This window comes from Nannobrachium achirus (assembly GCF_963921795.1).
Source record: "Nannobrachium achirus genome assembly, chromosome: 3".
Taxonomy (NCBI): Eukaryota; Metazoa; Chordata; class Actinopteri; order Myctophiformes; family Myctophidae; genus Nannobrachium; species Nannobrachium achirus.
The window spans coordinates 17,227,155-17,371,333 of NC_137812.1; the positions used below are offsets into that span (position 1 = coordinate 17,227,155).

The 144,179-nt window shown below is 43.0% G+C and overlaps 4 protein-coding genes and 1 long non-coding RNA gene across 6 annotated transcripts; 2 read left to right on the top strand and 3 right to left on the bottom strand.

Moving 5' to 3' along the window:
- Window positions 1-890: 890 nt before the first annotated feature.
- On the bottom strand, window positions 891-24,641 carry LOC308280990 (uncharacterized protein). 2 transcript variants are annotated; one of them, XM_080721032.1, is made up of 10 exons: window positions 24,553-24,641; window positions 21,888-23,288; window positions 19,153-19,214; window positions 18,475-18,694; window positions 16,760-17,589; window positions 16,331-16,457; window positions 4,185-5,076; window positions 2,841-2,954; window positions 2,591-2,712; window positions 891-955 (listed from the first exon to the last, which is right to left on the bottom strand). In XM_080721032.1, the coding sequence occupies exons 2-10, from the start codon at window positions 23,124-23,126 to the stop codon at window positions 923-925; spliced, it is 3,639 nt and encodes a 1,212-aa protein (XP_080577158.1). In that variant the 5' UTR covers window positions 23,127-23,288; window positions 24,553-24,641; the 3' UTR covers window positions 891-922. The 2 variants fall into 2 exon arrangements, with proteins under 2 accessions (XP_080577158.1, XP_080577157.1); XM_080721031.1 differs by lacking the exon at window positions 891-955 and having other exon boundaries at window positions 2,347-2,712.
- Window positions 24,642-28,569: 3,928 nt separating this feature from the next.
- On the bottom strand, window positions 28,570-46,963 carry LOC308282025 (uncharacterized protein). Its single transcript, XM_080722373.1, has 26 exons — window positions 46,548-46,963; window positions 45,111-45,226; window positions 42,224-44,029; window positions 41,812-42,006; window positions 41,577-41,675; window positions 41,177-41,214; window positions 41,036-41,079; window positions 40,172-40,290; window positions 39,713-39,907; window positions 39,478-39,576; window positions 39,078-39,115; window positions 38,937-38,980; window positions 38,079-38,197; window positions 37,749-37,877; window positions 37,325-37,363; window positions 36,389-36,544; window positions 36,117-36,290; window positions 34,123-34,758; window positions 33,421-33,630; window positions 32,450-32,561; window positions 31,954-32,202; window positions 31,408-31,662; window positions 30,167-30,391; window positions 29,642-29,890; window positions 28,983-29,111; window positions 28,570-28,692 (listed from the first exon to the last, which is right to left on the bottom strand). The coding sequence occupies exons 3-26, from the start codon at window positions 43,877-43,879 to the stop codon at window positions 28,661-28,663; spliced, it is 5,241 nt and encodes a 1,746-aa protein (XP_080578499.1). The 5' UTR covers window positions 43,880-44,029; window positions 45,111-45,226; window positions 46,548-46,963; the 3' UTR covers window positions 28,570-28,660.
- Window positions 46,964-47,677: 714 nt separating this feature from the next.
- LOC308282026 (uncharacterized protein) lies at window positions 47,678-51,798 on the bottom strand (the record flags this gene model as incomplete). Its single annotated transcript, XM_080722374.1, has 6 exons — window positions 47,678-47,691; window positions 47,805-47,924; window positions 48,469-48,593; window positions 49,119-49,148; window positions 49,285-49,331; window positions 50,671-51,798. 6 exons carry the CDS (start codon window positions 51,796-51,798, stop codon window positions 47,678-47,680), a joined length of 1,464 nt encoding a protein of 487 aa, XP_080578500.1.
- Window positions 51,799-55,037: 3,239 nt separating this feature from the next.
- On the top strand, window positions 55,038-76,949 carry LOC308282027 (uncharacterized protein). Its single transcript, XM_080722375.1, has 17 exons — window positions 55,038-55,123; window positions 57,240-58,797; window positions 61,869-61,930; window positions 62,232-62,261; window positions 62,645-62,763; window positions 63,443-63,625; window positions 64,716-65,827; window positions 67,034-67,219; window positions 69,303-69,340; window positions 69,477-69,520; window positions 70,220-70,353; window positions 71,588-72,166; window positions 72,403-72,879; window positions 73,063-73,200; window positions 73,701-74,426; window positions 74,859-75,290; window positions 76,284-76,949. The coding sequence occupies exons 2-17, from the start codon at window positions 57,520-57,522 to the stop codon at window positions 76,455-76,457; spliced, it is 5,712 nt and encodes a 1,903-aa protein (XP_080578501.1). The 5' UTR covers window positions 55,038-55,123; window positions 57,240-57,519; the 3' UTR covers window positions 76,458-76,949.
- A 20,011-nt stretch (window positions 76,950-96,960) lies between these two features.
- On the top strand, window positions 96,961-97,565 carry LOC308282532. Its single transcript, XR_013961897.1, has 3 exons — window positions 96,961-97,028; window positions 97,181-97,306; window positions 97,467-97,565. It is a non-coding gene; the product is annotated as an uncharacterized lncRNA (long non-coding RNA).
- Window positions 97,566-144,179: the final 46,614 nt, after the last annotated feature.

Consider the following 144,179-nt stretch of genomic DNA (forward strand, 5'->3'; position numbering starts at 1 on the left):
ACGCACGCACGCACACACGCACGCACGCACACACACACACACACACACACACACACACTTCAAAGGAGATATTGGCATGAGAAAACACAAGTTTACATAATGAAATAAAAGCATTTGGAAATGGGGAACATAACATTGGAAAGGGGGCACAGAATTGTGTTAACACTATACAGCTATGTCGCATTGTGTAATTTTCTACAGGGTAAAGTTTTTGGAACAAATAGTATTTAACTCATAACATTCAATGACAGACAGAACACAGTAGGCCTACTACAGCGGATCTCATCAGAAGGAGGTAGGGGTAGGGTTAGGCTGGGCTTAAAGTTACCAGTTTCTAGTGTCAGCTGCCTGTATGCGGTTCCACATTTTAGTGGTAGGCCTAATAGCAGAAACACAAATTTGACCCTTTGTTTGAGTCGACTCTGGGTTGAACATGGTCTGTGACGCTAGTGTTGTAATTGTGGACATCCTTGACGTTATTGAAGTATTTTGTCAGGTACATACATGGGTAGCGTATCTTGTGTACCAGGCCCATTGCAAGATGTTGTACTCTGTCATCTACCTTGAGCCACCCCACGCTAGACTGGTGAATAGAGGTGAGGTGAGTCCGAGGAATCGAGGATTAAGGTTAAGCTGCAGCAGTTGTGTCACGCGCTTGCCTGTCATGCGGTTACTCTTGCCTGTCACACTGTAATGCTTGCCTGTAACGGCGCACACATGCACGCTCACGCACACACACACACACACACACACACACACACACACAATCCTAAAAATTCCAATCAGATATAAATTATTACACCAGAACCCATAAGTCTTTGAGAAGACTAAATATAACATTTATTTACGTTTCTTTTTAAACAACTTTAACATAAGATGTTTCGACAAGAGAATGTGGAGCGTTGATGGGTTCATAAAATGTTCAGCTAGAGGTCTTCCTGCTCTGGAGATATTTCTGTAAAAGAACAAACAAAAACAAGAATCAAATAGACCAAATTACTTCACTGGCACCAATGTATATGTTCATAAAACGTGCCCACAATGTCCATCAGAGGGCAGCAGCCTGCAGTTCTTAGAGGTTTTACATCTTAAAGGACCAAACCACTGACTGGTCCGACATGTTTAGACCATTATTATCATCAACAACAACTCATGATATAAATGATATACGTTCCTGCCAACCATTTCAAAGCATCCGTAGTTTGTTTGCCAGGAAGACAAAATAGTATATTCAATACGGTATTAAAATCAACTTAAACATTTCTATTTCCTTTTATTTATTTATTTTGTAAAAAAAGAAAGCATTATCACTGAGTAAAGCCCTTTGCACACAGGCGCGTTTAACCGCACGGATAAAACGGACAATATAATTTTTTGAAAAGAAAACAATGATTCTCTATGACCTCATGCACACCGGCTCCGAATTAGCCGTGCGACGAGTGGCTGCCGCCGTGCGTTTTTTTCTCGATCGAAACCAGTTCGATTCGTGCGTCTTGTCGCATGCGGTAAAAAACTCATCAATCCTTTTATGACTCCTTTTTGGATCCGCAGCGCCGATTCCGCACAGCCTTGCACACCAAATCCTATGCGTTTTATTCATGCCGCAAACGCAAAAACGCAACTGTCCTGTGTGCAAAGGGCTTTATAATGTGCAGATTTTTTATACAAGTACTGGCATGTTGTTATTAGCAAAACTCAAACATCCTTGATTTCTAAGTGGTGGCAACTATTACCATCAATAATCCCATTGACTTTCAATGGGGAAAACAGAAGAAAAAAAATTACAAACAGCAAAAAATGTTCTATGTACAGGTTCATTAAAATAAAATAATCCTAGCGTACCGAGTACTTTACACGCTGCTCATCTGGAGCATTTAGGGGTTCAGTGCCTTGCTAAATGACACTTCTACACACAGCCAGTAGGAGCCGGGTATCGAACCTGGAACCTTTAGATTTATCTACCTACAGTTAAGAGGCCTGAAAATTAAGGCACGGCCCTAACTGGGCAGGCCCGAAGCCGTACCCGGCCCTACTAGTTAGCATACATTTTAGGCCCTACCCGGCACGAAAGCGTCGGGTCGGGTATGATCGGGTCTATCACAGAGTAATAGTAATAAAATAATAAAAAATATATATTTTCTTTTTTCATTGAGCCCAAGGCCCTACCCGGCCCGACCAATTAGCATACATTTTAGGCCCTACCCTACCCTAAATGTCGGTCGGGTTCGGGTATGGTCGGGTTATGTTAATTTGAGAACTCTACCTACAGTACCTTATCTACAGAGGCATAATTTCAGAACGAAATAGGGGGTGGAAAAAAAAGTTACCATAGCCCCATTCATAAAATAGCATAAATAGTGGATCTACTAACCCATTCGAATGATATCAACGCACTGAATGTGAATTTGTCACGTCTTTTCAGACCATTGAATGGTGCAGTAGCTGAGATACTGAGCTACCGGACGGGTTAATCATGACCTACCGACGCCGTATGAATGAACTATAGTTATTAACCATGGAGGAGGCGTGCCGTGTCTCAGGCGAACTTGAGCCACGTGAGACACCGCCAGTGTGCATGTTGCTCCTTTACCTGCAGGTTGGTGTTGTGTTCCAGGCTCTTGCAGTGACTCCGCTCTGACTCCTGTTCTACACTGAAGAAGCTGTTGCACACTTGACAGAAGAAGCCTGGTTTGGGAACCAGGAACTCCATACCTGCAGGGGCACAAAAACACGCACGCACGCACGCACGCACACACACACAGCAGAATATCAACCTATGAATGACCATGTAAATGAGCCTACTCGTACAACTCTAGCTGAAGGCATGGAGAGAACCTCACCATCATCAGCACTGTTAGGGTCAAAGGGAGGAGGAGGGTTGTCAGCTTGTGTCTTCTGTTTCTTCTGCATAGGTTCTTCCTCCCTTCTCTTGTCATCAGACATCAGGCGCTTCACTAAATAGAGATATATATATATATATATATATATATATAAATATATATATATATATATATATAAATATATATATATATATATATAGAGAGAGAGAGAGAGAGAGAGAGAGAACTTTATTATCCCATGGGGGAGAATCAGTCACCCACAGCAGTTAAGGTTACAAAGTTACAGGTAAAAGTATGAAAAAAAAGGAGAAAAAAAAGTACTATTGTGTACAGTGAAAAAACAAAGCAAAAAAACAAAGCAGAAACATAGATTAAGATTTGGCAGAAAAAAGCAAATTGTTCTGTTTTTCCTTATCCGGCCATTTGTCTTCTGCATTTCTGCACCAGCTTGTGAGCTCATAGCATGCTAACGGTTGATTGCGGGTGCGGTGAGATGGATGTTCTTGTGATCTTATTTGTTCATTGACATGTATGCAGACTATGCACGATGGACACGCTGTGAGTAAATTAAAAGTAAAATAAATACACTGCATGGCAGTGTTTTGCCACTGCCATGCAGTGGCAAAACACTGTATTCCGCCAAACTTACTATATTCTTCCTGCAAATTTCCGTACCGGCGGCTCGGCCCGGGAATGGTGTGTTATTACTTTTCTTGCCGATACGCGTTACCATGGCGATGTAAATCTGTCTGTCTGTCTGTCTGTCTGTCTGTCTGTCTGTCTGTCTGTCTGTCTGTAACAGCGTTTCTCCTCAGTGGCTGGAGCAATTGATCTGAAATCGCATCACCATTAGCATATGAACACACCTGACACAACTGTGAAGCCCGTTTGTCACTTTCACAAATCGTATGCTGTATATTAGCATTTTTATGGTGTATCTATTATCTATTCTGCATCTAGCATGAGGCACATCTATTCTGCATCTAGCTTGAGGCAAAATGTTTAACCAGCTCTGTGTGTGTGTGTGTGTGTGTGTGTGTGTGTGTGTGTGTGTGTGTGTGTGCAGGCAGGCGGGTGTGTGCGCAGGCGGGTGGGTGGGTGGGCAGGCGGGGGGGGGGGGGGGGGGGGGGGTAGCCATTAAACGAAACGGGGATTTCTTACATTGATGCTCCTACATATTATCATGCAAGCACCAGTTAAAGTTACTTTCCATCCCTCATATACTGTATGCACAGTGCACATCCCATAACCCACACACTGCACATCATTTTGGAGCTCATGTCTTTGAACGGGTAAGAGCTAGTTTATTCAAACATAGCAACAACAACAACACATTCATCCTACCAGAGACAGAGGCAGCTGTCTCCTCCTCCTCATCCTCCTCCATCTGCTCTACGTTCTCCGTCTCCTTCACCTCAGCCTGGCTGTGGCTCCCACTCAGTTCTTTACCAGCAGCTTCAGACCTGTGGAGCTCTTCAGACTCTGCTAAAGATTCTTCTTTTCTCCTCTCTTCCAGCTGTCGTAAACTAACAACATGCCTCTTGGCCATTAGGTGGCAATTTATAGAGGCACCTTTTGGTAAAAAGCTTTGACAGAGTTTACAGTGAAGAACGGCCTTGCCGTCGCTGGAAACATCCTCGATATGTTGATCTCGGCATATGTAGATCATTGCGTCATGTTCCGCAGCATTTATGTTGTACTTCTTTCCGAGGTTAGCCTCGATCTCCAGATAAAGTTCCTGGAGATGATGTTCCTCGAGGTGGGCAGAGAACCTCGGTGCTTTCCCGGCAGTTCCGTCCTTCCCGATGCTACTCTTCATCTTGTTCCACAGTGAAGTGACATGTTGCTTTCCATTCAAGTGTTCGGGAATACCCTGTTTAGTGACTCGCTTAGGGAAGAAGAATTTACAGAGCTCACAGTAAGAGACAGTTAATGGATTGTTATCGACCACCACGATAGACTCTGCCCTGCAGATGTCCTCCAGGTTGTCTCTGTACTTGGCGAGGTACAGGCTCCTCAACGACTGACTCTGAATCAGCCGCACATTATGCTTCTTCGACATGAAGTGTAGGTAAAACTTTGCTGTTTCCACTCTGATGTCACAGAGTTTACAGTGGTAGCCTACGACCATGCCATTACTAGAAAATTTCTCAGGATAGTCAGGATCTTTAAGACTGGAGTCCTCCTCTTCAGCAATGAGCACTGTGTGGCTTTCTTTGCCATTGTCAGGTGACTCCTAGGAACATAAAATGCATGTCAGGCTGAGAAACAGTTCAAATTAACACTCATTTTGTGCCGATCCCAAACTAGTTCGGCTTTTTTCTGCCTTTTTATCGGCCGGGGTGCCGATCCTGAACTAGTTCGGCTTTTTATATAAAATTAATTAAACACCCGAAGGCCTTACCGAAGCACCGGGCAAAATTTTCGAGCAGTCCGTCGGCCGCAATTTGTTTACATCGGCCCGCGAGAGCGTCGCGCTGCCGATCTTTGCCATTGAATCCAATGCATTCTCAGATCTTTGAAGTTCATTTTCTCTGTTCTATGCCTTTCTATGAGGGGCGCAAGGTTTAATCACGGCTAAATCACCGAAAATATGGCTTCTAACATGAGTGGTAGCCAATAGCTAACTTCAAGCTAATTTCATCCTGGTCCTGTTCATGACACAAAGGAAAGTGTTCACGCACGTCATGGCTGTGCACGGCTTGTGCATATACAGCGTATGTCTATGGTGGCTGATCTGGCCATTGGGGGCCATCTAGTGGAGATTTCGGGCACTGTATGAGTTAAACCAAATCCACAGGAGCAGCTGACCTGTATGACAGTATATACTAGAAAAGAGACTTGTTAAGTGTGTACAACCTTGTGTAGCGGTTGGCGATAGTATTATTATTTTTAGCTTTAGCATTTTTGTGTATGAGCTTTAGCAATTTTAGCTTTAACATTAGCATTTTTTTTAGCATTAGCTTTAGCATGTTTAACATTAGCATTAACATTTATAGCATTAACATTAGAGCATGAAGACCGAGATTCGAGGCGGTAGCATGCTGTGAACTGGAGTTATGGCAGTTTAAAGCCAAGCCAATAGGAAGACAGATGGGGCTGGGCTTCAATAGTTACAGCTCGTCCCTATTGGCCGTCTAAGTCCAGTAACCGAGTTTCAAGACAGTATTATGCTGCGAACTGGAGTTATGGCTGTTTTAAGCCTAGCCAATAGGAAGACAGAGGGGGTGGGGCTTCAACAGTTACAGCTCGTCCCCATTGGTCGTCTAATTCCAGACACCAAGTCTCGAGACGTTACCATGCTGTGAACAGGAGTTATGGTTGTTAAATGCCCGGCCAAAAGGAAGACAGAGTGGGCGGGGCTTCAACAATTACAGCTGGTCCCAATTGGCCGTCTAAGTCTATACACCGAGTTTCGAGACGGTACCATGCTGCAAACTTGAGTTATGGCTGTTTAAAGCCTGACCATTAGGAAGCCAGAGGGGGCGGGGCTTCAACAATTACAGTTAGTCCCCATTGGCCGTCTAAGTCTATACACCGAGTTTCGAGACGGTACCATGCTGCGAACTTGAGTTATGGCTGTTTAAAGCCTGACCATTAGGAAGCCAGAGGGGGCGGGGCTTCAACAATTACAGTTAGTCCCCATTGGCCATCTAAGTCTATACACCGAGTTTCAAGATGGTACCATGCTGCAAACTTGAGTTATCGCTTTTTAAAGCCCGGCCAATAGGAAGACAGGGGGCGGGGCTTCAAGAATTACAGCTCATGGCTATTGGCCATCTTAGTCCATACACCAAGTTTCGAGACAGTACCATGCAGTGAACTGGAGTTATAAATGTTTAAAGCCCAGCCAATAGGAAGACAGAGGGGGCTGGGCTTCAACAATTACAGCTCTTCCCTATTGGCTATCTAAGTCCAGTAACCAAGGTTCGAGACGGTACAATGCTGCAAAATGGAGTTATGGATGTTTAAAGCCCAGCCAATAGGTTAAGCCAGAGGAGGTGGGGGTTCAACAGTGATTGTTGACTGAGCTGAAAATGCAACTGTCCTGCATGACACACACACAACCCTCCGCAATAGCTCTCGCCTCTCGGAAAGGCGAAACAAGGTGCGCTCTGTCTATGACCAGTCTCAAAGTAATGGTGAAAAATAAGCAAAATATAGCATCAGACACAGTTCGGGCCAAGGACCCAGCAAGATCGGGTCCATTTTCCCCGGCTCCATTTTAGGGTCGGATCCAATTTAATTCGGCTAATTAATTACAGCTCATGGCTATTGGCCATCTTAGTCCATACACCAAGTTTCGAGACAGTACCATGCAGTGAACTGGAGTTATAAATGTTTAAAGCCCAGCCAATAGGAAGACAGAGGGGGCTGGGCTTCAACAATTACAGCTCTTCCCTATTGGCTATCTAAGTCCAGTAACCAAGGTTCGAGACGGTACAATGCTGCAAAATGGAGTTATGGATGTTTAAAGCCCAGCCAATAGGTTAAGCCAGAGGAGGTGGGGGTTCAACAGTTACAGCTCATGCCCCTTTGCCATCTAATTCCAGACACCAAGTTTCGAGACAGTACCATGCTGCGAACAGGAGTTGTGTATGTTTAGAGCCTGGCCAATAGGAAGAAAAAAGGGGTGGGGCTTCAACAATTACAGCTTGTCCCCATTGGCCATCTAAGTCTATACACCGAGTTTCGAAGTGGTACCATGCTGTGAACTTTAGTTATGGCTGTTTAAAACCTGACCAATAGGAAGCCAGAGGGGGCGGGGCTTCAAGAATTACAGCTCATCCCTATTCATGGGTTGCATTTGTAGTCCTACACCAGCCATTTTGAGGACCAACACAGGTGTTTTGATTAACTTAGAACATTGGTTCTATGCCAATCAGACAAATTGAACACCTGTGTTGGTCCTCAATATGGCCGGTTTAGGACTACAAATGCAACCCATGAATTGCGTTCTTAGTCCATACACCAAGTTTCGAGACAGTACTATGCTGCGAACTGGAGTTATAAATAGGAAGACTGAGGGGGCGGGGCTTCAACAGTTACAGCTCGTCCCTATTGGCCGTTTAAAGTCCAAAGTCGTGTGAGCGTTTTAAAGTTTAAATCACGTTCCTATGCAAAAGTATGCCAGAGTAATGTGGCGCCGTGTTTTTTTCCTGTTTTCCCCCATTGAAAGTATTTATTAACTAAATTGTGCACAAAAAGTAAGGAAACTTGACTTTGATCCATTATATCTCCTCTTTAATAATACCAATTGGCATAGTGTTTTACATAATTTTTTCTCGTTGATTAGTCACCTTTACAATGAAATACAGCTCGTAACCATTGGGCATTCGTGGAATGAGCAGCACAGCCAAACGTGTGGGTAGGGCCTTCCCAATATTTGCCAAAATTCGGTCCATTACATCTCCCCTTTAATTATGCCAAATGGCAGTGTTTGATATCATCTTTATCGTTGATTTATCACCTTTAGGACGAGGTACAATTTGTAAGCATCTGGCATTCATAGAATGAGCAACACAGTCAAACATGAGGGTACCGCACCTAAGAAAATGTCAACACGTGCATTGATAGAACGCAGTGCCCGGTATAACAAATGTTGTAAACCGCAAATGATTAGTATATTCTCCGCTTGGAAAACCCGACAGACACAAGGCAGCAGAGTGCAGAGGCGTCAATGGCAAGGTATGGCAGTTGCCATACCTTGGCTACGCGGGAAACTTCTTAAAATAAATTCATCATGCCTGTTGCTAAGGATTGGAAACATGATGTGTTTTGCATGCGTGCCTTTACGCGTGCAAGACACCAGACATGTTGCCATACCTTTGCTGAACTGAAACAGAGTTTCGTCACCGAGGCGAGCAGGAGGAGGAATGTGATATGAGCTGTAGACTGTGGAGTCGTGAACTCTGACCGGTGTTTATTGTGGATGTCACAGTGATTGTTGACTGAGCTGAAAATGCAACTGTCCTGCATGACACACACACAACCCTCCGCAATAGCTCTCGCCTCTCGGAAAGGCGAAACAAGGTGCGCTCTGTCTATGACCAGTCTCAAAGTAATGGTGAAAAATAAGCAAAATATAGCATCAGACACAGTTCGGGCCAAGGACCCAGCAAGATCGGGTCCATTTTCCCCGGCTCCATTTTAGGGTCGGATCCAATTTAATTCGGCTAATTAATTACAGCTCATGGCTATTGGCCATCTTAGTCCATACACCAAGTTTCGAGACAGTACCATGCAGTGAACTGGAGTTATAAATGTTTAAAGCCCAGCCAATAGGAAGACAGAGGGGGCTGGGCTTCAACAATTACAGCTCTTCCCTATTGGCTATCTAAGTCCAGTAACCAAGGTTCGAGACGGTACAATGCTGCAAAATGGAGTTATGGATGTTTAAAGCCCAGCCAATAGGTTAAGCCAGAGGAGGTGGGGGTTCAACAGTTACAGCTCATGCCCCTTTGCCATCTAATTCCAGACACCAAGTTTCGAGACAGTACCATGCTGCGAACAGGAGTTGTGTATGTTTAGAGCCTGGCCAATAGGAAGAAAAAAGGGGTGGGGCTTCAACAATTACAGCTTGTCCCCATTGGCCATCTAAGTCTATACACCGAGTTTCGAAGTGGTACCATGCTGTGAACTTTAGTTATGGCTGTTTAAAACCTGACCAATAGGAAGCCAGAGGGGGCGGGGCTTCAAGAATTACAGCTCATCCCTATTCATGGGTTGCATTTGTAGTCCTACACCAGCCATTTTGAGGACCAACACAGGTGTTTTGATTAACTTAGAACATTGGTTCTATGCCAATCAGACAAATTGAACACCTGTGTTGGTCCTCAATATGGCCGGTTTAGGACTACAAATGCAACCCATGAATTGCGTTCTTAGTCCATACACCAAGTTTCGAGACAGTACTATGCTGCGAACTGGAGTTATAAATAGGAAGACTGAGGGGGCGGGGCTTCAACAGTTACAGCTCGTCCCTATTGGCCGTTTAAAGTCCAAAGTCGTGTGAGCGTTTTAAAGTTTAAATCACGTTCCTATGCAAAAGTATGCCAGAGTAATGTGGCGCCGTGTTTTTTTCCTGTTTTCCCCCATTGAAAGTATTTATTAACTAAATTGTGCACAAAAAGTAAGGAAACTTGACTTTGATCCATTATATCTCCTCTTTAATAATACCAATTGGCATAGTGTTTTACATAATTCTTTCTCGTTGATTAGTCACCTTTACAATGAAATACAGCTCGTAACCATTGGGCATTCGTGGAATGAGCAGCACAGCCAAACGTGTGGGTAGGGCCTTCCCAATATTTGCCAAAATTCGGTCCATTACATCTCCCCTTTAATTATGCCAAATGGCAGTGTTTGATATCATCTTTATCGTTGATTTATCACCTTTAGGACGAGGTACAATTTGTAAGCATCTGGCATTCATAGAATGAGCAACACAGTCAAACATGAGGGTACCGCCCCTAAGAAAATGTCAACACGTGCATTGATAGAACGCAGTGCCCGGTATAACAAATGTTGTAAACCGCAAATGATTAGTATATTCTCCGCTTGGAAAACCCGACAGACACAAGGCAGCAGAGTGCAGAGGCGTCAATGGCAAGGTATGGCAGTTGCCATACCTTGGCTACGCGGGAAACTTCTTAAAATAAATTCATCATGCCTGTTGCTAAGGATTGGAAACATGATGTGTTTTGCATGCGTGCCTTTACGCGTGCAAGACACCAGACATGTTGCCATACCTTTGCTGAACTGAAACAGAGTTTCGTCACCGAGGCGAGCAGGAGGAGGAATGTGATATGAGCTGTAGACTGTGGAGTCGTGAACTCTGACCGGTGTTTATTGTGGATGTCACAGTGATTGTTGACTGAGCTGAAAATGCAACTGTCCTGCATGACACACACACAACCCTCCGCAATAGCTCTCGCCTCTCGGAAAGGCGAAACAAGGTGCGCTCTGTCTATGACCAGTCTCAAAGTAATGGTGAAAAATAAGCAAAATATAGCATCAGACACAGTTCGGGCCAAGGACCCAGCAAGATCGGGTCCATTTTCCCCGGCTCCATTTTAGGGTCGGATCCAATTTAATTCGGCTCCGGTTCCAATTTAATTCAACTCCGGTTCGGACCGGATCCAATCACTCTCTGTGCCATTTCGGTTCAGGGCTCGTAAATCAGTTTTTTTCTCTGGGCCATTCGTTTCGGTCCAAATCAGCTTCAGTTCGGTTTCAGCTCGGCTCCCATTTTTTGGACCCGTGGCTACCCTCTACTACAGTCAAACAGCACTGCTTCATCAGTTACTCAAATCAACTGAATTGAATACTTATGCTTATTGCTCGGCTTGTTTGAATGCTTGTTCTGATTGGTGAATCACTGAAATAAGCGGTTTCTGGATAACAAACTGCTCTGCTTGATAACAGACCGCTGCCTAATCGAAGGCTCAGAACACCTGCTGCGCTGAGGCTGCACTTTGTGAGTCTTGTGCCGTATCCAACATGTCAGCCATGTAAACAAACATACAGCGACATTTTCAACTAAACTTTGCTAGCTCTCAAGAATTTTTTTGAAAACATTTGAAGCGAGAAATATCAACCTGTTGGGCTTCTATCACTCGATAACGACCGCTGAGCGAGATGTTATCCCTTACTTATGAATGCCTCCTCATTGACCTCATATCACTTCTTTAGAGAAAAACACATTATTTGATAACTTTTCATCGTGCCCCTAAGATTATGTCTGCTCCTAGATCTTTCAATTTAGAGAAAGAGTCCAATATATCACAATATATATCGTATCGCAAATATATTGCAATATTATTATCATATCGCATTGTGAGATTCCTGCCAATACCCATCCCTACTTTAGCCTAGTAAACCAGACTCCTGCTACATTCTAGTCTGGTTTACGAGGCTATCCCTACTTGATAGTATAAGTGAAACAGCTTGTTATAAATATTACCACGTGAAATGAGAAGATGGTGGCAAGTAATGCCTAATTTATATGTAATATGACGGTGTGGCACAACGAAGAATGGGTGCAACAGTTAATCCAACACAATGATTATTCGTAAGCGTAATCGATCTCTAAGAAAATAATCGATAGTTGCAGCCCTATGCCATAATATTGCAGGCCCACATGCTCACAACGTGTTAGATCAGTGAACATGCAAAGATAATGTCCTCTCTTCTGATTTAGTAACATCATTACGGTTAATACACTTAATGGTTGTCACAGTAAAAGAACAATATTTCCTGACAATTGGAAATACTCCAGTAGAGTAAAAGTACCTCAGAACTGTGCTCAAGTTCAGTACTTGCTGGTGGTGGTTTGTGAGTGACAGAGTCATCATCAGGTGTAGCAGAGCGCTCCCTGGTGGTTGGGACGTCATCTTGACCCAGGGAGTGTTGTTCCCTCCTGCAGCAGTGAGGAGCAGTGTTCATTTTGAATGCAACATTTTCATTTAGTTTGTACTTTTAGTCATAGTCTTTTGACAAAGAATTTCAATTGATGAATAGTCGACTAAAACTAAAACATTTCAGATGACAAAAATCTAAGATTTTAGTCACCTAAATCTACAGTTGATGTTGGTGGACCTTGATAGTGTCATAATGGCCCTTGGCTGCAGCTTGCCAATCTACAAGCTCACAATGTGTTGTGAGCTTGTTGGTCTACACTAGTCCCTCCCTAACATTTTAGTCAACCGCCAACCGCTCCTGCGTCTAGCTTTTTGATGTCTGTATGTAAAAGGTTGAAAAAAAGACATTGCTTCTAATGGTGAAATTCCTGCTAAGATATGTATACCAGTAAGACTCCCTAATCGGGAGATAAGCGTCCGTTGGTCGCTTATCTCCACAAATAGGCCAAAAGTTTGTTTTACCAATTATCAAGACATACGGGCAGTTGACAGTTTGCCATGGTTACTCATTGAAGTTGAATCTCCATATATGGAGATAACCTACGCATCACACTAAGTCTGACCTCACCAGCCCATATTTGGGCATGAGCAACTTATGTATCCATATATGGAGATATGATGACATCACACAGTCCTCAGCCGATGATGTGGCGTGATGTCATACAATACACAAACGAGCCCTACAGTATAAAGGGGCAATTCTTGCCAGGAAAGAAGCATTTCTTCGACTCAGACCTTATCGCCAGGGTTGGCTTATAGCAGCTGTCGGTAGATAATGCCGGTCTTATATAAGGGTCATTTGTGTACGGTGTGATTTGCCATGGTTACTCATTGAAGTTGAATCTCCATATATGGAGATAACCTACGCATCACACTAAGTCTGACCTCACCAGCCCATATTTGGGCATGAGCAACTTATGTCTCCATATATGGAGATATGATGACATCACACAGTCCTCAGCCGATGATGTGGCGTGATGTCATACAATACACAAACGAGCCCAGATATGAGCAGGGCAAAGGTGTGACGTGTGACGTGTGGCGTGACGGACGTGACGGACGGCCGGTGGAGGTTTTGATACTAAACTGCGACCTTACGGTCGCAATAAACTCAGTACAAAAAGAAAGGAAACATATTAATAATATCTCCCCTTTAATAATACCAAATTGTATTGTGTTTTATATAATATTTATTGTTGATTCGTTACCTTTCGTTTTGGGCTTCCCTGACACTGAGCTTAACATTAACAAAGTGTAAAAATGGCGAATATGTGTTGTTTTTTTCTTTCCTTATTACTGTGGGAGAGTGCAATCATTCAATGCTCCAAGCAACAAAGGTGAACAACACCAAAAGAACAGTATTGCAGGCCTGCCATAGCCTGACACTTTTGACATTTCGTTTCACTCCATTATTCAACAAAAATTTAAAGGGGTGTGGCTAGCGATTCAGGGTCTGGAACTAGGCTAGGCCTGCCAGGCATTTTGACCATTTTTGGAGGGGCGTTACCCACATGTTTGGCTGTGTAGCTCATACCACGAATGCCTGATGCTTACAAGCTGTACCTCGCTGTAAAGGTGACAAATCAACGATAACAATGATATCAAACACAATACCATTTGGCATAATTAAAGGGGAAATATAATGGACCAAATGTAGGCACATTTTGGGTTGGCGCTACCCACACATTTGGCTGTGTAGCTCATGCCTCGAATGCCCAATGCTTACAAGCTGTACCTCGTTGTAAAGGTGACGAATCAACGATAAAAATGATATAAAACACATTAAAAAAATTGGTATTATTAAAGGGGAGATATAATTAATTATTAATGTTTCCTTTCTTTTTGTGCTGAGTTTAGTTTGTCATGCAATGAGTGGTCCAGTAGCGCCCTCTGTTGGTAGTCTATAAATATGAGGCGGAACATGACGCACTCTCTGCTGATGGTAAGTCATGTTCTGCTAAAGTACATTAAAGCTAATGTGAGACTTATTCTAAGATACACATCCATGTAATAGCGGTACATGAGTTAAAGTCAAACAGACCTTGGTGCGTTGGGTTTCCCCTCTGGGTCCAGCAGTAGTAAATGTAAATGCCGCTTCCCCGTCAGGTGGGCTTTTATAGCGGCAGCACCTTTTGGTAAAAAACATTGACATAGTTTACAGCGCAAACGGCTGGAAACCTCCTCCACCTGTTCATCTGGGCTGGTGTGGATGGTTGGGTGTTTTACACTCTCGACATTATCAATCCAGTCCTGAAGAAAAACAAAGTGGAGAGAGAGACAACTGGCAAGTTATCATCAACATATCAAGTGTGGTTGGCACACTAGTTCGGAATCGGCAATTAGCAATATCAATTGGGTTCAATGACGTAGTATGAGAGTAGCTGTGTTCACTTTATGGTCACTTTTAATCGAGTTAAAACAAGATTAGAAATTAACCAGATTAAAATTATCCATGTATACACCTAAATAACCCTGATCAAGGCCTACTGATTTAAATTCTAAACGGGTGCAGAGGGGTGGTCTACACCCTTTCACAACCTGATCAAACACCGGATCGGATTGATCTCACCACAAACACCTGATCCAAAACCTTCAATTGGGTTTATTTTAATCAGATTGGAAGAAAGGTGTCCATTTAAACACAGCTAGTGAGAAGAATGTCAATGACAAAGTGGACAACAACATATCTGACAACTGCAGATGAAAACACATAACAAATTGAAAGGGGAAGACCAACGTTGATGACATCACACCGTTGTACTTTACAATACAAACCCCAAAATCAATCCTCCAGTTCTAGGCAACACAGAAGAGGGGGAACTTTTTATTTTATTTCCACACAACTCCTCTAAGGTATATTAATGACATAGTTCAATATTGAAAATGGGTGGTCTTCCCCTTTTAATTTAAAGCGTGCAGGTATTAGTCTGGGGCCTTAGGGGGGTGCCATGTCAAATAGTTCCGACCTCCCATTATTCCGACCCGACCACCTAAACCTAACCTTAACCTCAGTAAAACTAACGCTAGTGAATGCTAACCTGGTGAAATGATAACCTGCCGACGCTGGTGAATAAATGAATGGACGTGTCTGAGCGGTACTCTTTTGAAATCGGCCCCATGCTATGTCACAGGGGGCTCATTTCCTATTGAGCCCTCAAGAAGGGGGCGGTACTTTTTGGGAGGCTATATTCTATTGAGACATATATGAGGATCTATATATACCGTATATATATACCGTATATATATATATATATATATATATATATATATATATATATATGAGGTGGAACCATGAGGTGAAGTGGTACTAGAATTGGAACGATACAGAGGAGATTGACTCTACATGGTTCCCATCGTGGTTTTCTAATATTCTCTTTATTGTTCCAATTTTACCCCAAAGACAGTGCCCGGTTGCCAACTACATTTTGGTATTGCATCTGAAACGGATTGGAATTAGAGACAGTACCATGCTGCGAACTGGAGTTATAAATGTTTAAAGCCCAGCCAATAGGAAGACAGAGGGGGCTGGGCTTCAACAGTTACAGCTCGTCCCTATTGGCCGTCTAAGTCCAGTAACTAAGTTCCTATGCAAAAGTATGCCAGAGTAATGCGGCACCATTTTTTCCTGTTTAAGTAAGGAGACTTGACTTCGATCCATTATATCTTCTCTAAAGTTAATAATACCAATTGGCATAGTGTTTTATATAATTTAATCGTTGATTAGTCACCTTTACAATGAAATACAGCACTTAACTATCGGGCATTCGTGGAATGAGCAGCACAGCCAAACGTTTGGGTAGCGCCTTCCCAATATTTGCCAAAATTTGGTCCATTACATCTCCCCTTTAATTATGCCAAATGGCATTGTGTTTGATATCATCTTTATCGTTGATCACAACGTGTTGGATCCGTGCTCATTGTGAACTTGCAAAAATACAAAAATGATGAAGATACTGTCCCCTCTTCTGATTTAGTAACATCATTACACGGATAATACACTTAATGGTTGTCACAGTTAAAGTACAATATTTCCTGACAATTGGAAATACTCCAGTAAAGTAAAAGTACCTCAGAACTGTGCTCAAGTTCAGTACTTGATGGTGGTGGTTTGTGACTGGCAGAGTCATCATCAGGTGTAGCAGAGCGCTCCCTGGTGGTTGGGATGTCATCTTGACCCAGGGAGTGTTGTTCCCTCCTGCAGCAGTGAGGAGCAGTGTTCATTTTGAATGCAACATTTTCATTTCGTTTGTACTTTTAGTCATAGTCTTTTGACAAAGAATTTAGATTATATTTAGTCGACTAAAACATTTCAGATGACAAAAATCTAAGATTTTAGTCACCTAAAGCTACAGTTGATGGAGGTGGACCTTGAAGGCTTTAGAAGATGCAAATAACGGAGTGGGTGTTCTAAAACTTTAGCGATTTAACAGTTAGGACAATTTTAAGATTTGTTTTATAAAACAAGTTACATGGTATAACTTTAAAGTCAAACAAGACCTTGGTGCGTTGGGTTTCCTCTCTGGGTCCAGCTGTAGTAAATGTTTAGCATGCCGCTTCCCTGCCAGGTGGGCATGCCGCTTCCCCGTCAGGTGGGCTTTTATAGCGGCAGCACCTTTTGGTAAAAAACATTTACATAGTTTACAGCGCAAACCGCTGGAAACCTCCTCCACATGTTCATCTTGGCTGGTGTGGATCGTTGCGCCGGGTTCTGCATTTCTCTTCTCCTTCTTACTGAGGCTGGAAACCTCCTCCACACGCTCATCTTGGCTGGTGTAGATGGTTGCATGGTGTTCTGCTTTTCTCTTGTCCTTCTTACTGAGGCTCTTTATTAACAACTTCAGCCTTCTTCTCCACTTCACCTGGTGATCCTTTGATTTGAAGTGGACGTTCACCTCTGTATCATTCATAGTTTCCACTCTGACTTGGCAGAGTTTACAGTGGTAGCCTATGACCTTGCCATTACTGTACAATATCTCTGGATAGTAAGGATCCTTCTTACCGAGGCTGGAAACCTCCTCCACACGTTCATCTTGGCTGGTGTAGATGGTTGCGTGGGGTTCTGCATTTCTCTTGTCCTTCTTACTGAGGCTCTTTATTAACGACTTCATCCTTCTTATCCACTTCACCTGGTGATCCTTTGATTTGAAGTGGACGTTCACCTCTGTATCATTCATAGTTTCCACTCTGACGTGGCAGAGTTTACAGTGGTAGCCTATGACCTTGCCATTACTGTACAATATCTCTGGATAGTCAGGATCTTTAGGAATGGAGTCCTCCTCTTTAGCAGTGGGCGCTGTGGGGATGTCTTTGTCTTTGTCAGGTGACTCCTAGGAACAGAAAACAAGAACACGTCAAGCTGGGCAACAGTTCAAATGAAACCAAATCCATCAGAGCAGCTGACCCCTATGACAGTAATAATAAGAAGAAATAATTAATAACTAGAAAAGAAAAGGAAATTTTAAGTCCGCCTGCAGCTCGCTTATAGCCTGGCAAGCCAACCTCATACTGTGCATTCACTCACTCATTCCTTCCCACAATATGAGTCTGGACTTTGGGCTATAGGCAGCTTGAAAAGTGGGCGGGAGTACTTGCCTTGACAGACAGACTCCTCTAACTCTGTCTGTCATCACAGTAAAGCCATTCTAGCCATACATATAACTCCTGTAGAGGGATTTTATTTGGAGGAAGTTTTCTCTCAACGTCTTCATCCTCTACAGGAGTTATAATTTATGGTCTGCAGCCAGTCGGAAGAACGGCAAACAAACACGTCTTTTCGGCAGATGAACTCCGCTATTGATTCCAACTCTGAAATAACTTCACTTATTGTTTGTTTTATCGTTTCAGCATTAACTGTTACAGTTAACGCTGTAACAGTTAATGGCAGCCATGTTGTTTTGAAAATGCTGCAGCAAGCGGTAGCATGTATTCTACATCACCATCTACACATGGACCAATCAGGGGAAGCTTTTCACTTGTTGTGCGGACAGCAGTTGAAACGCAGTCACTGATTGGGGCTCGCCAATCTCGTCCACTCCAGAGGAGTTAACTGTTACCATGGTTACCAGGTAAACAGATGCTTGCTGCGGCCGCTGGTAGCGAAACAACTACATATCCCACAAATCGATGCAACTCGGCCGCATCACGATTGATCCATGAATGGATTGTATTTGCCACCACTATTTAATAATGCCTGCAACAAACGAAACACTGACCGGTGGGGGCTGATTGTTGCTATCGTTTCCTCCTCCTCCTCCCTGGTTGTCGTTGTGTCCTCCCCCTCCCCCAGAGAAGAAGACGGGCTCCTCCCCCAGCGCCGCCATCAGGGACAGGTACTCCTTTTCCAGGCGGGCCTTGTCCTGGGCCGACTGGGGAGGCTCCTCAACTCCACCACCCCCTCCTCCACCTCCACCCGTCATGTGAGCTGAAAACGAACTGGAGACCACGACAACAATTTGTTACAGTCAAGAGTTTTCTAATTGTGCCCGAACCCGACCCTATACCGACATTTTCTATATAATATAAGTATTCCTAAAACTGTGTACCATGTAGGATAATGTTTCCGATGCAGGAATACATGATTCTACATAATGAAATGTTTCATTATGTTTTTTGTTTTTTTTTTCACACCGGGAGCCTTTATTTGGTGCATTATTTTAGACTGCACTTTGTGCTGACTTGTGGTTAATAAATGCAGTCTTTTTGGGGGGCGGGGATTATTGTGCAGGCCTGAGCAAAATGTCTAAAGAAACACATTTTTATTATTATTATTACTCTTTTTTACAGAACACATTTTAATTCTCATTCTTCGATTTTGGAGTATTAAAAGGTGAATGCTGGTCTTTAACATAATAAATGTCAAGGCTTCTGCAGGACAATGATTGCATCCTCACTTGTCGTGTAGGTCTCTGTAGGACTCAGTGTGTTTTACACTCTCGACATGATCAATCCAGTCCTGAAGAAAAACAAAGGGGAGAGAGAGAGAGAGAGAGAGAGAGAGAGAGAGAGAGAGAGAGAGAGAGAGAGAGAGAGAGAGAACTGGCAAGTTATCATCAACATATCAAGGAGCAGGTTATAATATATCACATAACTCTAATTAAGATAATGCACATATTTAAAGATAGGAAGCATACAGTATTTAAAGTAGTGTTTTGTGGCTACTCTATGTTACATGACTTAGGTTAACCCAATGACTTAGGTGATGTAAGCATGATAGCAAAAATAGATAACATTAGTCTTTCATTTCAAGGAGGACAGAGAGCTATGTATGAAAAACTACCTGTCACGTCTCAACAAGATTACAATACACCACTGGGGTGTAACGGATAGTGCTGACAAAACAGCCACAGAAGTTACACCAATACCAATACCAGAGTGTCCAACGAGCGTAGTAAGTCGTTGGATAGGCTTATTGTCGGTATCAGCCAGAGTGCAGAAGTCTATCCCATTTTCAGCGCTAGACCCCTGGGTTGCTGAGGTGGAGCGTCACACCTACCATTAGGCCTGGGGCCAATTCTGATATCTTCACAAATTGGTACCACCCAAGGTGACCGTACATTTTTTACATTTTTGACTTCCTACATGTCTCTAGTTTACATTTTGGTATGATAACCCTTTCTGCGACCCAGCTTAATTGATGTTATCACCCGCTAGAGTCGGTCTCCCATCGACTTTCTATACAGGAGGAAAATACCCAGAAAAATATTTTTTTTCTGGGTATTTAAGGAGGATCTGAGGGGTCTAACTAGGGGTTTGTCATGATGCTGAATCCATTGCAGGCATTTGTTTTGCACAAAAAACATTCCGTGGGCTAGAAATGGCCTCAGAAAACAATACACGAATGGGTGAGTATTCATGTTAGTCGGAGGCCTTAGGGTTTTTTTTCTCGTGCTAATCAGTCTAAAAGTGCAAAATTTTGCACAGATGTAGCTCAGGGCATGCACTAATGATTTAGCTAGGGCGCCCGAGTCGGCGACTTTCGGGGTCACCACAGCACCCACAAAACTCTGAAAAGTGATGACTCATCACTTTTCATCACTAAAGTCGATGGGAGCCCAACTTGATTTGGCCGCTGTGGCGACCCCGAATGTCGCAGACTCGGGCGCCCTAGCTAAATCATTAGAGCATGCCCTGAGCTACATCTGTGCAAAATGTTGCACTTTTAGACTGATTAGCACGAGAAAAAAAACCCTAAGACCTCCGACTAACATGAATACTCACCCATACGTGTATTGTTTTCTGAGGCCATTTCTAGCCCACGGAATGTTTTTTGTGCAAAACAAATGCCTGCAATGGATTCAGCATCATGGCAAACCCCTAGTTAGACCCCTCAGATCCTCCTTAAATACCCAGAAAAAAAATCTTTTCTGGGTATTTTCCTCCTGTATAGAAAGTCGATGGGAGACCGACTCTTGCGGGTGATAACATCAATTAAGCTGGGTCGCAGAAAGGGTTATCATACCAAAATGTAAACTAGAGACATGTAGGAAGTCAAAAATGTAAAAAATGTACGGTCACCTTGGGTGGTACCAATTTGTGAAGATATCAGAATTGGCCCCAGGCCTACATCAGCTCCCAGTACTTACCACATGACTTGCCTCAAAAGCTGTGCTACCACGGGTGCATTTTTATGTTAAAGTTGGCTTTTCTGGCCATTTAAACAGTCCACTTGATATCGTACATTTTGGCCTAGCTTTTCCCCTCACCGGGCACTTGTTTGGTAAATTAATAGTACAGTGCAGTATCAAACATTCAAAACCAATAGGAACTGGTACTAGCCAGTGGCAGCAATATCAGTTGAGTTCAATGATGTAGTATGAGAGTAGCTGTGTTTACAACACACACTTTACAATAAGGTACAAATTCAATATGGTTTGTGTTAACTAACTAGGAACTAACATAGTCCTAACTACTGATAGATTAGTTAGTTAGTTAATTAGTTATAGTAATAGCTATTCCAACATTAATTGACGATTTTCATGATGAATTCATGATCTATTAGTTCATCAGGAATAAAGCGTTAGTTAAGCATTAACTACATGTATGAATTTGTACCTTATTGTAAAGTGTTACCGACACTTTTAATCAAGTTAAAACAAGATTAGAAATAAATCAGATTAAAATTATCCATATATACACCTAAATAAACCTGATCAAGACCAACCAATTTAAATTCTAATCAGGTGCAGAGCAGAGGGGTGGTCTACACCTTTTCACAACCTGATCAACACTGGATCGGATTGATCTCAATACAAACACTTGATCCAAAACCTTCAATCGGGTTTATTTTAATCAGATTGGAAGAAAGGTGTCCATGATGTAAACACAGCTAGTGAGAAGAATGTCAATGACAAAGTGGACAACAACATATCTGACAACTGCAGAGGAAAAACATAACAAATTGAAGACTTAAATTCAAAGCGTGCAGGTATTAGTCTGGGGCCTTAGGGGGGTGCCATGTCATAGTTCCGACATTATTTCAACCTGACCACCTAACCTTAACCCTAACCTCAGTAAAACTAACACTGGTGAATGTTAACCTGGTGAAATGCTAACCTGCCGATGGCACTGCATCTTTAAGAAGACCCATAGACAATGAGACGACGACATGTAGGCACTAGGCACTCACCTTAGGAGACTCTGCTGAGTAATCACATATCATGGAGGGAGTGGGTAACCTCTTGGTGTCGTCACGTGGTTTAGAGACAGAGGACCATGGAGCAGGACGACTGGATGATGAGGAGTAGTCTCTCTGTGTTTCAGATGAAGGGCTACGTTTGGGACTGTCCCTTCTGTAGTCTGGGTCTGAACGACGAGATCTGGGAGGCAGGGGACATTCTGCTGTAGGTGACCGTTTGCTCTTGTGAAATGTGCTGCTTGACTTGCAGTAATCCAGGTCTCCATGCTTATTTGGCACAGGGGGCTGCGGACAGAACTGCCACCTTTCAGGCGTGACGTCCATTTCTTGTTTAGGAAGTGAGGACACTGGTGGTCTTTTTTCTTTTTTTCTTTCAGCAGCTGAGAGGCTTTCACACAATAGCGGCTCTCGTATGAAAGCCTCTCTGCTGCTGCTGACAATAGTGGGTAGACTTGAATGACCGTAGTCAATAGTGGTTCGACTTGAATGACCGTAGTCAATGCACATACTGGACACTTCCGGGGATCGCCGACGTCCCGAGCTTCCATGGGAACAGGAAGGAGGAGGCGTTTCACGGACGGTGCGTGTGGCGCTCTGAGAATATGAAGAGAAGGAAGCTGCAATTTTCTGGTAATTTGATTTCCTGCTCAACATGTCCTGAATGATGTATGGTAGTTTATCGGGTGTTATCTGATCTTCAGGGTACTGACTAAGAACCTCGAGATCCTGGCTGGAGAGCCCAAAGCTAGCTAAGATACTCCCTGCCCTTTCTCTGACACCCTGTCCATCCACACCTCCACTATGAGAGCCCCTTGTCTGAGGGGAAGGTGGTTCATGCTGCATACCCATTGCAGAGTGGCTGCTCTGGGGCTGTTGGGTCAGAGTGGAGTTAGAACTGGAGAACATTTGGTCAGGGTGTTGGTAGTTTGACCAATCCAGCACCACACGCTCTAACACCACACGCTTGTGGCCCGGTTGGCTCTCAGAGAGAGGCTGCAGGGATGAGATAAAGCCCCCAGATCCTGACCCATTCATACGGTCCAAATATATGTCTGTGTCCATGTTCATGGACTCCATGTCGGTGTCCCTGGAGTCCTTGATAGGAGGAGACTGGAAGTGACTGTGCTGCTGCTGCTGTTGTTGATGTGCTTGCTCTTGGTGATTAAAAGGACGAGGCCTGTTGGAGAAAGGTTGTGGCGGCTCCTCCTGCTGGCTGTGGTGGTGATACATTGTGCTGGAATGATACTGTGATGTCCTGCAGTTTGTTGTAATGTTCAACCCCACCCCTGGCACCCACCTGCTGAATACTAAGATTCAGAATAGTGAGGTGAGGAGGGTGAGCTGCACCTCAGCTTCATTCTGGACCAACTGCGCAGAGCTGCCACTGCAAATCTGGAAGATGGAAAACAGAGATATATTAAATGTCATAAAGCGTCTCCTTTTCAGTTTGAGATCAAGTCCTTCACTAAAAATTGTCACAGTCTTACTGTGTGTGTGTGTGTGTGTGTGTGTGTGTGTGTGTGTGTGTGTGCCTGTGAACACATTTCATAACAAATCAAATCAAATGATCTCATATGTAATTAGCGAGTGCATCTCTCCACTCCGTCATGTCTCCTTTCCGACATGTCTCCATTCCGACACTAACCCTATCTCTAACCCTAAACCTTAGGCCCATGGGAGTGTCGCCACTCCGACAATAAGAAGCCAATTTCGGAGTGGCGACATGTCGGAATGGAGAGAGCCTCCCGTAATGAGCCTATGCTATATTCGAGCAGCCAATCCTTCCTCCATCTTCCAGACCATTTTCACTGACCTATTCCCTTTCATTACTACCATCATCAACACATGTAACTAACATCAAGTCTGCTGCACCCATCACTCCATCTGTCTTCATGAGACAGTCTGTCACCCTCAAAAGACCAACCCTTGAACCAGTGGTCCTATCTCTGGTCCATAACGCGCTAAGGCGAGTGGCGAAAATGAGAAGCTTCTGGGAACCCAGATTAATAGCGTGCTAGCGCTATGGACCAGGGATAGGTGCCTATAGGTGGTCCCCAGCTAAATGATGTTGAACCGGCGGTCTAAGCAGGTAACCAATGAATCTGTTCGCCCTAATCTCTTCCATCTTCCGTCCATTCTACGTTTTTTTCTTTATTTTTTTCACCCTCACTTTAGTTAAATGGTCTTCACTGTTCTATTACAGAGGAATAATCAAAAACATATTTCAGAACATTCTGGTCAAGGTAAAGAAAAAAAGAAAAACAAAGGAAAAATTGGGTTATTTCTTTCTTTTTTACATTGGGTACCAAGATAAGCAAAAAAGATAAGAAACAAGATATGCAAATACAGTACCAACACAAGTAGCAATAAATACAAAAACACAGAATGCACCTTTTCAGTAAAATCCACTTCTTATTAGTGCAAAAGACCCGAATACATTATTAAATAGAATGTTCTTTTGATAAAATATATAACAGCTATGTAGCCTATCTATGTACATGATCTACAAACTGCACTAATAAAGGCAACTGTCTGCTTATTTATTCACCACAGACATGAGCTGTGATTCCTCAACATCTCTAGTAGGCTATTGAATAGTGACACGATGGACCAGAGCTAGCTATTGAACAACAAACATAGATATAAGTACGTTTACCTTTAATCTCGTATTGTTGTGGAACTCATTGGAGGTTAACTCTCTAATGTTTACAACATGTTTACACCTACTTTGGTTCTAGTATCGACTGCTCCACGCAGGTATCTGCTTTTAGACGTAAAGCGTAGCGCAGGCTGACTAATCAACAGCAGAGCAGTGTGTGTGTGTGTGTGTGTGTGTGTGTGTGTGTGTGTGAGAGAGAGAGAGGGGGAAAAAAACTAAAAAGGTTAGCAAGTACCTTAAACACTTTTGTATAGAAAAAGTTAAATTGTAGAAACAACTTAAACACAAGTAAATATCATGTGGGTAAACTTTACCCCTTGACTTGGATCAACTCAACTTACCCCTAACCTGGGGCAAAGTTGAGCCACATGATGACCACTTTGTTTTAATAAGTCATATGTTTTATGGCCCTTTGTCAGATGCTAACTCATCATTTCAAATGATAGAAGACATCCTGAAATATGTTGTTTTGATTTGATCTCATTTGTCTTGCTTCCAGGGCAAACACAAGTGGTTCATCTTACCCCGTTCTCCTGGAATGGAAATTAACTTTAAACATCTGACACACATGCACGTGCACTCACACAAACACACAGGTTTTCGTGAGTGGCAGAATTGCACTTTAACCATATTTTATACTTAATCTGCTATATCTTGAAAAATCATGAACATGTTTAACTCGAATCTTTTGCTTCTGATGATCCCTGGCACAAATTATTTTCACATGGGGATCAACAGCCTAATAAATACCATTTTGGGTGTACTGTAAATATTGACTTTCTAAACGAAATATAGTGTGATGGATTGTATTGTACATGTGCGAAACAAAATAAAAAATGAAAAGAAATGAATTTGGTGTCCTGAAAAGTTTGAGAAAACACTGCTCTATTTTTACTTCACAGCTTACTGTACATGTGGGACGGTCATTCAAATATTGCAAGATAGGGCTGTCACAATTATTACATAATCGTCTAATCGTGATTATTTGACATTATCGCAATTATTTTGTCATAATCGTGAATGTTGAAAAATTTCAGAAATAGTGGAAATAGCAGATCTACAAGCTCACATGCGACGCGTTGTGAGCTTGTAGATCGGCTATTTCCATTATCAATGTTATTTTTTAAGTAGTAAGTTGTCAAATATGTCAGTAATGTATTTGTATATTTAGGTTATGTGTCATATCTACCAAATGCAACTTCAAAGCCTAAAAGCCAAACAGAAATGTAATTATCAACTACAAATACACAATTAAATCGTTAATCGCCAATGATTTGAGTGACAATTAATCGTCATGTAAAATGTCATATCGTGACAGCCCTATAGGGCCAGATATTATTGCCATGTCGGGCCAGTGGCCTACCATGGTTTGTTAGCCTTCCCCTTTCATGTGCAGTGTCAGAGTAGTACTTGGAGGCCATCCATGATGTTTGGGGTTGATACTTTTATCCCCAAAGACTCTAGATACGTCTATTTGCAAGGGCAGTCCGGTTATCCATGACGTGATAAAAAATGGGAAACAAATGCAATCTTATTTTGGGCATAGCTCACTATCTTTTTTGCTTCTTATAACTGAAAATACAAAATATTGGATTTCACAATTATGTAAACTAGACCTTACCCGTTTGAAGATATGTGCTCCAATATATGTGCAGAGTGTGGGTTATGGAGAAAGTAACTGTAACTGGTGCGTGCGTGAGAATATGTGGGGGCATCATAATGTAAGGAGCAGCCCATGGAGGAGTGTATATTTTTTGATGGATACAAATAATTTAACAGCTAAATTAGGTGAATAGAAGTATGAGGATATGCGCTTGCTCTACATAATTTTGCCATACCCGTCGGAAGATAAGACACACATCAAATGCACCCGGTGCATGAGTGACCCGTGCATGCAGGCAAACCACATGAGAGAGAGAGAGAGAGAGAGAGAGAGAGAGAGACTAACTGTGAGATTGGTGGGTGTGGGGTTACAGATCCCATTGCCTGGAGGAACGGACCGTTGCCCTGACAACAGGCTGAAGTTGAGTTGAACAGAAGTGGTCTAAAAACGCGATTAAATAGCTTGAATTTGGTGAAAATGGAAATCGGGCTCCGTCAGCCTCTGTATAATGCTAATGGCCAATGCCATGTGAAAATTGGGATCAGTTGCTGAAGAGATAAAGGTGGAAATGCATTGTGACTGACCTACTGACTGACTGACCGATCTCTAAAATTATATAATGGATGTTTTTCAGCAGTTTGGACAAGACCAATTGATTCCTCGGCCCCATAAACATAGGGTTAGACACCAAAATTACTTGTCTAGGGTGAATAATGTAGGAGATATAGGCATTTTAATGAATGTATGGCCATCTTGGACACCATCTTGAAAATGGCCACTTTCTAGTGGTCAAACTTTTAGTATGTTATTAAGGACACCTAATGCTACAAAAAACAGTTGAAAACCCTTTTGTTGCAAATGTTTGGGGGTACAGTGCTTTTTTTTTCATAACTGCACTTGCATATATTGATATTCCCACCATACCAATTGGATAACAGTTTTTCACGATGAAAGGACTTGGGTATACAGGTACAGGTACACACAGCTGGAGATCTCTATATAGAAGAAACATTTGCCTCATTTGCGCAGTTGCAGGAAAAAAAATGTACTCCCTAGGAGTCATTGTTATGTTTCAGCAGGTTAGAGACTTTGTCTCGAATTTTAACCGTACCTTCGCAAGAGCATCACCTTCGCGCCTAGACAAGTTCCTCCTTCAAAATATAGGGCAAGACATGAATATGCTGTATCATACTTTTAAGAGTCAGTGTCACTATAGGCTATTAACCTCCCTACTACCTCAGCGATTAAATTAGCATGGGAAAATGAGTTGGGGACCCCGATATCGGAGACGCTCTGGGAAGATAGCTTAGAATAAGTTAATACTTAATTGCTCAATTAATCTAGACACTGCCTTATTAACTTAATTGCTCAATTAATCTAGACACTGCCTTATTCAATTCCGAACTATACATACATAGGCCTCACTATTCCAAATCCAAGTTGCAGAAGATATTTCCAGATATTTCCCCACACTGACAAATGCAACGGAAGCAAACCTACTACACAGCTTTGCCCGGGCTGTCCTCAAATACAGAGATATTGGATTAAGATCTTTGAGACGCTCTCTGATATTTTAGACATCCAACATGTTAATTTTGTAATGTTTCATAAATCTGTTGGCAATGAAACATATTTGACTAAAAAAAAAAAAAAGAGTACTTGGAGGCCAGTCTAGGATGTCATATTGATGGCAAACTCGTTTGGGGATCTCCAGAATTGTCTAATTTAAACCAACCAAGCTTGTGCTTTGGGATTCCCATAATGTAGGGGTATAAATAGATGAATAGAAGACACACACATTATGCTACAAGATTCCTGGGTTATCTAACTACTAGACCGGTGACCGGTCTACTCGGGAACAATGCATGTAGGGATTGCATTCCCATTTGGCTATGGCGCTAAGCAATATCAACAAGTTGTTTTATGCCATTATTGATAGGAGAGTAGGTTGACAGGAAGTGGGGGGTGACAGGCATCAATCATAGTGTCAGTTATAGACAACTGGATATGGGACTAGACTGATGGTAGATGAAAAGTGCTTCTCTGGGAAGTCAGATTAAGCTGAGCCCCCATCATCATCACAGTTTCTCTGGTTTTGTTTAAATTAATTTATGAGAAAGCACCTACATTTTCTGCAGCGGGGGATTCACTTTCCCTTCATGTCAGACATTTTCACATAGCATTGAGGCTTAAATGTTTGGCATTGCATTTGCAAAATCTGAAAAGTCACGCGCGCACACACACACACTCTCTCTCTCTCTCACACGCACACACAAACCTTACAATCAATTATACATATTACAACACCAGAACCAATAAGCATTTGAAAAAACTAAATAGAACATTTATTTACACATTTTCTTTAAAACAACTTAAGAATATCTTATTAACAACTTAATAAGATATTTTACCCATGATCAACAAGAGAATGTGGAGCGTTGATGGGTGACACATTGACTGTCATTCAAGTTCATATTAAATCAAATCAGAGGTTTAAATCAGCTAGAGGTTGTCTTCTTGCTCTGGAGATATTTCTGTAAAAGAACAAACACAAACAACAACAAAACAAGAATCAAACATCAAATAGACATAACTCCACTGGCTCAAAGGTTCACAAAGGTTCCCAAAATGTCCAGCAGAGGGCAGCAGCCTGCAGTTCTTAGCAGTTGTTCATCTTGATATGAAGGACCAAACCACTGGTCTGACATAGAGAATATTAAGACCTATGAATGACCATGTAAAGTCATATGGATGACCATGTAAGGTCATATGAATGACCATGTAAGTGAGCTCTTACTAGCTGATGGCATGGAGATTATATTACCATCATCAGCACTGTTAGGTTCAAAGGGAGGAGGAGGGTTGTCAGCAGCAGTGGCTGCTTGCAGTGTCTTCTGTTTCTTCTGCATAGGTTCTTCCTCCCTTCTATTGTCATCAGACATCAGGCGCTTCACTGAAACAAAGAGAATGTTGGGTGTGTTCATATTTGTAGAGAGAGTAAAATGAAATACTATCTATTAGTCCATGGGCCATACGAGACGTCACTCTCGGAAAGGTGGCAAAGGTTACCATGCATTTTTGAAAAGCTCTATATCTGTAGAATATATTTTGGTATGATAACCCTTTCTGAGACCCAGCTAAATTGGTGTTATCAGCCGCTAGAGTTGGTGTCCCATTAACTTTACATTACAGGGGAAAAAAAGATTCATTTTTTGCTTTTTTCCCCTGTAATATAAAGTTAATGGGACACCAACTCTAGCGGCTGATAACACCAATTTAGCTGGGTCTCAGAAAGGGTTATCATACCAAAATATAATCTACAGATATGGAGCTTTTCAATGCATGATAACCTTTGCCACCTTTCCAAGAGCGACATCTTGTATGGCCCATGGACTATATGTCTAAAGACTGGCCAGGGACAACATGCTGTTGTTTTAATGCGTTGTGTGTGTATTAGTCTAAACAACAACACATTCATCTTACCAGAGACAGAGGCAGCCGTCTTCTCTTTGTCCTCCTCATCCTCCATCTGCTCTACTTTCTCTGTCTCCTCCACCTCAGCCTGGCTGTGTCTGTCTGGACCTTGGTTCTCCTGCTCTCCTCCTGCTGTAGGCGTCACACTGAAGGAGCACACCTCCTCATCGGGGGTGGTGGCACCCTTAGGTGAGCCGGGGGTCGTAGCTGGAGCAGACTCAGGGAGGAACTCATCTGCCAGGGTGGAGTCCATATTGGCTGCAGTTAAACACATCAAAATGCTTTAGTCTTTTTGGTAGATTTATTTATTTATTTCGGTATTAAAAGGGGCTAAATCATGCATAATAAATGAACGATAAAAAAAGCGGAAATAGCCAATCTACAAGCTCACAACGAAACAAAGAGAATGTTGGGTGTGTTCATATTTGTAGAGAGTAAAATGAAATACTATCTATGTCTAAAGATTGGCCAGGGACAACATGCTGTTGTTTTAATGCGTGTGAATTAGTCTAAACAACAACACATTCATCCTACCAGAGACAGAGGCAGCCGTCTTCTCTTTGTCCTCCTCATCCTCCATCTGCTCTACTTTCTCTGTCTCCTCCACCTCAGCCTGGCTGTGTCTGTCTGGACCTTGGTTCTCCTGCTCTCCTCCTGCTGTAGGCGTCACACTGAAGGAGCACACCTCCTCATCGGGGGTGGTGGCACCCTTAGGTGAGCCGGGGGTCGTAGCTGGAGCAGACGCAGGGAGGGACTCATCTGCCAGGGTGGAGTACATATTGGCTGCAGTTAAAATTAGAGATGTTACCGATCAATCGGCAATGGATCGGATCGGGCCGATCAAAGCGCGATCGGCGATAATCGGTGGTTTAGATCAAAAGGTAAATTCACCGATCCGATCGGTGCATCCGATCAACCAGCCGTTCAGTATGCCCACTTGAGGCCATTTTGGGGTATTGATTTCCACAGTGCTGAAGGAATAATTAGTTACTGCTACGATAATAAATACATAGTAATGCTGGTAAATAACTATAAGGCAAACATATAAATGAATTCATGAGTGAATTAATTAATTAATGTTAAAACATTAACATTTAGAAAATATAAATAATATATAAATAATAACTTGATCGGATCGGTGATTGATCGGTATCGGGTGATCAAACTTTTGTGATCGGTGCTCGGTGATCGGTTCCAAAAAATCAAACCTTGGTTCGAAGTGGAGCGGTGAATCTGAGCAGCAGTGTGTGTGTGTGTGTGTGTGTGTGTGTGTGTGTGTGTGTTGCGTGCGTGTGTGAGTGAGTGGTGAGTGTGCCTGGCCTGCACAAAACAGCGCCCCTCCTTTAACTAGTGTGTTGTGTGTGGCCACTCAAGGTATTGCCAGGCTACGGACACGGCCACCCAGCCAGCCACCCACCCACCCACCCACATACCCACGGACATACCTGTCTATTGGGAGCGCTTTCACCGCTCCAAAAACCTGATCGGACCATCCCTAGTTAAAATACATCAAAATGCTTTAGTCTTCTTGGTAGATTTATTTATTTATTTCCGTATTAAAAGGGGCTAAATCATGCATAATAAATAAATGATAAAAAAAGCGAAAATAGCCAATCTACAAGCTCACAACGAAACAAAGAGAATGTTGGGTGTGTTCATATTTGTAGAGAGTAAAATGAAATACTATCTATGTCTAAAGACTGACCAGGGACAACATGCTGTTGTTTTAATGTGTTGTGGGTGTATTCGTCTAAACAACAACACATTCATCTTACCAGAGACAGAGGCAGCTGTCTTCTCTTTGTCCTCCTCATCCACCGAGTCCATCTGCTCTACTTTCTCTGTCTCCTCCACCTCAGCCTGGCTGTGTCTGTCTGGACCTTGGTTCTCCTGCTCTCCTCCTGCTGTAGGCGTCACACTGAAGGAGCACACCTCCTCATCGGGGGTGGTGGCACCCTTAGGTGAGCCGGGGGTCGTAGCTGGAGCAGACGCAGGGAGGAACTCATCTGCCAGGGTGGAGTCCATATTGGCTGCAGTTAAAATACATCAAAATGCTTTAGTCTTTTCGGTAGATTCTTTTTTATTTATTTCGGTATTAAAAGTGGCTAAATCATGCATAATAAATAAATGATAAAAAAAAGAAAAAGCGAAAATAGCCAATCTACAAGCTCACAACGAAACAAAGAGAATGTTGGGTGTGTTCATATTTGTAGAGAGTAAAATGAAATACTATCTATGTCTAAAGACTGGCCAGGGACAACATGCTGTTGTTTTAATGTGTTGTGTGTGTATTAGTCTAAACAACAACACATTCATCTTACCAGAGACAGAGGCAGCTGTCTTCTCTTTGTCCTCCTCATCCTCCATCTGCTCTACTTTCTCTGTCTCCTCCACCTCAGCCTGGCTGTGTCTGTCTGGACCTTGGTTCTCCTGCTCTCCTCCTGCTGTAGGCGTCACACTGAAGGAGCACACCTCCTCATCGGGGGTGGTGGCACCCTTAGGTGAGCCGGGGGTCGTAGCTGGAGCAGACTCAGGGAGGAACTCATCTTCCAGGGTGGAGTACATATTGGCTGCAGTTAAAATACATCAAAATGCTTTAGTCTTCTTGGTAGATTTATTTATTTATTTCGGTATTAAAAAGGGGCTAAATCATGCATAATAAATAAATGATAAAGAAAGCGAAAATAGTCAATCTACAAGCTCACAACGAATTGATCTGCAATATTCTCTAAATGGAAATTCTTTCTAGTACATTTTTACCAACTTGTGCCTACAGTATAATGACATGCCCAACATCAGGAGGACACCAGGTCTTACCACTCAGGCTGGGCAGCTTGGAGGTGGTACTATCAGGAGCAAGCAGCTTGGAGGTAGCAGCAGCATCAGGGGTTTCTGGTGTGGAGGCACTGGAGTCCCTCACCAGCTGAATCTGGACACACACACACACACACACACACACACACACACACACACACACACACACACACACACACACACACACACACACACACACACACACACACACACACACACACACACACACACACACACACACACACACACACACACACACACACACACACACACACACACACACACACACACGATCAGGAGAACATGACACAACACCCAAATCGGTGAGTGGATACATGAACCTTGGATTAAGGAGAGATGCATGTCATTCATACTTTGTTGCATGACAGCGTCGCTGACATAAAACTGAATTAAGGTCACGGAGGGGCGTTTTGTGTCTGTGTTTGTGTCATGCGTACATCCACACAGGACACACATATTACACCACACAATTTGTATTCAGAACAACCACTGTCTATATTATCGATCCGGCATTAGCCAGTTTCAAAGTAAAGCACTGAAAATGTAATAAGTGATGTACTCTCCCTGCCTACTGAAAATCCTCAAGATTCAGATATGAATTACTGTGTGGGAGATCAGGGTTGGAAACCCAGGTGTTACCATATTGCAGCAATAATAATAAAATAATATGGTTTGAAATGCATTGTTAGGCACATTGAGATCTCAACCATCCACAGCACACCTCTGAGGAGAGACAAATAATATCAAGGAAAAACAAAGATTTGGGCCTAACCACAGAGACGGATGACGCACACACTACATTTAAACTTTGTTGAGCACTGTTGAGCACTGTGTGATGAACCGGAGATAGCCGATCTATAAGTTCAAAAGTCACGATCAGATCTTGTAGATCTGCCATTTTCGGTGTACAACTTGAATATTCGGTCTTCCGTCTGTATAATTTTCGTGGTTACCTTGCTCTTCCGGACGAATAGGCCATGCTTTTCCTGGCAGGTGAAGTATTGCTTGCCCCGCAACGTGCCGTCATTCTTGCCCTTGGCCTCATCCAGAATGACACCCACCCATTTGCCGGGGGTAAAGCGGGTGGCACCCAAATAGGCTACAGTCCCACGGTGACCCTTCCCTATCATCACCTCCACGACAGAGCCCAATGACAAAGTAGACTGCAGTAAAAAAGAAAATGCTTGTGTTATGCACTCAATGACATCCAGGCATACTCTAGGTAATGCTGCTAACAAGCTAACAAGTTAAGAGTAAATTATTCCCCAAAAACAAGGAGGGACTTAAAGATGTATCACATCTACTTCAAGATGCCAGTCTGACACTTGTCTATCTAACAGGATAAAGGATACTTAAAGGCAAGTCTTACCATGCAACTTTGTTTTAATGATCTGTATGATGAGTATGTCAATACAACATAACTTTGTAACCTCTATGCCAGAACACCAGGATCAGTGCTAGTCACATGAACTCACTGCTGGATTAGGATCCTATCACATCAGATCCTCATCTACTATGTCTCATCTTTTCTAAGATCTGCCTCAGCTAACAATTCAAGTAACTAACCAACCAGTAACTAATCAGTAGAGATTAACTAGACAATCTCTACTGAGGAAGAGAAAAACAACTGGTCAGCGAAACAGACCAACACATACCGTGGAATCATGATCGGCAGGCTTATTGGAAGAAAGCTCGCCATCAGCATCAGCAGAGCTAGAGGACTTGGTCTCCTTTGGTTCATCAGAGTTCATCTTGTCCAGTTCCTCTGCTTCTGGGTTGCAGACCTGTGTGGGAGCACCGTTGGAAAGCTGCTCTCCAACCTTCATGTCGTGCTGGTCGTCTCTCTTTGGTTCTTCACTGGGTTCTTTACCAGCAGCTCCATCCTGGCTGCTTATCTTCCTCAACCGTGAAGCAATATGTTTCTTTCCCGTGAGGTGAAGGTATGACATTTTTAATGTATCAATCGTACATTTATTGGATTCCTTTATTGTGCACTGACAGAGAGAACAGTAGAAGGTAGTGAACGGTAGTTCAGATGATTCCTCATGAACCTTTGTTAAATATTCCTCCTTGACGACGAAGATCTGCTCTGTGGTCTTGTCATGATGGTATGGCTTCTCGTTTTCTTTGTGCCAGTCTTCTTGCACATGGTCGTCTACAGCTAGAGCGTCTCTACTGTTCAAATTTTTTTCACACAGTTTACAGAAGTATTTTATGGCCGTGCCATCGTAATAAATGTCCACAAGGTAGTCATACTTGTGGCCGCCTTTGTCGCCGTCGTCAGGTGACTCCTAGGAACAGAAAACAAGGACACGTCAAGCTGAGCAGCGTGAATTAAAACACCGTTCCCGTTCCAAGGGCGGAGCGCTTGTTTTCGTTGGAGATGACAGAGGCGCGCCGTCTCAGGCAACCATGATCCATGTGAGACACCTCTATATCTTATATTACATTTGTAAACTGCAGCCAGCGGTTTTTGTATGTCAGTCAGACACAACCAAATTGTCAGTCAGACACACCAAATGCAGCACTCCAATTGGCTAGGAATGATCACGTGGCACACGTGCCGACGTCCTCACGCACACGTCCTCACGTCACACCAGCGCCACACAAAAGTCAACACAGAGAGAGAGAGAGAGAGAGAGGCTTTACAGTCCGTGGGTCTAAACCGAAAGTGAAACTTTACAACGCGAGAGATACACTATACACTATACCAGTGGTTCTCAACCTTTTCAGACCGCGACCCAAAATAATCATATTTTAACTGGGGACCCCCCACCGTGACGAGCACAATTGTAGGAGTTGGAATTACATTTAGTTTGACTTGATCTATTCCATTTTGAAAATAGCAGATCTACATGCTCACAACGCCTCGCTTAGCGAGGCGTTGTGAGCATGTAGATCTGCGCATGTAGTTCTGCCTCTAATATTTGACAATTTGAACAATGTTTGACCAGAGGTATTAAAAAGTCTTTTAAGTTCTTAAATGCCAATGTGCAGATACCTTGTATACACTTATACTGTATGTGTGTCTGTTTACTGTTGGGTGAGAAAACAATGTTAAGTTATTAACATTTAGATACACATCTGGGGACCCCCCAAAATAATGTGGGGACCCCTCTGGGGGTCCCGACCCACAGGTTGAGAACCAATGCACTATACTATTAAGGAAAAAAATACCCCCAAAGAATCTGCTTTAAGGAGCATGTGAGGGGTCAAACTAGGGGTTTTTAATTATTCTGAATATATTATTGATTTCTGAATGCTTGCAATGGATATGGATGACAGGCGGTCAGCAGGTGGTTTCATGACGGTATGTATACAGACAACATTTTAGGCCAATAATAAAAAATATCATACCTATGCCATAAAAAACAAGTTGGCAGCCGGACTATAGCAGGCTGGTACCAGGCTAGACCATTGGCAAATGGCAATCAACCAACCTCTGCTGATTTAAGTTAAATGGCTCTTAAAATGGGGTCTAGGGGGTCCCCCGGGGGTCCTTGAGGAGGTTCCAGGGGCTCCCCAGGCTAAATGATTTATAGTTGGGAACCAAATGGACTATTGCAGGTCTGTAACTCTGAGAGTGTAAACTCTCACAGTGATGGGGGTCCATGGCCTAATAATGCCTACCAAACTGTACTGGGCTTACCTTGGATGAATCCAGCCAGGGAGGCAGCCAGCGAGGCCCCCACACATTGCACGGGAGTATGGGGTCTGGCCTTGAGTGGAAGAAAAGAGGATTCCTCTGCAGGACAACCGGGAACTTTTGGAAGTGAGACTTTGTGCGCCTGACAGCGGCATGCGTCAACATCTCACAGATGATCTGGAATGGAGTAGGGATTGTTTTCGTTAATGAATATAACAAGTGTGCAACAGCTGGCATCCCTGCTCGAACACGTGCAACCACAATGTGTTTCTAACCATGTTGTGATTGAGAACCAGGCTGTTGTGGACCTTTCCAATTCGCTCAACCAACATCTGGACCTCTGAGGGGGCGCTGGGCGTGTCAGGAACATTTCTGATCACCAACAGGCCATTGAAGCTATGGAGTAGCCTCTCGTAGCCAGGCTTATTCATCTGCAAAGAGAAAAGCCTGGTTACAAATTATGAGGCTGAGAGGCTCTAGCGTCCCTAGTGCAGGTATGTAATAATAATGGGTGAGCATCACTTAAACTGGCAGATTGTGTGTTGTGAGCTTGTATTAGTAGCCGGGGTGCCACCGTTAATCGAACTAATACATGCAATAGACTACTTGTTTGGCAAGGATAGTGGTGAATTAGTCACTATAAGCACTAAGCAGCCAATGGCTGTTTTAAGTTAATTAACTAAATTGTGCTGTTCTTGCTATTATTGTTAAGTTTTTCTTATCTGCCAAGTGATTGTTATTATTTTTCCAAAAAGAACAGATCTACAGTCCAAGCCATTGATTTGGTAGCTTGTAGATTTGCTAATTTTGGCAAGCAACACCATTGCATGGTGTATGAATTGAAAACAATCTGTTGTAATCTATGGACTTTCGGGTTAACTTTAGTTGTTATTAAATGTGCTATACGAGTAGATATTACAGTAAAGCTGGTTGCACATTGCACTGCGTGTTTTTGTTGCGTTTTGGAAATCCGAAATCCGGAGGCCAGGGAGAGAGAGGAAAGAGAGAGAGAGCAAGGGACTCAGTAGCAACAGTTGCGAAATTCGGTCTAATAAATAAATAAATATATACAAAACGGGCGGCAGTGTGCAAACGTGATTGACATAAGGTGAGGTTGATTTTTTTATTTGCGTGTTCAGAAATTCACTCCGATATTCGGCCCGAACAACGCAGCAGTGTGCAAAGCTCAGGAGGAAAGAGAAGATACTTACTGTGTCTTTAGGCGGAAACAGAAGATTGTACAGCGCCACCTGCGAGACATTTAGATTATTTTCAGGGTTGGCATTTATAGTAGGACAGCACAACATGTCAACATTGAATGGGAAGGAAATCAGGACTAAGATATGATAAGCCAAGGCCCAAAAAGACAGAAACTCTCAGGGCTTTATTTTGATTGTCTTAAATACTAGCTGTTGGTATCTATCTATCTATCTAAACTTAAAGGCCTACAACCCTAACCCTAACCCTAACCCTGGCCCTCGCCATCATCAAAGGTGCCCACCCCCGTACTAGAGTGTAGACAGGGACAGGGTTTCAGATCAAACTAGAGTGTAGACAGGGACAGGGTTTCAGATCAAACTACAGTAGAGTGTAGAGAGGGATATGGTTTCAGATCAGGGTTAGCAGCGGTGTTACCGGTGTGTTTAGCGTGATGTCCTCGTCCAACATGACCATCTCCACTTCAGAGCCGTTGATCTTCATGGGGGAGACGCCGTGCTCCTTCACCATCAGCTCAGCCATCTGCTCTGGCATCAACAACACAGCCTGGTGGACAGTATTAAGTATAGTACGTAAGTGAATGTTCAACAGCTGTCAAAAGTTCCCCTCTAACTTTGTTAGATGTGTTACCTTCACAAACACATTAGTGAAGAAATGTCTTGGTAAGTGTGTGTGTGTGTGTGTGTGTGTGTGCGTGCGTGCGTGCGTGCGTGCGTGCGTGCGTGCGTATGACACCTTCACACCCACCTTCCCCAACTGCCTAACCAGGATGATGTCAGTGGGGGCTCCAAAGGGCTGGCACACGTTGACGATATCACTCTGGCTCCAGCCGCTCTCAGGAAGCCCAGAGATCAAAACTGATTTTCCTGAGAAAACACACACGGCCGCCCTGCTAAATGTCTTGTAAAGCCAAACAAAAGCTCTCTCGAAGACAATGCAAATGTCCATCTATAACGAGCAACAGTGAGTGAGTGATATGCAGCACCATGGACATATACATAGTGTAGAGGAAGAGCCTCTTTCTTTGGCATTTCTCCTAAACCTAGCCTGAAAAAATAAAACCAGGCCCACCTGGGCTGGGCCAATCAAATGCACAGTGCAGCGGGGTGTGTGTGTGTGTTTGTGTGAACTCAAGGAGAAAAGAGAGCAGAAAATGTATATCGAAACCATGAATCCCTTAAAATATGTTTATTTTACGGGAAAAAGAAACCTGGGCTGGTAATACTTTTCAATGCAAATGTGTTCCTAAATGCAATTTGCACACATACGTATGCTTTTAGCCGCAAATGAGAGTGAAACAGTCGGGAGCGCTTCGCTGTTTCTACATGTCATCTTTTCGACACCCAACTCTAACCCTTACCCTAACCTCCGTGGGGTGAGTCTAACCCTTACCCTAACCTCTGTGGGGTGAGTCGCTAACCCTCCGATCGAAATGATGGTTGTTCGAAAGAGATTTCCCCAAATAGTCACAGTGTTGAATTCTGACTGTTCATTTCCATTAGGCTTCTGGGCTTGGGTCTCTCAGGTTGACCTGGCTTCAGTGTATGAATGGATACTGATGTATATGGTTTATTCTCTCCATGGGGTTTGACATCATCATCTTACCTGCATCCTGAGCACCCTTGGCTGACAGTCCCTGGGAAGATGTCCTGTGAAGACACAAAGTAGTTTCTCCTCAAATTAGTGTTTTGTGAGAGATGAGGGGGAGTGAGAGGGCTTGTAAAAGGGAGAATCCATCTAACTTACCCTTTACTGACTGCCGTTGAGTCATCTGCTTCTGGTTTCTTAAAAAAAAAAAGAAAAAAGAAACAAGGCAATAAATGAAATGCATTTATATATGCATCAATTAATTCCACACTGTCAGTAGAGTGTTCAGACTTCAATGGATAACAGTCTATCTGAACCACAATCTAGATATGTTGTTGATCCCCAGGGCTCTGTAATTATTCCCCCCCCTTTGTCCTCCTCTACAACAAGCGCTTAGCTGAAAATAGCTATCTTGACGCAGTGAGTTTGTAGTAGATCTGCGACTTTCACTGAATACCAGTTTCATATTTTTTTAATCTTCAACACGCATACAAAATAAATGTTTGTCTATGATGGAACTACCACTAAATATGAATATACAACTAAATGAAAACAATACCTTGGCTAAAGTGGCAGTGATGGGCTGGTCTCTGATGGAGAGGCTGCTACACTGGGCCAGAGCCAGAGCATCCTCTTCCCTCTCCATACACACCGATGCCTAGGAGAGAAGACAATCACACTCTGATATTCCGCTATTTCCATCAAAGAATAGGAGATTAAGATAATAATGATAATAGAATAGATAATTGAGGCAAAGTAACGTTTGAATTGATGCCTATCCCTAAGGAGAGTACCTTCTGTCCTGGGTCTGCATCGCTGCCAGACAACAGAACCACGTTGTTGTACTTCCCAAAGTCACTGACCCACGTTTTCACTTCTTGTTCTGTGGCCGCTGTGGGGATGCCAGTCAGGTACACCAGACAGGCAGGGCTAGGGGTTATCTGGGTGGACACTTTCTTTGGTTCTTTGGCCGGCGGACCTTTAACAGACTGGAAAGTAACAGATGTTTAGGTCTCTTTCCACTGTAAAAAGAGCCCAAGTCAGTGGTTCTTAACCTCTAGGGGCCGTGAGGATATTATTGAGGATAAGTGGCAAAACAATTCAAATAATAATATAATGTCTTGGTAAGTATGTGTGTGTGTGTGTGTGTGTGTGTGTGTGTGTGTGTGTGTGTGTGTGTGTGTGTGTGTGTGTGTGTGTGTGTGTGTGCGCGCGCGCGCGCGCGTGCGTGTGTGTGACACCTTCACACCCACCTTCCCCAACTGCCTAACCAGGATGATGTCAGTGGGGGCTCCAAAGGGCTGGCACACGTTGACGATATCACTCTGGCTCCAGCCGCTCTCAGGAAGCCCAGAGATCAAAACTGATTTTCCTGAGAAAACACACACGGCCGCCCTGCTAAATGTCTTGTAAAGCCAAACAAAAGCTCTCTCGAAGACAATGCAAATGTCCATCTATAACGAGCAACAGTGAGTGAGTGATATGCAGCACCATGGACATATACATAGTGTAGAGGAAGAGCCTCTTTCTTTGGCATTTCTCCTAAACCTAGCCTGAAAAAATAAAACCAGGCCCACCTGGGCTGGGCCAATCAAATGCACAGTGCAGCGGGGTGTGTGTGTGTGTGTGTGTTTGTGTGAACTCAAGGAGAAAAGAGAGCAGAAAATGTATATCGAAACCATGAATCCCTTAAAATATGTTTATTTTACGGGAAAAAGAAACGTGGGCTGGTAATACTTTTCAATGCAAATGTGTTCCTAAATGCAATTTGCACACATACGTATGCTTTTAGCCGCAAATGAGAGTGAAACAGTCGGGAGCGCTTCGCTGTTTCTACATGTCATCTTTTCGACACCCAACTCTAACCCTTACCCTAACCTCCGTGGGGTGAGTCTAACCCTTACCCTAACCTCTGTGGGGTGAGTCGCTAACCCTCCGATCGAAATGATGGTTGTTCGAAAGAGATTTCCCCAAATAGTCACAGTGTTGAATTCTGACTGTTCATTTCCATTAGGCTTCTGGGCTTGGGTCTCTCAGGTTGACCTGGCTTCAGTGTATGAATGGATACTGATGTATATGGTTTATTCTCTCCATGGGGTTTGACATCATCATCTTACCTGCATCCTGAGCACCCTTGGCTGACAGTCCCTGGGAAGATGTCCTGTGAAGACACAAAGTAGTTTCTCCTCAAATTAGTGTTTTGTGAGAGATGAGGGGGAGTGAGAGGGCTTGTAAAAGGGAGAATCCATCTAACTTACCCTTTACTGACTGCCGTTGAGTCATCTGCTTCTGGTTTCTTAAAAAAAAAAAGAAAAAAGAAACAAGGCAATAAATGAAATGCATTTATATATGCATCAATTAATTCCACACTGTCAGTAGAGTGTTCAGACTTCAATGGATAACAGTGTATCTGAACCACAATCTAGATATGTTGTTGATCCCCAGGGCTCTGTAATTATTCCCCCCCCTTTGTCCTCCTCTACAACAAGCGCTTAGCTGAAAATAGCTATCTTGACGCAGTGAGTTTGTAGTAGATCTGCGACTTTCATTGAATACCAGTTTCATATTTTTTTAATCTTCAACACGTATACAAAATAAATGTTTGTCTATGATGGAACTACCACTAAATATGAATATATAACTAAATGAAAACAATACCTTGGCTAAAGTGGCAGTAATGGGCTGGTCTCTGATGGAGAGGCTGCTACACTGAGCCAGAGCCAGAGCATCCTCTTCCTTCACCATACACACCGATGCCTAGGAGAGAAGACAATCACACTCTGATATTCCGCTATTTCCATCAAAGAATAGGAGATTAAGATAATAATGATAATAGAATAGATAATTGAGGCAAAGTAACGTTTGAATTGATGCCTATCCCTAAGGAGAGTACCTTCTGTCCTGGGTCTGCATCGCTGCCAGACAACAGAACCACGTTGTTGTACTTCCCAAAGTCACTGACCCACGTTTTCACTTCTTGTTCTGTGGCCGCTGTGGGGATGCCAGTCAGGTACACCAGACAGGCAGGGCTAGGGGTTATCTGGGTGGACACTTTCTTCGGTTCTTTGGCCGGCGGACCTTTAACAGACTGGAAAGTAACAGATGTTTAGGTCTCTTTCCACTGTAAAAAGAGCCCAAGTCAGTGGTTCTTAACCTCTAGGGGCCGTGAGGATATTATTGAGGATAAGTGGCAAAACAATTCAAATAATAATATAACTTTTTTTAGGAGAATAAACTTGACATAAAGATTTAGTGTAACATACTGGTCATGCCTTTTAGCAAGCCCACAATAATAATAATAATACCTCTGGTGACGTGTTGATGGCTTTGCCCTCTACAGGTTTTTCAGCCAGGGACACTTCTATTTTGTCAGTCTTCACATCCTCTTGTGGGTTGCAAACCTGTGTGGGAGCAGAGTTGGAAAGCTCCTCTCCAACCTTTATCTCCTGCTGGCCATCACTCTTTCGTTCTTCACTCAGTTCTTTCCCAGCAGCTTCATCCTGGCTGATCTTCTCCTCAGTCTGGTGCCTCAGCTCCTCCTCCTTCTGCTTCTTCTTGGCGTCAAAGTAATGCCGGAGTTTCATCCTTCTTTGGTGTACGTCTAATTTTAAGTGAAACTCAATTGCACTGAGGGCTATCTGTACGCTGCATTCGCAGAGATCACAACGGAGACGAACAACCTGTCCTTGAGCATCACGAACCTCCTCTAAATAAGCAGGTTTGTTGTACGAATCATAAGCAGCAGCAGCAGCAACAGCAGCAGCAGCAGGAGCAGCAGCAGCAGCAGCAGCAGCAACAACAGAGCTTGATGTCTTGGTCTCGTTGAAATATTGTTGAAATCTCTTGATCTTGTTCAATGCCTCAATATCTATAGGTTTTACCTCTGGTGACGTGTTGATGACTTTGATCTCTACAGGTTTTACCTCTGGTGACGTGTTGATGGCTTTGATCTCTACAGGTTTTACCTCTGGTGACGTGTTGATGGCTTTGCCCGGTTCAGGTTTTTGGGCGAGGGACACTTTTATTTTGTCAGTCTTCACGTCCTCTTGTGGGTTGCAGACTTGTGTGGGAGCAGCGTTCTCTCTCGGTCCTTTAGCAGCAGCTTCATCCTGGCTGCTGATGTTCTGGTCTGCATTGCCCTCCTTCAACTCCTTCAGCTTCTTGGCCTCAAAATAAAGCCTAAGTTTTAACCTTCTCGCGTGCGCGTCTGACTTGACGTGCTCTTTTTTAGTTTTCAGTGCCACGGTGCATTCACACACTTTACAGCGGAGAAAAGTGTTCTTGCCATCGGGAGTACAGGCCTCTTCAAACTCTACAAAAGGTGCTTTTGGGCGGAGTTGTTCTTTAAACAATTCTTCCGCCTTCATCCTCTCTTCCTGCTGTCTTAAAGTGGCGGCGTGCCCTTCCCCAGTCAAGTGCTCGAGTTTGGTGGCGCCGTCTGGGAGAAAACATCGACAGAGCTTACAGCGAAGAACCGCCTTGCTGTCTCCGACTCTGTAAACCTCCTCCACGTGTTCAACTTTGCCGCTGAGCATTGCGTCGCGTTCAAGCAGTTTAGCGACATGTTTTTCACTGGTCACGTGTTCATCAAATTTATCGTGGGAGTGATCACAGAGCTTACAGTAGTAGCGCTGCCTTTTTTTCTGCTCTTTGCTTGGTGCCTTCCCAGAAGCCTTTCTCCGGTTGTCCTTTTTCATTTTCCCCCACAGTGAATCGATATGTCGCTTACTCTGGAGGTGTTTGATTGGTCCATTTTCAGCATATAGTCCAGGGTCAAGTCCGGCGTTACACAGCCTACAGTGAAACACAGCGTCTGGTTTATCGCCAACCCGCACAACAGATTCATTCCTGCAGACGACCTCCATGTTGCCTCTCTTCTTGGCGAGCTCCAGCCTCCATAACAGTCTCTTCTGAATTAGCAGCACGTTGTGTTTCTGTCCATCAAGGTGTTGGTCTATCATTGCAGCTTTGCTACCTCCCACTCTGCAGTCACACAGTTTACAGTGGAAGCCTATGACCCCACTGTCGCTGTAATATATCTCAGGACAGTCAGGATCTTCCACTCTAGCAGTGGGCGCTGTGGGGCTTTCTTTGCCGTTGTCAGGTGACTCCTAGGAACAGAAAACAAGGACAGGTCAAGACAGAGGGGGCAGGGCTTCAACAATTATGGCTCATCCCTATTGGCAGTCCAGACACAGAGTTTTGAGACGGTACCATGCTGCGAACTGGAGTTATGGATGTTTAAAGCCTGGCCAATAGGAAGACAGAGGGGGCGGGGCATCAACAATTACAGCTCGTCCCTATTGGGCATCTAAGTCCAGACACCAACTTTCGAGACAGTGCCATGCTGCAAACTGGAGTTATGGTTGTTTAAAGTCCAGCCAATAGGAAGACAGAGGGTGCGGAGCTTCAACAATTACAGCTCGTCCCTACTGGACATCCAAGTCCAGAAACCGAGTTTTGAGACGGTACCATGCTGCAAACTGGAGTTATGGATGTTTAAAGGCCGGCCAATGGCAATACAGAGGGGGCGTGGCTTCAGCAATTACAGCTCGTCCCTATTGGGCATCTAAGTCCAGAAACCGAGTTTCAAGACGGTACCATGCAAGTCCAGAAACCGAGTTTCGAGACGGTACCATGCTGCAAACTGGAGTTATGTCTGTTTAAAGCCCGGCCAATGGGAAGACAGAGGGGGCGTGGCTTCAGCAATTACAGCTCGTCCCTATTGGCCATCTAAGTCCAGAAACCGAGTTTCGAGACGGTACCATGCTGCAAACTGGAGTTATGTCTGTTTAAAGCCCAGCCAATAGGAATAGAGGCGGCGGGGCCTCAGCAATTACAGCTCGTCCCTATTGGCCGTCTAAAAGGTCCAAAGTCGTGTGAGCGTTTTAAAGTTTAAATCACGTTCCCAGGCAAAAGAATGCCAGAGTAATGTGTAATGTTTTTTTCTTTTTTTCAATACCATTCCCAGCTGAGCCGCACGTTTTGATCAAAGACTAAAAAATATGGACAGTGGGAACCCATACATTGGTTTCTATGCTGCGAAAATGATGCTTTTTTGCCCTTGTATGGGTGTTTCCATCATATTACTACCCAAGGAGTCAATGCAAAATCCCTAGAACTTTGATGCCTATAGCAATGCATGCCAACTAGTAGCTCTGCAGGTAGGTATCCAGGGTATTCCAATATCACCTTAAATGAGCGTGTCACAGTTGGCACTGGTGGTGGTGGTGGTTTGCGTCTGGTAGAGTCGTCACCACGCGTGGCAGAGTCACGGGGACGTTTCAAGCTGTCACGAGAAGAACGTCCTGCAGACAGTGGTGGAAAAAGCACAACATTTTTCTACTTGATACTTTTACTTATACTACTACCAAAACAATGTAGACAAATATTCTTTTAGGTCACGGTTACACCAGAAATGTTATTCTACCTACCAGTAAGACTCCCTAATCGGGAGATAAGCGACCGTCAGGTCGCATGTATAAACAAAGCATACAGTTACCACTTCAGCCCTACTGTATATAGACTTTGAGTTTAGAAATACTTTGTACTGCTTTGCGTGATTTGTGTGCAAAGTCAATAGGGGCAGTGGCAAAATGTGTTTTGCAAGAATCGGCCACATGGTGGCCCTAGAAGAGGCCCATGTGCAGGTACATGTGAAGATTTTAAGTGGCATGTATGCCTATGTGTTGAGGGAATGTGCTTGGCTAATTGCAAAGAAAAAGGCAAGTGGTGTTCATGATTTGCGAAATTATTTTGAAAAGGGAGCAAACCAGCAAACTTTAGAAGGCAATCGTTGCCTATCAGGAGGGAATGTGGGAAATGGTACAGATGCATGTTGCTGAGTTGCGAGATAGTGTGTACCACTTTGTGTGATATTTAGGCACGATCTGCAGGAGCAGTGTCCATTAATGTTGTCAGCAAGAAGCAGCCTCATGGTGGAGCTAGAACAGGGGCATGTGAGAAATGAGGGGCGGAGGTTGTGATTTGCCAGCCAAGGAGTGTGTGCAAAGTTTGGCATGGATAGGGACAATTGTGCCGGAGATACTGTAAGAGTAGGGCCAGTGTGATGTGATGTGACATGGCGGCTTAAATCCTTAAGTAAATTAACTTAGTTACTTTCCACCACTTGAGGTAGTGGTTGAATTTGAGGCAGGAGAAACGAGGCGAGGGAGCAATTCATAAAGAAAGGAGTCAGTTTACTCACGATGACTCAGAAACAAAATTATTTTTTTTGGCTCTTAACAATGAACCTGTCCCTAGATTCTATAGTAAGTTATGTTCCTGTGGAATATGACAATTTTTCTCTAGAGTATATTAGACAATACACAAAAATCCATTGGAGAGCAGGAGTGTGTTGATATTGGGCCATAACAATTACCTGCCGACGCTGGTGAATGCTAACGGGTGAATGTTAACCACCATGCCTAAACCCAACCCTAACCTTAGTAAAACTAGGCCTAAACCTATCCCTAAAACCTAACCATAACCATAGTAAAACTAGGCCTAAACCTAAACCTTTGAAATAATGAAATGTAGAAATATTGAGATTTCCCCTTGGAGAGCGTGAGCCTATTTTGCCCATGCAATGACCTGGCCAATGCTGGATAGAGCGAGGACAATGCTGACCTGGTGACTGAATCCGTCTTTTCTCTGGTCCCGTCTTTTCTCTGGACCCTTTGTGATGAACAGGTGACTGGCTCCTTTTTCTCTCAGGTCCACGGCTAGTGGAGGAGGACCCTCTGTGATGACCTGTTGAGCTACTGTTTTCTTTCTCAGGTCCATGGCTAGTAGAGGAAGACCCTTTGTGATGACCAGGTGACTGGCTCCTTTTTTTCTCAGGTCCATGGCTAGTGGACCCCTCTTTGTGATGACCTGGTGACTGGCTCCTTTTTTTCTCAGGTCCAAGACTAGTGGAGGACCCTCTGTGATGACCTGTTGAGCTACTGTTTTCTTTCTCAGGTCCATGTTTAGTAGAGGAGGACCCTTTGTGATGACCTGTTGAGCTACTGTTTTCTTTCTCAGGTCCAAGACTAGTAGAGGAGGACCCTTTGTGATGACCTGTTGAGCTACTGTTTTCTTTCTCAGGTCCATGTTTAGTAGAGGAGGACCCTTTGTGATGACCTGTTGAGCTACTGTTTTCTTTCTCAGGTCCAAGACTAGTAGAGGAGGACCCTTTGTGATGACCTGTTGAGCTACTGTTTTCTTTCTCAGGTCCATGTTTAGTAGAGGAGGACCCTTTGTGATGACCAGGTGACTGGCTCCTTTTTCTCTCAGGTCCATGTTTAGTAGAGGAAGGCCCTTTGTGATGACTTGGTGACTGGCCTTTTTTTTCCTCACGTCCATGGCTAGTAGAGGAGGACCCTTTGTGATGACTTGGTGACTGGCCTTTTTTTTCCTCACGTCCATGGCTAGTAGAGGAGGACCCTTTGTGATGACTTGGTGACTGGCCTTTTTTTTCCTCACGTCCATGGCTAGTAGAGGAGGACCCTTTGTGATGACTTGGTGACTGGCCTTTTTTTTCCTCACATCCATGGCTAGTAGAGGAGGACCCTTTGTGATGACTTGGTGACTGGCCTTTTTTTTCCTCACGTCCATGGCTAGTAGAGGAGGACCCTTTGTGATGACCTGTTGAGCTACTGTTTTTTTTCTCAGGTACATGGCTAGTGGAGGAGGACCCTTTGTGATGACCTGGTGACTGGCTCCTTTTTTTCTCAGGTCCACGGCTAGTAGAGGACCCTCTGTGATGACCTGTTGAGCTACTGTTTTTTCTCTTAGGTCCATGGCTAGTGGAGGAAGACCCTTTGTGATGACCTGGTGACTGGCTCCTTTTTTTCTCAGGTCCATGGCTAGTGGAGGACCCTCTGTGGTGACCTGTTGAGTTACTGGTTCTTCTCTCAGGTCCATGTCTAGTAGAGGAGGAAGAGGACCCTCTATGATGACCTGGTGATCTCCTTCTCCTCTCAGGTCCACGTCTAGTGGAGGAGGACCCTCGGCCATGGTCTTCTGGTAGTGAATTAACATATAACAGTTACAAAATCTTAAGCAGGTAATACATCACACGTGCACATGCGCGAGAACACCATACTCTGTCCTGCTATAAGATGTGAAAACCACATCATGTTATTCTAGTGCTGCATTTATCGATTGTCTTGTTAGTTAGCAATTATTCTATTGATTACTTTTTAGTTTAATCAAGTTATCAAAAAGCGTATAGTCTGGCTACGCAAGGCTAGTGTGGAGTGTCCCTAAAACAGTTTTGTTGCAAGGAATTTGCGACTAGTTGCATTGGTGAGGTTTGGGATTAGCTTATTTCCTGCCAGAATGTTTTTCACCAACCTTTGAAAAATCATAGAATATTCATTAAGCTCGTTCTGGGCTGTCAATGAGTTAATGTAAGTCGCTTTGGATTAAAAGCGTCTGCTAAATGTCTAAACTGTATGTTTGTGTGTGTGTGTGTGTGTGTGTGTGTGTGTGTGTGTGTGTGTGTGTGTGTTGTGTGTGTGTTGTGTGTGTGTTGTGTGTGTGTTGTGTGCATGCGCTATGGCACCTTGTTTCAGTCGTTCTATGTCTCTCTCCAATCTCTCTCTCCTGGCTGAGAGGGAGTCAGAGTCAGAGGGAGAGCGCTCCCTCGTGGTTGGGATGTCATCTTGACCCAGGAAGTGTTGTTCCCTCCTGTAGAGGTGAGGAGCAGTGTTACTTTTGACATCACATGTTTTATGTAGTTTAATCAGTGTTCTGACCAAAGGTTCACTTAGTTTTAGTCACATTTTTGTCACCTGAAATGTTTTAGTTTTAGTCGACCAAATCTACAGTTGATTATTTTGACAAAAAAACGTATGTTGGTGGGCCTTGATGGCATCGTAATGGCTGATTTTACACTTGGTTGCATGCTGAAAATAGACAATCTACAAGCTAGGTTCTAGATCTGCTATTTTCATGGCACAACACCCAAGCGCAACCAAACATAGTTCTACTAGATTTTTTCTAAACTAGTCTCTCCCTAACATTTCCGGCTACTTTGCATTTGTTGACGAAATTGTACAAAAAAAAGTGGTAGTCGATTTCTCGTCATAGTTTTAGTAAGGGAATCAAATATCCAATTTCGTAAAAGGTATAGTGACACCGTAAACCAAACTGAACACAAATAATGTTTTGTTTTTGTTTGTTTATATAAAATCAAATGTCAGTCAAACTGACCTTGGTTCAATGGGTTCCCACTCCGGGTACCTATAAACACACACATTTTCATTCTCATAATCTGCATTTGTGGAATATTAAAACTGACAAAACAAAAACATTAAAATACTGGTCTTAAAAATAAATGTTTTCAAGGCTTCTACGGGACAATGAATTGCCTCCTTACTTGTTGTGTTGGTCTCTGTAGGACTCGACATCATCAATCCAGTCCTGCTGAAAAACGGAGGAGGGGAGAGAGAGATAGCAAGCATATTTTAAAGTATAGTGTTTTGTGGCAAAGTTATACTGCCATGACTTACAGTAGGTAGTCTTCCATTTCAGGAAGGACAGAGAGCTGTTAAACGTGTAAGAAAAATGATCTGTCACGTCTTCGGGATCTGCGTCCATATTTTAGTATAAGCCAGGTAGACAAACACCACCACAGACATCTTAAACTTGTCAGCAGATTGGCCAAGAGCAGTGGTTCTCAAACATTTTTGGCTCGGAGTAACACTGTAAATAATACCTTTTTCATGCACTTACAGTACAGTACAGTAATGTACATGTATGTCAATGTGCAAATCTTTCTCCCTAAGATACAGTATGTCACAAGGACAACTTGAGAGAATATGTGTTTCCATTAGGGCAGATTAAAAAATAACTTTTATACTTGGTGTTAACCACGTAAAGCCCAGTATCCCTATTCTGGGGGGAAATTCACAACACAAATAGCAGATCTACAAGCTCACTGTAGATCGGCTATTTTTGGGAAGAGATTTTGGTGTAGATCAAAAAAGGACCCACTAAAGTGCAAATCGGGCCTGTTGTATTAAGAAAAGCATGTCTAAAGGGTTCATTATATTAGGGTTATTATTGCGACTGTCAGGTCGCACGTTACTATGAAAAGCTCCACCGGCTGTCCCTCCGTTCCTTCGTCTGTCCGCCACGTCATGTCATGTCACACTTTTGCCCTACTCTTATCTCCGGCACCGTTGCCACTATCGATGCCAAACTTTGCACACACACACACTCCTTGGATGGCAACTCACAAGTCACAACCTCCACCCCTCATTTCTCACATGGCACTCTTCTAGTGCCACCATGAAGCAGATTTTTGCAAAACACATTTTTGGACACTGCTCCTACAGATTTTGCTGTCAAATCACGCAAAGCGGTACACAGCATCTCTAAAGTCATGACATCAACATTTCCCATATTAGGGAGACTTACTGGTATAAAATGTAATATATAAGATTATTTGGATACATAAGTCTTCATGTTGGTAGGCTTTTCTGGCCATTTAAATAATCTTCTGGATACAGTAAATGCTGGCCTAGCTTTTCCCCTCACTGGGCACTTGTTGGGTAAATACACATTCAAACCAATAGGAACTGGTACTAGCCAATTGTTGGCACACTAGTTTGGAACCAGACATATCAATTGGTTTCAATGAGGGATGGCATTGAGAAGAATGCCAATGACAAATTGTACAACAACATATCTATCTGTGTGTGTGTGTGTGTGTGTGTGTGTGCGTGCGTGCGTGCGTGTGTGCGTGCGTGCTGGCACTCACCTTAGGAGACTCTGCTGAGTAATCACATATCTTGGTGCCGTTAAGTGGTTTAGAGAGAGAGGACCATGGAGCAGGAAGCCTGGATGAGGACGAGTAGTCGCTCCATGTTTCAGATGTAGGGCTACGTTTAGGATCGTCCCATCTGTAGTCTAGGTCTGGATGACGAGATCTGGGAGGCAGGGGACATTCTGATGTAGGTGACCATTTGCTCTTGTGAAATTCGCCGCTTGACCTTTGGTAATCCAGGTCTACATGCATATTTGAAACAGCGGGAGGCGGACTAATCTGCCACCTTTCAGGTCGGACGTCTATTTCTTGTGGTGGACAGGGAGATAGCGGCTCTCGTATGAAAGTATCTGTGCTGCTGCTGACCATATTGGTTAGACTTGAATGACCGTAGTCAATGCAGAGACTGGACACTTCCGGGGATCGCCTTTGTCCCGAGCTTCCCCGGGAGAATGAAGCAGGAGGCAGTGTGTCATGGGTGGCGTGTGTGGCGTTCTGAGAATATGAAGAGGAGGAGGAAGCTGAAATTTTCTGGTCATTTGATTTCCTGCTCAGCATGTCCTGAAGGATGTGGGGAAGTTTATCGGGCGTTAGCTGATCCTCAGGGTACTGACTAAGAGCCTCAAGATCCTGGCTGGAGAGCCCAAATCTAGCCAAGATACTCCGTGCACTTTCTGAGACACCCTGTACATCCACACCTCCACTATGAGAGCCCCTAGTCTGAGGGGAAGGTGGTTCATGCATCCAAGCCTGCATATCCATTGCAGAGTGGCTGCTCTGGGGCTGTTGGGTCACAGTGGAGGGAGGACTGGAGAACGTTTGGTCAGGTTGTTGGTAGTTTGACCAATCCAGCCCTTGCTGGTGGCCCGGTTGGCTCTCAGAGAAAGGTTGCAGGGTGGCACTATAGCCACGAGATTCTGACCCATTCATACGGTCCAAGTCTATGCCTACGTCCATGTTTAATGGTGCCATGTCCATGTCCCTGGAGTCCTTGATAGGAGGGTACTGGAAGTGACTGTGGTGCTGCTGTTGTTGATGTGCTTGCTCTTGGTGATTAAAAGGACGAGGCCTGTCAGAGAAAGGTTGTGGCGGCTCCTCCTGCTGGCTGTGGTGGTGATACATTGTGCTGGAATGATACTGTGATGTCCTGCAGCTTGTTGTAATGTTCAACCCCACCCCTGGCACCCACCTGCTGAATACTAAGATTCAGAGTAGTGAGGTGAGGAGGGTGAGCTGCACCTCAGCTTCAATCTGGACCAACTGCAGAGCTGCCACTGCAGCAGCACCAGCTGCAGGTCCAAAGAGGCAATGAGCCCCTCTGGTGCCCCCTGGTGGGTGGGGTCAAATGTTCTGCTGCTCTGGTCCAAATGGAGACAAGACTGTCTGATAGCACAGCAAATCTGGGAGATGGAAAACAGAAATATAATAGTAATGGTGAAAATTCTGAAAAGGTCTTTCCTTTTCAGTTTGAGATGAAGTCCTTGTCTGTACACCACTTCACTAAAAGTTGTCACAGTCTTCCTGTGTGTGTGGACTCATTACACAACAGCTGTTATTAACTAGCTACATCAACATCACAGAATAGATGCAGTGAACTTTGAGATCTCCTCTGTGTAGAATGGATCAACCATGAGTCAAGCAAAGGAACCTTATGCAACAGGGAATCAATCAGAAACACTTTCATCTCCCGGTAGCCTAAATGGGCTTAACTGAGGGAAAAACTAAACTAAACCAAAAAAAAAACACCTAGGCCTGACCACGAGGACCAGAGACCATACGGTCAATACAATAGCCCTTGAGGGGGGTTCCAGGTGGTCCCCAGCTAAATGGTGGATAGTTGGTAACCAAATGGACCATTATAGATCTTTAACTTTTGACTGCAAGATTAAACCAATTGGACCCCTAACGCAGCGGTGTAATGGTTGTTTGTGGCCAGTACTTTTTCACATGTACTGGCAGGAAGGTATGGAACAGTGCTTGCTAGAACTCGTCCCCCTCAAATTGATTCTCAACGGGCCAAGCCAAGTACCATAAAATCAAATAGCTACTCTGCATAACAAGTTTACCAGTGGTGACCATTACATCTGCAGTGACCAGACCAGTGTGTTGACAATCATCCTTTCTTTCTATTATAGCCTACAACTTTTTCAACTCCTATAATTAAAGGCATTCTTTGAGATGACTACTATTTATTAGAGCCCGACCGATATATCGGTCAATTCGATATATCGGTCGTTTTGGAGGTATCGGTATCGGTATCGGTGAATTATTCCACCGATACCGATATATATTTTTTTTTTGATATTTTTTTTTTCTTTTTTTTTTTGACCCCATTAAATCTAGTAAACATGATTTCAATCGCGATTTTGCATGTTCCACCCCCCATACAACCCCATCTTTCATACAGGGCAGCCATCTTTGCTTACATAACATGAAACGTAAAACATAATGGCTATTTTCTCAAGAATGCCTGAACGGATTTCCAATCTGATTTTTTTGTTTGAAAGCTGTGAACAGCCTGCACAAACATGGTGCATGCTCTGTGCATGGGCGTGCATGATCTGTGCACTATAAATTACATGGAAGTCTATGGAGATTTATGGCAGGGAGAACCCAAAGAAGGCATATTTAATTGGCAGTAACTGAGTTAATTGTCTGTAACGTGTCTGCGGATAGAGCATGAAACCCTGAGTTATATAGGCCTATGTGTGGGCAATACCAGAATTATCCAGCAGAGTGCAGTATAATAGTCCAAGATGCAAGCCAACACTACTGGAGCTGCTGCCTCTCGTGTGTCGTTCACTCACCACATGCACTGTCTAACTCTGATTTTTCATGTTGCGGTGGAGGAAGGTGTGTAGGCCTATGTGAAAATCCACAGAGAAATATAGATGTCTGACTATAGACTATAGAACTTGTGTTGTTTAATTGCTTGGCAATGCATTTACGTTTAGATAAAAGACACATATTAATTCATAAACGAGACAAAACACAGCAGAACCCCCAAATTAAAAGAGTATTATTATCCAACAAGCAATAGAAATTGATAACTGCGACCAAACTTAAAGTTTGACATGAAAAGCACAAAAAAAGCAATAATCTGACCATTTATCCGAGGGGCGAGCTGTCAATTAAATGATCTTAAATGAATAATTTTTTTTTTTTTACAAAACATCGGTATCGTATCGGTATCGGTGCTCTAGCACTCTCCAACATCGGATATCGGTATCGGTCGGAAAAAATGGTATCGGTCGGGCTCTACTATTTATATGCCTACAGCTGTAAATGTAAGTAAAATTAATAACTAGTTCGTTTAGAAGATGTTTTCTAATGCTTGTCATGGTCTCGTCATGAGACGCGCGCATGCGCACATGTAGAGGTGCGTGCAGGCGGCCATCCCGCCGGGGGGAAAAAAAGAAAAAGAAAAGAAAGAAATACACCACTGTCCTCTCCAATAGTTAAATTGTTGTTAAACATCTGCATTAATCAACTTACAAGAAGTCTATAGTATAGACTCTATACAATTATGTAGAAGAATTGTTATTTTTTTGACCAACGTTTGCCCATTATCTCTGCTATCAATACAGCATGGAATTGTGGACAAATTCTTATCAAACGATAACAAAGATATTCTACGTTTTGAGTCTCTGAGGCTAAATAAATCTCACCAAACGGTGGTCCGTGGCTCAAATGCCAAATAAATAATGGACCTTGACTTGAAATAGGTTGAAAACCACTGCCTTGCTTGAACCCCAAGACGTTTAAAGGCAGAGGCAACTTTGTCTACTTATTTATTCTCCACAGACATGGGCTGTGATTCCTCAACCTCTCTAGTATTAAACAACAACACAGATACGTAGGTTTACCTTTCATTACGTGTTTATCAATGTGGAACTCATAGTTTGGAGATATTGCTCTGGTGTTTACATCTTGATCATGTACTCCTCCACGCAGCTTCCGGGTATCTGTTCAGACGTAATGCGCAGGCTGACTAATCGACAGCAGAGTGTAATGTATGTATGTGTGCGCGCAGTGTGTGCACGGCCAAAAACCTGTACATGCGTGTGTGTGCGTGCATGCATGTGTGTGTCGCACGTGCACGTTTCTGTTATGTTTCTACACATTTATTTTTGTATTTTATTTTTAAAAAGTGTTTAATGTGGGTCCATGCTGTTTGTATATACAGTGTTTTTTTTTCTTGTTTTTCCTTCCAATTTTTTAGACGCACGCGGCACGCATGAGCACGCACGCTCGCACAGACAGACAGACAGACAGACAGACAGACAGACACGTCACACGTGTTGCTCATTCTGCGGATGATTAGTCAGCCTGCGTTTTACGTCAGATGCGTGGAGTGGAGTCGGATAATAATATGTAAACAACATCAAATAAATAACTTCCAGAGATCTAGAGTTCAGAGTCAGACCACAACGATACCTGAATAAAGGTAAACTATGTACTTGTCTGTGTTGAATAAAAAAATAGAATGCACACAGTTAATGTGTGCGATGAATAAATAGACAAACTAGCCTTGCCTTTAGCAGTGAAGGGAAGTTGCCTTGCATTTAGCTCACCGGTCCAGCTGTGTTAGCAGGAGTGCTAACTGTTAGCTCTGTTAAGGTTCTGTTCCATGCAGACTGTGCTTTCCAATTTCAATTACATTCAAAGGAGCTCAGAAAACATACGTTTACATTGCCAAATAAAGTGTCAACAAAGGAAGACGAATAGACCGACACACACACGCGCGCGCGCGTGAATATAAAACACTGTAGTATATACATTGTAGTACAGAGTAGGGAAAAGGGGGGAAGGCAATGAATTCCAATGAATTAGGCAATGAATTCCATCACAGTGTGTAAGGAGAGAGTTACAGTTGTCAAGTTTTGAATTAACTGAGGCCTAGCTAAGGAGTTTGACTCCTCCTGAGTCCTGAGTTACATATACAGCAATATGCATTGCTGTATAAGAGGATGGAGAGAATGTTGATAAAAAACACGCTCAAGAGAAACTAAAGGAAAGTAATGAAAGTATTCTGACGTCTGAGAGTTCAAGGGTTGTTTTCTTGAGTAGCAGCGTGACTGTGTGACAGGAAGGCAGATGGGTGCAGCAAACTCAACGTTACAGAAGATGTGTTGATGATGGTAGTAATGGAAGGGAGTAGATCAGGGGCAACGGTCTGGAAGATGGAGGAAGGAATGAGGTCTGGAGGACAGGTGGTTGGTCTAGTCAGTGGATATCAGTTTTAGAACCTCAAATCAGGAGAAAAGGCGGACAGGCACGATACGTTGGGGTTAGGGTTGGGTGAGTTGACCCAGCCTTGATTGGTGGGACTGGGAAGATGGGAGAAGGAGCTTCTGATGTAATGAACCTTACACTGTAGGTGATGATGAAAGCTTTGGATAAGAGGGGATGGGGGTGAATAGGGAGATGAGAGGCAATCTTAGCGTAATAGACCTTTATTTGATCGGTTCTGTGGAGAGATAGGAAAGAGAAGGAGCAGTGGAATCACATGCATCAAATGGTCTGGCCGGCCAGCCAATCTAACCGGGGACTCGCTGTCAGGTGTTTGAGGTCATGTGGTGTACTGGTGCCCTAACCACTCTGCTTATTAATTTGATTAGCTGCATTTGCATTGCTTACATGCAATCCATGTTTTTCCACTAGTTTTTGTATACAGGAAAACAAACACAAATTGGCCTACGAAGGTTTCATGCCGCTTTATACAGTACGTGATCATCAATGTACACTATGAAGTAGTGCATAGGAAGGTATTGTCGCTGGTCCCTGGCGTCAGGCCTAGGTTTTAGGCTACCTGGAGATGTGCTTCTCATTGATTCACTGTTGTGTTGCATAATATGCTTTGCTTTCCCGTCCTGCAAGACAACCATGTTGGATCCATTGGACACAGAGGGGATCTCAAAGCTCACTGCATTTACTCGCCTAATAGCCTCGCAAGCCATCCCGAGTTACGTCATCACCAATGTGCTTCCTTTCTCGGTCTGGTGTCCCTCCCATCGAGTCTCTTTATGAGAATTTAGGTTCAATTTCCAATCAAAAGGCTGCATTACGGGCGATTCCGCCTCACACCGCTCCTGATTGGTCGAGCGGCTGCTACAGCTCTCGCATTTTGTAAATAAACATGGCGGACCCCATGTCCGATGCGCGTTCACAAATCGCAAATAAAAGCTGCATTAAGCGAAGTTTTATCTGAAATCAACGGCATCTCATAACTTAAAAACGAACAACAGTTTGCACCTTTGGAATTTCTGTCTGGAAAAGACGTATTTGATGTACTCCCGACGATGTTTTGATGCGCTGATGACTACTGAATGGACCTGTCAGTCAAAGTTAGTAACTACGTCATCGCGTAATGCATTGTCTATGGAGAACTCCCAGACTCTCCTTTTGGAGAGTCTGGCTGTTGCGAGGCTAGTAGCCTAATGGCTGTTGTGTTCTCACACAATTAGGAGACTATGACAACTTTTAATGAAGGACTTCATCTCAAACTGAAACGGAAAAGCTTTTTCACTTTTAATATTATATTTCTGTTTTCCATCTCCCAGCTTTGCTGTGCCATCAGTATCAGACAGTCTTGTTCGCCCCCTCCATTTGGACCAGAGCAGCAGAACATTTGGCACCAGCACCAGAGGGGCTCATTGCCTCTTTGGACCTGCAGCTGGTGCTGCTGCAGTGGCAGCTCTGCTGTTGGTCCAGATTGAAGCTGAGGTGCAGCTCACCCTCCTCACCTCACTACTCTGAATCTTAGTATTCAGCAGGTGGGTGCCAGGGGTGGGGTTGAACATTACAACAAACTGCAGGACATCATAGTATCAGTCCAGCACAATGTATCACCACCACAGGCAGCAGGAGGAGCCGCCACAACCTTTCTCCAACAGGCCTGGTCCTTTTAATCACCAAGAGCAAGGATATCAACAACAGCAGCAGCAGCACCACAGTCACTTCCAGTACCCTTCTATCAAGGGCTCCAGGGACATGGACACAGAACCCATGAACATGGACACAGACATGGACTTGGACTGTATGAATGGGTCAGGATCTGGGGGCTTTAGCTCCACCACTCAACCTCTCCCTGAGAGCCAACCGAGCCACCAGCAAGGGCTGGATTGGTCAAACTACCAACACCCTGGCCAAACGTTCTCCAGTCCTCCCTCCACTGTGACCCAACAGCCCCAGAGCAGCCACTCTGCAATGGGTATGCAGGCGTGGATGCATGAACCACCTTCCCCTCAGACTAGGGGCTCTCATAGTGGAGGTGTGGATGGACAGGGTGTCCCAGAAAGTGCAGGGAGTATCTTGGCTAGATTTGGGCTCTCCAGCCAGGATCTTGAGGTTCTTAGTCAGTACCCTGAGGATCAGCTAACACCCGATAATCTACCCTACATCCTTCGGGACATGTTGAGCAGGAAATCAAATGACCAGAACGTTGCAGCTTCCTCCTCCTCCTCATATTCTCAGAGTGCCACACACACTGTCCGTGAAACACTGCCGCCTCCTTCCTCCTCCCAGAGAAGCTCGGGACGTCGGCGATCCCCTGAAGTGTCCAGTCTCCGCAGTGTTGCACAGACTGCAGTGAAATGCATTGACTACGGTCATTCAAGTCCAGCCGCTGGTGTCAGCAGCAGCAGAGAGGCTTTCATACGAGAGCCGCTATCACATGAAAGCAAGATGCAATCCCCTCGTCCACCAGCGTCCTCACTTCCTAAACATGAAATGGATGTCATGCCTGAAAGGTACAGGCGGCAGTTCTGTCCGCAGCCTGCTGTGCAAAATAACCATGGAGACCTGGATTACCGCAGGTCAAGCGGCGAAGTTCACAAGAGCAAACGGTCACCTACCGCAGAATGTCCCCTGCCTCCCAGATCTCGTCATCCAGATCCAGACTACAGAAGGGACGGTCCCAAACGTAGCCCTTCATCTGAAACACAGAGCGACTACTCGTCCTCATCCAGGCGTCCTGCTCCATGGTCCTCTGTCTCTAAACCACGTGATGGCACCAAGAGGTTACCGACTCCCTCCATGATATGTGATTACTCGGCAGAGTCTCCTAAGGTGTACCCTCATACCTGCACCCTGTGTCTGAAAGGCTGTGAGCAGGCTAAGGTGAGTGACAATGTGTCATTGTGTCATTGTCTATGGGTCTCCTTAAAGGAATACCTGCACGCTTTGAATTTAAGTATTCTATTTGTTTTGTTTCCTAGGCAGTTGTCAGATATGTTGTCATCCACTTGTCATTGACATTCTTCTCAGTGTCATTGAAACCAATGCATATTGCTGTTTGCTAGTGTGCCAAATCTGCCAATCAATGACTAGTACCAGTTCCTGTTGGTTTGAATGTTGGAGACTGTACAGTACGAGATCATGTACTATGGTGAGGAGAAGAAGAAAAAATAAATAAAGGCCAACATGTACAATATCAAGAGGACTCTCACTCTTTAAATATCCAGAAGAGCCTAGTATCCATACCCTACATTGCAAAAGAGTAAATTTGATTTAACCATGATTAAAATATAATTTAACATAATATAGATTTCACATAATATGCATTGAGAATATCATGTAGTACTGGGCTTTACTGTTTGGCTTGAGCTGCTTGGACCACAACTCATTTATTCACAAGGGTTTCAGTTCCATCTCAGACAGGCCCTCTTAGTGAATCTGTGGACACGTTTAAGATGCCTGTGGTGGTGTTTGTTTGTCTGCCCGGCCTATCCTCAAATATGGATACAGATCCTTGAAAAAGCCCTGCTGGGAGAAACATTGTTGTCTGGTTGAGAAATGATTTAAGCAAAGAAGGGAGAGCATTATATCATGTGCGGACATTGCCTTTTTTATTCACTTGTTTGTTCTCGGATCCAGCACTGTATAACAAGTTGTGGGGATGTGCATATCCTACGCCTGTTGTCAGTGTGAGGTCTGACCAGAGCTTGATCAGCAAGAGAGAGAGGTGGGGAGGTTTTGCTGTGGGGGAAATTCAGTTTCAGCTTCACCCAGCTGATGGCTGCTCAGATGGTCATGAGACTAAGGCCCCCGTACATACGTCAACGCTCTGTAGAGAAAACGGCGAGGTCCCGGGATATCTCCGTTGCGTTTTGCTTTTTATCAAGCGTTCATATGAAGCTGAAATGATTTAATGTCCACGTCACCGTGTGAGCAACACAGAAACGCAAAAAGCAACGACGCATGTAGGCTTTTTCTGTCATACTAATGCCCCATACGGAACGCTCTTCATAGCGTTATGGTTTGGTGGCCGAGTGGTTAAGGGATTCGTTTTTTGACCCGGCGGCTGGGGTTCGCGCCCCGCTCGGCCACCTCTGTCTACCACCGTGGACAACCTTTTTTTTCGGCGATAAAGTTATTATTATTATTATTATTACATTATTATCCATGACGGAGGCGATGAGCCGACTCAGCGCGTTACCGAGTTGTGTGAATAATGTAATGATAATAATAACCTTATCGCCGAAAAAAAAGGTTGTCCTCGCTGGTAGAAAGAGGTGACCGTGCGGGACGCGAACCTCGGCCGCCGGGTTGTAAAACCAATCCCTTACCCACTCGGCCACCAAACCGTAACACTGAGGAGGGCATTCCGTATGGGGTATTAGTATAACAGAAAAGGTCTACGTGCGTTGTTTCTTTTTGCGTTTCTGTGTCGCTCACACGGTGACGCGAGGGGAGAGAGGAGTCAGCTTTTCCACCCTACTTTGCGTTTCAAGATCGTTCCGTTTTTAACCCCCGAAAATGCCGTTGTCGTCTGAACAGAAGGCCTATCTGACTTTTCCTTTTGCGTTATTCTAGTTGCCAAAACGCAGTGTGAACGGCGCCTTAGAGACAGTTGGGGAAAGGGGAGGGAGAATGTACATGGGAATGAGTGGGATAGACTGCCAATGCTGCATAGTGCATACTGACCTAAACCTTGCAAAGCAGACAGCGCTGCAGTGCAGTATTGTGCGGTCGATATAGGCACAACGTACATCGGGTCCAGTCTACGATGTCAGTTCTATGACGTTAGCACAACGTACATGGGGTCCAGTCCAGTCTACGATGTCAGTTCTATGACGTTAGCACTGCACTTGTCTGTCTATATAATCTATATACTAGGTAGGTACCCAGCATTGTCCAGGTTATTACGATGTATCAGACAGTAGGCCTACTGTGATACTTATCAGGGTGTAGATCATTAGCACCCATTGTCAGAGTGCTCGGAGGCCAGTCTGTCAGTGCTATGATGACATCAGTACTGTACAAAGATGTCAGCACTGTGTGTTTGAGGTTACCCAGTCAGTGTTGTCCAGGTTATTGTGCTGTGTCAGTCAGCTTGCAGATCGCCAGTTCTTGGAGGGCAGTTCTAGTACTTTAACTGCTGGAATAAACCTTCCTCATTCTCAGTCAGAAGATGTGGGTGGTCGCGAAAGCATTTATTCTCATTCATTGTCTGTTTTCTTTTCTTCTTTTTTTTTTGCGGGTAAAAGAATGTACCGTACTTGAACAATTTCTGTGCTTGCGTCCAGGTAGCTCAGTCGGTAGAGCACTCGCCTTTTGACCACAAGGTCATGGCTTTGATCTCACACACTGCCAACTCGGCGTCTGAGTAGCACGGCTTGTGTGCCAAGTCAAGCGGTAAATACTGGGACCTGATGGTAGGTGTGGCGCTCCAACTCATTGTGAAACGAGGATAGACTCCTGCGTTCTGGCTGATCATGATAATAAGCCTCTCCAACGACTTACTATGCTTGTTGGACACTCTGGTGTTGGTGTAACTTCTGGGGCTGTTTTGTCAGCACATCATATGACGTACAGCTAACAGCCAAACTAATTGAAAAAGGAGGGTTCTTGACGATGTTGAGACTTGAGACATGACAGGTCATATTTCAGACACCTTTCACAGCTCTCTGTCCTTCCTGAAATGGAAGACTAATGGTTTTGTATTTGCTATCATGCTTACATCTCAGGGCTACTGTTAGTCATGGCAGTATTAACATGACTAAAAACGCTGCTTTAAATATGCTCGCTATCTTTATATTCTCACTATTATCAAATTAGATTTATGTAATTATAACCTGCCCTTAGATATTTTCATGATAACTTTTCATTTTTCTCTCCTGACACATACGTATCTCTCTCTCTCTCTCTCTCTCTCTCTCTCTCTCTCTCTCTCCTTTGTTTTTCTTCAGGACTGGATTGATCATGTCGAGAGTGTAAAACACATTGAGTCCTGCAGAAACCTACACGACAAGTGAGGATGCAATTCATTGTCCTGTAGAAGGAAAAATATATATATTTCAATTTTAAAGACCAGCATTTTAATAATTTCATTTTGTCACCTTTAATACACAAATGCAGAATATGAGAATGAAAATGTTTTGTAAAGAAGACATTATGCTCAGGCCTGCACAATAATCCCCACCCCCAAAAAGGCTGCATTTATAAACCACAAGTTATGTTTGGACAGCACACAAACAGCAGTCTAACTGTGTGTGTGTGTGTGTGTGTGTGTGTGTGTGTGTGTGTGTGTGTGTGTGTGTTTGTGTTTTTAGGTACCCAGAGTGGAAACCCCATGCACCAAGGTCGGTTTGACTTGTGTTTCCAAATAATTATTTTATTACTTACACTGTATATGGAAATAATAATTAAAAAAAGAAAAACATAAAACAAAACAAAAATCTGGTCACAAAAATATGACTAAAACCGGGGCACTTGCTGCCCTACTGGTCCAGGCGCATATCACTTAGGCATTGCCACATAGGCATCATGGATGCCTGGCGGCGTCGCCGGTTCGATTCCAGATCCGGACGACCTTTGCCGTGTATCACTCCCCATCTCTCGCCCCATTTCCTGTCGGTCTACTGTCTGTAATAGACTAAAACTAAATGAAATGATTGTCAAAAGACTATGATTAAAACTATCAACAATTTCCTGTGAAAAGTAACACTGCTCCTCACCACTGCAGGAGGGAACAACACTCCCTGGGTCAAGATGACATCCCAACCACCAGGGAGCGCTCTCCCTCTGGCTCTGTCTCAGCCAGGAGAGAGAGAACGGAGAGAGAGGGGGAACGACTGAAACGAGGTTTGATTGATTCATTGAATCACACACACACACACACACACACACACACACACACACACACACACACACACACACACACACACACACACACACACACACACACAATAACATCATACTCTGTCTATATATATAGCTGCATTTTTCGATTGTCTTGTTAGGGATTATCCTATTAATTCATTTTCCGTTTAATCAAATTATCTAAAAGCACTTTTTAAATACATTTTGTAACATATCAGAGAGGCTTTTTACCAAGTGTTATTTTAGACTTGAACAGTGAAAATAGCACATCTAATTTACAAACTCACAACATCGCAACTTGTAAGCAATGAATTCTTAACTTAACTCACTGTGAATTCTCCACTTGATATATTCAGCCTTTGAAGGTGTGAATCATCCCATTATATCCAAAACGGCTTGGGTTTCAAAAGAAAAAGAAAATAGCAAAAGTAGCAGATTGACGAGACTTGCGATTCGAGCTTGCAGATCTGCTAATTTTGACACATTTTCTGTGAGCTCCAGTATGATCAAGTAGGACGTTAATTTATGGAAAAGAAAAAAAAAAGAAAAACAACAGAAAAAGTTAGAATATGGAGATAGGAGACTTCTGCATGGAGGCTTCAGCTACAAAATGTACCATAGACCCTTTCAACATTTTGTATCGTCCTTATTTCACTACCAGAAGACCATGACCGTGGAAAGGATCCAAGGCCCGGCCGTATCCACAGCCCCAAACACTTTCACCGAGGGTCCTCCTCCTCCACGAGACATGGACCTGAGAGAAGGAGCAGTTCTCCAGGTCATCACAGAGGGTCCTCCTCCTCCACTAGCCATGGACCTGAAAGTAGAAGCAGCCACTCACCAGGTCAGCATTGTCTCCTCTCTCTCCTTTCACTCCTCACAGTGACCAGTTGTACCTGTAGGGCTGTCACCGTTACAACATTTCACACGTAAAAAAACTGTGAATTTAATGTTGTAAAAGAAAACAATGACTCTCTCATGCACACCTGCTCCCAATTTGCCCTGCGGCAAGTGGCTGAAGCAGTGTGCTTTTTTCCCCGATCAAACACAGTTTAATTTGTGCATCTTTTCGTATGCGGGAAAAACGAATTGTCAAACGGAAAAAACGCAACACTTGACGAGTTTGTAGTAATTGTGAGTGACAGGCCTAATTGTATCCGTTGTAATCATTATCAGAGAACGCGTACAGAAAGTTAGTTGTGGGTTGAAACAACCTTTTAACTGTTTTTAGCCTGCCTGATCCTTTCCTGACCTGTTCAATGATAGCCATCAGTTTTCAGTATCCAACATTGGCTGGGTCATTGCATAGGTAAAATAGGCTCACACTCTCCAATGGGCTGACATTGGGCATGCAGACTCTTCCACAAATTGAACTTCATATAGTAGACTTAAATGAGTATATATAGTTCACCCCCAAAATGACTGTTTTCCTATTGATTACCGGTACTCACGCCATGGAGACTTGATTTCAACAATATTTCTTTGTATTTGTCACATTCCTAAGACAATAAAAATATTATAGTAAATTTACCCCCATTGATTCCGGATGGGGACCAGAATGCATTTGGGTCCCCATCCGGAATCAATGGGGGGTACATGTATTGTAATACATTTTTTGTCTTAGGGATGTGACAAAGAACGAAACATATTATTGAACTCTTATTGAAGTCTACATGGCGTGAGAAATCAAAAGAAAACACAAGTCATTTGGGGGTTGAACTACTCCTTTAAGGCCAACAAATTTAGTGGTTATTTTTGTATTATCTGTATTATACTCTAGAGAGAAATGGGTTCACCCATTTGATTAAGAGAATTGGAAAACCTTAAGTCATTGTGTGTGTGTATAGGTCATATTGAGAAAACTGACTAACCCGTCTCCTTTGTTTATTAATGACTGACTCCCTTGTTTCTCCGGCCTCAATCTGTGTCTGCAGGACGTTCTTCTCGTGACAGCTTGAAACGTCCCCGCGATGACTCTGCTACACGTGGTGACGACTCTGCCAGACGCAAACCACAACCATCAGCCATCAAGACCAAGCCTGAGTCTGGTTCCAAGTCCCCTATCAAGACCAAGCCTGGCTTCAAGTCCCCTATCAAGACCAAGGCTGAGTCTGGTTCCAAGTCCCCTATCAAGACCAAGGCTGAGTCTGGTTCCAAGTCCCCTATCAAGACCAAGGCTGAGTCTGGTTCCAAGTCCCCTATCAAGACCAAGCCTGAGTCTCGTTCCAAGTCCCCTATCAAGACCAAGCCTGAGTCTCGTTCCAAGTCCCCTATCAAGACCAAGCCTGAGTCTGGTTCCAAGTCCCCTATCAAGACCAAGGCTGAGTCTGGTTCCAAGTCCACTATCAAGACCAAGGCTGAGTCTGGTTCCAAGTCCCCTATCAAGACCAAGCCTGGTTCCAAGTCCCCTATCAAGACCAAGCCTGAGTCTCGTTCCAAGTCCCCTATCAAGACCAAGGCTGAGTCTGGTTCCAAGTCCCCTATCAAGACCAAGCCTGGTTCCAAGTCCCCTATCAAGACCAAGGCTGAGTCTGGTTCCAAGTCCCCTATCAAGACCAAGCCTGAGTCTGGTTCCAAGTCCCCTATCAAGACCAAGGCTGAGTCTGGTTCCAAGTCCACTATCAAGACCAATGCTGAGTCTGGTTCCAAGTCCACTATCAAGACCAAGGCTGAGTCTGGTTCCAAGTCCCCTATCAAGACCAAGCCTGAGTCTGGTTCCAAGTCCCCTATCAAGACCAAGGCTGAGTCTGGTTCCAAGTCCCCTATCAAGACCAAGGCTGAGTCTGGTTCCAAGTCCACTATCAAGACCAATGCTGAGTCTGGTTCCAAGTCCCCTATCAAGACCAAGCCTGAGTCTGGTTCCAAGTCCCCTATCAAGACCAAGGCTGAGTCTGGTTCCAAGTCCACTATCAAGACCAATGCTGAGTCTGGTTCCAAGTCCACTATCAAGACCAATGCTGAGTCTGGTTCCAAGTCCACTATCAAGACCAAGCCTGAGCCTGGATCCAGGAGAACTAAGCCAGGGAGCTCCGAAGCTGATGAAACAGTGGGTCTAATACAGTGGTTTTCTTCTTTTCAAATCTTTTTATTCAATTTTCAAATAAGCATAGCCCAGAGGCGGGTATACAATCTCAAAAAGATGCATATATCACATGTAGAAAAACAGAGTGCATTATTATGAGAGTGAATAAAACCCATCCCCTATCCCCCCTCCCCCCACCCTCAATCCCCAGGACGGTTGAACTTTCAATAAAACAAAATAGATAATCAAAACAATAAAGCAGAATAAATTATCAAAGCTTGCTGCCTATTGGGATGGTCAAAGCAGGTAAGCGCCACACTACACCTTTTGAGTATTATGGTAGAACGTCATAAAAGGGCTCCAGGTTTTATAACATTTATTTTCAGAGCCGGCAATTGAGAACCTCAACATTTCCAGTTCCTGACAGGACATTATAACGCGAAGCCATAGGTTGAGCACAGGCGGTAATACAGTGGTTTTCAACCCTTTTCTTATATGTATGTCAATGTTATGTATTCTGCATTTGAGCCGCAGACCACCATTTGACGAGATTCTCCTCTCAGACCCCAATCTGGCTAGCCATCGTCAAAGAAAAGGGAACGCCCACTCGGTTTGTCCCGCTAGTTACAGACTCTGTCTCGAGAGAATGCTCAGACCCTAAACCCCTTTGTCAACAATTCCATGGTTTATTGACATTTTGTAATTGTGTAGACCTCTTGTAAGTAATGCGGGTGTTTAACAAATAATGTGAGTGTAAAATTAAACCAAATGGACGCGTAAGTTGGTTGGTTTTATTTATAGTTATTTATAGTTATATAAGGGTGGTCAGCTATTATCCCATTCAGGCCTGGTACACATTTTAGTGTATGGGAGGGGCTTACAGTACATGTACAGTATTTGTTTTTGTAGGCTAAATTCTGATTTAGGCTTAACTATAGGTTAGGCCTAAATTGCCCCAATTTCTCCAGGTCATGGTGGTTGATCACCAGCAACTGTTACCTGTATGAATCACTTTGTGCTGTTAATAAATCAGAAGAGAGGACAGTATCTAATCAATTCTATTTTGTATCTTCTAAAAACAATTGTCATTGTTTCTTTTAAAATTACTCCGGTGCTGTCAATCACAACTTGAAAAAGAAAAGAAAAAAGAAAACGATATAATATGGTGGTGCTTCTCTCTTAGACCAAGTATAAACCTTTTTTAGCAATCTAAAAGCCACTGTTTTTCAGTGCACCAAAGGTCCACCAGCCAAGAAAGTGTCCACTCCGAGTTGCCAGTCGACCAGCGCTGCGCCTCATCTGCTTCATGTGACAGGCGTCACCACCACGGTCACACAGGAGGAAGTGGCAGATTTGGTCGGTGACTTTGGCAAGATCAACAGCGTGGTTCTGTTGTCAGAGGAGGAAGAACAAAAGGTACTCCTGCTATTAACTCATTCTGTGCCAGATGCCAAAATGGCTCCAAGGTAGCTGTGCCGAGATTTTGTATGTTTTTCTTTACTATGCAATGAAAAAAAAAGATTTTTTTTTTATAATTTTTTTCCCCAGAAACAGACACAGTTGTTGTGATTCAGTGGCAAAAAGAATTTTGGCAATCGGACAAATGGTTCCAGAGATAGAGCTGTTTGAATGAAAAAAAGTGTCCATCCACTAGAATGGACACACATGAACACACATTTTCTCAATCAGCTAAACGAGGGAGCGAACACACAAACAGAGAAAAGCATCTCTCTGATCTCAGGTCATTTTGACATCTTTAGAAAAAAAAAAAATGATTTTTTTTTTTTTTTTCTATGTAAAAAACACAAAAACCGTCATAAGCCGTCATTGGCACACAGGGCTATTGGAAAAAAACCGTCATAAGCAGTCATTGGCACAGAATGAGTTAATGGAACTGTCCCATACTAAGTAATACTCATATGTCTAGGCCTAGGTAGTCCCCCCCCAGGAATCCGCGGAGAAAAAGTTCTGATTCCGCGGAGAACAATCCTGATTCTGCGGAATTCTGCAAAGAACAATTCTTGATTCCGCGGACATTAAAAAATAACCTGAAATGACCAGTTTTCAAGAAAAAATGATGTAGTCATAATAAGCAAGTAAAACCCATCATGAAATAGCTACAATTAATTGTAATTAGTGGTTAGATCGAATATTCGAATAATCATTTCTGAGAATAAAAATCTAATATATATTTTTTTAATTGTTATTGTTTTTAATAATTACTTTCTGTTGCAAAGACTATATTGTCATCCAAACCATGCCCATAGTAACTACATTTTAGAGGATACCTAGTTTGGGTGTAATATTTATTCTCTTCTGCATAGTATTGTCATTGCCAGGACCATAAGTGTCTAGTCTATGTACAAGCGTGTCTAGGAAGGGAGCGCTCGTTTTATGGTTAGATGTCACAGTTATTGTCCACGACGCTCAGTTATTGTCCACGACATTGCAAGCTGCGCGGCCGTTGGAGCGCCGCGCGAGTTACGAAGCCGTGGTGAATGCAATCGTTATATTTACGGCCTGGGCAAGCCCACGATAAACGCCACGATAACCTCCTAACGCATTCTATTCACCTCGGTCCAAGTGACTACAATGGAGCGCTCCCTACCTCCGGTTCAGCCAATCACAGGGGGCTCGGCGGGGACCGGAACTTGGACAAGCTTGCGTATCAGCCAGACGCAGACCATAAAGGCATAGAGGAACTATAAGTCAGGACACAGTTTCTGTCATGCGGGACCATCCAGTGTCACAGTCAAACTACTCCCCCAGGGCCCTGGGAAGCAAAGTCCTGTGAGGTGTCCACTGGCCAGACCATCAACAAATTGTTTTATAATAGTAAAATAACTACTCCTGCCCCTCTGCCGGCACTCGTGACTGTTATTCCGCGGACGGCAAAAAAAACAGTGAATTCTGCGGGTGGCCGAGAAATCTGCGATAATTTCTGCGAACGCGGAATCGCAGATTCCCGGGGGGACTACCTTGGGCTTCCGGATTAACATGACCCAAGCTCATCTTTTTCACACTTGTATTCCATATGTGCTTTAAAGAGTGCAGTCATGTGCTGCTCCTTTTAGCTTTTTTACTGATACCATAACTTTCCTATTTTATTTTATTATTTTTATTTTTTTACAATGTAGTGATTTAGCAGACACTTTTTATACCCCAAGTATTCTATGACCTTTCTATTCCTTGTATGTGAACATATTTGGCCAATAAGCAGAGGATGTTCTGGCTCTGGGCCAGGGTAGCAGCCTCTCCGTTACATCAGAGACCAGCCGATTACTGCCACTTTTAGCCAAGGTTCCCATTTATTGTATTAATTTAGTTATATATTAATATTTAGTAGTAATTCCGTTAAGTGGTTATGAATAATAAGATCTATTAAAAGTGGTTCAGATACGGTTTGATCTATTTAAAGGAGCTATAGTCAACTTTTTCAAGAAAAAGTTGACTATAGCTCCTTTAAGTCTGAATAATTGCCTTGTTTCCTCTCTTTTAGAAACTAGAAGCAGAGAACTCAACAGTAGGCAGTAAAGGGTAAGTTGGATGTGTTCTCCCTTCTTTTACAAGCCTGCTGTACTTACCCTCACACCCCCCCCCCCCCCCCCCCCCCCCCCATCTCTAACAAAACACTACTTTGAGATAAAACTACTTTGTGTTTGTGTCTTCACAGGACATCTTCCCAGGAAAGGTCTGCCATAGGTGGTGAGGATTCAGGTAAGATGATGCCAAAACCCATGGAGAGAATAAAACATATACTTCAGTATTCATTCAATATACTGTAGGTCAGGGGTAGGCAACACGGGTTCCAACATTGGCACAGCGGAGGGTGATCACTGGCACACTGGCAGAAGTGTGAGAGAGTTGTTTTTTTTTTCATCCTTTTTTATGTGGTCAATTATTAAATGAAGTTGGCTAATTTACAGCAAATTATATCCTGCACTGCACATATTCTACATTCATTAAAACTCTGAACTCTAACTGGGGAGGGAGTCTGGGTCTGGGAGATAGGTGGATTATTGCTAATGATGGTTATAACAATGTCCTGCCAATCAAAATATTTGGCGTCATTAAAATGTTCTTTCTCTTATGCTGCATTCACACTGAGAGAAGCCAAGCTAATGGTTTGCTTGGTAATTCAATGTAATCTCCATGCAAACCAGCTTTAACAAATTCCAAGCTTTTTTTCCAGCTTGGGAATTTTAAAAGCTGGTTTGCATAGAGAATACATTGAATTACCAAGCAAACTATTAGCTTGGATTTTCTGTATGTGAATGAGGCATTAACCTAATTTCTAACGTCTTTTGAGTCTTATTGGATATACTACCAAACAGCCCCAGAGAATAGCACCACTACATATGTTTTATGCCTTTTTAAAGCCAGTGATTCCAATATTGTCTCCAATTCCCCCTACAGGAAACGGGCCTAAACCTCACAAGAAAACTTCAGAAGAGGAATTTAGTTTAAATCCCAGGGTGTTGATCACTAGGCTTCCTGAGAGTTATGTCCTCAAACTGTGCCAGCCGTTTGGAGCTACGCAGTTTGGAAAGGTGGGTGTGAAGGTGTCACAAACACATTGCAGGGAAGGGTTTGATGAGGTTTGGGAGTAAAAACCAAATGTTCCTATTCCTCATCAGCAAGCAATGCTAGACCTAGACAGCCTAGGGCAGGGGTTTTCAAAGTGGATGACGGGGCACCCTGGGGTGCCGTGACGGCAGTCCAGGGGTACCGGGGGATAATTTGATCTGAATTTGGACACTTGAAAAAATATTTACTATCATTTTAAACTTGAAGTACAAAGTTATTTTCAGTCAGTTCTAACCAAAAACCAACGTTTTCCTCGCAACATAATCACTAAAATATTGTCACTGTCGGGCAGAAACCTTGTATCTCCAAGTTTCAAATGTGTACGTCTTTTGGTAAAACAAAGCCCTGCTTCATCATATAAGACTGTCGCACAAAACATACAAGGTTTCCATCCGACAACGACGATATGCTATAAATATAAGGTGCTGGGAGTGAAAATTATAATGTAGGGGTGCCTCGGATTAAAACAATATTCATGGGGTGCCCTGAATCAAAAACGTTTGGGAACCCCTGCGCATAGCAGTGGTTTTCTGGTGCGTCCATACATTTTTCCCATAGATATTTACTAACATGAATTATTTTTTTTAAGCCTATAGAATCAAGCCATCCAGGATCCTGGTGAATCATGACCTTATAACCTTTGAACAAAAAAAATAACAGAGATAGAAGCTCATAGCACGGCACACAATCTGTAATCTTTGTATAGAATCTTTTTTTTTTCTTTTAAGATTTGTTGTTTTTTTGGGGGGCTTTTTGCCTTTATTGGATAGGACAGTAGACTGACAGGAAATGGGGGAGACAGGGAGTGACAGGCGGCAAAGGTCGCCCGGATCGGGAATCGAACCGGCGACGCCGACAGGCATTGATGCCGAAATGGCAATGCCTATATGGTATGCGCCTGGTCCACTAGGCCACCAGGCGCCCCTTTGTATAGAATCTTAGTATATATTATCTATCCATCTATCCATCCATCCATTTATCCATCCATCTATCCATCAAGCAAACATTGACGTGAAAAGGTTTGAGCACCACTGATTTAGAAACGTACGTTTTTCATAGAACCGCTAGGTATGATTTCAATAGCCTTGGCCATGACTTGTGATTCAGGGGCTGGAGCCAGACTAACATAATCCTTCAGGTCTATTAAATCTGTTGTATTCTCTCCTGTTCTGTCATGTATTTCATTATCATCCTTAGGTGGAGGTAGAGGAGGAGCAGTTCAAAGACTTTGTGACGGTAGACAAGGCGGGATACACGACTCAAGGAATGGAGGAAGCAAAGGCGGAGACTTCAAGCACACAGCGAGACGAAAGAGCCATGAAAGCAGGGGAGAACAGAGGAGAAGACAGGGGGACACAGGAGAGAGAAAGAAAGGAAGTGGAGGGAAGAGAGAGGGAGGCGAGGGAGGGGCGGAAAAGGCGCAGGGAAGATTCTCCTGGGTCAGGCGCGACGGGAAGTAAACGCAACTCCGGGCGAGACGGCCGTGGTGAAGCAAAGGCAGAGACCTCCAGTCCACAGGGAGACGGAGGTGTCGTAAAAGCACATGAGCACCTTCCAACGGGGGAGGAGAAAGAAAGCAAGACCAGGAGAGAGAAAGACGAGAAAGACGAGACCGAGAGACCGGAGCGGGAGGTGAAGGAGAAGGAGAAGATAGACGGGGAGAGTAAAGTTAAGGAAGGGTCTCCTGGGTCGACGGCTGAGGGAAGTGAAGGCAACTCCAAGAGAGATGGTCCGGGCACGGCGGGCAGGCCCCTGGAACCTGACGAAGCCAAAGAGGTGAGGAGCCCATAGTTAAGATGACCAGGCATGATAGCTGGCTCTGTGTGTCTGTCCGGAGGTAATCTCGTAAACCATTGGGACAGATCAACGCCAAACTGAAGTTCCACCGTCCACTTAGTGGATTAATATATAATTAATACTTCCAGTCATACGGGTCAGCTCAGCTGCTCCGGTGGATTTGGTTTCATTTGAACTGTTGCTCAGCTTGACGTGTTCTTGTTTTCTGTTCCTAGGAGTCACCTGACGACCTCCCCACAGTGCCCACTGCTGAAGAGGAGCACTCCATTCTTAAAGATTGTGACTCCTTGGAGAGCGGTGGTGATGAAGACACCCACCTGCGGGGCAGGAGACATGCTGCTAAACTGCTTGCCGTGGACAGCGAGCAGCGCTGGACCCAGGAGAAGGTCATCAGCCAGCAGGAGGCTGCTGGGAAAGAACCCAGTGAACAGCAGCTGGACATGATGCAGGTTGGAGAGGAGCTTCCCAACGCTGCTCCCACACAGGTCTGCAACCCACAAGAGGACGTGGAGACTGACAAAATAAAAGTGTCCCTCGCCGAAAAACCTGAAGAGAGCAAACCCATCGACACGTCGTCACCAGAGGTATTGGACAAGATCAACTCTGGACCAAACAAGACCAAATCCTCTGGCTCTGCTGCTGGTAATGGAGAGGTTTCGTCCTGCAAACCTGTCGATCTTAAACTTAACAAGGTATTTGATATAGTTGATCTTTTTGTTTAGAGAGATTGGTTAGTTAATTTCGCTTGCAGTTGTTTTCCGAGGCAGACCCTAGAATAGTAGATAATGTTCCGCTTAGCAGCGATAGGGTGGGCATTCACCCGTCCAACATTCTATGCTGTTATGTTCTCTCATCTATTTCACCTCCATCCTCAGGTGGAGTCAGAGGAGCATCACACCCAAGACTTCCCGGACCTCCGGGACTTTGTGACGGTAGACGAGGTGGGAGACGACTTCCCCAATAGTCCTCCGACCGATGCCGTTGCCATGGATACCACAGTGATGGTAGATAAGGTAGGAGATGTGAACGGAGATCTACAACACTGCCACCCAGGTGTGGAATTCCTTGACTACCTACCTTAAAAAGAATAGCTTGCTGGCCTCCTTCAAAACTGCCCTGAAAACTCACCTTTCAGGAGGCCAGAGGCGGAGGTAGTTATCACTTCTCCCATAGACAGGCGAGAAATGAGCACCTTAGCCCCCCACCCCTTATTGTTTCCCATATCCTGTACATACTGTATGGTGTTTTTATAACTGCGATGATATTGAATGTTTTCTTTGCCTGCTATTTGTTATGTCCATGAATTGAATACCAAGGACTTCCAATGTAAAAAAGACCGTAAACCAGCCAGCCAGTTGGTTAACAAGCCTTTACATACTCTGTAGAGAGATACTTGGTGACTAAAACATAGATGATTCTATCCAGTAAAAGTGTTTAAAACTGAATGAAACAGTGACACAGAAAGTAATTGCCGGCATTGACTCCTTGTCCCTGTTTACTGTTCCTACTGTAGGAGTCACCTTCCAATGACAGCCATACAGCGCCCCCTGCTGACAAGAAGGACTCTGTTAATTTGGAGAACAAACAATCTGCCCCAGGAGAGCAGAAAAAAGCTGTTAAGATGGACAACAAAAATGCAGAGGGTGATGAATATGTCGAAGAGATTCCTAATCGCAACAGCAAGGTCATTCTTCTGAACTGTACACTCTGTAAATGTATTTTCCCCAAAGAAAATAACTCCACTAAAGAGCAGCACGTTAAGGGACAAATGCACGCCGTTAGTCTACAACTGCTAGTAGAGAAGAGAAAGGTGGATGAATGCTTTGAAGAGGTCCACGCTCCTGATGGCAACGTTATGTTCGTCCGCTGTAAGGTCTGTTTATGCAGCATAGCACTTAAAGCAAGAGACCAGCATCTGAGCACAGAGATGCACACAAGAAGGTTAAAACTCTGGCTTCACGTTGAGGCCAAGAAGAGGCTGAAGGAGGGCAATACAGACCAGAAGAGAAGCAGCAAGGATGGAGCTGCTGGTAAAGAACTGAGTGAAAACGCTGCTCCCACACAAGTCTGCAACCCACAAGAGGACGTGAAGACCGACACAATAAAAGTGTCCCTCGCCAAAAAACCTGAACCGGGCAAAGCCATCAACACATCACCAGAGGGACTGGACAAGATCAACTCTGGACTAAAGGAGACCAAATCCTCTTCCAACCTACCTGCCGATAAAGAACTTCCCAAGGTATCTCATATAATTGGTTTTGCTGACCAACTAACTTGATCATACTGCAGTGTCACACAAAAGCATGCAAATCCACACACACAAGACACAACATAGCGTTTTGGTCTTGTAGATCTGCTACTTTTGCTACATTTGAATCCTGAAATGTGACAGTTTTGGACATAAGGTTTCCACCTGACATGACATGATATTCTTTTATATTTTATCATAAAGACACATTCAAAGACACATTAATTTGATTATTTCATCCTTTATAGGACAGCTAATCAAACAGTTGCTTAACAAGCCTTTTCTTATAGCCTACATACTTCATTAACAATTCGACTAAAAGGTTCTATTCAATATAAGTGTAGTCAGTTATCCCCTGGTTAGTTACATAGGTCAGCAGATTTGGTGTCATTGTAACTGTTGTGAACTGTTTTCTGTTCCTAGGAGTCACCTGGTGATGACAAAGACCACCCCACAGTGCCCACTATTGACCAGGAGGACTCCAGTCCCTTTGAGAATGACAAATCTGTCCCAGGAGAGGAGAAGAAGAAGACAAAGGGTGTTGGCCAACAAATGGACAACAAAGATGCACAGGTTGACGACAAGATCATCACCCTGATTCGTAACCCTCATGGAAAGGTCATTCTTCTCCACTGTGATCTCTGTAAATGCAGCGTAAAGCCTAATGCTAAATACCAGCACGTCAACACTGACACACACAAAAGAAGGTTAAAACTCAGGCTTTACTTTGAGGCCAAGAAGTTGAAGGAGGACGAGGTGAGAGACCAGACTGAGGAGGAGAGCAGAGGCCAGGACAAAACTGCTGCTGAAGGACTGAGTGAAGAACGGAAGGGTGACGGCCAGCTGGACATTAAGGTTGGAAACCTCTTGCTCTGCTGCTGCTGAATAGACTGAAATATTTGAATCATTAACCCATTTAGGCCTGACCTAAGCTTTCTGAAAAACAATATTATTAAAGAATTATGCCTATAAAAACAAATATGTTGCTACATACTGTACATGTACTGCAATACACTAAAATGTGTTCCCGGCCTGGGTTAAAAGGTCTTTGGAAGGTCTTTTTAAAATCTTATAGTGTAGGAGGGTGTCTTTCCAAATCTGTCGAAAATCTTTTAAAAGTAATCATAAGGGGGGCTTGAGGGAGAAAGCTGTGGCAGAGTAGATGAGGATCTGATGTATTCCTAAGCCAGCTGTGAGTTCATGTGACTCTAGCACTGATTCTCATCCCAAACTTCTTTGAAAAAGTGTGTGTGGGACAACTCTACAAGTAATATAGACGAATACCATTTGTCCAAGCAAAGGGGGAGGAATGACATGTCTACAGAAAATGAATTTATAATGCATTCGTCCCCTACTGGGTAATGGTGGGCTGCCTCCATTTGTAGGGGTCTGTTTTACTACACATTGTGAACTCTGTGAAAATAATGTAACTCTAACACCGCTAGGGCTAGACAATTAACCAAAAATATATAGAGAGAAACTATTTAGAACCAAAAACCAAGACTAGTCTTCCTTGTGTAGTTCTTTTTCCACCCTTTATGTATCAACGAACAAATTAACATGATCAAACTCTAATGTTATTATAAATGACTTGATTAGTCTAATTAACCACTTAATGTGTTATTCAATGGTGGCTTACAAAAAAAGCTTGTAGATCTGCTATTTTCATCATTTCCTTATAATAATTGTTCATTGATCCTAAATTATAATCGACAACAGTAATCTTTCAGGTCAGAAAAATGTGTTGTGTTCTGTATCCTGTTGTGTTCTCATCTATTGTAATATGTGTTGTATTCACACCTTTCTGTATCCTGTCGTGTTCTCATCTATTGTCATCACCGTCCTCAGGTGGAGTCAGAGGACGAGGAGTTTGACATGACAGACTTTGTGACACTGGACGAGGTGGGAGACGGTGACGGATGTGACCTCCCCGGTTCTCCTGCCCCCGCCGCCGTGTCCATGGATACCTCAGAGCTGGAGGAAGAGGAGAAGAACACAGAGGAAATGGCCATAGAAAAGTGATGAGTCATCACTTTTCACCGTTTTGTGGGTGTTTTCTTGGGCCATTTATAGACCAAGGAATGTTTTTTGTGCAAAGCAAACGCTTGCAATGGATTCAGCATCATGACAAACCCCTAGTTAGACCCCTCACATCCAACTTAAAGCTGAACTTTTTCTGGGTATTTTCCTCCTGTATAGAAAGTCGATGGGAGCCCAACTTGATGTGGCCGCTGTTGCGACCCGAAGGTCGCCGACTCGGGCGCCCTAGCTAAATCATTAGAGCATGCCCTGGGCTACATCTGTGAAATATTTGGCGCTTTTGGACTAATACAGCGCGAAATATCCCTAACGCCCCCGACTAATTTGGTCTATTTGATGTTTGATTCTTGTTTTTGTTTGTTCTTTTACAGAAATATCTCCAGAGCAGAAAGACAACCTCTAGCTGAACATTAATTTTATATGAACCTGAATGACAGTCAATGTGTCACCCATCAACGCTTTTGTTATGTTGTCCCTTTTTCTTTTGTGGTACTTTGATTAGTCATGAGTAAAACATCTTATGTTAAAGTTGTTTTAAAGAGAACGTGTAAATAAATATTCTATTTAGTCTTTTCAAAGACTTATTGGTTCTGGTGTTGTAATAATGTGTGCGTGTGCGTGCGTGCGTGTGAGATAATTTAAACAAAACCAGAGAGGTAACATGTCATTATCGAACACCCTTTGGATCGACCACCAAACTCTAACCCAAACCCTAATCCTAACCTCAGTAAAACTATGCCTAACCCTAAACCTAACCTCAGTAACCGTGACGCAGGTGATTATCTAACCTGCCGACGCTCGCGGGTGATTATCTAGCCTGCCGACGCCGTTCGACCCAACGGGAGTTCGACCTACTGTATGGGGCAGTCCCCAACCAGAGAAACTGTGACGATGATAGGGGCTCAGCTTAACTGCCAATCTGCCTGATGCTCCACTTCCTGTCAGCCTACTGTCCAATCAATGAAGGCATATTTTGAAAAACAGTGTTTCTCAAACTTCTTCATGTCAAGGACCCCCAAAATGATATGTATTTGTCTGTGGATCCCTCTGTGACGGAAATGTGTGCCAGGGATCACCAGAAGCAAAGATTTGAGTTAAACATTTTCATGTTTTTTTCAAGATATTGCAGATCTACAAGCTCATAGTGCGGCACAAAGTGACTGAGATTGTAGGTCTATACTCTTCTATCTGCTATTTGTGAATAGCCAAGTATAAAATATGGGTAAAGTTGTGACGCTATATCAACAAATTGTACTGGGGACCACCTGGTTTTCAATAAACTAAAGTAAACCTGATTCCATTGAGTTCAGTGGACCTTTTCTGTAACCCCAAAAGTCAATTGTGTTCAATGGACTTTTTCCAAAAATGTGGTACTTGCTGTTTTAGATGTTCTACCGTTTATTATTTTTCCACACACACACACACACACACACACACACACACACACACACACACACACACACACACACACACACACACACACACACACACACACACACAAATGGAGCTTTATAAAACATTTACAACTTTTACATTTCCAAAGCAAGTGTCAAAATAAAATAAAAGTTGGAGGGGGCACAGCATTGTGTAAACACTAACAGAGCTACGCTACCGGTAGACTTATGTCTCATTGTGTCATTTTATATAGCCTATATATATGCCTACAGTTTTTGTAATGGCTTTTTCTTTTTTTTTCTCAATAACATTTAAATAGTGTAATACAAAAAAATATCACCCGAAAACAAGCGCTCCTTCCACAAGCGTCTCCTACGGATACGGACACACACACACACACACACACTGCTCTGCTGTCGATTTGTCAGCCTGCGCTTTACGTCTAAACAGATGCCCGGAAGTCCATACTGTGTGTAAATCATGGCGTAAACATGATGAGTTAACCTCCAACGAGTTCCACAACAATACAAGATTAAGGTAAACTTACTTATCTATGTTGTTTGTTGTTTAATACTAGAGATGTCGAGGAATCACAGCTCATGTCTGTGGTGAATAAATAAGTAGACAACGTTGCTTTTAGTCTGTATGGGGCTGTTAAGTATGACATCATTTTGTAGGCAGAGGAGAATTTCTGCCCCCAGTTTCCGTTAATCTTTTTATTATTTTTACTATTTTTACACATTTTTCTTCTCTTTGTTGTTGAAAGGAAAGTGGTAGAATTATACTTTAGTCGTTATTTTTGTCTCAGATCTGTTGAAATAGCGAGGGACAGAAAATGCTCTGGGGGCAGAGTTCTCCTCTGCCTACAAAATGATGTCACGGCTTAAAAGCCCCTTAATGTCTTCAAGGCAGTGGTTGTTTTCAACCTATTTCAAGTCAACTGAAGTATTTATTAGCAGTTTGCAATAGGAAAAAAGTACAGTGTCATGACAGTACAAATCACTGGTACAATTGAGTCAATTAAAAGGAGATCCTAGCTAGTCAGCTTTTCGGCTCATTTACACAGGAGCCACTTTATGTATCTCATAACATTGAAAGAGGATAGAACATACATAGTATACTTTGCATATGGAATTGTCGGTAAAAAATGTTTTTGGAGCTGTGTGCAGCTCCCTATACGTGGCTGTGTGGGTCTGTCTGTCTGTGTGTGTGTCTGTGTGTATGTAGCCTGACTTCGGCGCGTAACTAGTGCCGCACCATTTACGCCACTCGCGCAATATATACATCAAAATGTGCGGCTCGGCCGGGAATGGTGTTCTATTACCTTTCGTTCCGATCCGCCTTACCATGCCGACGTAATCGCCAAAAAACGACGCTTAATTGTCCCCATTGACTTATAATGGGACAATGCAAGAAATCACTTTCAAGTATTTTTCTCTCGTAAACCATAGGAGCTACAGTTTCAAACCTCAGAGAGGAGATTCATAATGATTTTAAGAATGAATCGAAAAATAATTACATCACTCGGCCTCATGGTGGCGCTATAACGGCCCACTTTACGTTTTGCCCCGTAACTCTTGAACCGTAGATCGGAAAATTAAAATTCTTTTTTCCCTGGATTCCTTGGGTCAAGACGCATCTCCCCATATAGGCGGCAGGCCACGCCCATTTGCGCCAGGATAGATTTTCCGCCATCTTGAATTTTCTCCAAAACACACTTTTTGCTCCTTTTCCTACATATTTTCTTCAAATGTCACAAAAATCGGTACACATGATCTACACACACACACACACACACACACACACACACACACACACACACACACACACACAGCTCCACTTCACACGGGTGTGATTTTTAAATAACAAGGGAATTCTTCAACATTATCTAATTGTTTAGTCTTGTAAGTTGAGTAATGCAAATGTTTAAAACTTTAGCTCCTTTCGGATGAACCTCTTCCCCCGCTATATAGCTCTGAGTTATATGGCGGAGAGAGAGGTTCCGAAAGCAAACAAAAGTTAATGATCTATCTAAGAAGGGTCCATTTGGTTACCACCACTTACCAGCTCTTCATCATTTAACTGGGGAACATGGCTCTGGTCTATAGCGTTAGAATGAGAACTAACGCTATGGACCAGAGCTAGGAGGAACCTCCTCAAGGACCACTGGTGGACCCCAGACCAATGGTTGAGAAGTAGCCATACATCATAACTCTTGTAGAGTTTATATTGGGACGTTTAACGTCCCAATATAAACTACCTCTACAAGAGTTGTGATGTATGGCTAGTTGAGAACCACTGGTTAAAGGGTTGGTCTTTTGAGAGCAGGGTGACTGGCTGATGAAGTTAGATGGAGAGATGGGTGCAGCAGACTTGATGTTAGTTACAGATGTGTTGATGACGCTAGTAATGAAAGGTAGTAGATCAGGGGCAATGGTCTGGAAGATGGAGGAAGGAATTAGGTCTGGAGGACAGGTGGTCTAATATAGCATGGAGCTGTGTGAAGCACAGGCTCCCTATACGTGGCTGTGTGGGTCTGTGTGTCTGTCTGTCTGTCTGTGTGTCTGTGTGTGTGTCTGTGTGTATGTAGCCTGAACTTCCTAAACTTCGGCACGCCACTAGTCCCACAGTTTTGCCACCACACACTCGCGCCATATGTCAAATCGACCGGCTTACTCGGGAATCGTGGGCTATTACTTTTCTAAGAGAAAGGTTCTATAGTTTAATTGATATTAATTTATTAGTGAATTAATTTTCCCCATTGACTTATAATGGGAATTGCAAAAACTCACATTCAATTATTTGTCTCTCGCAAACCATAGGGGCTAGAGTTTCAAGACTTGGAGAGGAGGTTCATAATGATTTCAAGGATTAAATAAAAAATAATTGTGTCATTTGGCCGCATGGTGGCGCCATAACACCCCACTTTACGTTTTGGCCTGTAACTCTTGAACCGTAGGTCGGAAAATTAAAAATATTTTTTCCCTGGATTCCTTGGGTCATGACGCATCTCCCCATATAGGCCACGCCCATTTGCGCCATGATAGATTTTCCGCCATCTTGAATTTTCTCCAAAACACACTTTTTGCTCCTTCTCCTACATATTTTCTTCAAATGTCACAAAAATCGGTACACATGATCCACACACACACACACACACACACACACACACAAACACACACACACACACACACACACACACACACACACACACACACACAGCTCCACTTCACACGGGTGTGATTTTTTAATTGAATATGTATAGGGATTACATTTAAAGGGACAAGAGTTTATCATCATTTTTCATGAGCCATGGGAATCACACAGGTGATTACAAACATGTTATAACTTAAGCAGTACATTTTGAACTCCACAAGAAAGCCACACTAGTTTTTCATCTGTAAATAGACACCCCATCAGAGTATGTGCCCTAACCACCTGGCTATCAAGTCACCTCCTTTATTCATTTGATCATCCTTGTTTATAACCTACTGTATACGGCCAAACAAATAAACAAACATTGGCCTACAGTATGCAAGGTTTCATGCTGTATATACACAGTATGTGATCTTCAATGTACGCTACCAAGTAATGCTTCTTTTCCCCCCTGTTAAGCCCATTTAGGCTGGAGATAAAAGTGCTTCTCGTTGATTCACTGTTGCATAACATTGCTTTGCTTTCCCGTCCAGAAAGTCAAATCATGGTTGGTCCATTGATTCGACACAGAGGAGATATCAAAGCTCACTGTATTTATTCTGTGATGTAGCCTAACGGCTGTTGTGTAAGGAGTCCACAGGCACACACACAGTAAGACTATGACAACTTTTAGTGAAGGATTTCATCTCAAACTGAAAAGGAGATGCTTTTACACCTTTAATATTATATTTGTGTTTTCCATCTTGCAGATTTTCTGTGCTATTAGACAGTCTTGTCTCCATTTGGACCAGATCAGCAGAACATTTGGCACCACCACCCGAGGGCACCAGAGGTGCTCATTGCCTCTTTGGACCTGCAGCTGGTGCTTCTGCTGTGGCAGCTCTGCAGTTGGTCCAGATTGAAGCTCACCCTACTATTCTGAATCTTAGTATTCAGCAGGTGGGTGCCAGGGGTGGGGTTGAACATTACAACAAACTGCAGGACATCACAGTATCATTCCAGCACAATGTATCACCACCACAGCCAGCAGGAGGAGCCGCCACAACCTTTCTCCAACAGGCCTCGTCCTTTTAATCACCAAGAGCAAGCACATCAACAACAGCAGCACCACAGTCACTTCCAGTCTCCTCCTATCAAGGGCTCCAGGGACACCGACATGGAGCCCATGAACATGAATGTAGGCATGGATTTGGAACGTATAAAAGGGTCCGGATTTGGGAGCTTTAGCTCATTCCCGCAGCCTCTATCTGAGAGCCAACCAGGCCACCAGCGTGTGGTGTTGGAGCGTGTGGTGCTAGATTGGTCAAACTACCAACACCCTGGCCAAACGTTCTCCAGTCCTCCCTCCACTGTGACCCAACAGCCCCAGAGCAGCAACTCTGCAATGGGTATGCAGGCTTGGATGCATGAACCACCTTCCCCTCAGACTAGGGGCTCTCATAGTGGAGGTGTGGATGGACAGGGTGTCAGAGAAAGGGCAGGGAGTATCTTAGCTAGCCTTGGGCTCTCCAGCCAGGTTCTCGAGGTGCTTAGTCAGTACCCTGAGGATCATCTAACACCTGATAAACTACCCCACATACTTCAGGCCATGCTGAGCAGGAAATCTAATGACCAGAACATTGCCGCTTCCTCCTCCTCCTCATATTCTCAGAGTGCCCCACACACCGCCCGTGAAACACTGCCGCCTCCTTCCTGCTCCCAGAGAAGCTCAGGACGTCTGCCATACCCTGAAGTGTCCAGTATCCGCAGCGTTGCACAGACTGCAGTGAAATGCATTGACTACGGTCATTCAAGTCCAGCCCCTGGTGTCAGTAGCAGAGAGGCCTTCATGCGAGAGCGGCCATCGTATAAAAGCCTCACTGCTGCTGAGCTGCTATCGTTTGAAAGCCTCTCAGACGCTGAAAGAAGAAGTAAAAAAAATAGAAAAAGAAGAGAAGAAAGAAAAAGACAGTTGGCACGAAGTGGCGATTTTCACAAGAGCAAACGGTTAGCAGAACGTCTCCTGCCTCTCAGATCTCGTCATCCAGACTACAGAAGGGACAGTCCCAAACGTAGCCCTTCATCTGAAACACAGAGCGACTACTCGTCCTCATCCAGGTGTCCTGCTCCATGGTCCTCTCTCTCTAAACCACGTGACGACACCAAGAGGTCACCCACTCCCTCCATGATATGTGATTACTCAGCAGAGTCTAAGGTGAGTGAGTGCCTACTTTTTTGAATGTAAGTCTTCTATTTGTTTTGTGTTTTCCTCTGCAGTTGTCAGATATGTCGTTGTCCACTTTGTCATTGACATTCTTCTCACTAGCTGCGTTTACATGGACACCTTTCTTCGAATCTGATTAACATAAACCTGATTGAAGGTTTTAGGTGGTGAGATCAATCCGATTGGTGTTTGATCAGGTTTTGATTTGTGAAAAGTGTAGCCCACCCCTCTGCACCCAATTAGAATTTAAATCGGGTTGGGCTTGATCAGGGTTATTTAGGTGAATTTTAATCTGGTTTATTTTTATCTTGTTTTAACCCGATTAAAAGTGTCCTTGTAAACAATGTAAAGTAAACACAGCTACTGTCATACTTCGTCATTGAACCCAATTGATATTGCCAATTGCTGATTCCAAACTAGTGTGCCAACCACTGGCTAGTACCAGTTCCTATTGGTTTGAATGTTTGATACTGTACCATACTGGATCATTTACCCAAAAAGTGCCCGGTGTGGGGAAAACAAGGCCAAAATGTATAATATCAAGTGGACTGTTTAAATGGCATGCAGGGCCAACCTTAACATAAAAATATACCCGTGGTAGCACAGCTTTTGTGGCAAGTTTTACTAAACTCTTGACTTGCATCGCGTAGCGCAGTAGCCTACTAAGCAGTATCTTAGCAGTAGTCCTAAAGTTACAATAGCCTACTCACACCGTGTGTGTGCGTGCGTGTGTGCGTGTGCGCGCTGCTGTATCATTCATGTCTGCATGCTGACTTTCTAGCCCTCCAGATACCACACAAACACCTCAAGCACGCGGATGCACACGCTCCACATTCATTGCCAACACACAATTTACAGCGCATGTGTATGTCTTGGATGTTGTCTGTTTTGTACTGTCGCCGTTGTTTTATAACCACATTAATAAAAATATGTAAAATACGTTTTTGGCACATGAAACCAGAGTTAAAAATGTTGGCACTAGAAGAGCCAGCCATAGCTCCAGTTTGCAGCATGCTACACAAGTTTGCACAACTGTTAATCAGCTTGATGTGTGTTTTCTGTTCCTAGGAGTCACCTGACATTCGCAAAGATAGCCACACAGTGCCCACTGCTGAAGAGGAGGACTATCCCGAGATATTTTACAGCAATGGCACGTTCATGGGCTACCACTGTAAACTCTGTGACATCACAGTGAGCACTGTGAATGCTGCAGAGTTAGATGATCACTTAAGGGGCAGGAAGCACAACGTGCTGCTGATTCAGAGCAAGTCGTTGAGGAGCCTGTACCTCGCCAAGAACAGAGACAACCTGGAGGACATCTGCAGGGCCGAGTCTATCGTGGTGGTCCATAAGAATCCATTAACTGTCTCTTACTGTGAGCTCTGTAAATACGGCACTGAACCAGGTGTTTTTGAACACCTGATTAGTAAAGTACACATCAGTTCACTATGGAACAAGATTAAGAGGAGCATCGGGAAGGACCAAACTGCACCGAGGTTCTCTGCTCACCTCGAGGAACGTCTTCTCCAGGAACTTTATCTGGAGATCGAGGCCAACTGCGGTGAACGTAGCGAAACGAATGAAGAAGGGCGCTGGAAGCTGAGAGACGATAATGAGCGCAAGATCATGAATGGCAGCCACACAGTGCCCCCTACTGGTAAGATGATCAACGGAAATGCAGAGCTGAACACAATCGGTGGCAACAGTGAATATCTAGAGGTTTCTAGAATCCATGACAGTCTTTCTTCTTTGTCTCTGTAAAGAAACTCCCCATGGGATAATAAAGGCATCTATCTATCTATTTAGTGAAACGCCTGATGTCTGAAGACAAGAGAAGGGAGGAAGACCCTATGCAGAAGAAACAGAAGACACAAGCAGCCACTGCTGCTGACAACCCTCCTCCTCCCTTTGACCCTAACAGTGCTGATGATGGTGAGATTCTCTCCATGCCATTAGCTAGTAAGAGCTCACTTAGATGGTCATAGCTTGATATTGTCTCTCTCTCTCTCTCTCTCTCTCTCTCTCTCTCTCTCTCTCTCTGTGCGTGCGTGCGTGCAGCCCCTGCAGGTATGGAGTTCCTGGTTCCCAAATCAGGCTTCTTCTGTCAAGTGTGCAACAGCTTCTTCAGTGTAGAGGCTGCACCACTGGTACCACTCTTGCAGAGGAACCACTGCAAAAGCGTGGAACACAACACCAACCTGCAGGTATAGGAGCAACATGCACACCATGAATGATGCTGTTGCACAAGTAGGGATGGGGTGGGTCGTGGCTCTACATAAGGTAGGTAGGTGAATCAGAAGTATACTGCCTTCACTCACTCATTCCTTCCCCAGTATGAGGTCTGGCATTGGCCTATAGGCAGCTTGAAAAGTGTACGGGAGTACTTGCCTTGACAGACAGACTCCTCTACCCAATCAGCGTAGCAAAACATCTGTCTCTCAAAGTGCAGCCAGTCGGAGGAACGTCAAACAAAGACGTGTTTTCGTCTGATGAGCTCTGCTAGCGCATACTCCTGTTCCTTTTTAATTGTTGTAATTGATTCCAACTCTGAAATAACTTCACTTATTGCTTGTTTTATTGTTTCAGCGTTAACTGTTACACTTGTTGCATCGAGGGCAGCCATGTTGTTTGAAAATGCTGCAGCAATTATCTACATCACCATCTACACATGGATCATTCAGGGGAAGCTTTTCACTTGTTTTGCGGACAGCAGTTGAAACACAGTCACTGATTGGCCCCGATCAGAAAATTATCGGGGCCAATGTCTCATACTCGCTGCCTATAAGCGGAAGTCCACTCCAGACCTCATACTGGGAAGGAATTAGTGAGTGAACAGAGTATGTGGGATGGCCCGCCAGGCTATAGAGCATCGCAGTGAGGTGCCGGAAGTAAACTGCCCATTCATTTACCCCATAGGGGATTTCATTATCAGCCATACAACCGTAACAATTCAATGAACACTTACCAGTAGGCTTGTGGTTATAAAATGGTTATATATGCTCCTGTAGAACCCCTGGAGTATGTAGGCAATCACTCTAGTTCTAGTAAAACATGTTTTAATCAAGATCGCACAGAGAAAAACTGCATTACCCATACTGCTAAAAATGTACAAAAAACATGTTTTAATCAAGATCGCACGGAGAAAAACTGCATTACCCATGCTGCTAAAAATGTACATCCGGTGAAATTGACGTCTGTGATTGGTGGAGCTGCTTCTTCTTTCGTGTATCTTACGGTTACCTCGGAATTAGCTACTGCCCCCTGTCTGCCCGGCCGATTATTGCACTTCAGCAGAACTCTGTGAACAAGTGTTTTTCTTTTACAAATATAATGCACTATTTTAAAGATGACGATAAGAGCGTCCACAGAGATGAAAATCACTACATGTCAGGCCATATGCTGTCCTTGATAACTAAACTGAGCGTGATTTATGGGATATATTTCAGGAAATAAGTGCCATTCGCAATGCTTTCTGGGAGTGTAGTTTCTGCAGTTTTGACAAAAATGATGTACACAGTGTTGTACCTGCCCTTTTTCTCAGCTTTCTAATTAATCGTTGCATGCAAAAAATAGTGTTTATTGTCATGATTCCTCAGCACAAGCCAGGGTGGCTTTCTCAGAGGCTTAAAAGACGTTTAAATCTGGCACACATAGGCTAGATGTGTGTGACCATTAAATGTAGTGTTTGTTTCGTCTCACTTAAGTGCCCGCTGGGGACTTGCTCCTCCTTTGCTCAAATTAAATGTTCATATGCCACAAAACAAGTTGGCCTATTTGGTGCCCTAATAGGCACAACTGTGTTGCATATCCCTGAATGAATATCAGCCCAAAGTTATAGAAATCCATCTGCAAACAGTATGAATGAAAGCAATAAGAAACAAAAACTGTTTAAACACAAGTTGTATGGATATTGCCCCCAACTCTGAATTGTTTGTGCAGATTACTCTGATTTCATCGATGCCCGTCCATCTACACGTGACGTGCTATAATTTACAGTAGATGAGCCTTTTGCAACCATTAATGTATAAAACACTTTCATCCCTATGTTGGGTATGTCGTTGGAGGCAATCATTTTCAAACGTTTTCTCTTTTCATCTCCAAACCAAATAGTGAAAGTAGATGATCTACAAGCTCTCAACGCATCGCTTGGTGATGCGTTGAGAGCTTTTAGATCCACTATTTCTGCTATTTTATAAATGGGGCATTGGTAACTTGTTTTGCCACTCCCTATTTTTTTCTGAAATGATGGTCCTTCAAGATGTACAACTTCAAAGAACTGCAGGCTGCTGCCCTTTGCTGGACATTTTGGGAACCTTTTGAACATAGATGTTGGAGCCAGTGAAGTAATTTGGTCTATTTGATGTTTGATTCTTGTTTTTGTTTGTTCTTTTACAGAAATATCTCCAGAGCAGGAAGACCTCTAGCTGAAGATTAATTGAATAGGAACCTGAATTACAGTCAATGTGTCTCCCATCAATGCTCCACTTTCTCTTGCTGGTGATCTTTTAGTTTTAGTTTTCTTTTGTGGTGGTTTGATTAGTCGTGAAGTCAAAACATCTTATGTTAAAGTTGTTTTAATGAAACGTGTAAATAAATGTTCTATTTAGTACATTTAAGACATCTGGTGTAATCATTTATAACTGATTGGAATTTTTAGGATTTTGTGTGTGTGCGTGCGTGCGTTACTCTTCAGATTTACCCAGTGCCATGTCAAACATTTGGGTCTCTATGCTATGTGAAAATGTCTGACATGAAGTGAATCCCCCACTGTATAAAATGGAAGCAATTTCTCTTTGTGCTCTTAAGATAGCTCTATAAAGACACAGTGTACTGTACACAGTCTACACACCAAAAAGCAACACATCAGAAAACAATGCGTGACATTTTTTCTTTTATATTCGTGAGCTGAGTATTTAACGTTCTCTATCATTCAGATATTCAGATTTGATCTGAGGAAATCTACTGCATCGTAGGTTTACTGTGTTCTGTCTGTCATTCAATGTTATATGAGTTAAAGAAAAGGATGTAAATAATCCAAGGCTTACCTTAGTTTCCTTTTAGTTGACCTTGTACCAGTGAACTGTACTGTCATGAGCTGTACCTTTCCCTATGCAAACTTCTAATATACGTCAATCAATCAAGTAATATATATACACACTATGTGTGTGTGTGTGTGTGTGTGTGTGTGTGTGTGTGTGTGTGAGAGAGAATACGTTTACATTGTCAAAGCAAGTGTCAAAATGAAATAAAAACATTGTGTCATTTGTATACACAGGGTAGGTGGTTTTTGGAACAAATTGCATTTACTTTTCTCAATACAATTTAAATGGTACAAGAAAAACTAGATTTAAAATATAATGTACAGTAGCAGCTCTGTTTCATACTGTATGTGCAGAATCTGATATGTGTGCCTCAGTCTAGATGAGACACACACACACACACACACACACACACACACACACACACACACACTCTACTGCTCTGCTGTTGATTAGTCCGCCTGCGCTACACGTCTACAGCGTAGCTTCACGTTGAACAGATACCCGGAAGCTGCATGGAGGAGCATAAAGTGTGTAAACCGGTGTGTAAACATTCAAGAAAAACCTCCACGGAGTTCCACAACAGTACGAGATTAAAGGTAAACCTACTTATCTGTGTTGTTTTATAATACTAGAGAGGTTGAGGAATCACAGTTCATCTCTATGGTGAATAAATAAGTAGACAACGTTGCCTTTATTATTAGTGCAAACTATGATAGGGGCTTTAGAGACATCTCACCCCAAGGTACAGAAATGTCACCCTGGGGTTTGGAAAACTCACCCTTAGGAACGCAGAAAACTCACCCAATGAATTTGAGTACTTGAGTGACTAGTTACTTTGCAGATATACATTATAAAACATGCATTAAACGCTGTATCCATATTTTATACCAAGGCTGTTTGAAAATAGCCGATCTACAAGATCACAACGTGTCGTGATGCCGCGTTGTGATCTTGTAGATCTGGTATTTTCAAATATGTTGTACTTTTGGTACTTTAACTTTAAGTACATTCTGATGATGCCAACTCTTCATCCTTCCTTACTGTGTGTGTGTGTGTGTGTGTGTGTGTGTGTGTGTGTGTGTGTGTGTGTACAGTGTGCCACACCTTGGCCTATCCACCTAGGTGTCAATCAATGAATGGGGCATTAGTGCACCTCTAAATATCTCTCAGGTCAGTTTAAAAAGTACCCTCAGGTCAGTTTAAAAAAATATCTGTTGTGGCCATATTCTTTCTTATACTCATTAGCTGGGAAACTACCAACAATCATTGTAATCATGTAATAAGGGTGGGCGAACAGATTGGTTACCTGTTTACCAGTTCTCCATCATTTAGCTGGGGACCACCTAGCTCTGGTCCATAGCGTTAGCACAGACTTGGCACGCTATGGACCAGAGCTAGGACCACTGGTGGACCCCGGACCACTGGTTCAAGGGTTGGTCTCTTGAGAGCAGGGTGACTGGCTTGTGAAGACAGATGGAGAGATGGGTGCAGCAGACTTGATGTTAGTTACAGATGTGTTGATGATGATAGTAATGAAAGGGAATAGGTCAGGGGAAATGGTCTGGAAGATGGAGGAAGAATTGGCTGGTCTAATATAGCATAATTACATAATGACGTAATTTGTATTGAATATTTTTAAGGATTACATTCAAAGTGACACTGAAAGTGTATCATAATGTTCATGAGCCATGGGAATCACTGGTGATTTGATTACACCAAACATATTAAAACATAAGCAGTTAATTATTAACTCCACAGTAAAGACTCCAATTATTAACTCCACAGTAAAGACTCCAATTAAATTCACTGAGAACGATCTAATATCAATTATCAATTTGATATGCAATCCATCAAACATCAATTAATCATTTTGATATGAATTTTGTTGTCAAACTTGGATTAAAATGAAGTTGCTTTTGGCCCTTGCTTAGGCGTCTTACTGGTTAATTTGATTAGCTGCTCCTGCATTGCTGACTTCATGCAATCCATGTTTTTAACCTTATACGGCCAAACAAACATTGTCCTAAGCAAGGTTTCATGCTGTATATACAGTATGTGATCTTCAATGTACGCTACCAAGTTGTGCTTTGGAAGCACCGTAAAAGTCTCTGGTCTCCACCGTGTATTGTCTCTGGTCCTCACGGTGGGGCCAAGGTGTGTGTGTGTGTGTGTGTGTGTGTGTGCGTGTGTGCGTGCGTGCGTGCGTGCGTGCGTGCGTGCGTGCGCCTTTTCTTTTCTTTTCTTTTTTCTCAGTTAAGCCCATTTAGGCTACCTGGAGATGAAAGTGCTTCTCATTGATTCACTGTTGCATAACATTGCTTTGCTTTCCCGTCCTGGAAGAAAAATCATGGTTGATCCATCTGATACAGGGGAGATCTCAAAGCTCACTGAATTTATTCTGTGATGTAGCCTAATGGCTGTTGTGTAATGTGTCCACAGGCACACACAATAAGACTGTGACAACTTTTAGACAAAGACAAAGACTTGATCTCAAACTGAAAAGGAGACGCTGTTACACCATTTAATATATTTCTGTTTTCCATCTTCCAGATTTGCTGTGCTATCAGACAGTCTTGTTCAACCTCTCTATTTGGACCAGAGCAGCAGAACATTTGGCACCACCCCTAGAGCGCACCAGAGGGGCTCATTGCCTCTTTGGACCTGCAGCTGGTGCTGCTGCAGTGGCAGCTCTGCAGTTGGTCCAGATTGAAGCTCACCCTCCTCACCTCACTGAATCTTAGTATTCAGCAGGTGGGTGCCAGGGGTGGGGTTGAACATTACAACAAACTGCAGGACATCACAGTATCATTCCAGCACAATGTATCACCACCACAGCCAGCAGGAGGAGCCGCCACAACCTTTCTCCAACAGGCCTAGTCCTTTTAATCACCAAGATCAAGCACATCAACAACAGCAGCAGCACCACAGTCACTTCCAGTACCCTCCTATCAAGGGCTCCAGGGACACCGACATGGAGCCCATGAACATGAATGTAGGCATGGATTTGGAACGTATAAAAGGGTCCGGATTTGGGAGCTTTAGCTCATCCCTGCAGCCTCTATCTGAGAGCCAACCAGGCCACCAGCGTGTGGTGTTGGAGCGTGTGGTGCTAGATTGGTCAAACTACCAACACCCTGGCCAAACGTTCTCCAGTCCTCCCTCCACTGTGACCCAACAGCCCCAGAGCAGCCACTCTGCAATGGGTATGCAGGCTTGGATGCATGAACCACCTTCCCCTCAGACTAGGGCCTCTCATAGTGGAGTTGGGGATGTACAGGGTGTCAGAGAAAGGGCAGGGAGTATCTTAGCTAGCCTTGGGCTCTCCAGCCAGGTTCTCGAGGTGCTTAGTCAGTACCCTGAGGATCATCTAACACCTGATAAACTACCCCACATACTTCAGGCCATGCTGAGCAGGAAATCTAATGACCAGAACATTGCCGCTTCCTCATCCTCCTCCTCCTCATATTCTCAGAGTGCCACACACACCGCCCGTGAAACACTGCCGCCTCCTTCCTGCTCCCAGAGAAGCTCAGGACGTCTGCGATACCCGGAAGTGTCCAGTCTCCGCAGCGTTGCACAGACTGCAGTGAAATGCATTGACTATTCAAGTCCAGCCCCTGGTGTCAGCAGCAGAGAGGCCTTCATGCGAGAGCGGCCATCGTATGAAAGCCTCTCAGACGCTGAAAGAAGAAGGGAAAAAACTAGAAACAGAAGAGAACAAAGAAAAAGACAGAAGGCACGAAGTGGCGAATTTCACAAGAGCAAACGGTTACCTACTGCAGAATGTCTCCTGCCTCCCAGATCTCGTCTTCCAGATCCAGACTACAGAAGGGACAGTCCCATACGTAGCCCTTCATCTGAAACACAGAGAGACTACTCGTCCTCATCCAGGTGTCCTGCTCCATGGTCCTCTCTCTCTAAACCACGTGACGACACCAAGAGGTCACCCACTCCCTCCATGATATGTGATTACTCGGCAGAGTCTAAGGTGAGTGAGTGCCTACTTTTTTGAATGTAAGTCTTCTATTTGTTTTGTGTTTTCCTCTGCAGTTGTCAGATATGTCGTTGTCCACTTTGTCATTGACATTCTTCTCACTAGCTGCGTTTACATGGACACCTTTCTTCCAATCTGATTAAAATAAACCCGATTGAAGGTTTTGGATCAAGTCTTTACATGTGGTGAGATCAATCCGATCGGTGTTTGATCAGGTTTTGATTTGTGAAAAGTGTAGACCACCCCTCTGCACCCGATTAGAATTTAAATCTGGTTGGGCTTGATCAGGATTATTTAGGTGAATTTTTTAATCTGGTTTATTTTTATCTTGTTTTAACCTGATTAAAAGTGTCCTTGTAAACGATGTTAAGTAAACACAGCTACTGTCATACTTCGTCATTGATGCCAATTGCTGATTCCAAACTAGTCTGCCAACCACTGGCTAGTACCAGTTCATATTGGTTTGATACTGTACCATACTGGATCATTTACCCAAAAAGTGCCCGGTGTGGGGAAAAATCACACCCGTGTGAAGTGGAGCTGTGTGTGTGTGTGTGTGTGTGTGTGTGTGTGTGTGTGTGTGTGTGTGTGTGTGTGTGTGTGTGTGTGTGTGTGTGTGTGTGTGTGTGTGTGTGTGTGTGTGTGTGTGTGTGTGTGTGTGTGTGGATCATGTGTACCGATTTTTGTGACATTTGAAGAAAATATGTAGGAAAAGGAGGAAAAAGGGTGTTTTGGAGAAAATTCAAGATGGCGGAAAATCTATCATGGCACAAATGGGCGTGGCCTATATGGGGAGATGCGTCATGACCCAAGGAATCCAGGGAAAAAATATTTTTAATTTTCCGACCTACGGTTCAAGAGTTACAGGCCAAAACGTAAAGTGGGGTGTTATGGCGCCATCATGCGGCCAAATGACACAATTATTTTTTATTTAATCCTTGAAATCATTATGAACCTCCTCTCCAAGTCTTGAAACTCTAGCCCCTATGGTTTGCGAGAGACAAATAATTGAATGTGAGTTTTTGCGATTCCCATTATAAGTCAATGGGGAAAATTAATTCACTAATAAATTAATATCAATTAAACTATTGAACCTTTCTCTTAGCAAGTTACTAGCCCACGATTCCCGAGTAAGCCGGTCGATTTGACATATGGCACGAGTGTGTGGTGGCAAAACTGTGGGACTAGTAGCGTGCCGAAGTTTAGGAAGTTCAGGCTACATACAGACACACACACACACACAGACAGACCCACACAGCCACGTATAGGGAGCCTGTGTTCCACACAGCTCCAAAAATAGGTCAATATTATCAAGTGGACTGTTTAAATGGCATGCAGGGCCAACCTTAACATAAAAATATACCCGTGGTAGCACGGCTTTTGTGGCAAGTTTTACTAAACTCTTGACTTGCATCGCGTAGCGCAGTAGTCTACTAAGCAGTATCTTAGCAGTAGTCCTAAAGTTACAATAGCCTACTCACACCAAGAGTGTGTGCGTGCGTGTGCAGTGCACGCTGCTGAATCAATCTTGTCTGCATGCTGACTTTTTAGCCCTCCAGATACACACATCAAGCATGCGGGCGCACAGTCTGCACATGCTCCACATTCATTGCCAACACACAATTTACAGCGCATGATTGTGTATGTCTTGGATGTTGTCTGTTTTGTACTGTCGCAGTTGTTTTATAACCACATTAATAAAAAGATGTAAAATACGTTCTTGGCACATGAAACCAGTGTTAAAAATGTTGGCGCTAGAAGAGCCAGCCATAGCTCCATTTTGCAGCATGCTACACAAGTTTGCACAACTGTTAATCAGCTTGATGTGTGTTTTCTGTTCCTAGGAGTCACCTGACATTCGCAAAGACAGCCACACGGTGCCCACTGCTGAAGAGGAGGACTATCCTGAGATATTTTACAGCAATGGCAAGTTCATAGGCTACCACTGTAAACTCTGTGACATCAAAGTGAACACTGTGAATGGTGCAGAGTTAGATGATCACTTAAGGGGCAGGAAGCACAACGTGCTGCTGATTCAGAGCAAGTCGTTGAGGAGCCTGTACCTCGCCAAGAACAGAGACAACCTGGAGGACATCTGCAGGGCAGAGTCTATCGTGGTGGCCCGTGAAACACTGCCGCCTCCTTCCTGCTCCCAGAGAAGCTCAGGACGTCTGCCATACCCTGAAGTGTCCAGTCTTCGCAGTGTTGCACAGACTGCAGTGAAATGCATTGACTACGGTCATTCAAGTCCAGCCCCTGGTGTCAGCAGAGAGGCCTTCATGCAAGAGCGGCCATCGTATGAAAGCCTCTCAGACGCTGAAAGAAGAAGGGAAAAAACTAGAAAAAGAAGAGAACAAAGAAAAGAACAAAGAAAAAGACAGATGGCACGAATTGGCGAATTTCACAAGAGCAAACGGTCACTTACTGCAGAACGTCTCCTGCCTCCCAGATCTCGTCTTCCAGACCCAGACTACAGAAGGGACAGTCCCAAACGTAGCCCTTCATCTGAAACACAGAGAGACTACTCATCCTCATCCAGGTGTCCTGCTCCATGGTCCTCTCTCTCTAAACCACGTGACGACACCAAGAGGTTACCCACTCCCTCCATGATATGTGATTACTCTGCAGAGTCTAAGGTGAGTGAGTGCCTACTTTGAATGTAAGTCTTCTATTTGTTTTGTGTTTTTCTCTGCAGTTGTCAGATATGTTGTTGTCCACTTTATCATTGACATTCTTCTCACTAGCTGTGTTTACATGGACACCTTTCTTCGAATCTGATTAACATAAACCTGATTGAAGGTTTTGGATCAAGTTTTTACATGTGGTGAAATCAATCCGATCAGTGTTTGATCAGGTTTTGATTTGTGAAAAGTGTAGACCACCCCTCTGCATCCGATTCGAATTTAAATCGGGTTGGGCTCGATCAGGGTTATTTAGGTGAATTTTAATCTGGTTTATTTTTATCTTGTTTTAACCCGATTAAAAGTGTCCTTGTAAACAATGTAAAGTAAACACAGCTACTGTCATACTTCGTCATTGAACCCAATTGATATTGCCAATTGCTGATTCCAAACTAGTGTGCCAACCACTGGCTAGTACCAGTTCCTATTGGTTTGAATGTTTGATACTGTACCATACTGGATCATTTACCCAAAAAGTTCCCGGTGTGGGGAAAACAAGGCCAAAATGTATAATATCAAGTGGACTGTTTAAATGGCATGCTGGGCCAACCTTAACATAAAAATATACCCGTAGTAGCATGGCTTTTGTGGCAAGTTTTACTAAACTCTTGACTTGCATCGCGTAGCGCAGTAGCCTACTAAGCAGTATCTCAGCAGTAGTCCTAAAGTTACAATAGTCTACTCACACCACGAGTGTGTGCGTGCATGTGTGTGTGTGCACGCTGCTGTATCATTCATGTCTGCATGCTGACTTTTTAGCCCTCCAGATACCACAGAAACACATCAAGCATGCGGGCGCACACGCTCCACATTCATTGCCAACACACAATTTACAGCGCATGTGTATTTCTTGGATGTTGTCTGTTTTGTACTGTCGCCGTTGTTTTATAACCACATTAAAGGTGATACACCATGCATTTAATAAGTATTTATGTCATATTGTTTATGTCCCAAAAACGTTTTTCAAAAGGTTTGAGGCTAAATTACCACTCCTGAATAGAGAGCCTCTCATTTTTGAATGGCTCTCAGAGCATTTCAGCTGCAGTACCACCTTTGGCCTGAACTGGCCTGAAAAAAAATGTTTTTTATTTGTTTCTATTTTGTATGATGACGTCACAATCGGCAGATGACGTCACAATCGGCAGCAAATCTGGATAGCCTGTTTTGAGAACCCGTGGGATACTTTTAACCTTCGCCTTCTCAAAACCAGAGAAAGACACAACGGTCAGAAATGGGACTTTGTGAGGATAGAAGGTGCTAGTGGGACCCCAAAAAAAGGTTTTAAAATAGGAAAAGTGACATTTCATGGTGTATCACCTTTAATAAAAATATGTAAAATACGTTTTTGGCACATGAAACCAGTGTTAAAAATGTTGGCACTAGAAGAGCCAGCCATAGCTCCAGTTTGCAGCATGCTACACAAGTTGGCACAACTGTTAATCAGCTTGATGTGTGTTTTCTGTTCCTAGGAGTCACCTGACATTCGCAAAGATAGCCACACAGTGCCCACTGCTGAAGAGGAGGACTATCCCGAGATATTTTACAGCAATGGCACGTTCATAGGCTACCACTGTAAACACTGTGACATCAGAGTGAACACTGTGAATGCTGCAGAGTTAGATGATCACTTAAGGGGCAGGAAGCACAACGTGCTGCTGATTCAGAGCAAGTCGTTGAGGAGCCTGTACCTCGCCAAGAACAGAGACAACCTGGAGGACATCTGCAGGGCCGAGTCTATCGTGGTGGTCGATACGAATCCATTAACCGTCTCTCACTGTGAGCTGTGTAACTTTGTCTTCCCTGAACGATACACCAAACAAGGTGTTCACGAACACTTGATTGGGCGGCAACACGTCACTTCACTGTGGAACAAGATGACGAGTAGCATCGGGAAGGACGGAACTGCCAGGAAAGCACAGAGGTTCTCTGCCCACCTCCAGGAACTTCATCTCCAGGAACTTTATCTGGAGATCGAGGCCAACTGCGGTGAACGTAACGAAACGAATGAAGAAGGGCGCTGGAAGCTGAGAGACGATAATGAGCGCAAGATCAGGAATGGCAGCCACACAGTGCCCCCTACTGGTAAGATGGTCTACGGAAATGCAGAGCAGAACACAATCGGTGGCGACAGTGAATATCTAGAGGAGTTTTCTAGAATCCATGACATTCTTTCTTCTTTGTCTCTGTAAAAAAACTCCCCATGGGATAATAAAGGCATCTATCTATCTATTTAGTGAAACGCCTGATGTCTGAAGACAAGAGAAGGGAGGAAGACCCTATGCAGAAGAAACAGAAGACACAAGCAGTCACTGCTGCTGACAACCCTCCTCCTCCCTTTGACCCTAAAAGTGCTGATGATGGTGAGATTCTCTCCATGCCATTAGCTAGTAAGAGCTCACTTAGATGGTCATAGCTTGATATTGTCTGTCTCTCTCTCTCTCTCTCTCTCTCTCTCTCTCTCTCTCTCTCTCTCTCTCTCTCTCTCTCTCTCTCTCTCTCTCTCTCTGTGCGTGCGTGCAGCCCCTGCAGGTATGGAGTTCCTGGTTCCCAAATCAGGCTTCTTCTGTCAAGTGTGCAACAGCTTCTTCAGTGTAGAACAGGAGGCTACACCACTGGTACCACTCTTGCAGAAGAACCACTGCAAAAGCGTGGAACACAACACCAACCTGCAGGTATAGGAGCAACATGCACACCATGAATGATGCTGTTGCACAAGTAGGGATGGGGTGGGTAGTGGCTCTACATAAGGTAGGTAGGTAAATCAGAAGTATACTGCCTTCACTCACTCATTCCTTCCCCAGTATGAGGTCTGGCATTTGGCCTATTCACCATATTCCTGGCCCCGCCCCCGGCTTCCTGTTCATATCCTGAAAGAGGCGGAGGCTGAAAAAGCTGGCCTGAAAAACATCATTTGGTTTCCTGTTGTCCTTGCATTAAAGTGTCAGTAGTTGGCGTTCTGGGCACTGAATGTACCTGGGTTGCCATGTCTGCTTATAATAAGCAATTTGTGTCTTTAAAAAAATGGTATAGTTGCTTATTGGGCTTACTTTCTAATATGTTTTAAACCAGTGGTTCCCAAATCTTTTCATATCAAGGACCCCAGATTAACATATGTGTCCACAGTCGCAGACCCCCATCTGAAAATATGTGGTGCTAGGGACCTCCACAGAGATTTATGTTGTTGAAATGTTGTTGAAATGTTTCAAAAATATTTTTTAAATAGCAAATATACAAGCTCACAATGTGTTGCAAATTCGCAAAGTGACACATTGTGAGCTTGCTGATCTGCTATTTTCAATTGCAATGTAAAGTAGTATAGCCTAGTTGCTTCTGTTATTTATTTGGCAAAATCTGGCAACAGACAATTCCATGTCACTTCCTTACTTGGGAGGAAGTGAAAAGATGTTTTTTGAAGCAGCAAACAAGGAAAAACTCTCTAGCGCCCTCTGTAAAAGAAATTGGGAGCCTCCATAGAGACACACGGGCGCCTACAAATATGGCCGCCCTATTGTGATAGCGACCCCACTTCGGGTAAGGATGAACGGTGAACTGCAGCTCCCAATGCAATCCCAATGAGAGGAATTGTGAAATATCATAATTTCAGTGGTTGACTACTGAGGCAATAGCGATTTTTTTTTGTGTTCTAACAAAGTGTCCCATGAGTTTAATTTTGCCTTTTTAAAGTGTCATATCTGTCATCTTGATACACTGCCTACAATATACTTTAATATACTTCATCTGTGAGTCAAAAGTCCTAGCATTGGAAATCTTAAGTTTAGGTGGTCGCATGGTACACACGTCATGGACGCATCCCTTGAGGTTTTCAATACCCAGATACGCTTGTCTCTCATGTATAATTAGGCTGTTTATTTTTGGAAAATGATCGCATCTCGCTAATTCAAAACAGAGTCTTGCAGGTTATATTTGGATTAATACTAACCTGGAGAATTCACTCTGTAGTTGAAAAGGTCGGGATCTTCAAAGTCGGCGCTCATGAACGCACAGCAGTAAAGACAGTGATGTCACTGAAAAGCGTCAGGTTTTCTGTCTGCCGTTTCCCCTCTTCTCTGTTAACATTATGGGTAACCCATTCAAGTGGCAAATTAAACGTGACTCACATCATGTATTTAGCAAACAAGAAGATATGTTATCAGGGTCAGGCCATACATTTGAAAACACATTTTTATTTAAATCAATATAGTCTTCAGTTCGTGTAGGATAATTTTAATATTAGGCTAACCACAGCTGAATTGCAATGACATTCTATGGGCTGGCTTGCAGTTCACCGTTCTCCCTTACCCGAAGTGGGGCCGCTGTTTCAATTGTGGGCGTAAATTTGTAGGCGCTTGTGTGTCTCTATAGAGAGGGCCAGGAATATGGTGAATAGGCAGCTTGAAAAGTCGGCGGGAGTACTTGCCTTGACAGACAGACTCCTCTAACCAATCAGCGTAGCAAAACATCTGTCTCTCAAAGTGCAGCCAGTCGGAGGAACGGCAAACAAAGACGTGTTTTCGTCCGATGAGCTCTGCTAGCGCATACTCCTGTTCCTTTTTAATTGTTGTAATTGATTCCAACTCTGAAATAACTTCACTTATTGCTTGTTTTATTGTTTCAGCGTTAACTGTTACACTTGTTGCATCGAGGGCAGCCATGTTGTTTTGAAAATGCTGCAGAAAGCACCTACGTCACCATCTACACATGGATCAATCAGGGGAAGCTTTTCACTTGTTTTGCGGACAGCAGTTGAAACACAGTCACTGATTGGCCCCGATCAGAAAATTATCGGGGCCAATGTCTCATACTCGCTGCCTATAAGCTGAAGTCCACTCCAGACCTCATACTGGGGAAGGAATGAGTGAGTGAACGCAGTATGTGGGATGGCCCGCCAGGCTATAGAGCATCGGAAGTAAACTGCCCATTCATTTACCCCATAGGGGATTTCATTATCAGCCATACAATCGTAACAATTCAATGAACACTTATCAGTAGGCTTGTGGTTGTAAAATGGTTATATATGCTCCTGTAGAACCCCTGGAGTATGTAGGCAATCACTCTAGTTCTAGTTTTGACAAAAATTATGTACACAGTGTTGTACCTGCCCTTTTTCTCAGCTTTCTAATTAATCGTTGCATTCAAATAATAGTGTTTATTGTCATGATTCTTCACAAGCCAGGGTGGCTTTCTCAGAGGCTTAAAAGACGTTTAAATCTGGCACACATAGGCTAGATGTGTGTGACCATTAAATGTAGTGTTTGTTTCGTCTCACTTAAGTGCCCGCTGTGGACTTGCTCCTCCTTTGCTCAAATTAAATGTTCATATGCCACAAAACAAGTTGGCCTATTTGGTGCCCTAATAGGCACAACTGTGTTGCATATCCCTGAATGAATATCACCCCAAAGTTATAGAAATCCATCTACAAACAGTATGAATGAAAGCAATAAGAAACAAAAACAGTTTAAACTTAAGTTGTATGCATATTGCCCCCAACTCTGAATTGTTTTTGCAGATTACTCTGATTTCATCAATCGATGCCCGTCCATCTACATGTGACGTGCTATAATTTACAGTAGATGAGCCTTTTGCAACCTTTAATGTATAAAACACTTTCATCCCTATGTTGCGTATGTCATTGGAGGCAATCATTTTCAAACGTTTTCTCTTTTCACCTCCAAACAAAATAGTGAAAGTAGATGATCTACAAGCTCTCAACGCATCGCCTGGTGATGCGTTGAGAGCTTTTAGATCCACTATTTCTGCTATTTTATAAATGGGGCATTGGTAACTTGTTTTGCCACTCCCTATTTCTTTCTGAAATGATGGTCCTTCAAGATGTACAACTTCAAAGAACTGCAGGCTGCTGCCCTCTGCTGGACATTGTGGGAACCTTTTGAACATAGATGTTGAAGCCAGTGAAGTAATTTGGTCTATTTGATGTTTGATTCTTGTTTTTGTTTGTTCTTTTACAGAAATATCTCCAGAGCAGGAAGACCTCTAGCTGAAGATTAATTGAATAGGAACCTGAATTACAGTCAATGTGTCTCCCATCAACCTTCCACATTCTCTTGCTGGGTGATCTTTTATTTTTGGTTTTCTTTTGTGATTAGTTTTCTTTGATTAGTCATGAATTCAAAACAGCTTATGTTAAAGTTGTTTTAAAGAAACATATAAATAAATGTTCTATTTAGTCTTCTCAAAGACTTATGGGTTCTGGTGTAATAATTTATAACTGATTGGAATTTTTAGGATTTTGTGTGCGGGGGCGCTCTCCACTCCGACATGTCGCCATTCCGACAGTGACTTCTTATTGTCGGAGTGGCAACACTTCCATAGAGGTTAAGGTTAGGGTAAGAGATAGGGTTAGTGTCTGTCAGAAAGGAGACATGTCGTAATGGAGAGATGCACTCCGTGTGTGCGTTACTCTTCAGATTAACCCAGTGCCATGTCAAACATTTGGAAATGCCTGACATGAAGTGAATCCCCCACTGTATAAAATGGAAGCTATTTCTCTTTGTGCTCTTAAGATAGCTCTATAAAGATATACAGTGTACTGTATACAGTCTACACACCAAAAAGCAACACAGCAGAAAACAATGTGTGACATTTTTTCTTTTATATTCGTGAGCTGAGTGTTTTATAACGGTCTCTATCGTTTAGATATTCAGATTTGATCTGATGAGATCTACTGCATAGTAGGCCTACTGTGTTCTGTCTGTCATTCAATGTTATGAGTTAAAGAAAAGGATGTCAATGTAAATAATCCAAGGCTTACCTTAGTTTCCTTTTAGTTGTACTGTACTGTCATGAGCTGTACCTTTCCCTATGCAAACTTCTAATATACGTCAATTAAGTATATCAATGTTATATATATATATTAGGGTGACCATATTTTCAGCCACTCAAACCGGGACGCAAAACACTGTTGCCTAAAACTGGGACCCTAAAAGCAATGCGCACGTTACCGGCACGCGCGTGCCCATTCTCTAACGTTCGTGCACGCGCACACACGCACCACATGGTTGCAAACAGGCAGAAAGTGATTGACAAACAGGCTTAGTGTTGAATTCAGACACGCAATGAATTTGTTCCTTTTCTGATTGGTTAGGTGAACATGTTTTCATGAAAAGAACATGATAAATGTCTATGCAACCACTGAAAACAGCTACTATTATTTTAATTCTGGCGAAAACCGGGACAATTTTGTAGTGAATGTTGAAAACCGGGACATATTAGTGTTTTAGAGATATTTGTCGGGACACCGGGACACGTAGCTTGAAAACGGGACTGTCCCGGGTAAAACGGGACGTCTGGTCACCCTAATATATATATATATATATATATATATATATATATATATATATATATATATATATAAAATGCAGTAAATTAAAATACGGTGGGGGGAAATAGAGACGTATGTCAGTTGTTTGTTTAAAGGGCATTTTTATTTAATCTGTTTCAACTTTTTGTCTGTTTAAAGGAAGGCTACTTGATTGCTCTGTTTTAGATTTGATCATGCAGGCCTATTCTCTCTTAGGCCGCGCTCACACATGTGCGTCACGCATCATCATCTTATCGTCTGAGAATGGCCACTGGGAGCGCCGTACTAATGCATTGTCAATGGAAGGTTGTTTGTTTTTTTGTCGTAGCCATGTCTCTAGCTCAACCGCAGCCTGTACGCTTTTGAAGAGACACGGAAACGACAAAACACCAAACAACCTTGCATTGAGAATGCATTAGTACGGCGCCCCCAGTGGCCATTCTCAGACGATAAGATGATGATGCGTGACGCAGATGTCTGTGCGGCGCCTTACACACACACACACCCCCACACACACACACACACACACACTCTCTCTCTCTCTCTCTCTCTCTCTCTCTCTCTCTCTCTCTCTCTCTCTCTCTCTCTCATTCACTCACTCTGCTGCTCTGCTGTTGATTAGTCCGCCTGCGCTACACGCCTACAGCGTAGCTTCACGTTGAACAGATACCCGGAAGCTGCATGGAGGAGCATTAAGTGTGTAAACCGGTGTGTAAACATTCAAGAAAAACCTCCACGGAGTTCCACAACAATACGAGATTAAAGGTAAACCTACTTATCTGTGTTGTTTTATAATACTAGAGAGGTTGAGGAATCACAGTTCATGTCTGTGGTGAATAAATAAGTAGACAACGTTGCCTTTATTATTAGTGCAAACTATGATAGGGGCTTTAGAGACATCTCACCCCAAGGTACAGAAATGTCACCCTGGGGTTTGGAAAACTCCCCCTAGGACCGCAGAAAACTCACCCAATGAATTTGAGAACTTTAGTGACTAGTTACTTTGCAGATATACATTATAATATTGTAAAACATGCATTAAACACTGTATCCATATTTTATACCAAGGCTATTTGAAAATAGCCGATCTACAAGATCACAACGCGTCGTGATGCCGCGTTGTAGATCTGGTATTTTCAAATATGTTGTACTTTTGGTACTTTAACTACTTTAAGTACATTCTGATGCTAGCCCTGAATACATGACGGTCATTTGTATTCAGGGCTAATTCTGATGCCAACTCTTCATCCTTACTGTGTGTCTGTGTGTGTGTGTGTGTGTGTGTGTGTGTGTACACAGTGTGCCACACCTTGGCCTATCCACCTAGGTGTCAATCAATGAATGGGGCATTAGTGCACCTCTAAATATCTCTTTAGTTTAAGTACCCTCAGGTCAGTTTAAAAAGATATCTGTTGTGGCCATATTCTTTCTTATACTCATTAGCTGGGAAACTGCCAACAATCCACCTGTTTCGAATGATTTCAGTGCATTGAATGAGAAATTATCAAGTGTTTTCAAGTGTTTGAATGGTCTGGTATCTCGGATACTCAATTCTGGGTATCCCCGTATCTCACAGTGGATGGTTGATCAAAACAATGAAACAGTGGCTTGATTAGTAGTGAAATGTCGACATCTAGTGGTCAACCTCAGAGGTACACAATAACAAAAACTGAGCTGAATTCCAGCATCGAACTAGATGCCATGGATTCTCTGTTCCCCGGTGTAACGCTCCACGCCACAGACCCCGACGGAGCGGCGCGGTATTGGGCACCGATGACCCGGTGGGAACGGCGACCAATCCCACTCAGCCGCGTTACCGAGATATATGCCGTTATGGACAGAATAGTAAATATTCAGTCCCTCACTATCCACGTCTACCCCACTGCACGTCTCCAGCACTATCCACGTCAAAGATAAATGCACAAAAAAGGAGTCACATCATCTGTTCATTAGCTCAGTCAGTAGAGCACGGATGCAACAAACCCACGGCTTGGGTTCGATTCCCGTGAGTGGAATATAATATTCGAGGCGACAGATATCGGCGCATGCGTACATCAAAGTGCACGGAAACAGGATACCCCGTGGATACCCCGTGGATTAAAACGTCTGATAAATGGTGAAAAAGTCCGATTAAGGTAGGACCAGAGCTAGGACCACTGGTGGACCCCGGACCACTGGTTGAGAACCACTGGTTCAAGGGTTGGTCTTTTGAGAGCAGGGTGACTGGCTTGTGAAGATAGATGGAGAGATGGGTGCAGCAGACTTGATGTTAGTTACTGATGAGTTGATGATGATAGTAATGAAAGGGAATAGGTCAGGGGAAATGGTCTGGAAGATGGAGGAAGGATTGGCTCGTCTAATATAGCGTAATTACATATGACATAATTTGTATTGAATATTTTTAAGGATTACATTTAAAGTGACACTGAAAGTGTATCATAATGTTCATGAGCCATGGGAATCACTGGTGATTTGATTACACCAAACATATTAAAACATAAGCAGTTAATTATTAACTCCACAGTAAAGCCACACTAGTATTTAATCTGTAAATAGGCACCACACACAGAACTCAACAATGTCATCCCAATCCATCAAACTACAATTAAATTGACTGATAACGATCTAATATCAATTATCAATTTGATATGCAATCCATCAAACATCAATTAAAATGACTGATAACAATCTAATATCATTTTGATATGAATTTGGTTGTCAAACTTGGATTAAAATGAAGTCGCTTTTGGCCCTTGCTTAGGCGTCTTAAGCAAGGTTTCATGCTGTATATATACAGTATGTGATCTTCAATGTACGCTACCAAGTTGTGCTTTGGAAGCACCGTAAAAGTCTCTGGTCTCCACCGTATATTGTCTCTGGTCCTCACGGTGGGGCCAAGGTGTGTGTGTGTGTGTGTGTGTGTGTGTGTGTGTGTGTGTGTGTGTGCGTGTGTGTGTGTGTGTGTGTGTGTGTGTGTGCGTGCGTGCGTGCGTGCGTGCGTGCGTGCGTGCGTGCGTGCGTGCGTGCGTGCGTGCGTGCGTGCGTGCAGTGTAGTGTGTTCTTTTTTTCTCAGTTAAGCCCATTTAGGCTACCTGGAGATGAAAGTGCTTCTAATTGATTCACTGTTGCATAACATTGCTATGCTTTCCCGTCCTGGAAGAAAGATCATGGTTGATCCATCTGATACAGGGGAGATCTCAAAGCTCACTGCATTTATTCTGTGATGTAGCCTAATGGCTGTTATGTAATGTGTCCACAGGCAGACACAATAAACCCTTTTGCAAATCCCGCCCCATTCTGCCCTGTTACTATGATGGGACATTAACCCTGGGCAGATTGTTTTTATAGTGGAAGTGGATGGGATTCTTTTTTCCCTTCATAGCCTCATTACAGCTATATAAAGTACCAAAGGAAAAACACCTAGGTGATATTAATAAAAAGGGAAGACAAAGGTACAGTAGTTACATTGCAAAACAGGGGATTTACCCGAAAATATATGTTTTAATTTGTTTAATCCCAGTGGGACAGAATCCTCTTTGCAGATTCTTTTATAGTGGTAGTGGATGCGATTTTTTTTCCCTTCATAGCCTCATTACAGCTATATAAAGTACCACAAAAAACACATCTACGTGATATTAATAAAAAGGGAAGAAAAAGGTACAGTAATTACATAGCAAAACAGTAGTTTTCCCCCGAAAAATAAATGTTTTAATTAGTTTAATCCTCTGGATAAGAGATAGAAAGAGAAGCGCATTGCATCTTGGGTACTAGGAAGAGGACAGAGAGAATGTTTCTCCTCACATAATAGGCTGGCTTTTCGTAATTCTGCCCATTTAAATTATATGTACCCAATCGTGACTCTTAGACCATTGATAAGGTACATGTGAACTAGTTTGTTGAAGCTTATTCGTTATGATGAGCGAGATCGCTTGACGCTTGCCGTCGCTATCACCGTACCGGCCGATCTCCGTGTCGCGCACTGCGGACAGTTTTTGAAAGGCTGAAGCAACATTCTCCACTGCACAAACTCCACCCCCGATAGCAAAAAGTGAATGTTTTTTTCTGGTTGGCCAGTCAGGGAGTCTCAGGGACCAATCAGAAGGCTGACAAACGGTCTATAAGACTGTGACAACTTTTAGTGGAGTGGTGTACAGACAAAGACTTGATCTCAAACTGAAAAGGAGACGCTTTTACACCATTTAATATATTTCTGTTTTCCATCTTCCAGATTTGCTGTGCTATCAGACAGTCTTGTTCAACCCCTCTATTTGGACCAGAGCAGCAGAACATTTGCCACCACCACCAGAGAGGCTCATTGCCTCTTTGGACCTGCAGCTGGTGCTGCTGCAGTGGCAGCTCTGCAGTTGGTCCAGATTGAAGCTGAGGTGCAGCTCACCCTCCTCACCTCACTACTCTGAATCTTAGTATTCAGCAGGTGGGTGCAAGGGGTGGGGTTGAACATTACAACAAACTGCAGGACATCACAGTATCATTCCAGCACAATGTATCACCACCACAGCCAGCAGGAGGAGCCGCCACAACCTTTCTCTGACAGGCCTGGTCCTTTTAATCACCAAGAGCAAGCACATCAACAACAGCAGCAGCAGCACAGTCACTTCCAGTCTCCTCCTATCAAGGGCTCCAGGGACACCGACATGGAGTCCATGAACATGAATGTAGGCATGGATTTGGAACGTATAAAAGGGTCCGGATTTGGGAGCTTTAGCTCATTCCCGCAGCCTCTCCCTGAGAGCCAACCAGGCCACCAGCGTGTGGTGTTGGAGCGTGTGGTGCTAGATTGGTCAAACTACCAACACCCTGGCCAAACATTCTCCAGTCCTCCCTCCACTGTGACCCAACAGCCCCAGAGCAGCAACTCTGCAATGGATATGCAGGCTTGGATGCATGAACCACCTTCCCCTCAGACTAGGGGCTCTCATAGTGGAGGTGGGGATGGACAGGGTGTCAGAGAAAGGGCAGGGAGTATCTTAGCTAGCTTTGGGCTCTCCAGCCAGGATCTCGAGGTTCTTAGTCAGTACCCTGAAGATCAGATAACACCCGATAAACTACCATACATCATTCAGGACATGTTGAGCAGGAAATCAAATGACCAGAAAATTGCAGCTTCCTCCTCGGTGTTGGAGCGTGTGGTGCTGGATTGGTCAAACTACCAACACCCTGGCCAAACGTTCTCCAGTCCTCCCTCCACTGTGACCCAACAGCCCCAGAGCAGCCACTCTGCAATGGATATGCAGGCTTGGATGCATGAACCACCTTCCCCTCAGATTAGGGGCTCTCATAGTGGAGGTGTGGATGGACAGGGTGTCAGAGAAAGGGCAGGGAGTATCTTAGCTAGCTTTGGGCTCTCCAGCCAGGATCTCGAGGTTCTTAGTCAGTACCCTGAAGATCAGATAACACCCGATAAACTACCATACATCATTCAGGACATGTTGAGCAGGAAATCTAATGACCAGAACGTTGCAGCCTCCTCCTCCTCCTCATATTCTCAGAGTGCCACACACACCGCCCATGAAACACTGCCGCCTCCTTCCTGCTCCCAGAGAAGCTCAGGACGTCTGCGATACCCGGAAGTGTCCAGTCTCCGCAGCGTTGCACAGACTGCAGTGAAATGCATTGACTACGGTGATTCAAGTCCAGCCCCTGGTGTCAGCAGCAGAGAGGCCTTCATGCGAGAGCGTCTATCTGATGAAAGCCTCTCAGACGCTGAAAGAAGGAAAAAAAATGAAAAAAGAAGAGAACAAAGAAAAAGACAGATGGCACGAAGTGGCGAATTTCACAAGAGCAAACGGTTACCTACTGCAGAATGTCTCCTGCCTCCCAGATCTCGTCTTCCAGACCCAGACTACAGAAGGGACAGTCACAACCGTAGCCCTTCATCTGAAACACAGAGTGACTACTCGTCCTCATCCAGGTGTCCTGCTCCATGGTCCTCTCTCTCTAAACCACGTGACGACACCAAGAGGTCACCCACTCCCTCCATGATATGTGATTACTCTGCAGAGTCTAAGGTGAGTGAGTGCCTACTTTGAATGTAAGTCTTCTATTTGTTTTGTGTTTTCCTCTGCAGTTGTCAGATATGTTGTTGTCCACTTTGTCATTGACATTCTTCTCACTAGCTGCGTTTACATGGACACCTTTCTTCGAATCTGATTAACATAAACCTGATTGAAGGTTGTGGATCAAGTGTTGACATGTGGTGAGATCAATCCGATCGGTGTTTGATCAGGTTTTGATTTGTGAAAAGTGTAGACCACCCCTCTGCACCCGATTCGAATTTAAATCGGGTTGGGCTTGATCAGGGTTATTTAGGTGAATTTTAATCTGGTTTATTTTTATCTTGTTTAAAAGTGTCCTTGTAAACAATGTAAAGTAAACACAGCTACTGTCATACTTCGTCATTGAACCCAATTGATATTGCCAATTGCTGATTCCAAACTAGTGTGCCAACCACTGGCTAGTACCAGTTCCTATTGGTTTGAATGTTTGATACTGTACCATACTGGATCATTTACCCAAAAAGTGCCCGGTGTGGGGAAAACAAGGCCAAAATGTATAATATCAAGTGGACTGTTTAAATGGCATGCTGGGCCAACCTTAACATAAAAATATACCCGTAGTAGCACGGCTTTTGTGGCAAGTTGTACTAAACTCTTGACTTGCATCGCGTAGCGCAGTAGCCTACTAAGCAGTATCTTAGTAGTAGTCCTAAAGTTACAATAGCCTACTCACACCAAGAGTGTGTGCGTGCGTGTGTGCGTGTGCACGCTGCTGTATCATTCATGTCTGCATGCTGACTTTTTAGCCCTCCAGATACCACACAAACACATCAAGCACGCGGATGCACACGCTCCACATTCATTGCCAACACACAATTTACAGCGCATGTGTATGTCTTGGATGTTGTCTGTTTTGTACTGTCGCTGTTGTTTTATAACCACATTAATAAAAAGATGTAAAATACGTTTTTGGCACATGAAACCAGTGTTAAAAATGTTGGCACTAGAAGAGCCAGCCATAGCTCCAGTTTGCAGCATGCTACACAAGTTTGCACAACTGTTAATCAGCTTGATGTGTGTTTTCTGTTCCTAGGAGTCACCTGACATTCGCAAAGATGGCCACACAGTGCCCACTGCTGAAGAGGAGGACTATCCTGAGATATTTTACAGCAATGGCAAGTTCATAGGCTACCACTGTAAACTCTGTGACATCAGAGTGAACACTGTGAATGCTGCAGAGTTAGATGATCACTTAAGGGGCAGGAAGCACAACGTGCTGCTGATTCAGAGCAAGTCGTTGAGGAGCCTGTACCTCGCCAAGAACAGAGACAACCTGGAGGACATCTGCAGGGCAGAGTCTATCGTGGTGGTCCATAAGAATCCATTAACTGTCTCTTACTGTGAGCTCTGTAAATACGGCGCCCTTAAGCAAGGCACTGAACCAGGTGTTTTTGAACACCTGATTAGTAAAGTACACATCAGTTCACTGTGGAACAAGATTAAGAGGAGCACCGGGAAGGACCAAACTGCACCGAGGTTCTCTGCCCGCCTCGAGGAACGTCATCTCCAGGAACTTTATCTGGAGATCGAGGCCAACTGCGGTGAACGTAACGAAACGAATGAAGAAGGGCGCTGGAAGCTAAGCGACGATAATGAGCGCAAGATCAGGAATGGCAGCCACACAGTGCCCCCTACTGGTAAGATGGTCAACAGAAATGCAGAGCTGAAAACAATCGGTGGCGACTGAATATCTAGAGGAGGTTTCTAGAATCCATGACAGTCTTTCTTCTTTGTCTCTGTAAAAAGACTCCCCATGGGATAATAAAGGCATCTATCTATCTATTTTTTAGTGAAACGCCTGATGTCTGAAGACAAGAGAAGGGAGGAAGACCCTATGCAGAAGAAACAGAAGACACAAGCAGCCACTGCTGCTGACAACCCTCCTCCTCCCTTTGACCCTAACAGTGCTGATGGTGAGATTCTCTCCATGCCATTAGCTAGTAAGAGCTCACTTAGATGGTCATACTGTAGCTTGATATTGTCTCTCTCTCTCTCTCTCTCTCTCTCTCTCTCTCTCTCTCTCTCTCTCTCTCTCTCTCTCTCTCTCTCTCTCTCTCTCTCTCTCTCTCTCTCTCTCTCTGTGTGTGTGCGTGCAGCCCCTGCAGGTGGAGTTCCTGGTTCCCAAATCAGGCTTCTTCTGTCAAGTGTGCAACAGCTTCTTCAGTGTAGAACAGGAGGCTACACCACTGGTACCACTCTTGCAGAGGAACCACTGCAAAAGCGTGGAACACAACACCAACCTGCAGGTATAGGAGCAACATGCACACCATGAATGATGCTGTTGCACAAGTAGGGATGGGGTGGGTCGTGGCTCTACATAAGGTAGGTAGGTGAATCAGAAGTATACTGCCTTCACTCACTCATTCCTTCCCCAGTATGAGGTCTGGCATTTGGCCTATAGGCAGCTTGAAAAGTGTGCGGGAGTACTTGCCTTGACAGACAGACTCCTCTAACCAATCAGCGTAGCAAAACATCTGTCTCTCAAAAGTGCAGCCAGTCGGAGGAACGGCAAACAAAGACGTGTTTTTGTCTGATGAGCTCTGCTAGTGCATACTCCTGTTCCTTTTTAATTGTTGTAATTGATTCCAACTCTGAAATAACTTCACTTATTGCTTGTTGTATTGTTTCAGCGTTAACTGTTACACTTGTTGCATCGAGGGCAGCCATGTTGTTTTGAAAATGCTGCACCAAGCATCTACGTCACCATCTACACATGGATCAATCAGGGGAAGCTTTTCACTTGTTTTGCGGACAGCAGTTGAAACACAGTCACTGATTGGCCCCGATCAGCCAATGTCTCATTCTCGTTGCCTATAAGCTCCAGACCTCATACTGGGGAAGGAATGAGTGAGTGAACGCAGTATGTGGGATGGCCCGCCAGGCTATAGAGCATCGCAGTGAGGTGTCGGAAGTAAACCCCATTCATTTACCCCATAGGGGATTTCATTATCAGCCATACAATCGTAACAATTCAGTGAACACCTACCAGTAGGCTTGTGATTGTAAAATGGTTATATATGCTTCTGTAGAACCCCTGGAGTATGTAGGCAATCACTCTAGTTCTAGTAAAACATGTTTTAATCAAGATTGCACAGAGAAAAACTGCATTACCCATACTGCTAAAAATGTACAATAAACATGTTCAAGATCGCACAGAGAAAAACTGCATTACCCATACTGCTAAAAATGTACATCCGGTGAAATTGACGTCTGTGATTGGTGGAGCTGCTGCTTCTTTCGTGTATCTTGCGGTTACCTCGGAATTAGCTACTGCCCCCTGTCTGCCCGGCCGATTATTGAACATCAGCAGAACTCTGTGAACGAGTGTTTTTCTTTTACAAATATAATGCACTATTTTAAAGATGACGATAAGAGCGTCCACAGAGTTGAAAATCACTACATGTCAGGCCATATGCTGTCCTTGATAACTAAACTGAGCGTGATTTATGGGATATATTTCAGGAAATAAGTGCCATTCGCAATGCTTTCTGGGAGTGTAGTTTCTGCAGTTTTGACAAAAATGATGTACACAGTGTTGTACCTGCCCTTTTTCTCAGCTTTCTAATTAATCGTTGCATGCAAAAAATAGTGTTTATTGTCATGATTCCTCACAAGCCAGTGTGGCTTTCTCAGAGGCTTAAAAGACGTTTAAATCTGGCACACATAGGCTAGATGTGTGTGACCATTAAATATAGTGTTTGTTTCGTCTCACTTAACTCACTTAGCGCCGAGCGACTTTCGGGGCGACTAACTAATGATGGCGTTTAGTGCCGAGCGACTCGGAGCGACTTTTATATAAAAGCATTGTTTAAGCTTTTAATTTGGGTTGATAGACGGAGCGGAACGGTTAGCTTACCTTCGACTAGCATACAGATGAAGACCGTGGAAAAAAAAGGATACGATTATGACCTCACCTTTAAGCCATAGCTTCCTGTTTACGTAGGCCTCTGTTAGCCGCTAGGCTCAATGCAAACCATCCGACCCTCACGTAGCTTCACTAGGTCGGATTTTGATTCGGAAACTTTCTGTGTGGCATCTATATACGTTCCGATGCCCATACCAATGGTGGTTTGAGACGATCAAGCACGAATTGAGCAGTATTGAGCTCAAATGGCGGCCCGCGGCCTGTCCATTGAATGTCAATGGAGAGCATGTCATTGTACCATCCTGTTATGTCATGAACCTTGTTTTTTATTCTGACTTAACATGGGACCATGGAAAGTCTATGAGCTATGGCTCACTCTAGTGGTCATCTTGTGGCATCCGCAGGCACGTGTACCTGTTTATGTAATGTGATTTTGGGGATTCAATATAGCTATTTCCTGGCGTTATAAGCGCAGATTCATATTGAAATCTGGCTCGCTCGGCGCTAAGTGAGTTAAGTGCCCGCAGGGGACTTGCTCCTCCTTTGCTCAAATTAAATGTTCATATGCCACAAAACAAGTTGGCCTATTTGGTGCCCTAATAGGCACAACTGTGTTGCATATCCTTGAATGAATATCACCCCAAAGTTATAGAAATCCATCTGCAAACAGTATGAATGAAAGCAATAAGAAACAAAAACAGTTTAAACTTAAGTTGTATGCATATTGCCCCCAACTCTGAATTGTTTTTGCAGATTACTCTGATTTCATCAATCGATGCCCGTCCATCTACACGTGACGTGCTATAATTTACAGTAGATGATCCTTTTGCAACCATTAATGTATAAAACACTTTCATCCCTATGTTGGGTATGTCGTTGGAGGCAATCATTTTCAAACGTTTTCTCTTTTCACCTCCAAACAAAATAGTGAAAGTAGATGATCTACAAGCTCTCAACGCATCGCTTGGTGATGCGTTGAGAGCTTTTAGATCCACTATTTCTGCTATCAAACATATAATTTTCCAAATGTCTGTCTGTCTGTCTGTCTGTCTGTCTGTCTGTCTGTCTGTCTGTCTGTCTGAAGCAGCGTTTCTCCTCAGTGGCTGGAGCAATTGATCTGAAATCGCATCACCATTAGCATATGAACACCTGACATAACTGTGAAGCCCGTTTGTCACTTTCACAAATCATATGCTGTATATTAGCATTTTTATGGTGTATCTTATCTACTATCTATTCTGCATCTAGCATGAGGCATATCTATTCTGCATCTAGCATGAGGCAACATGTTTAACCAGCTCTCTCTCTGTGTGTGTGTGTGTGTGTGTGTGTGTGTGTGTGTGTGTGTGTGTGTGTGTGTGTGTGTGTGTGTGTGTGTGTGTGTGTGTGTGTGTGTGTGTGTGTGTGTGTGTGTGTGTGTGTGTGTGTGTGGGGGGGGGGGGGGGGCGCTCATATCTTTGAACGGGTAAGGGCTAGTTTTATAAATGGGGCATTGGTAACTTGTTTTGCCACTACTATTTCTTTCTGAAATGATGGTCCTTCAAGATGTACAACTTCAAAGAACTGCAGGCCGCTGCCCTCTGCTGGACATTGTGGGAACCTTTTGAAAATAGATGTTGAAGCCAGTGAAGTAATTTGGTCTATTTGATGTTTGATTCTTGTTTTTGTTTGTTCTTTTACAGAAATATCTCCAGAGCAGGAAGACCTCTAGCTGAAGATTATTTGAATAGGAACCTGAATTACAGTCAATGTGTCTCCCATCAACCTTCCACATTCTCTTGCTGGGTGATCTTTTATTTTTGGTTTTCTTTTGTGATTAGTTTTCTTTGATTAGTCATGAATTCAAAACAGCTTATGTTAAAGTTGTTTTAAAGAAACATGTAAATAAATGTTCTATTTAGTCTTCTCAAAGACTTATGGGTTCTGGTGTAATAATTTATAACTGATTGGAGTTTTTAGGATTTTGTGTGCGGGGGCGCTCTCCACTCCGACATGTCGCCACTCCGACAGTGACTTCTTATTGTCGGAGTGGCAACACTTCCATAGAGGTTAAGGTTAGGGTAACACCTTAAGAGATAGGGTTAGTGTCTGTCGGAAAGGAGACATGTCGTAATGGAGAGATGCACTCTGTGTGTGCGTGTGTGCGTTACTCTTCAGATTAATCCAGTGCCATGTCAAACATTTGAGTCTCTATGCTATGTGAAAATGCCTGACATGAAGTGAATCCCCCACTGTATAAAATGGAAGCTATTTCTCTTTGTGCTCTTAAGATAGCTCTATAAAGATATACAGTGTACTGTATACAGTCTACACACCGAAAAGCAACACAGCAGAAAACAATGTTTGACATTTTTTCTTTTATATTTGTGAGCTGAGTATTTTATAACGGTCTCTATCGTTCAGATATTCAGATTTGATCTGATGAGATCTACTGCATAGTAGGCTTACTGTGTTCTGTCTGTCATTCAATGTTATATGAGTTAAAGAAAAGGATGTCAATGTAAATAATCCAAGGCTTACCTTAGTTTCCTTTTAGTTGGAGATATATATATATATATATATATATATATATATATATATATATATATATATATATAATATATATTAAATGCAGTAAATTAAAATACGGTGGGGGGAAATAGAGACGTCTGTCAGTTGTTTGTTTAAAGGGCATTTTTATTTAATGTGTTTCAACTTGTGTGTTTAAAGGAAGGCTACTTGATTGCTCTGTTTTAGATTTGATCATGCAGGCCTATTCTTTTTTACACTCACGCAGTACACACACACACACACACACACACACACACAATTCAAATGAGATTTATTGGCATGAGAATATGTTTACATTGTCAAAGCAAGTGTCAAAATGAAATAAAAACATTGTGTCATTTTATACAGGGTAGGCTATATGGTTTTTGGAACAAATTGCATTTACTTTTCTCAATACAATTTTAATAGCAGCCTACAAGAAAAAGATAAACTAGATTTAATGTGCAGAATCTGATGTGTGTGTGCCTCAGTCTAGATGAGACACACGCACGCACGCACGCACGCACGCACACACACACACACACACACACACACACACACACACACACACACACACACACACACACACACACACACACACTCTCTCTGCTGCTCTGCTGTTGATTAGTCCGCCTGCGCTACACGCCTACAGCGTAGCTTCACGTTGAACAGATACGTAGACAGATACCCGGAAGCTGCATGGAGGAGCATAAAGTGTTTAAACCGGTGTGTAAACATTCAAGAAAAACCTCCACGGAGTTCCACAACAATACGAGATTAAAGGTAAACCTACTTATCTGTGCTGTTTTATAATACTAGAGAGTTTGAGGAATCACAGTTCATGTCTGTGGTGAATTAATAAGTAGACAACGTTGGCTTTATAATAGTGCAAACTATGATAAGGGCTTTAGAGACATCTCGCCCCAAGGTACAGAAATGTCACCCTGGGGTTTGGGAAAACTCACCCTAGGACCGCAGAAAACTCACCCAATGAATTTGTGAACTTTAGTGAGTAGTGACTAGTTACTTTGCAGATATATATTATAATATTATAAAACATGCATTAAACACTGTATCCATATTTTATACCAATATGTTGTACTTTTGGTACTTAAAATAAATTTTGATGCCAACTCTTCATCCTTACTGTGTGTGTGTGTGTGTGTGTGTGTGTGTGTGTGTGTGTGTGTGTGTGTGTGTGCGCGCGCGTGCACAGTGTGCCACACTTTGGCCTATCTACCTAACCTAGGTGTCAATCAATGAATGGGGCATTTGTGCGCGATTTGCATCCTACAGTGATTAGAAATGGTCACCTCAATATCTTTTAAGTACCCTCAGGTCAGTTTAAAAAACTATCTGTTGTGGCCATATTCTTTCTTATACTCATTAGCTGGGAAACTGCCAACAATCATTGTAATCTTGTAATAATTGTTAATGACGTTTCATGTATCAGCAAGGTAATGGACGTTTCATGATGAGACCGTAGAGTTTCAAACAGATGATGCTTATTACTGGTGAATCACCTTGAAGCACCATAAAGCACCATGAAACTATAGAAAAAGATATGACAAAATAATATGCATGATTCTATATGTTATAAAAATGCAGTAAAGACAACAAGCAAACAATAACACTTCTTAAATTGTACAAATAAAAGTAAAACCTCTAGTCTAAAATAATGCCATTCAACATGTCATGGCAATAAAGTGTTTACATTTGACATATAACACACTAACACTTTATTCATTTCAGTCCTCTCTTAATCACATTGGCTATTATAATGACTGGAGGGTGAGATTTCCAAATATCAAGATTGAGATTTCCTAGACTGGAGTGAGATTTCCAAGGTGAGTTTTCCACGAATGAGGGTTAGGGTTATGGTGGGCGAACAGATTGGTTACCTGTTTACTAGTTCTCCATCATTTAGCTGGGGACCACCTAGCTCTGGTCCATAGCGTTAGCAGACTTGGCACGCTATGGACCAGAGCTAGGACCACTGGTGGACCCACTGGTTGAGAACCACTGGTTCAAGGGTTGGTCTTTTGAGAGCAGGGTGACTGGCTTGGGAAGACAGATGGAGAGATGGGTGCAGCAGACTTGATGTTAGTTACTGATGAGTTGATGATGATAGTAATGAAAGGGAATAGGTCAGTGGAAATGGTCTGGAAGATGGAGGAAGGATTGGCTGCTCTAATATAGCATAATTACATATGACATAATTTGTATTGAATATGTTTAAGGATTACATTTAAAGTGACACTGAAAGTGTATCATAATGTTCATGAGCCATGGGAATCACTGGTGATTTGATTACACCAAACATATTAAAACTTAAGCAGTTAATTTTTAACTCCACAGTAAAGCCACACTAATATTTCTGTAAATAGGCACCACACACAGAACTCAACAATGTCACCCCAATCCATCAAACTACAATTAAATTCACTGATAACGATCTAATATCAATTATCAATTTGATATACAATCCATCAAAACATCAATTAAAATGACTGATAACGATCTAATATCATTTTGATATGAATTTTGTTGTCAAACTTGGATTAAAATGAAGTCGCTTTTGGCCCTTGCTTAGGCGTCTTACTGTTTTTTTTTTTTTTTTCTTTTTTTTAAGATGTGTTTATTGGCAAATATCAATCAATATACAAATATCATCAAACAATGTATCACTCTTTTTTCTTTTTTTTGTAAACAAGACAATAAAATAAGTAAAAGACAAGACAAAAGACAAAACAGAAAACAAAAAAAATTACACCCCCCACCCCTTTCCCCGAATGGCCCACCACTACACTCTTACTACTCATATCAACACATTATGCTTATCCACAGAACCCGTTGACAGAACTCTCAGATCATCAGAAAACAGTGGAGTCAACCTATAGGAGATATAGAGGGCAGACAGTCCAAATAATCCTGCCAAATCTTTTGAAACAATTCAGGTTTTCTTCTGACATTGTACAGAATCTTTTCTGGTGTGCAATAGGAAGAAAGCTCATTTATTCAGTGTCTCTGTGAGGGTGCATTCTCCGACTTCCAGTTAACTAGAATGATTTTCTTTGCAGCTGTGCTTGCAAGTGAGACAAAATATATTTTAATAAAATTTAGATTGAAAAGAGTAACGTCACCCAGTATCCATATTCTTGGATCATGTGGTATATCACGATTCACTACCTTTGAGACAGTGGATATGACGAACTTCCAGTAATCTTCCAGACAAGGACAGTTCCACAACATGTGTATGAGACTGCCTTCGTTTGTTTTACATCTTTGACATGAAGCAGAAATGTTCACATCAATCCTGTGTAACCTGAGCGGGGTAAAGTAAGTTCTATGGACTGGTTAATTTGATTAGCTGCTCCTGCATTGCTGACTTCATGCAATCCATGTTTTTAACCTTATACGGCCAAACAAACATTGGCCTAAGCAAGGTTTCATGCTGTATATACAGTATGTGATGTTCAATGTACGCTACCAAGTTGTGCTTTGGAAGCACCGTAAAAGTCTCTGGTCTCCACCGTATATTGTCTCTGGTCCTCACGGTGGGGCCTGTGTGTGTGTGTGTGTGTGCGTGTGTGCGTGCGTGCGTGCGTGCGTGCGTGCGCTTTGCTTTCCCGTCCTGGAAGAAAAATCATGGTTGATCCATCTGATACAGGGGAGATCTCAAAGCTCACTGCATTTATTCTGTGATGTAGTCTAATGGCTGTTGTGTAATGTCCACAGGCACACACAGTAAGACTGTGACAACTTTTAGTGAAGTGGTGTACAGACAAAGACTTGATCTCAAACTGAAAAGGAGACGCTTTTACACCATTTAATATATTTCTGTTTTCCATCTTCCAGATTTGCTGTGCTATCAGACAGTCTTGTTCAACCCCTCTATTTGGACCAGAGCAGCAGAACATTTGCCACCAATACCAGAGGGCACCAGAGAGGCTCATTGCCTCTTTGGACCTGCAGCTTGTGCTGCTGCAGTTGGTCCAGAATGAAGCTGAGGTGCAGCTCACCCTCCTCACCTCACTATTCTGAATCTTAGTATTCAGCAGGTGGGTGCCAGGGGTGGGGTTGAACATTACAACAAGCTGCAGGACATCACAGTATCATTCCAGCACAATGTATCACCACCACAGCCAACAAGAGGAGCCGCCACAACCTTTCTCCAACAGGCCTAGTCCTTTTAATCCCCAAGATCAAGCACATCAACAACAGCAGCAGCAGCACAGTCACTTCCAGTACCCTTCTATCAAGGACTCCAGGGACACGGACATGGAGCCCATGAACATGGACACAGACATGTATTTGGACCGTATGAATGGGTCAAGATCTGGGAGCTTTAGCTCATCCCCGCAGCCTCTCTCTGAGAGCCAAGCGGGCCACAAGCGTGTGGTGTTGGAGCGTGTGGTGTTGGAGCGCGTGGCGCTGGATTCGTCAGACTACAGACACCCTGACCAAATGTTCTCCAGTTCTACCTCCACCGCCACCCAACAGCCCCAGAGCAGCCACTCTGCAATGGGTCGGCAGGCTTGGATGCATGAATCACCTTCCCCTCAGACTAGGGCCTCTCATAGTGGAGGTGTGGATGGACAGGGTGTCCCAGAAAGTGCAGGGAGTATCTTGGCTAGCTTTGGCCTCTCCAGCCAGGATCTCAAGGTTCTTAGTCAGTACCCTGAGGATCAGCTAACACCTGATAATCTACCCTACATCATTCAGGACATCCTGAGCAGGAAATCAAATGACCAGAACATTGCAGCTTCCTCCTCTTCTTTATATTCTCAGAGCGCCACACACACTGTCTGTGAAACACAGCCTCCTCCTTCCTGTTCCCATGGAAGCTTGGGACACCGGCAATCCCCGGAAGTGTCCAGTATGTGCATTGACTACGGTCATTCAAGTCGAACCACTATTGACTACGGTCATTCAAGTCTACCCACTATTGTCAGCAGCAGCAGAGAGGCTTTCATACGAGAACCGCTATCGTGTGAAAACCTCTCAGCTGCTGAAAGAAAAAAACTAAAAAGACCACCAGCATCCTCACTTCCTAAACAAGAAATGGACGTTGCACCTGAAAGGTGGCAGTTCTCTCCTCACCCCCCTGTGCCAAATAAGCATGGAGACCTGGATTACCGCAAGTCAAGCAGCACATTTCACAAGAGCAAACGGTCACCTACAACAGAATGTCCCCTGCCTCCCAGATCTCGTCATTCAGACCTAGACTACAGAAGGGACAGTCCCAAACGTAGCCCTTCATCTGAAACACAGAGCGATTACTCGTCCTCATCCAAGTGTCCTGCTCCATGGTCCTCTCTCTCTAAACCACGTGACGACACCAAGAGGTTACCCACTCCCTCCATATGTGATTACTCAGCAGAGTCTCCTAAGGTGAGTGCCTTTGTGTCGTTGTCTCATTGTCTGTGGGTGTCCTTAAAGGAATACCTGCACACTTTGAATTGAAGTCTTCTATTTGTTATGCTTTTTTCTATGCTGGACACTCTGGTATTGGTGTAACTTCTGGGTTGTTTTGTCAGCACTATCCGGTACACCCCAGTGGTGTATTGTAATCATGTTGAGACTTGAACGGTAATTTTTCAGACACCTTTCACAGCTCTCTGTCCTTCTTGAAATGGAAGACTAATGGTTATCTATTTGCTATGATGCTTACATCACCTAAGTCGTTGGGTTAACCTAAGTCATGGCAGTATTAACATAGAGTAGCCACAAAACACGACTTTAAATATGCTTCCTATCTTTAAATTAGGGATGTTAATCAACGCATTATTTGCGAATCGACGCGTCGCGGCCGAAAATCGACGCGTCAATCGTTTTTTTTTTTTTCACTTTTTTTCTGCTAAGCAGCAGCTGAGAGAAGAGCGCACAACGGCGCATTACTTAAAACAACACAACTTATGCAGCTGCACCCATCAGAACTTGCATCAAAGCCCTAATAATAATTATAATAAATAATTGCTCTTCCTTGCGTTAGCAGCACAGAGTCTGTTCTCTAGAGACTAGAAGCGGAGTGACAAATGGAACGTAGTATAGTGGGAACCCTCTGGCTGCCGTGGCTGGCACCCCAGGCTGGTGTATCAATGTGGAGCTTTTGTCTGCCCCGCTCTCCTTCCCCGACCGCGTCCACGGGTGTTTCGCATTAACGACGACTCGACGAGTAGTGTATTTTGTGTTGTTTTATTGTCAATCTTGACAAAATCACTGCACACGAGGCGACGCTGCCAAGCGAGCTTTCGTGTCAAGCATGCATGCACACAGGCACGTAAACAAAACAAGTCAGCGCGCACTGCCATGACGCGCTTATCAGACCAGTCCAGCAGTGTTTCTCAACCAGTAGTCCGCGGACCTGACTAGCGCCGCATGCATGCGAATCTGCGATGCAAGCATGCACAACACAGACATGCACTCGTCTCCGACACAGAGACCCACACACCGGTCCTCTCACATTTGGAAAACATTAACGCTTATAACGTTTTTGAAGCGATTAAAAAAATTTTGGGGGAAAAACCTTAGAATACAAAAAATAATAATAAAACATTTTTCGATTTTTCGACTCGTACTTTTTGAGTCGCCGTGAGCATGAGTCGATTTTCAAGTCGATTTTTTTTCACAGGTTCACTATCTTAATTAAAGTTATGTGATATATAATAACCTTCTCCTTGATATGTTGATGATAACTTGAAAGTTCTCTCTCTCTCTCTCTCTCTCTCTCTGTTTTTCTTCAGGACTGGATTGATCATGTCGAGAGTGTAAAACACATTGAGTCCTACAGAGACCTACACAACAAGTGAGGATGCAATTCATTGTCCTTTAGAAGCCTTGACATTTCTTATGTTAAAGACCAGCATTCACCTTTTAATACTCCAAAATCGAAGAATGAGAATTAAAATAAGTTCTGTTAAAAAGAGTAATAATAATAAAATAAATAAAAAGTAAAAACAAAAACAATATTTTGCTCAGGCCTACTTTGTGGGAAAAAATTAAATAATTAAACATTTAATGATGTAGGATCCTGTATTCCCATGTCAGAAATCTTATCCTACTGTACATGCTACACAGTTTTTGGAATATTTATTTTCCTATTTCCTCATCATCCAGGCGTCACAAGAGCAAACGGTCACCTACACCAGAACGTCTCCTGCCTCCCAGATCTCGTCGTCCAGATCCAGACTACAGAAGGGACAGTCCCAAACGTAGCCCTTCATCTGAAACAAAGAGAGACTACTCATCCTCATCCAGACGTCCTGCTCCATGGTCCTCTCTCTCTAAACCACGTGACGACACCAAGAGGTTACCCACTCCCTCCATATGTGATTACTCAGCAGAGTCTCCTAAGGTGAGTGGTTTTGTGTCGTCGTCTCATTGTCTATGGATCTCCTTAAAGGAATACCTGCACACTTTGAATTGAAGTCTTCTATTTGTTATGTGTTTTTCCTCTGCAGTTGTCAGATATGTTGTTGTCCACTTTGTCATTGACATTTTTCTCACTAGCTGTGTTTACATGGACACCTTTCTTCCAATCTGATTAAAATAAACCCGATTGATAGTTTTGGATCAAGTGTTTACATGTGGTGAGATCAATCCAATCTGGTGTTTGATCAGGTTGTGAAAAGGTGTAGACCACCCCTCTTCACCCGATGAGAGTTTAAATCAGGTTGGGCTTGATCAGGTTTATTTAGGCGTATACATGGATGGACATAAAGTAAACACAGCTATTGTCATACTACATCATTGAACCCAATTGATATTGCTACTTGCAAATTCCAAACTAGTGTGCCAACCACTGGTTAGTACCAGTTCCTATTGGTTTGAATGATTGATACTATATCATTTACCCAACAAGTGCCCAGTGAGGGGAAAGCTAGGCCAAAATGTACAATATCAAGTGGACTGTTTAAATGGCCAGAAGTGCCAACTTAAACATAAAAATGTACCCGTGGTAGCACAGCTTTTGAGGCAAGTCATGCAGTAAGTACTGGGAGCTGATGGTAGGTGTGACGCTCCACCTCAGCAACCCAGGGGTCTAGCACATTGAAACAGGGATAGATTTCTGCACTCTGGCTGATACCGACAATAAGCCTATCCAACAACTTACTATGCTTGTTGGACACTCTGGTATTGGTATTGGTGTAATTTCTGGGGCTGTTTTGTCAGCACTATCCGGTACACCCCAGTGGTGTATTGTAATCATGTTGAGACGTGACAGGTCATTTTTCAGACACCTTTCACAGCTCTCTGTTCTTCTTATAATGGAAGACTAATGGTTATCTATTTGCTATGATGCTTACATCACCTAAGTCGTTGGGTTAACCTAAGTCATGGCGTTATTAACATAGAGTAGCCACAAAACACTACTTTAAATATGCTTCCTATCTTTAAACATGTTCACTATCTTAATTAAAGTTATGTGATATATTATAACCTTTTCCTTGATATGTTGATGATAACTTGACAGTTCTCTCTCTCTCTCTCTCTCTCTCTCTCTCTCTCTCTCTCTCTCTCTCTCTCTCTCTCTCTCTCTCTCTCTCTCTCTCTCTTTGTTTTTCTTCAGGACTGGATTGATCATGTCGAGAGTGTAAAACACACAGAGTCCTACAGAGACCTACACAACAAGTGAGGATGCAATTCATTGTCCTGTAGAAGCCTCGACATTTCTTATGTCAAACACCAGCATTCACCTTTTAATACTCCAAAATTGAAGAAAGAGAATTCAAATATGTTCTGTAAAAAAGAGTATTAATAATAAAATAAATAAAAACAAAAACAATGTTTTTTTTAGACATTTTGCTCAGGCCTGCACAATAATCCCCACCCCCAAAAAGACTGCATTCATTAACCACAAGTCAGCACAAAGTGCAGTCTAAAATAATGCACAAAATAAAGGCTCCCTTTTGTTTCCTATTTCCTCCTCATCCAGACGTCACAAGAGCAAACGGTCACCTACACCAGAACGTCTCCTGCCTCCCAGATCTCGTCATCCAGACCCAGACTACAGAAGTCTACAGCGTAGCCCTTCATCTGAAACACAGAGAGACTACTCATCCTCATCCAGACGTCCTGCTCCATGGTCCTCTCTATCTAAACCATGTGACGACACCAAGAGGTTACCCACTCCCTCCATATGTGATTACTCAGCAGAGTCTCCTAAGGTGAGTGCCTACATGTCGTCGTCTCATTGTCTGTGGGTCTCCTTAAAGGAATACCTGCACACTTTGAATTGAAGTCTTCTATTTGTTATGTGTTTTTCCTCTGCAGTTGTCAGATATGTTGTTGTCCACTTTGTCATTGGCATTCTTCTCACTAGCTATGTTTACATGGACACCTTTCTTCCAATCTGATGAAAATAAACCCGATTGAAGGTTTTGGATCAAGTGTTTACATGTGGTACGATCAATCCGATCCGGTGTTTGATCAGGTAGTGAAAACGTGTAGAGCACCCCTCTGCACCTGATTAGAGTTTAAATCGGGTTGGCCTTGATCAGGTTTATTTAGGTGTATACATGGAGAATTGTAATCTGGTTTATTTCTAATCTTGTTTTAACTCGATTAAAAGTGTCCTTGTAAAGTAAACACAGCTACTGTCATACCACGTCATTGAACCCAATTGATATTGCTAATTGCAGATTCTGAACTAGTGTGCCAACCACTGGCTCGTACCAGTTCCTATAGACCCCTTTCTGGGCCCGCCCCTTTCCCCCCTCCCCCTGAGCGGCAGCCATGATGGAGTTACTGCTGCAGCAGTGTGTGTCTATGTCTATGTCTATGGAGATGGGACTTTTAATGAAATTAGTCATTACCAGTCCCATCTCCATGATATTTAGATCTAATTCCTTCGCCAGTTCCATCCGCATGATTTGTAGATCTAATTCTATGAGTCCCATCCACATGATTTGTAGGTCTAATACCATCGCCAGTCCCATCCTTATGATTCGTAGATCTAATTCTATCTGTTCCATCTCAATTATGTTTAGGTGTAATTCCATCGCCAGTTCCATCCAAATGATTTTTAAATCTAATTCTATGAGTCCCATCTCCATGATTTGTAGGTCTAATTCCAATGCCAGTCCCATCCTTATGATTTGTAGATCTAATTCTGTCTGTTCCATCTCAATTATGTTTAGGTCTAATTCCATCGCCAGTTCTATCTGCATGATTTGTTGATCTAATTTTATCAGATCCATCCCAATGACTTTTAGATCTAATTTCACCACCAGTTCTATCCTTATGATTTGTAGATCTAATTCCATCAGTCCCATCTCAATTATGTGTAGGTCTAATTCCATCGCCAGTTCCATCCACATGATTTGTTGATCTAATTCTATATAGTTCCATCCTCATGATTTGTAGATCTAATTCCATCGCCAGTCCCATCCTTATGATTTGTAGATCTAATTCTATCAGTCCCATCTCAATTATGTGAAGGTCAAATTCTATAGCTAATTCGATACAGTCCCATCTCCATATTCTTTAGATCTAATTCCCATGATTTGTAGATCTAATTCCATCACCAGTTCCATCCCCATAATGTGTAGGTACAATTCCATCACCAGTTTCGCCAGTTTCATCCGCATGATTTGTAGATCTAATTCTATGAGTCCCATCCACATGATTTGTAGGTCTAATACCATCACCAGTCCCATCCTTATGATTTGTAGATCTAATTCTATTAGTCCCATCTCAATTATTTGTAGGTCTAACTCCATAGCAAGTTCCATCCGCATGATTTGTAGATCTAATTCCATAGGGTCACATCCCCATGATTTGTAGATCTAATTCCATCACCAGTTCCATCTCCATAAAGTGTAGGTCTAATTCCATCACCAGTTCCATCTGCATGATTTGTAGATCTAATTCTATCTGTCCCATCCCCATCATGTGTAGGTCTAATTCCATCACCAGTTCCATCTGCATGATTTGTAGATCTAATTCTATGAATCCCATCCCCATGATTTGTTGGTCTAATTCCATAGCCAGTCCCATCCTTATGATTTGTAGATCTAATTCCATCACCAGTCCCATCCCTATCATTTGTATGTCTAATTCTATTGCTAGTTCCATCCACATGATTTGTAGATCTAATTCATGTGCCGAATCTGAAGCCGGTGGGACGAACGTTTCTCGAGATAAGTGGATTACATACATACATACATACATACATACTCACAGAGATTTGTCACATTTATTGTAAGCAGATGAATTATGTGGATGGGACTGTATCGAATTAGACCTACAAATCATGGGGATGGAACTGGCGATGGAATTAGATCTAAACATAATTGAGATGTGACTGATAGAATTAGATCTACAAATCATGCGGATGAAACTGGCGATAGAATTGGACCTACACATCATGGGGATGGGACTGGTGATGGAATTAGATCTACAAATCATGACGATGGAACTATATAGAATTAGATCTACAAATCATGCGGATAGAACTGGCGATGGAATTAGACCTAAACATAATTGAGATGGAACAGATAGAATTAGATCTACAAATCATAAGGATGGGACTGGTGATGGAATTAGACCTACAAATCATGGAGATGGGACTCATAGAATTAGATTTACAAATCATTTGGATGGAACTGGCGATGGAATTACACCTAAACATAATTGAGATGGAACAGATAGAATTAGATCTATGAATCATAAGGATGGGACTGGCGATGGTATTAGACCTACAAATCATGTGGGTGGGACTCATAAAATTAGATCTACAAATCATGCGGATGAAACTGACGAAACTGGCGATGGAATTGTACCTACACATTATGGGGATGGAACTGGTGATGGAATTAGATCTACAAATCATGGGAATTAATATGGAGATGGGACTGTATCGAATTAGACTTACAAATCATGGGGATGGAACTGGCTATAGAATTTGACCTTCACATAATTGAGATGGGACTGATAGAATTAGATCTACAAATCATAAGGATGGGACTGGCGATGGAATTAGATCTACAAATCATGAGGATGGAACTATATAGAATTAGATCAACCAATCATGTGGATGGAACTGGCGATGGAATTAGACCTACACATAATTGAGATGGGACTGATGGAATTAGATCTACAAATCATAAGGATAGAACTGGTGGTGAAATTAGATCTAAAAATCATTGGGATGGACCTGATAAAATTAGATCAACAAATCATGCGGATAGAACTGGCGATGGAATTAGACCTAAACATAATTGAGATGGAACAGACAGAATTAGATCTACAAATCATAAGGATGGGACTGGCGATGGAATTAGACCTACAAATCATGGAGATGGGACTCATAGAATTAGATTTACAAATCATTTGGATGGAACTGGCGATGGAATTACACCTAAACATAATTGAGATGGAACAGATAGAATTAGATCTACGAATCATAAGGATGGGACTGGCGATGGTATTAGACCTACAAATCATGTGGATGGGACTCATAGAATTAGATCTACAAATCATGCGGATGGAACTGGCGAAGGAATTAGATCTAAATATCATGGAGATGGGACTGGTAATGACTAATTTCATTAAAAGTCCCATCTCCATAGACATAGACATAGACACACACTGCTGCAGCAGTAACTCCATCATGGCTGCCGCTCAGGGGGAGGGGGGAAAGGGGCGGGCCCAGAAAGGGGTCTATTGGTTTGAATGTTTGATACTGTACCGTACCCAACAAGTGCCCGGTGAGGGGAAAAGCTTGCCCAAAATGTACAATATCAAGTGGACTGTTTAAATGACCAGAAGTGCCAACTTTAACATAAAAATGTACCCGTGGTAGCACGGCTTTTGAGGCAAGTCATGCAGTAAGTACTGGGAGCTGATAGTAGGTGTTAAGCTCCACCTCAACAACCAAGGGGTCTAGCGCATTGAAAAAGGGTTATATTTTAATCTCCTCGAGTGCTCGGATCTCAGCTTCTAACTTACTATGATTGTTGGACACTCTGGTATTGGTATTGGTGTAACTTCTGGAGCTGTTTTGTCAGCACTATCCGGTACACCCCAGTTGTGTATTGTAATCATGTTGAGACGTGACATTTCATTTTTCAGACACGTTTCACAGCTCTCTGTCCTTCTTGAAATGGAAGACTAATGGTTATCTATTTGCTATCATGCTTACATCACCTAAGTTGTTCGGTTAACCTAAGTCATGGTGGTATTAACATGGGGTAGCCACAAAACACTATTTTAAATATGCTTCCTATCTTGAAATAATGCTCATTATCTTAATTAGAGTTATGTGATATATTATAACCTGCTCCTTGGTATGTTGATGATAACTTGCCAGTTAACTTGCTCTCTCTCTCTCTCTCTCTCTCTCTCTCTCTCTCTCTCTCTCTCTCTCTCTCTCTCTCTCTCTCTCCCCTTTGTTTTTCTTCAGGACTGGATTGATCATGTCGAGAGTGTAAAACACACAGAGTCCTACAGAGACCTACACAACAAGTGAGGATGCAATTCATTGTCCTGTAGAAGCCTTGACATTTCTTATGTTAAAGACCAGCATTCACCTTTTAATACTCCAAAATCGAAGAATGAGAATTAAAATATGTTCTGTAAAAAAGAGTAATAATAATAAAATAAATAAAAACAAAAACAATGTTTTGCTCAGGCCAGCACAATAATCCCCACCCCCCAAAAAGACTGCATTTATTAACCACAAGTCGGCACAAAGTGCAGTCTAAAATAATGCACGAAATAAAAGCTCCCTTTGTTAAAAAAAACCAAAACAAAACAAATCAATAAAAAAGCATAATGAAACATTTCATTATGTAGAATTGTGTATTTCAATTTTAGGAATATTTATTTTCTTATTTCCTCATCATCCAGGCGTCACAAGAGCAAACGGTCACCTACACCAGAACGTCTCCTGCCTCCCAGATCTCGTCATCCAGACCCAGACTACAGAAGGGACAGTCCCAAACGTAGCCCTTCATCTGAAACACAGAGAGACTACTCATCCTCATCCAGACGTCCTGCTCCATGGTCCTCTCTCTCTAAACCATGTGAAGACACCAAGAGGTCACCCACTCCCTCCATGATATGTGATTACTCAGCAGAGTCTCCTAAGGTGAGTGCCTACATGTCGTCGTCTCATTGTCTGTGGGTCTCCTTAAAGGAATACCTGCACACTTTGAATTGAAGTCTTCTATTTGTTATGTTTTTCCTCTGCAGTTGTCAGATATGTTGCTGTCCACTTTGTCATTGACATTCTTCTCACTAGCTGTGTTTACATGGACACCTTTCTTCCAATCTGATTAAAATAAACCTGATTGAAGGTTTTGGATCAAGTGTTTACATGTGGTTATCTATTTGCTATCATGCTTACATCACCTAAGTTGCTGGGTTAACCTAAGAAGTCATGGCAGTGTTAACATAGAGTAGCCACAAAACACTACTTTATGCTTCCTATCTATCCTATGTTGATGATAACTTGCCAGATGTCTCTCTTGAAATCTCTCTCTATCTATCTATCTATCTCTATCTCTATCTCTATCTCTCTCTCTCTCTCTCTCTCTCTCTCTCTCCCCTTTGTTTTTCTTCAGGACTGGATTGATCATGTCGAGAGTGTAAAACACACAGAGTCCTGCAGAGACCTACACAACAAGTGAGGATGCAATTCATTGTGCTTTAGAAGCCTTGACATTTCTTATGTTAAAGACCAGCATTCACCTTTTAATACTCCAAAATCGAAGAATGAGAATTAAAATATGTTCTGTAAAAAAAAGAGTAATAATAATAAAATAAATAAAAACAAAAACAATGTTTTGCTCAGACCAGCACAATAATCCCCACCCCCCAAAAAGACTGCATTTATTAACCACAAGTCGGCACAAAGTGCAGTCTAAAATAATGCACGAAATAAAAGCTCCCTTTGTGAAAAAACCCAAAACAAATCAATAAAAAAGCATAATGAAACATTTCATTATGTAGAATCGTGTATTTCAGTTTTAGGAATATTTATTTTCTTATTTCCTCATCATCCAGGCGTCACAAGAGCAAACGGTCACCTACACCAGAACGTCTCCTGCCTCCCAGATCTCGTCATCCAGACCCAGACTACAGAAGGGACAGTCCCAAACGTAGCCCTTCATCTGAAACACAGAGAGACTACTCATCCTCATCCAGACGTCCTGCTCCATGGTCCTCTCTCTCTAAACCATGTGAAGACACCAAGAGGTTACCCACTCCCTCCATGATATGTGATTACTCAGCAGAGTCTCCTAAGGTGAGTGCCTACATGTCGTCGTCTCATTGTCTGTGGGTCTCCTTAAAGGAATACCTGCACACTTTGAATTGAAGTCTTCTATTTGTTATGTTTTTCCTCTGCAGTTGTCAGATATGTTGTTGTCCACTTTGTCATTGATATTCTTCTCACTAGCTGTGTTTACATGGACACCTTTCTTCCAATCTGATTAAAATAAACCTGATTGAAGGTTTTGGATCAAGTGTTTACATGTGGTTATCTATTTGCTATCATGCTTACATCACCTAAGTTGCTGGGTTAACCTAAGAAGTCATGGCAGTGTTAACATAGAGTAGCCACAAAACACTACTTTATGCTTCCTATCTATCCTATGTTGATGATAACTTGCCAGATGTCTCTCTTGAAATCTCTCTCTCTATCTATCTATCTATCTATCTCTATCTCTATCTCTATCTCTATCTCTATCTCTATCTCTCTCTCTCTCTCTCTCTCTCTCTCTCTCTCTCTCTCTCTCTCTCTCTCTCTCCCCTTTGTTTTCTCCAGGACTGGATTGATCATGTCGAGAGTGTAAAACACACAGAGTCCTGCAGAGACCTACACAACAAGTGAGGATGCAATTCATTGTGCTTTAGAAGCCTTGACATTTCTTATGTTAAAGACCAGCATTCACCTTTTAATACTCCAAAATCGAAGAATGATAATTAAAATATGTAATAATAATAATAAAATAAATATAAACAAAAACAATGTTTTTCTTTAAACATATTGCTCAGGCCTGCACAATAATTCCCACCCCCCAAAAAGACTGTGTTTATTAACCACCAAGTCAGCACAAACAGCAGTCTAAAATAATGCACAAAATAAAGGCTCCCTTTGTGAAGAAAGAAAAAAAACCATAATGAAACATTTAGTTATGTAGAATTATGAATTCATTCCCGTATAGCGTCGGGTTCGGACAGAATTTGAAAACTCTTGACTGTACAGGGTTCCCACGGTCATGAAATTCCTGGAAATATTTTGAAATTAGAAAAAATGTTTTTCCAGTACTGGAAACGTTTTGGAATTGATCAAGGGTCCTGGAAGGTCCTCGAAAAAATAGCTATGCATTGTCTTTGGTTATTGATTTTGTTAATACCTCTGAAATGACGAATTCAACATTGGCCAAATTGTCAAATATTAGAGGAGAAATTGTGAAAATAGCAGATCTACATGTCATGTAGATCGGCTATTTTCACAATAAAACTGTGTTATACAAAATTCCTCAACTCAGTGCTCGTCAGGGTGGGGGGGGTCTCCAGTTCAAATATGATTATTTTGGGGGTCACGGCCTGAAAAGGTTGAGAACCACTGGCAAACACTACCTGCCTTTGGGCATTCCGCATAGGATTAAGCGACTCGTTATTGAGCTGAATTAATGTTACTAGCCCTTACCCGTTCAAAGATATGAGCTCTGAAATGATGTGCAGTGTGTGGGTTATGGGGTGTGCACTCGTGCACACAGTATATGAGGGATGGAAAGTAACTTTAACTGGTGCTTACATGATAATATGTAGGAGCATCAATGTAAGAAATACCCGTTTCGTTTAATGGCTACAGAGATACTGTGTACCGATCTGCATGATTTTTGGACAACATCTGTAACAGGGCCAGACAACCCCCCCCCCACCCCACCCCCCGCGCGCCACACACACACACACACACACACACACACACACACACACACACACACACACACACACACACACAGCTGGTTAAACATGTTGCCTCATGCTAGATGCAGAATAGATATGCCTCATGCTAGATGCAGAATAGATAGTAGATATACCAGAAAAATGCTAATATACAGCATACGATTTGCTTCACAGTTATGTCCTGGAAATCGGGTTAAAAATTCTGGAAAGGTTTTGAAAATTAATTGGTAAAACAAATTGTTGTTGTGGTCTCCAGTTCGTTTTCAGCTGACATGACGGGCGGAGGAGAAGGAGGACGTGGTGGAGGTGAGGAGCCTCCCCAGTTGGCCCTGGACAAGGCCCGCCTGGAAGAGGAGTACCTGTCCCTGATGGCGGAGCTGGGGGAGGAGCCTGTCCCCTCCTCTGGGGGAGGGGGAGGACACAACGACAACCAGGGAGGAGGAGGAGAAGGAGGAAACGATAGCAACAATCAGCCCCCACCGGTCAGTGTTTCTGTTGGTGAAGGTATTATTAGATAGTGTTGGCAAATAAAATCCATTCATGGATCAATCATGATGCGGACATGGAAGATTATGAATCCAGGGTTCCCACAATCATGAAATTCCTGGAAATATTTTGAAATTAGAAAAATCTTTTTCCAGTACTGGCAGTACTGGAAAAGGTTTGGAATTGATCAAGGGTCCTGGAAAAATTGGCTATGCATTGTTGTTGTTGTCTAAAACAGGTATAACATTAGTTTTTCGTAACAGGCTGTGTGATTGCAGCCTAATGTATGTGACAAAAAGAACAGATCTACAAGCTTACAAGGTGCTTGTAGATCTGCAAGATTCTATGCTTTATTTTTGCTACACTGCCTGTCTTTGGGCATTGCACATAGGACTAAGAGACTCGTTATTGCGCTGAATGATTGTTATATAGTCCTGGAAATTGGGTTAAATATTCTGGAAAAGTTTTGGAAATCCATCTTCTATCCTGTTGTGTTCTCAATCTATTTAATCGAGGGTTGAGTACCGAAGTCGGTACTTTTATTGGTATCGAACGCACAACGTCGATACTATCGAGTATCGGTTCATGTAAAAACAAACGGTACCTTGTTTCAAAACTTGAAGGCACCCGTGGCGCATCCGTAACAACCTTGAGTTGCTTTAGTAAACTTGCGTAGTTGCGTTACTGTGAAAATGGCCCACAACTGAAAATATCTGATAATGTTATTATGATGATCCAACGTCTATAATCTCCGTCTGTGACACTGTGAGCATCATCACCTCTCCCCACGTTAACGCTCTGGACCAGAGCTACTCTCCCCATAGCCTCTCCCCCTCTCTTTTCTGTGTCGTATAAAACAAAAGAATACAGTCCCGGGAGAGATGTGGAGTATGGTGCATGTGTCTTTTGTTCCGACAGGCAACAAAAAGTAATTGATAGGTTGAAACAATCCTTTTAAGTATGTTAATTTCGCCAGCACAGCCACCCTGCCTCTGTATCTGTGACTCCATGCTGTATGTATGTATGCAGTTGACACGAATGCGCATTCACTTTCATTGGAGTTGCATTCAACAGCGCAATTGTTGATGTGAGGTTTAAGAATAAAGAGAATCAAGGTTTTATTAAGAATGTTTGTGTATAAAGAATGTTTCTATTGCAGACAAACACTTGTATATACAATAGCACCCATAGTAACAGTAATCCAGTAGTCCCATCAGCTACAGTAAGCTTACTACTTTACATAAAAATGGCTGAACCACTATTTTAGATGGTCTTAATAACCTATTGTGGTGTGTAAAATAGCCTATAGAAAAAAGTAAATAATAATAATAATGATAAATAGAAAGTATCAAACGGTATCGAAAAAGGTATCTTATCGATTCCCAGGTATCGAAAAAGGTATCGTATCGATTCAGAGGTGAAAGGTACCCATCTCTAATTTCATCTCCATCCTCAGGTGGAGGAGCATCAGTTCCAAGACTTCCCGGACCTCCGGGACTTTGTGACGGTAGACGAGGTGGGAGACGCAAACGACTTCCCCAATAATCCTCCGACCGATGCCGTTGCCATGGATACCACGGTGACGGTAGATCAGGTAGGAGATGTGAGCTGGTGGACAGTAGCTAAATACGTTTACTTGTGTTCTTAAAGCTATACTGTGTAGGGTCAATAGCGGTATACTTTACAGAAAACAGCGGATGTAATAATAATAAAATAAATAAAAACAAAAACAATGTTTTTCTTTAGACATTTTGCTCAGGCAAAAAGACTGCGTTTATTAACCACCAAGTCAGCACAAACAACAGTCTAAAATAATGCACAAAATAAAGGCTCCCTTTGTGGGAAAAAAAAAACCCTATAATGAAACATTTCATTGTAGAATTATGAATTCATTCCCGTGTCGGAATACTTATCCTACATGGTACACAGTTTAGGGAATACTTATTTTCCTAAGCATACATTACCCGGCCTGAAAATGTCGGTATAGGGTCGAGTTCGGACAGAATTTGAAAACTCTTGACTGTAACAAATTGTTGTTGTGGTCTCCAGTTCCTTCATCGAAAACATCGGTCGCGTCTGCTTTTTTCGTCCGTTTTTCACCCGGGGCCGCTGCGGACTACCGGGGCGGGGACGCGGCCCACCGGGGCCCATCCGTAGAGGGGTCTTGCATCCCTCTACGACCAGGCGTTCGGGAGATACAGGCTACGACTCCTACACCAGAGTAAACACTGTTGTTGATTTAAAGGACAACTTTAGTTTTTTACAACAAGGGTTCATATTTTAGATTGTAATTAAAGAATATAAAAGATGAGCGTTAAAATCATTTCATTTACTTCTTTCTATTGTTTTAGAGATTCTTATTTCAGTGGTTGGGGGCATGCGTACAAGTGGCTAAATATGTAATTTTACACAGAATAAGCCCATTCCCAAGATACAACACAACCTTTCATGGTTGGATGTGACTTATGGGGGCTAGAAGTGTTACTGTAAATAGCAATAAAGAAACTGCTGGCTTATTGTGTCTAAAAAGACATATTTAGCCACTTGTCCGCATGCCCCCATCAGTACGCATGCCCCACATTTTAGCACGGTAAACGCGATAAAACAATAGAACGAAGCAAATGAAAACATTTTAACACTCACTTTTTCTTTTCCCAATTACAATCTAAAATATGAACCCTTGTTGTAAAAAAACAAAGTTGTCCTTTAATAGTTAGATCAAATTTAAGATTTGTTTAATTGAAAAAGTTACATAGTATAGCTTTAAATACATTTTGGGAGCATTTGTTTTTGTAGTTTAGTTTTTGGAGCGGTGAAAGCGCTCCCAATAGACAGGTATATCCGTGGGTATGTGGCTGGCTGGCTGGCTGGCTGGCTGGGTGGGTGGGTGGCTGGCTGGCCCTGTCCGTAGCCTGGGCAATACCTTGAGTGGCCACACACAACACACTAGTTAAAGGAGGGGCGCTGTTTTGTGCAGGCCAGGCACACTCACCACTCACTCACAGGCACAGTTTACACTCACTCACTCACTCACATGGGGTACAGCTGCTCAAATTCACCGCTCCACTTCGAACCGAGGTTTGATTTTTTGCTAGCCGATGACTTTAACGCTGCTATAAAGTAACAGTTTGACAGGCAAGAGTAAAAGCGTGACACAACTGCTGCAGGACACTAAAGGCGTCTTTCCACTGCAAGGTGGAACCAGAACCTTCAGGAACCTGAACCTATTTTTTTGGTTCTGGTTCTGTTTCCAATGCGAACGGCCCAGTTTCAGACGAGGTTCCTTGAACCATTTTTAGATCCTGCTCCTGAGGTAGAACTAAACTTGAGTTCTGGGAACCTATGGGCGGGGCCAGCAGCGCTCCTGCTCTCAATTGGTCAAGCGAAGGTGACGACACAGAGGAAAACGGGGAGAAATAACTCTCAACATATCTCTCCTATTCCGACAGACAGAAACACATACACTGAAACAGTTTGAACACGACGCGTTGACGCCAGACTACTGCCACGACACGTTGGTCAAGTGAATGTGATGATGTACGTAAGGGATAATGACCGGCTCTGCGGTGTTTCTCCATATATAACAGACCGACAGCCTGATAACTCCCTGAGGCACAGCCGAGAGGAGTTATGATGTTATATATGGAGAAACACCAAGGAGCCAGTCATTATCCCGCTTATTACCCAGCTACTAAATAAAATTAATAATCTGACTCAAAACTAATAATCTCCATCATCAGGTGGAGGAGGATCAGTTCCGAGACTTCCCGGACCTCCGGGACTTTGTGACGGTAGACGAGGTGGTAGACGAGGTGGGAGACGAGGTGGGAGACGCAAACGACTTCCCCAATAGTCCTCCGACCGATGCCGTTGCCATGGATACCACGGTGACGGTAGATAAGGTAGGAGATGTGAGCTGGTGGACAGTAACTAAGTACGTTTACTTGTGTAATGTGTTCTTAAGTGGTACATTTTGGGAGCATTTGTTTTTGTAGTTAATTTTTTTGCAAGCCGATGACTTTAACGCTGCTACTTTTCAAATATAAATATTGTACTTTTGACTACTGCATGTCGGGGTTGCCTGATAGTGGATGATGCGACGTTCAGGCAAGTCCCGGAAAAGACGCACTGTGATTGGCCAGAGGCACTTTGAGTGCCAGTTCACCCCCAAACATTATTTACAAGTATGACGCCTTAAGGGTGAGATGCAACCGCAGGGCACAGGGAAACAACAGACTTAAAAAATTAGCTAATTTGACTATTTATACTTGGCTTAAGTTTTTTTTTTAACTGGCTAAAAAGAAACATGTCAATACATATGCATATGAGACATGGTGGGGGCGGACATTAACACATTGGCTGAGCCTAGATGGAGCCAAAGTTATCCTCTCTGGCTGCCCAGGTCCACCACCATTCTATTGCTCACGGCCCTGCTGCGTCAGTGCATGCGCAATGACGTCACTTGGTCACATGACCGTAGTCAGGAAGTTTTGTTCTTCCACCTAGTATGGGCCAGTGTAGTATTTAGCTATTGATTGCCGATCTAATTTGGTCATGTTTCCAGCCACGCCCGGAGTTTTTTTTTTTTTTATATATATCTTTATTCATGTCACATATATTTCAACATTGTACATTAAACAAGTCAATATTGCAAAGACATTCTTTTTCTTTTTTTTTTTTCCCCTTTTCCCCAACCCTCCCCCCATATTGCTATCATTAGTCACTCCTTGAAAAAAAAAATAAAGACAGTAACAATAAAAATAAATACAAAACAATAAATCAGCGTACACAGTATGCACGATAGTAAAGAAAAGTAGTTACACAAACAAGGTTAAGTACAATAAATTAAAATAAAAAAAATAAAATAATATATATATATATAATATATATAATAAAAATACCAGTGGAATTAAGTCTCCTAGAAACCATAGTTGTATTATTTACACAGATCAAGTCGATAGAGTGCTAACAGACATCATCCTCCTCAGTTATGTATATCATTACAAGTTGCCCCGAGAGGTGGCCATTAAATATTCTGAGTTGTACAGTGTTGGTCAGTCTGCTGCAAGTGTCCTCAGACCCTCAAAGTATGTGATAAGTGGTTGCCAGGTCGAGAAAAATCTGTCTACCGATCCCCTCAGTGTGAATTTTATTTTTTCCAATTTTAGAAATCCCATGATGTCCTTTAACCATAAATCAGCAGAAGGAGGGGTAGGAGATTTCCATAACAGTAATATCCTACGTCTTGCCACTAATGTTGCGAAGGCCAATATGTTGGATTTCTTTGTTGTTAGTAGCTGAAAATTCGATGGCACTCCAAAAATAGCTATTTGGGGTGAAGGCTCTAATTGAACCGAGAACACTTCAGAGAGAATCTCAAAGATTTTTGTCCAATATTGTACTAGCTTTGGGCAAGACCAGAACATGTGAGTATGGTTTGCTGGCGATAGCGCACAGCGATCACATTTGTCATCAACATCAGGATATATCTTAGCGAGCTTTGATTTGCAATAATGAAGTCTATGAAAGATTTTAAATTGAATAAGTCCCAATCTTGCACATGACGTCGACGTATTAATCCTGTCAATAGCCCCGTCCCACCACTCGTCAGGAAAGGCTTCACCTAATTCAGTCTCCCAATTCTCCCTGTTCTTAGCTAGTGGGAACATATTTAGTTGGGTGATAGAATAGTAAGTCATTGAGATATGTCCTTTCCCTCCGGGTTGCAATTTTAGGAGAGTTTCCCAAGGTAGATCCCTCGGCCTCTCAGGGAATGAAGGGAAATGATTTCTAACAAAATCTCTGATTTGGAAAAAACGAAACTGATTATTTCTAGGCAGGTCAAATTTGGTCCGAATTTTATCGAAACTACAGAATATGTTTTTCTCATATAGGTCAGAGAATTTAACAATTCCCTTATCTTTCCAAATAGTGAAAGCAGAATCTAGTGTAGAGGGAGGAAACAAATGGTTGTGGACTATGGGGCAATTTATTGAGCTGTCTTTGAATTTAAAATGGGACCGCAGTTGCGACCAAATTTTTAGAGAAGCGATGACCACTGGATTAGTAGTATATTTAGTCGGTGATAAGGGAAGTTTAGAATGGACCAATACAGCAAGAGAGGTTGAGCGACAGGATTGGGCCTCCAATAAGCACCAGTCCGTCGATGGGGAGTGGAACCAGTAGGCCAACTTCTGCACATTGGCAGCCCAATAGTAAAATGTAAAATTTGGAAGGGCCAGGCCACCATCTTCGCGACTTCTTTGTAAAGTGGAAATTTTAATTCTAGACTGTTTACCCGCCCATATAAATGGTGATATGATCCGATCAAGAGCTACAAAGAATGATTTAGGGATGTATATTGGAATACATTGAAAGAGAAAGGAGAATTTCGGAAGTATAGTCATTTTAACAGATTGAATCCTTCCTGTCAGAGACAGAGGCAAGCTATCCCATCTTTGAAGATCTAACTTTACTTGGTCTAATAGGGGGGTAAAATTTGCAGAAAAAAGTGAAGTGAACTTGTTCGTAATATTTACACCTAGATATTTGAAACTAGAGGCTGAAATGTGGAATGGCACATCTGTTTGTGCAATACCTTTTGCGCTATCGTTAATAGGGAAAAACTCGCTCTTTTGATAGTTCAGTTTGTACCCCGAGAAGCTACCAAAATCCTTTAATATAGCAAGCACATGAGGGATGGCTGGGACAGGGTTGGATAGGTACAATAGTAAATCATCAGCATAGAGAGAAACCCTGTACTCAGTACCCCCACGCACTATCCCACGGAAGAGTCGTGAGGTCCTCAACGCTATAGAAAGCGGTTCGATTGATATCGCAAATAAAAGTGGGGATAGGGGGCAACCCTGTCTTGTCCCTCTAGTCAGGGGGAAGTACTCTGATCTAGAACTGTTAGTACAGACACTCGCCTTAGGGGAGGTATATAGAAGTTGAACCCATGAAATGAAAGTATCACCAAAACCAAATTCTCTAAGTACCATGAACAAGTATTCCCACTCGACCCTATCAAACGCTTTTTCGGCGTCCATAGCAATGGCCGCCTCAGAAGTATTGGAGGGTTTAGACGAGTACACTAAATTCATTAATTTCCTAACATTTGAGAATAAGTGGCGTTTTTGTATAAAACCAGTCTGTTCCTCTGAGATAATATCAGGTAAGGCTTTTTCCAGTCTAATGGCAAGTGTCTTAGCCAAAATCTTACTATCAACATTTAGCAAGGAAATAGGTCTATAAGATCCACAGCTAGTTGGGTCTTTATCTTTTTTGAGAATAAGGGAGATAGTTGCCTGTGTTAGGGTTGGCGGAAGAGCTCCATTAGTCAGGGATTCGTTGTACATGTCGAGCAATAGAGGAGAAAGTTTTTCACTAAATGTTTTATAAAATTCTGAAGGATAGCCGTCCGGGCCTGGAGATTTATTGCTCTGCATTAATTTAATGGCCTCAGTTAGCTCTGTTAGAGCTAAAGGCTTATCTATCCGCTCTGCATCGGCTAAGTCGAGTTTAGGGAAATTGAGATTTGAAAGAAATGCCGTTGCATCAGATGGGTCGTTTGGGGACTCCGATTTGTAGAGAGTAGAATAAAAACTAGCAAATGCCCGGTTGATCCCAGAGGGAGTCGTCTGTAATGTATTAGAGCCATCTTTTATCTGCGAAATCTGCCGGGTAGCAGCTTGCCGCTTAAGTTGGTGTGCTAAAAGGCGGCTGCATTTATCTCCATGTTCGTAATACCGTCCCTTCGATCTAGTTAGTAGCTTCTCAGCGGTTGTTGTAGTCAGTAAATTAACTTTATTCTGAAGGTCGAGCCTCTTTTTACATAACTCTGGAGTAGGGTTTGACACTATGAGTTTGTCCAAATCAGCGATGTCCTTACATAAACCGTCAAATTTTTGTTGTTTGGCCTTGTTGGATGATATTGAGTATGAAATTATTTGGCCTCTGAGAAAAGCCTTCAACGATTCCCATAAAATGGAGGCAGAAGTGTCTTCCGTTTTATTTGTAATAATAAAAGTGTCGATAGAGCTGGAAATGTAGTCGCAAAACCTTTTTTCAGACAAAAGCAATGAGTTGAAACGCCATAAGGGTCTTTCCCTTTGACAGTTAGAGAAATTTATATCAAGTTGTATAGTTGCATGGTCTGAAATGACTATAGCCGTGTAATCACATAATTCGACGGCTGGCAGGAAAGACTGATCAATAAAAAAATAGTCAATTCGAGTAAATGTTTTGTGCACATTTGAGAAAAAGGAGAACCCTTTTGTTTGAGGGTTTCTCTCTCTCCAGGGATCAACACATCCACTTTCCTTCATGAACACATCAAAGGCTTTAGCCATAGCCGATTGTTGTTGAATTTTAGGGTTTGATTTGTCTAATGCAGGGTTCATCGCTGAATTCAGATCTCCCCCAAAAATGAGGCGGTGAGTATCTAAGTTGGGAAGAGATGATAAAAGGTTGTTCGCAAATCTGGCATCGTCCCAGTTTGGGGCGTAAACATTCACCAAGATTACTGGTATCTGATGAAGAGTACCCGTTAGAATAATATACCGCCCCGCATTATCAACTTTAGTGTCAGAAATAGTGAAGTTTAATCTCTTATTTATTAAGATGGCAACCCCTCTAGTTCTACTATCCAGGCTTGAATGGAAATATTGGCCCACCCAATTGCTGCGTAATCTAGTATGATCAGATAATCGAAGGTGAGTCTCTTGTAAGAAAGCAATATCTGGTTTCAGCCTTTTCAATTGTAAATAAACTTTGGATCTCTTGATCGGCCCATTTAAGCCCTTCACATTCCATGAAATAAACTTTATATTGGAGCATTTACTCATACCAATTTAGTTGGGTCAAGTAAAAGAGCGGAGGATGACTCGTCCGTTGCACTCCTAGCGTATGACTTGTAATATCGTGTGACATAGAGAACAGTTTACAAGCATTATTACACATCCTGAAGACTTATTAAATACAGAAAGCAAAAGGACAAACAAAAACATAAATACAGTGTCGAGTGTGGTCGATAGCAATATTCCCCGGTTCCCTAAGTCAGCTTTCCAAAAAGAAAAGGACAGCGGGAAAAAATATCCAAAACGCTTCCAATCGGTGTTATTCCTGATCATAATCTATTCTAATCTGAACGCATGTTGGGTGACTCCCCACATAGTCACAATCATAACCATAATATTGACATTGAAAATAGAACAAAAAAGTTTTAGTACAAAAAAAAAAAAAGAAGTTCAAACCCGAGTAAGGTTACCAAGTGTTAAGAATAATGAATTTTACCAATGTATTCCCAATTATGAGGGAAAAGAGGGATAGGAACATTAACAGTGCTACTCCCAATTAGTTAAAAAAAAAAAAGAATAGCAAAGAGAAGAAAACATATACATATATACTGTAGCAAAGGCTATAATCTATCTCCATCCAGTGAGTATCTCCTGAGGTCCATCTGTATATAGCGTATTATGGTAGAGGCTAAGAGGGCATTATGGGTACGCAAAAGACTATATAGAGTAAAATACGAGAATATGAGTTTCATCTAAACCATCTTTTTTTTTTTTTTTTTTTTTTCCCAATGTATTATAATATATGGTTTTTAATTATTATCAATTCAATTCACTTGTATAGGACATCCATTCACCCCATGAAGTATTATCAGTAAATAATTTAAAATAATAATAATAATAATAATAACTCTCAGGAGTGTGGTATAGAATCAGCAATTTCAGCAAAGCCAAATGTACTCATCTAATCCATCTATCAGCATATATTTCCCCTTGGTGTATTCTGCAGAATTGCCACTGGATGGAGACAGAAATCACAGAGTGCTAAGAACTACAATTGAGAACTACAAAAAAAGGGATAGGAACATTAACAGTGAATAGCAAAGAACAGAACAGAAAAGAAAAGAAAAGAAAACATATACATATATACTGTAATAAAGGCTATAATCTATCTCCATCCAGTGAGTATCTCCTGGAGCCCATCTGTATATAGCGTATTATGGTAAAGGCTAAGAGGGCATTATGGGTACGCAAAAGACTATATAGAGTAAAATACGAAAATATGAGCTTCATCTAAACCATCTTTTTTTTTTTTTTTTTTTTTCCCAATGTATTAAAATATATGGTTTTTAATTATTATCAATTCAATTCACTTATATAGGACATCCATTCACCCCATGAAGTATTATTAGTAAATAAAAAAAATAAAAGTAATAACTCTCAGAGGGGAGGAGTGTGGTATAGAATCAGCAACTTCAGCAAAGCCAAATGTACTCATCTAATCTATCTATCAGCATATATTTCCCCTTGGTGTATTCTACAGAATTGCCACTGGATGGAGGCAGAAATCACAAAGTGCTAAGAACTACAATTGAGAACTACAATAACCAGATATCTAAATGGAGGGTTTAGGTAGGGGGCAGTAGGGCGTCAGTGAAGAAAACCACAACAACCATAACAGAAAGTAGAGTAAGCTCAAGAGTAGAACATTATGTCACGTGTCATAAGAGGGAGGTTGTCACTCAGTCACAGACCTAAAGGCAAAGCAACGTGACACGATATCTCTCCTCCCCCTACACGTTTACAGCAACAGAAGAAAAGGAAAAGAAAAAACAGCCACTGAGCATTTAATCACTCAAGTCGCATATACCGAGGTTACCCAAACCTGTCTCGGTCCACATTTACATCTTGTTCATAAGCTATATAGCAGACTCACGTGCACCAGTTAAAGGGAAGTTAAGAAATGAAAGACAACATTTAATTCCGATTTCCAGTAGGTCTGACAATTAGCTTACATTATGATTGTTGCGTGTCATGATCATAAAAAAAAATAGAAAACAATAAGTCGCCCGTTTCCCCCCTCCCCCCAAGTAAGGAAATATAGACAGAAATAATAAAACAAAAAAAAGGAAAAGTTAGAGTCCAAACAGCTCGTAGTTTAAAGCCAAAAAAGGGAACGGAAAAAAAAGTTTTGTAGAGAAAAAAAAAAAGTAGATAATAATAATAAGTGCTATTCTAAATGTCCATAGCATTGTCCGAGAGCGCACCATCCTGTTCCCCAATCATCAATCCCCCCCCATATCAACAAGTCCGAAGTAATAGTGGCTGGTTGGGATTAGATACAAATGTGTATGCACTTATAGAGTGTTTATCCCACACCTAGAACAGACATTAGTCATTGTCGTCTGGCCCCTTGGGGCCATCCATTTTGTCAGGCTCGACAGCATCGTTACCTGTAGCAGCATAAGTTGAGGTGTCCACGTCTTCGTACACGTCGCCTCCTCCCCCAGTTGAGTTGACATCGTTGATGGCTCGATCCAGGTTGGCCGCGCCGCCTCCCCCAGTCGCGCCGCGGTCATCGTTGTCGTCCTCGCCGGGGACAGTGGCACCATCCTCCTCCTTCGGTTCGGCGGCGTCTCTATCCTCGGTCCGGGCGGCGGCGTTAACATCCAGTGGTGGGTCGGGGAGTGGAGCGATGTGCTGGTCGTAGAACAGCTGTGCGTCTGCGGCGGTCTTGAATTCGTGGGTTCTGTTCTTGAATTCCAGTTTTAAGACAGCGGGAAAGACGAGGCGGAATCTGAGTTTTTTAGCGAATAATAAAGATTTAATTCGCAGGAATGAACTTCTAAGCTTGGCCGTGGCAGGGGCATAGTCCGGGTAGAAAATGAGCTTCTGGCCTCTCCAGTTGAGCTGGCTCCGGTCGACTTTTAGGGCACGGACTTTGTCTTGGAAGTAGTGGAAACGTACTATCATCACCCTCGGTTTTGCAGAGGCACCCGAGCGCTCTTTACCGATCCTATGGGCTCTGTCCAAAACAGGAGGAGAAGGGTACACATCAGGCCCGAGCACTTTGAAGAAAAGGTTAGACATGAATTGAACGCAATCTTTCTTCTCCTCTGCGCTCTTTTCGACGACGTTCATGACTCGCAAATTGCAGCGCCTGGACCGATTAGAAGCGTCCTCCATTCGTTCACTGAGGGAGGCGTTCTGAGTCGTGAGTTGTTCGCATAGTCGTTCAAG

Excerpts from the sequence above, each read along its gene's own strand:
- LOC308280990 (XM_080721031.1), bottom strand. The coding sequence starts at position 23,126 with ATGTATCACCACCACAGCCAGCAGGAGGAGCCGCCACAACCTTTCTCC. Across the intron at positions 19,215-21,887 it reads ACTCAGCAGAGTCTCCTAAG|GACTGGATTGATCATGTCGA; the intron begins GTGAGTGCCTAG and ends GTTTTTCTTCAG. Across the intron at positions 16,458-16,759 it reads AGGAAACCCAACGCACCAAG|GAGGGAACAACACTCCCTGG; the intron begins GTCTTGTTTGAC and ends TCACTGCTGCAG.
- LOC308282025 (XM_080722373.1), bottom strand. The coding sequence starts at position 43,879 with ATGATAGACCAACACCTTGATGGACAGAAACACAACGTGCTGCTAATT. Across the intron at positions 39,577-39,712 it reads ATGCAGACCCAGGACAGAAG|GCATCGGTGTGTATGGAGAG; the intron begins GTACTCTCCTTA and ends CTTCTCTCCTAG. Across the intron at positions 36,545-37,324 it reads TGTTTCCGCCTAAAGACACA|ATGAATAAGCCTGGCTACGA; the intron begins GTAAGTATCTTC and ends TTCTCTTTGCAG.
- LOC308282027 (XM_080722375.1), top strand. The coding sequence starts at position 57,520 with ATGTATCACCACCACAGGCAGCAGGAGGAGCCGCCACAACCTTTCTCC. Across the intron at positions 65,828-67,033 it reads GCTCCGAAGCTGATGAAACA|TGCACCAAAGGTCCACCAGC; the intron begins GTGGGTCTAATA and ends ACTGTTTTTCAG. Across the intron at positions 72,880-73,062 it reads TCGATCTTAAACTTAACAAG|GTGGAGTCAGAGGAGCATCA; the intron begins GTATTTGATATA and ends CTCCATCCTCAG.